This window comes from Myxocyprinus asiaticus, chromosome 9 (assembly GCF_019703515.2).
Source record: "Myxocyprinus asiaticus isolate MX2 ecotype Aquarium Trade chromosome 9, UBuf_Myxa_2, whole genome shotgun sequence".
NCBI classification, from domain to species: Eukaryota; Metazoa; Chordata; class Actinopteri; order Cypriniformes; family Catostomidae; genus Myxocyprinus; species Myxocyprinus asiaticus.
The window spans coordinates 8,196,533-8,328,517 of NC_059352.1; the positions used below are offsets into that span (position 1 = coordinate 8,196,533).

The 131,985-nt window shown below is 37.7% G+C and overlaps 7 protein-coding genes across 10 annotated transcripts in view; 4 read left to right on the forward strand and 3 right to left on the reverse strand.

Moving 5' to 3' along the window:
• Nucleotides 1–5,813, forward strand: part of apcdd1l (adenomatosis polyposis coli down-regulated 1-like) — a 23,596-nt gene extending 17,783 nt beyond the window's left edge. Inside the window, exons 2-4 of the mRNA XM_051706470.1 lie at nt 1,409–1,592; nt 1,918–2,446; nt 4,004–5,813. Of these exons, the coding sequence (XP_051562430.1) occupies nt 1,409–1,592; nt 1,918–2,446; nt 4,004–4,777 (1,487 nt within the window). The 3' untranslated portion in view covers nt 4,778–5,813. The remainder of the gene's footprint in view (nt 1–1,408; nt 1,593–1,917; nt 2,447–4,003) is intronic.
• A 6,993-nt stretch (nt 5,814–12,806) lies between these two features.
• vapb (VAMP (vesicle-associated membrane protein)-associated protein B and C) lies at nt 12,807–42,828 on the reverse strand. 3 transcript variants are annotated; one of them, XR_007898076.1, is made up of 7 exons: nt 42,538–42,825; nt 29,754–29,906; nt 24,707–24,810; nt 19,037–19,117; nt 18,490–18,666; nt 14,450–16,347; nt 12,807–14,277 (listed from the first exon to the last, which is right to left on the reverse strand). XR_007898076.1 is itself a non-coding variant. In XM_051706507.1 (6 exons), exons 1-6 carry the CDS (start codon nt 42,593–42,595, stop codon nt 16,186–16,188), a joined length of 732 nt encoding a protein of 243 aa, XP_051562467.1. In that variant the 5' UTR covers nt 42,596–42,828; the 3' UTR covers nt 12,807–16,185. The 3 variants fall into 3 exon arrangements, 2 of the variants coding, with proteins under 2 accessions (XP_051562467.1, XP_051562466.1); XM_051706507.1 differs by having other exon boundaries at nt 12,807–16,344; nt 42,538–42,828; XM_051706506.1 differs by having other exon boundaries at nt 12,807–16,347.
• Nucleotides 42,829–54,880: 12,052 nt separating this feature from the next.
• Nucleotides 54,881–73,519, reverse strand: LOC127445969 (ras-related protein Rab-22A). The gene is made up of 7 exons (XM_051706512.1): nt 73,186–73,519; nt 72,264–72,343; nt 69,512–69,593; nt 62,889–62,960; nt 61,772–61,878; nt 60,073–60,182; nt 54,881–58,650 (listed from the first exon to the last, which is right to left on the reverse strand). Exons 1-7 carry the CDS (start codon nt 73,219–73,221, stop codon nt 58,547–58,549), a joined length of 591 nt encoding a protein of 196 aa, XP_051562472.1. The 5' UTR covers nt 73,222–73,519; the 3' UTR covers nt 54,881–58,546.
• An 80-nt stretch (nt 73,520–73,599) lies between these two features.
• On the forward strand, nt 73,600–97,886 carry LOC127445936 (serine/threonine-protein phosphatase 4 regulatory subunit 1-like). The gene is made up of 20 exons (XM_051706456.1): nt 73,600–73,741; nt 75,478–75,522; nt 76,967–77,096; nt 77,741–77,847; nt 77,935–78,077; nt 78,738–78,884; nt 80,793–80,900; nt 81,656–81,721; nt 82,562–82,720; nt 83,139–83,263; nt 83,409–83,890; nt 84,846–85,060; nt 88,441–88,524; nt 89,029–89,214; nt 90,361–90,522; nt 91,007–91,107; nt 91,207–91,327; nt 91,836–91,970; nt 92,291–92,432; nt 92,814–97,886. Exons 1-20 carry the CDS (start codon nt 73,735–73,737, stop codon nt 92,957–92,959), a joined length of 2,811 nt encoding a protein of 936 aa, XP_051562416.1. The 5' UTR covers nt 73,600–73,734; the 3' UTR covers nt 92,960–97,886.
• A 1,567-nt stretch (nt 97,887–99,453) lies between these two features.
• LOC127445972 (40S ribosomal protein S26) lies at nt 99,454–102,156 on the forward strand. 2 transcript variants are annotated; one of them, XM_051706519.1, is made up of 4 exons: nt 99,454–99,494; nt 101,336–101,513; nt 101,687–101,817; nt 102,059–102,156. In XM_051706519.1, the coding sequence occupies exons 1-4, from the start codon at nt 99,492–99,494 to the stop codon at nt 102,092–102,094; spliced, it is 348 nt and encodes a 115-aa protein (XP_051562479.1). In that variant the 5' UTR covers nt 99,454–99,491; the 3' UTR covers nt 102,095–102,156. The 2 variants fall into 2 exon arrangements, with proteins under 2 accessions (XP_051562479.1, XP_051562478.1); XM_051706518.1 differs by lacking the exon at nt 99,454–99,494 and adding an exon at nt 100,210–100,233.
• A 6,570-nt stretch (nt 102,157–108,726) lies between these two features.
• Nucleotides 108,727–113,127, forward strand: rplp2 (ribosomal protein, large P2). Its single transcript, XM_051706520.1, has 5 exons — nt 108,727–108,844; nt 109,652–109,775; nt 110,352–110,400; nt 110,534–110,635; nt 112,949–113,127. The coding sequence occupies exons 2-5, from the start codon at nt 109,653–109,655 to the stop codon at nt 113,023–113,025; spliced, it is 351 nt and encodes a 116-aa protein (XP_051562480.1). The 5' UTR covers nt 108,727–108,844; nt 109,652; the 3' UTR covers nt 113,026–113,127.
• Nucleotides 113,128–113,270: 143 nt separating this feature from the next.
• LOC127445950 (uncharacterized) lies at nt 113,271–121,306 on the reverse strand. Its single transcript, XM_051706482.1, has 5 exons — nt 121,167–121,306; nt 119,527–120,373; nt 119,280–119,417; nt 118,717–118,784; nt 113,271–118,083 (listed from the first exon to the last, which is right to left on the reverse strand). Exons 2-5 carry the CDS (start codon nt 120,362–120,364, stop codon nt 117,748–117,750), a joined length of 1,380 nt encoding a protein of 459 aa, XP_051562442.1. The 5' UTR covers nt 120,365–120,373; nt 121,167–121,306; the 3' UTR covers nt 113,271–117,747.
• Between the last annotated feature and the right edge of the window lie 10,679 nt (nt 121,307–131,985).

Here is a 131,985-nt window from a genome sequence, read left to right on the forward strand (position 1 = left end):
AACGATTTTCTGTAATGCTGCTTTGAAATGATGTGTGTTGTGAAAAGCGCTATACAAATAAAAATGACTTGACTTGATATGTGGTTGCTAGGGTGTTCTTAAGGGTTACAAGGACAAGAACACCCTAGCAACCACATGGCGATGCCCTTGTAACCACCCAGAACACCGTAGCAACCACATAGCAATGAACTTAAAACCACTCACCTTGACAACCACATAGAAATGCCCTTGTAACCACTCGGAACACCCAAGCAACCACATAGCAATGAATTAACAACCACTCACCTTGGCAACCACATAGCAATGCCCTTGTAACCCCTAAGAACACACTAGCAACCACATAGTGATGCCCTTGTAACCACCCAGAACATCGTAGCAACCACATAGCAATGCACTAACAACCACTTACCTTGGCAACCATTTACATTTATGCATTTGGCAGACGCTTTTATCCAAAGTGACTTACAGTGCCCTTATTACAGGGACAATCCCCCTGGAGCAACCTGGAGTTATGTGCCTTGCTCAAGGACACAAGGGTGGTGGCTGTGGGGATCGAACCAACATCCTTCTGCTTACCAGTTCAGTGCTTTATTCCACTACGCCACCACCACTCCTGCCACATAGCAATGCCCTTGTAACCACCCTGAAACCCTAGCAACCACATAGCAATGCACTTACAACTATTCTGAACACCCTTGTAACCACATAGCAATGCCATTGCAACCATTCTGAACACACTAGCAACCACATAGCAATGCTCTTACAACCACTCACCTTGGCAATCACATAGTAATGCCCTTGTAACCCCTAAGAACACCCTAGCAACCACATAGTGATACCCTTGTACCCACCCAGAACACCATAGTAACAACATAGCAATGCACTAACAACCACTCCATAACACCTTGGCAACCTCATGGCAATATCTTTGTAATCACTAAGAACACCATAGAAACCACATAGCAATGCCCTTGTAACCACCCAGAACACCCTAGCAGCCACACAGCAATGCACGTACAACCACACACCGAGGCAACTTCATGGCAATGACACTGTTATCACTAAGAACACCCTAGCAACCACATATTAACACCCTGGGAGCACCCAGAACACTATATCATTGTGGCAGCAAGTTTTGGATGGGCAAGCACATTACCATGTTCACAACAATGGAAAGAAAACAAACAATTAAGCCCCTTAGGAAGATGGGGTCCTTGTCAGAGCCCAAACCACTCAGTGTCTGATATCAAATAATTTCCATATGTTTTAGGACAACCTGATGTAATACTAGTAAAGGAGGACACCAACAACCTCAACCTTGTGTCAAGCAGATATAAATCAAACCTTCCCACCCAGTGTAATGTCTGCATTAATATCCATTTGATTATTTCTCTCTGCCTCTCCTCAGTGTTGTGTGTGAGGGGTAGTAAGCTGTGGGAGGTGCCTACCGCCCCCCTCACACCCCACACCAACCTCAGTATGAGGCTGCTTTGGAAGCCACATTGCCAGGCTCAGCTATGCCATCTACAGAATGAAGAAAGAATCACAGTCACAATACCACCCAAGCTGGAGGGCCACTGGGTGTCAAGCAGGTAAGAGATTTATAATTAAACAGGTTTGTAATACGGAAACGATTCCCTGCTGAATAAACCAGTTTAATCCTTGGTCCTTTTTGATGGTTTTAGAGAGGTTTTGGGCATTTGTCAGCTGGTCAAGCTTCGAGACCAGCTAGACAAGCTTAACCAAGCAATAATCATATCTTACGTAGGCTGGTTCAAGCTGTTTTTTCTGGCAGGAATGATGCCTCAAATCCTGTGCCTTGTATCTAAGAGATAAGAATACTGATTTCCACCTGGCGGATGATAAAACAGGCACAAAAATCTAGTTTTCTACATGGATTCTTTTTTTTTATTTCAGGTGTGAGGTACGACCCGGTCCAGAATTCCTCACTCGATCCTACACGTTTTACCAAAGCCCCACCCATCTCTTCAGAGCTCTCCAACACTACTATTCTGACAGTAAGTGCCACATCCCTGCCTACTCCCTGGTGATCAGGGGTAAATTGCGGCTACGCCAGGCCTCGTGGATTACCCGTGGGGCAACAGAAGCAGAGCACCACCTCCATAAAGTAGGGATGGTTATTCACAGTCAGAAGGCCATCCATAACCTTGCTACCAGCCTGCCCTCCTACTGTCTGGGGCTTAAGACTGGTGGACACCTTGTGCTTCATCGCTTTTATGAACTCTTCAATGCCAAAGCAGAGAAAGACTGTCTGGGTGCTCTTGGGTTCTCCATGATGGAACTGGAGTTGCTGAGGGTGGAGACCCACCACCATCCTCATAGCAGGCCAGCACAGGAGCTCTTCTTAGGGGATGTGCACACAGACTGGAATGAAAGGTTGCATCATAGACCGACAGGCTACCAGGAGCCCCTGCAGAATGCATTGGTGAGGAATGTCCAATCTAGAGTATTCCTTGCTTTAAAAAACTTCCTAAATGGGGGCCTGGGTAGCTCAGCAAGCAAAGATGCTGAATACCACCCCTGGAATCCAGGATGTGCTGAGTGACTTCAGCCAGGCTTCTAAAGCAACCAATTGGCCCGGTTGCTAGGGTGGGTAGTGTCACGTGTGTAACTTTACTCGTGGTCGCTATAAGGTGGTTTTTGCTCCCGGTGGGGCATGTGGTGAGTTGTGCGTGGATGCCGCGGTGAATAGCATGAGCCTCCACATGTGTTAGGTCACCGCGGTAACGTGCTCTGCAAGTCACATGATAAGATGCACGGGCTGACTGCCTCAGAAGCAGAGGCAACTGATATTTGTCCTCTGCCACTCGGATCGAGGCGAGTCACTGTGCCACCATGAGGAATTAGAGCGCATTGGGAATTGGGCATGCCAAATTTGGGAGAAAAGGGGATAAAAAAGTAAGGTAAAGTCAATATATTTATAGCAACTTACCAGTATAATAATAACATTCAGTTTAAGAATTTAACTATATCACCCCCTTGAGTTACCACCTTGTAACAAATCCATTTTGTTCTCGGAATGAGGAAGTGGGAGATGAATTGTCTCGTTCCAAATACAGTCTTAATTTTGATACTTTTCAGTTTTTCTACACACTCAATGTTTGCTTTTCAGCAGAATACTCTTTGGTTCACACACATGCTGGAAGCTCAGCTCTCTCTCCCTCTGCCTCTCCTCCCTTTTTATCTCCATGTCACAGCTCACTGGGAATACAAACAGGTGTTAGCACAGGTGTAAATCCTTAACCACTCAGCCTTCCCGGACTTCACTCTCCACAGATCGGCACTCGATCACACCCCCGCCTGCACACGCCTTGAGTTATGTATGTTCAACCAGGACGTGCGTTGACAATGTGTTGGCCAATTGCTCGGGTTTGCGTTTGCGTACTAGCGTAAAGTTTGAAGAGCGCAGAGAGTGGGGCAAAGTGCTTGTGTGTGTGTGTGTGTGTGTGTGGGGGGGGGGGGGGGGGTTAATATTGCAAGCTTTTTCACTGTCTTCCCTGAGCATTTTAGCCGTCTGTACATCGCAAGGCCCCCACCCTAATACGAAGGCCCTAGGTAATTTCCCGCTAGCGCTGGCCCTGGGTTAAAAAAAATAAATAAAAAATGGCAAGAAACAAAATGTTAAAAAAAGACACTAATGCTCACTATAGCACCCTTTGTGGCAGCATTTTGTTATGAATTTCCGTTCTGGCAAGTTTCGGAAATTCCTAAGCATTTGCATTCTCGTATTTGTGTAGAATATGTTTCCGGCCTCACCGGCTTTACTATCTTGTGCCAGGAACAGAATATCTATTATCATTAGGTCCAAACTGATCTAAGCTCTGTTTAAACATTAATTACAAAAATGCATATTTTATATTTTCAAAGTATGGGCAGATTTCAATATTCTTAGTATGCTATATTTAAATATTATCACATGATTTTATATTAACATATTATTACCAAAATTATTATAAAACTAATAAAATCTTTCCTTTCTCAGCACCACATCCACCCATGCCCAGTATGCGCCCTGGTATATCGCGCCTCTGAACAGCATCCACCCATTCTCCCTTCATCCCGGTCCATTCCTCTAGACCTCAAAGGCCGATGGTTGAGTCAACGCTGCGAGACCCGTCCGGCTATTCTCTTCCTTACGCGCCTTTTTGTCTTCAATGAGGACCAACACACTTGGGAGGGCACTTACCAGCATTACTCTGACCCAATGTGCCGTCAGCCCAGTTTTACAGTGTTGGCATCAGGGCATTATGCCAAAGCAGGACAGTCCGTTAAAGTGCATGGCGCCACTGAGCTAGTCTTCAAGGTGACGCAGGCAAAGGTGGTAGTATTTGATCGAGCATTGTTAGGGGAATTGAATTTGTTGCAAAATGGAAGTTGTGGGCAGGTTGGCGGGTGGAAAGTGGGTGCTGAGCAAGACATAACCTGGACGGACGGTTGTGATGGGCTTGGGATTCGACTTCCGCACAAAGAGTACGAGTTGTTTAAGATGGAGACAGATCACAGGGGGCGCCCCCTGTTGTTCATCGGGGAAAGGCCAACGGATGGATCCAGCCCAGATCGACCTGCAAAAAGGCCTACATCTTTTCAGACACCAATGGTGCAATGCAACAAAGGGAATAGGGTGGCACCACGCTACAGTTCCTACAGTGATCACTCAACAGGACCAAAGGCAAGCTCGGCCAATACACTGTATTCTTCATTGATTCTGCTGTTCATTGCACACATATGGTGCTGGAATATGTTCGTCCAAATCTGATAAATTCATTTTTGGCAAATTATGTTGTGCTAAAGTGCGACTCACATACTCTGTTTGAATGCTGGCCCATTTATGATGGGCATCTGGTGCATTGGAACAAGATCGTTCAATTTGGTGCTTTAACAAAGTGCTTGCTCAAATTGCTCTGACATATGTCACTTTTTTATCGATAATGTTTTTCATAAAGCAAATTGTACATAGAATCCTCTTTCTAATCATTAAGTATATCCAAATAAAATGTTATTGTTTGGAGTATTGTTTGGTATTTTGAATAACACAGGAATGCTACATAGATACCTTTCAGAGACATTATGAGGAGGAGGACACGGACCACTAGTAGAAAAATGGATGAGAGAAATCGTAATTCTCAATATGAAGAATGGAATGGAAGTCCGGCCAATCAGTTAAATGAGCAAATCGCCTTTTTGATAGAGTGCTTATTCTCAAACAAGCATATGCATTAACTGGACAGCCTGAAATATACAGTTTTTTTAGCATGATTTGAGTTAAAGATGTATGATACCATTGTTGTCAGATTTTATTGATGATTTTAAATATGCTATTGAACGCAATCTTGGTTTGGAAATGTTGGTCTTTCCACATTCAAGTAGAATGGAGCTGTACTTGTATGCCAATAACCTACATAGAAAATAGCTGCTCTGATGCCTAACCAAGACGGCCCTGAGTGGACTGACTTGCTTAAAGACACTGTATCGATTCACAGCCAATTCAAGCCCTTACCTTTCTGTCGAAAAACCTTCACCAACATTCCAGAAGTTAACAAAACATTTTTGAGGAAACAATTTGAGAAAAGCCCAAATGCTTATGGTTGTTTGAATGGAAGTTCATATATGGACTACATTCATGTTGATGCAGCTCTCAAGAATTACGACATATTCAAGGTTGTTGTCTTCAAGGCAAGGCAACATTGCTCATGTTTGCAATCTAATCAATCTTATGTAGATGTTATTTTCTAATAATGGTGAGGGTGCCTTGAACATATTTATTGCTACCATTAAAGTAATTTTGATATGAAACTCCATTGATGTTTTCTTATTGAGCAATTTTCAAAAAATATCATATACTGTATATTGTTTGAATGGTTCTCTATTCAGCCGAGCGCTTGCACAATGGTTCAATTCACATACAATGTTGAATACATGTGCAAAACATTTGAAAGGACCTGTCATATGGTTTCCACATTTGTCAATATCTGAAGCGTAAGTTCTCAGAACTCTGCATAAAATTCTATGTGTTTATTTGGAAGATCAGGAAGTGTTTAGCTTATTCAGTTTTAGCTCAGCCAGACCGTGTGATTTTCTGTTTGTACAGAGAGGAGTGATTCCTTGGAAAAGTATTTAGCTTCCAGAGGTTGCTTCCAGATCTTCACAAGAAGTTCAACTGAATGTGTCAAAAAAAAAAAAAAAAAAAGAAAGAACAAGACAACCCTTGCAAATATGTACCATGGTGACCATCGTGTAACAGGGTAACAGGGAATGGAGGAGGCTTGACAACATAAATAATAATTTAATAATTAACTTAAAGCAAAAGACATACAACCCAAATGCATACAGGGCAGCTGCCTGTAGCTCTCTCTCTGCCGAACTGTCGCCTTTATCCCTCTTTATCCCCCCGCCTTTTTTTTTTTAGGTTAAAACACTTCCCTCTATTACTATGGAACCCCTTAGAGGACAGGGCTGGAATTTTTAAGTTTTGCATTCCCTCACAATTAATTTACCATGGCTTTATTACAGTAACCATATTTTAACCATGATATTCTTAATGAAACCATAGTGATAATACAGGGAAACTATGGTAATAAAAAAACAGTAGTAAAATAATTTTGTGTTTATTATGGTTTTACTATACAAAAGTTTAACTATGGTTTTACTACAGTAATACTGTAGACTGTAGCAGCCATAGTTTTTGGTGTAAATAATTTTTCTATAATAATATTGTAGTAACCATGGCTGTTAAAGGTTTTTTTTTGTTTTTTTGTTTTGTAGGAAACCATGGTTTTACTATAGTAATATTGTAGTAATGAAAATTAAGTAAAATATAGTAACCATGTAAAGAAAAAAAGTAAATAGAAGTTATATAGTAAAAAAAGAAAATATAGTAACCATGGTTTTACTATAGATTAACCATGTCAATTCTTGTGGTTACTATGGTTTTACTACAAATACCATGGTATTTGTAGTAAAACCACAATAACCACAAAATTGTGATTTTTATTTCCATACTTTTTATTTTCTTGTATTATTACTATGGTTGTACTATGAATATTAAGGTTACTATAGTAAAACCATGGTAAATGTATTGCAAGGGAACAAACTATTGGCGAGGGCACGCAAAACTTGAGAGGGAATGCAAAACTATTGCGAGGGCACACAAAACTATTTCAGAAAAAAGATTTGCCGCCCTGTCCTCTAAGGGGCTCCGTACCATACCATACTATCCCAGCTTAAAAGTAAGAGAAAACATTTTTGTAATGCATGCAAAAGATTAATCTAATAAAATAAGCAGATTTAAACAGAATTGGAATGTTGATTGCAAAAGTACTACACATCTTCGCCCCTTATATGTTTATTTATTGAATATTTTGCCTAATTAATTTGATAATGCCTTTAGCTAATAACAGTATAGTGCTGTCAGCTCAATTTTTTTTACATGTTTAAAGGGATAGCTCACCCAAAAATGAATTCAGAGCCATAGTCAACATTCATTATGATTGCATATTTTTTTTCTATACAATGAAAGTAGATGGTGACTGAGGCTGTCAGTCCCTATCATTCTGCCTAACATCTTCTGTTGTGTACCATGGATTTTATACAATATGAGCATGAGTAAATGATGACAGAGTTTCTATTTTTGGGTGAAATATCCCTTTAAATGTGTGAATTTAGCGGATTTCCACCATAATCAGCGCAGAAAATGCAATTCCTCAAAATTCGTTCCTCAAAATCTAAAAAGATTTGCTACTCTGTTTTTTTTGGTAAATTATCATAGCACAGATTACAACTGTGTCATTAGAACCATGTGTACGCTAATATCTGTAAAACAGTTCTGTTGAAATAATGAAATGATAGAGTTTGTGGTTTTTCTGTTAAAAGTAATGAAATGATTTTTGCTGGCCGAGGGAAGAACGGAAGTGACTATGGAGGGGGAAAAAGATTGTGAGTCACATCCAAAAGGCAGCATATTGTTCATATTAAATTTAGTTTGTGACGGTGGCTTGGAGTTCCATGAGGTAATGTTTTGTGGTGGTAACAAGAGTTCCAAAGGTTGGGAATTTGGAAATAATATATAGAAAGTGATGGACAAGTCACATTTCCCTACTGACACTCAAAGGCAGTCATGTCAGAATAGCATACTACCATATCACTCTTACTTTTACTATACAGTATATTGTATGTAGGCTATAATGCGCACAGTATGCACATTTTCTGTATGCATATGAAAATGGGAAGACATACCATATGCATGGAAAACTATATTGCATAATGCAATGTGCTTGACTTGACATTTAATTTTGGTCCCACTTTATATTAGGCGTCTTTAAATAATATGTACTAGCATTCAAATACTTAAAATACAATGTATTTATTGTGTAAATACATGTTGTTCTGCAAAATTCTCACAAGATTCACATTTGCTGCTACTGAGGTTGAGTTACAGGTAGGTTAAGGAGTAAGGTTAGGGGTTAAGGTTAGGATTGGGTTAGGTTTAGGGGATAAAGTTAACAGTGTAACAGATGTAATTAAATGCAGGTATTTTTAATGTAAGTACAATGCAACAACACATTGGTACATAATAAGTACATTGTATCTAATGCTTAAGTACAAAGTTGTTAAAGACCTAATATAAAGTGGGTCCTCATTTCCAATGTGACGAATGAACCAGAAGTAATATTAGCTAAAACAAAATGTACCAGCCTTCTCTCTCTCCCTCTCTCTTTTGTGACTATTTTTTATTAATTGATTGAACTGCCAAAAGTTATGAAGTTATCTTTACACAATATTGAATGAAAAATGACAACTAGACACCACACACATGTAACATGAGGTCATGTGGCAACAATGTAATATACTACAGTTTAAATCATTTATCGTAGACTAATGCCTACTGTCTCATTTACAGTTTCTTTACAAATATAAGGCAGTATACTGCACAACATTTAGTAAGTAATAAGCCAGTGTTACATTCCGAACATAGCCATAGTTGGAGTCTGTAACAGTCTTGCCAATAACAACATATGAATCCATTCTGACTAAAGAAGTCCATTGCAAAGCTGATTAAAATTAAATGACAATTTTGTGGAGGTCTTTTTGTGGTTGCAGAACTAATAAAAGCCAACTGTCATGAGATCTAATTGCAAAAAAGCCTTTGGCTTGTAATAATGCTTCTTGCTTGTCAAAAGAATCTATAAAAAGATTTAACACAAGACCTGTTTTACACTGTTCAATAAAAAGTTATGAAGCACAACAGTGTGACTGTGTCCTAGTTACAATGTCTTTAACACCATGCTCCACTGCTCTAATTTTGTGTGTGTGTGTGTGTGTGTTAATGGGTAGGACACTTTTGATCATTGGTTCTTGTGATCGAGAACAAAAACAACCCACTCGACTGCTGGTTCTGCTGTTCTGATAGGTTCGCAGAAGCAGGTAAAACAACAATAGTAAATGCTAATAATAAAATGCAACTAACCATATAATTGTGTACAGTTACAGTAACAAAATTAATAGGCTTGTCAGCATTTACAAGGGAGAAGAAAGCACCTCAAACTCTATGGTATTTTGGTGCGATAATTCATCTGTAGAAGCTAGACTAATTACGCATATCCAGGTTGCGTGACATCCTCATAAAACATGAACAAAACTACACAAGGTGAAAGCAAATTAACTTGCAACTAGGATAAACATGGATTGTGCCAATCACAATGTGTTTAAGCTGTCATGTTAATAATTTTGCATATTTTTTGGGCCTATGCAGTATTATTAACATTTGATTTTAAAGCTGAAGTGTGAATTTCTGTGCCACTAGCATCACCAAACAAAACTGGAAAAATAATCACATTTTTCAACAGATTTCAGAAAAAATCCCCATCTTCTATTGGTTGTACAAATGGCTAGTCCCACCCCAAACTCTTTTTGCTTGTCTTTTTACAGCTATAGTACAACAATGCACACCTTATTTGTGCAACAGTAGTGTTTTTCCAATATTCCAATATAAGTTCAAAATGTTTTTATCACTGTGATGGTTAGAGCTATATTAAAGGAATATTCTGGATTTAATACATGTTAAGCTCAATCGACAGCATTTGTGGCATAATATTGATTACCACAAAAATTCATTCTGACTTGTCCCTCCTTTAAAAAGAAAAGTAAAATCCGGGTTCCAGTGAGACATTTACAATGGAAGTGAATGAGGCCAATTCGTAAATGTTAAAATACTCACTGTTTCAAAAGTATAGCAACAAGACGTAAACAATATGCATGTTCACATGATTTTAGTGTGATAAAATCGCTTACCTTTTCTGTGTAAAGTTATATCCAATTTTACAACTTTGTTGGCATGATGATGTAATGTTAACAAACCCAAAAACTCTAAACAACTGTAAAAACTACCATTTTAAACAACTTTACAGCTCAAATACTACATGAGTTTTAATAGGAAAATGTATGGAAGTGCTTTTATAAAATTATAAGCTTCACATTTCTGCCTTTAAACCTCCAAAAATCGACCCCATTCACTTCTATTGTCAGTGACTCACTCTAACCTCGATTTATGTTTTTTTTTTAAATATTTTTTTTTGTGGTAATCAACATTATGCAACAAATACTGTCGACTGAGCTTACCTTGTATTGAACCCGGAATATTCCTTTAAGGTTTGGGCTAAGGACTGGCATCAGCCATGAATCGTAGGAAATGGCGCAAACATATTGCTCAGTTTCTGTCTTTGAAACCAAACAAAACATGGACTGAGATGCCAACGGATCAAATCAACTAACATTGACATCCACAGTCCACTAAAGTGCAGCGGTCTATATGTGGCAGTAAGGTAAGAAGACAATTCTGTGAAAATCAAAAAAACAAACTGACAAAGTAAAATGTTTTCCTTCATCAAATCAAAGTGTCCAAACCTCAGATTTTTTTGTGGGTAGGTCAATTTCCAAACACTTTGAGACTGATGAAATCCAGCCCCTCTAAAATTATAAAAGCACAAAGATAAAATTTCATAGTCAATTATGCCAAAAACCCTGTCAGTTGGCATTACCGCTTTAGGTACCCTAGCAGAGATACCTAACAAATGTTACTTTCTTATAAGGTTTAACACATGGTAAACATTAGCACTATTACAGTATTTATAAGCATCATTATTAGTGGTGCTTGCTAAAGCAATCATCTCTATTACTTTAACTCATATAAACAAACCTCTGACCTCAAGTATTAAACTTGTGCTACAGACATTAAAGATACCTTAAATCATGCAGCTTGTTGTGAAGCCAGTAAGCAACCACCTAACAAGCCAGACCACCTTAGTAATTGCATAGCAATGAAAAAACCCCACTGAGAACACCTTTGCAATCTAGTAACATCCTAACATTGTGTTGGTGAGTTTTGCACAGGCAGCACCCTTTACATTTTCTGCAGTGAGTGTAAAAGTCTCTAGTTTGTTTTCCAAAAGTTTTGACTGCACTACAAAATGATACTACCTCTTGAGACCAACAGTTCAAGCAGGTTGCTTAATCAAAGCCCTGTTTCCAGTGTCCTCACTTGAGTACAGTAACAGCCTCAATATGCACAGTTCATTAATGCTCTATCTTCTGGCACAGGAAAGTCACATTGTTAAAAAAAATGATGTCATTTCAATATTCTCTCTCTTCCTCTTCCATTAGAAACATCCATTACACAACTGTACAGTTCAGTATATGGGTTGCAGCTGTCTAATAAAAATTCAACATCGGCTATACATTACAGTCTTTGGCTTAACCACTAAACATGAGAAATATTAAAAAAATTATATCTTGTCTGTAGATTCTCTTCTACAGTATCTGTTTTCAAACAGCGAGGTCCTAAACTAGGTCTTAAACCAGTCTATATATAGACGGGGGTTTAGACACTTTCATTGCTGGCCAGTCTTGGGTTGATTAACACAAAAATTTATTTCTATTTGTCCCTCCAATACTTCAATATTCACAGCAGAACTTGAACCAAACACAAAAGTGTTTATGGTTCTGTTTTGTGAGAAGTAAATACCATCTACCTTCAGGGAAATGGTGTTGGACAGATTTGAAAAGAGCAAACTAATTAAAAACTATTATGATTTTAACATTCCTCTACATTTTTTGCCAAACATCTGGATTTGTGTTTGGTTATAAACATCCATTATAAAGGTAGATTTGTTCTTAAACTTACAAAACATGCATTATAAAAGTAGATCTGTTCTTAAACTGACAAATATATATATATATATATATATATATATATATATATATATATATATATATATATATATATATATATGTATATAGAAGAGAGAGAGAGTTTAATTTAAATAAATATGTTGTAATGAATGTAATATTAAATTGTGTACTTTAAGATGTACTTAATAAAAATAAAATGTTTCAGTATAACTGCTTCAACATACTTCTGGTCTGAATTTTTCCTAAATAAAAAAGCAAAAAACCTAAATGAGGTCCACAAACCTGCAATTAGAAATATGTCTAAACAGCAAGTTTATCCATTTCTAGTTGGAATATAATTTTTAATAATAAAAAATTTAAAACTAAATTGATTTACAAAATATGTATAATGTAAAGATCATATTGTATAATCACTTTCTAGTTTACAAAAAAATACACCCTCAAAATAGATATTAAATTAGGTAGTTAAGATGAAGTGTTAACTGCGCTTGTCATTGGCAAAAAAATTACAACATTAGATATCAGATATACAACCCAAAAATGTTCACAATACACTGTATATCAAAGACATTGAAACCGGATAGAAGAGACAGCACAAAATGTTTGGTCTGGGGCTTTATTGATTTCATTTATTAAGATGCTACATAGTCCAACAAAGTTGGGGTTTCTTTAAATACCATTATAGACTACTTGACTAGGAATATCAACATTTTCATCTTAGACTTTTATTTATTTATATACATACAAAATGGTCACCTTCATGTTTACATCATATGTGAAGGTTTGGGGCATTATAATAATTGTAAGTATAATTATAAGCCAGCTGACTGGCTGATAGGTCCCCAAAGCCCTCCCTTTTCCATGGCAATCATACTCCTTGGTGAACTATACATAAACTGCAGTCCAAAAATCACTATACCCTGAACATCTCCTAAATTTACTTACAAAGCAAAGTTTTGCCATTTGACAATATTTACATTAGGGATAGTTCACCCAAAAATGTAAATTCTGTCATCACTGGTTTTGTCCCAAACCAGTATGACAAACTTTCTTCTGTAGAACAGAAATGGAAATGTTATGCACAATGTTAAGTCCGAGTCACCATTATTTTTTTTGCATCTTTTTTTCATACAATAAAAGTGAATGGCGACTGACGCTGTCATTCTACCTAACGTCTACTTTTGTGTTCCATGGAAGAAAGTCATACATGTTTGGAAAATCATGAGGGTGAGTAAATGATGACAATTTAAATTTTTGGGTGAACCATCTCTATAAGCTCCTCTGTTCTTAGAAATTCAATGTCGGCAATAAGATGATTAACTGAAACCAAAGCTTTTCAAAAGGGGAAAAATAGTAACATTAAAGTAAAAGACACCCCACAACACCAAACTATGACACGAATAGACATCAGGTCACAAAATGGTCCCCTGTAGGAAGAGTCTCCTCACTGATGTAATTTCTGCTATTTCACATACTGCGAAAAAATTGATCAGACCATTGCATGGGAAGATGACATTCTTTATAATGTAGTGCATTTCTTAATATAAACAGTTTTGTGCAATAAAAGCTTTATTCATACCTTAAATAAAATGAAACATTTCAACACTTTACAGGACAAGAAAGACACAGAGGGCTCAGGAAAACAGTGGAGAAAAGTCAGGAGTGTTTTTAAAGCCTTATGCGGCGAGATAAACCAGTGTGTTCACACTTTCAGACCACTGACAAGGCATATTGAAGCCATGCATTTATAGGAAAATGAGGTGTAGTTTGGCATGGCTACAATCCAAGAGATGCAATACTCACAACAGACCTCTAGGGCATGAGTGTTTCAGTTTTTAAAGAAACAGTTTACCCAAAATGAACTTGTCATAATTTCTTCAAAAACGTATGTTGATCAAACTCTGTAAAATTTTATTTTTCCCATGAAACACAAAAGGAGATGTAAGGCGGAAAGTACGAGCAGCTCTTTTTATTCAAGCATAATAGACAAAAAGCAGCAAAAAAGTTTCATAAAAGTAGTCCGAACGACTTCTATATTATGCCATATTCGTTATTCACTGATAATCTTCCCCTCTGCCATAGCTTACAAATCTCACTCACGCTTATGAATTTTAAAATGGCGCCATCAGACAGCAGGTTTGACACCATTCTCATGTAACATGACCGATTGCAACAATAAGTTTTAACAGTTGTGACCGAAAATGAGATCTGAGAGCAAGGGCAGAGAGGAAGATTATCAGTGAACTTTTCTTGACAAAAAGCTATTGTATGGGTTCAGAAGACTTGGCACAAGTCATATGAATTACTTTTATGGCGTGTGTTTTTACTTTTAGGAGCTTGACAGTTTAAACCACCACATACTTTCACAGCATGGCAAAGAGCAGCTCAGACATTCTGGCTAACATCTTTTGTTACATAGAAGAATGGAAAAATACAGGGTAAGAATAACATACGGGTGAGTACATGTTGCTTTGCTTATTTTCAGGAGGATAGAATGACAAGGGGTTAGTGTTTATGGGCCAGGTGGTAAACTTAACTCTCCTCGTGATATCTTCAACTAAAAAGTTCATAGGGAAAGAGACCTTCAACAAGTTGTTATGTACAAGAACGTCTGAACTTGGCGCATCAGAAATTACACTTAGCAGCTGCACTATTACATAAGATCTTGATCAATAAATTAATTCAGATTTATAGGAAGCAAGATGGAAATTCAGGTGTGCTAAAGGGACTGAAAAGGAGATTTCACCTATGGAGCAGCTTCAGGTTTATTTTATTTTTTTTGCTCTCAACAGAGCCATGCATTCAAGCATATATCCCTTAGCAAAAGAAAAAGAGAATAAGTGTGAATCTATCTGATCCTGATGACAGGGAACTCTGTCTGTGCTAACCTTCATTGGAAGCAATGGTTTCAGAAACATTACTAACTTAACACAGCAGTTACGAGATCAGTTCACAGAGAAATTGCATCAAATTACATTTGAAGATGGTAATCGGCTCAATGGTTAAATGGTTTCACCAACACTTCCCCAATAACAGCAGTTTGAAATATCAGTCACTAACAGTCCATTTCCTCATTGTCAAATCAGGATGTTAAACTGTTAAAAACAACCTAAAAAGTCAACACGTATCTCAAAAAAGTCAGTTGGAAAACCCAAATTCGCTGACTCTGTTGTAGTTGGGTCTAATACGTATCCTGAACGTGGTGCGTTCAATTCTCAGTGTCTAGTGCAAGTGAACACAATAAATTGCCTGAAACAGTGAGATCGTGAGAAATAAGTGAAATCCTATGCTTGCAAAATTCTAGCACATCTAATTTGCAGAGGAAATATATTTTAAATCATAGTACCTTTTGGTACTCATTCATATCTGTTGGACTGAATGGAAGTGAATAAACAAACTGCATGTTATTTTAGCAACAGGGAAGATACTAGAAGGCCTGTTCTATTGATAGTACACTTCCCTGAACTGCCGTTTTAATGCAGGAGGTATGGGTATGATTAAATTAAATGCACATGTGACACTTTGAAGATTTAAAAGCATTTGTATACAGATTAAATTTGCAGCTTTTCGCCTCCATAGAAAACAAAAAAACGTGATAAAACAACATTCACTCTAGCACAACTCAAATGCACTGTCTGGTGTTAGAAAATCCCTACGAGACTTTGAGTGGTTAAAATCGATGACATTTGTGATCCATTTGAAATTGCATCAGAAATTGTTAAGGAAGAGGACCAGAATGATTGCACAATTTTGAGGCAAAAACTGTGTCAGATTTTTTTTTTTTTTTTTTTTTAAAGATTTTTTACCTTTTCACAACATTGATGAAATTCCTTGATCTCTTTATTAATTTTCCACACCTCGCTAATCCAAAACTACCCAAATGATATGGCATTCGGATTAAACGAATTCTGCATTGGTTACTTGTCTGTTTTGTATTTGTTTCTTCCCCAACGCATGCTTGTAGCACTCGCCTGTTGGATTTTACAAGGCCAACTTGCCTACGATGACACCCACAACAAAAAACAGCACGATGAGCGCTATCACCCGGCTGCTCAGCCCCTCGTCCTTCACTCTCACCGCTTGGGATGAGTGCGGAGCGGACATTACTGTGCTCTTCCTCATCCGCAGACCATCATCTTCCTGCTGAGGGGTGGGACAGAGGGGGGAAGTGGAGAGAGATAGATCAAGAGAAAATAAGATCACAGACATGATCTGGAGAGTTATGAAAGGCTGTCCTCATGGCCCTGTGCTCTTTTCATTAAACATACTTCCATCTATGGCAATAAACACAGTCTGATTTTCTACTCCAGCAGTAATGGTCCCCAGCTGTAGTTTTACATGCTCTGCCATACAGCACTGATGAGTAAGAGCAGGCTGTCTTTAATTCTGTCTGTCAACACAGTCACCATCCTGTGGCTATTACAAATTTAAAAAATATGGTGAAGAGAGCAAATGTAACGTGTAGCGGTCAACCGATATGGGTTGTTCAATGGTAGATGCAGATATCTATATATAATTTAAAGGAATCGTTAACTCAAAAATAAAAATTCTCTTATCATTTCCTCAGCCTCATGCCATCCCAGATTTCTTCTGCAGAACACAGATTTTTAGAAGAATATCTCAGCCCTGTAGGTCCATACAATGCAAGTGAATGGGATCCAACACTTTCAAGCTCCAAAAAGCATTTAAAGGCAGCATTAAAGTAATTCATAAGACTCCAGTGGTTTAATCCAAGTCTACTGAAGTGATCTAATGGATTTTGGGTGAGAACAGACCAAATGTAAACTTTTTCACTGTACATGTTGCCATTGCAGTCTCTAAGAACAATCATGATTTCAAGCTCGATTACACTTCCTAGTGCTTGATGCATGCACAGAGCACAAGATTGTGCTAGGTGTTTTGAGCTTGAAATTATGGTTGCCAAGGAGACTGCTGATGCCTAGATTTATAGTGAAAATGTTGTTACATTTTAGTCTTTTCTCACCCAAAACCGATTCGATCGCTTCTGAAGACTTGGATTAAAACACTGGAGTCTTATGAATTACTTTTATGCTGCTTTTCGGAGCTTCAAGGTTTGGGACCCCATTCACTTGCATTGTATGGACCGACAGAGCGGATATATTCTTCTAAAAATCTTTGTGTTCTACAGAAGAAAGACAGTCATACACATCTGGCTTGGTATGGTGGTGAGTAAATGATGAGAGAATTTTCCTTTTTGGGTGAACTATCCCTTTAAAGAGAGCAAATGAGAAAATATCACTAAAATTATTAGTAAACATTTATTGTGGACAATTTTAAAATGTTTATCTAACCCTAACAGTCAATTTTTGTTAATTTGTTAATTTAAAAAAAATCTACATTGTGGTTACAGTAAGGCACTTACAATGGAAGGGCCCAGTCCACAAATATTAAAATACACACCGTTCCAAAAGTATAGCCACAAGACATAACCATTACATGTTAACATTGTTTTAGTGTGATAAAATCACGTACTTACCTGTGTAAAGTTATATCCAATTACAACTTTGTTGCCATTACAAAACAACGCAGCTAAACCCTGTAAGCAATTTTATTACACTAAAATAATGTTAACATGTGTAATGGTTATGTCTTGTGGCTATACTTGAAACAGTGTCTTCATTGTGCTTTATAGTAACTATTATTATTTTTTATTTTTTGGTAAATAAACGAGGGAAGAGTTGAAAATATTTTCTGTGTTAAAATATTTTCTGTGCGGAATATTCCCATAATTTTAAACCAATCCGATCACACGAAAATTTAGTTAGGACCAATACTGAGCAAGCACTAAATAGTGACCACACACAAAGTTACCGAACAAATGCTTTTAAAAGACCTTCAAAAGAAGATATATTTTATCTTCCCCCCAGTGATTTACTTAAGTATACATTCATGAGATTAATGTGAAGATCTATGCATATAATGTAATATTAGTATAGACTCCATAATGTGATATAAAATATCAAGCTTTTAAGCACGAATTTGACAATTTTCTTGTTGCATTTCATGGCTCATCAATAAACCATACATTATATCATATAGTATATTTTAGGTAGGCTGAAATGGTAAAGTAGCACAAAAACCAGGCATAATACTTTTAAAAGATAAATGATTTTGTCGTACATAGGCCAATACTCAGTATCTGTTCTCTGAAGTATTTAGAAATATTGTTAACAATAATAAGTATTAGAATTAAATAAATAAGAAGACCACATAATCACTAGTAAACTCCATATGACTGGTTTAAAAACACACACACAAACTCACCCTGATCTGTTTGTTCTCCTCTCGTAGTCGCTGCACCTCCATCTGCAGCCGTTTACACTCCTCCATGATTTTCTTTACCTCTCCATCATCCAGACTGGAGGCCATAGACTTCATAGACAATGTGGACGATTCTGACTTTGAAAGACTGGAGGGGATCTTATTGCTGTCCATTTCAAGCTGTGGCCGCAATCAGGTTCACACATACAAACACAAATTGTAAACATGAAAACATGTATGAAAATGAGTCCTCAAACTCATAAAATCCTTGAAGAGACCAAAAGATACAAACTGTTCCCAAAAAACAGCATTTTTACATTTGTTTTAAAAACAAACTATTTTTTTTTTATCAGTTTGTATCCATTTATGTGCAGTGGCACTCCCATTAAGATTTTCAAGTACTTTAAAATGTCATTGTATCTATGTTTTAGTTGTGCGTGTGGATTTGGACAGGGCATCAGGAATGTTATCATGGCTGCTGTCATTATCATTTCACACAATGACCGCTACAAAATGCCTGCTCAAAGATAACCAGAGAAAAACCACTCACTGTTTTCTCATTTTCAGTGGGCATCTCAAAGACACATCTCAGCTTGGAGTCCATCAGATCCTCAGGCTTGGCGTCCTTCCACTGCATGAGAGGAGAAAAAAATCAATTCCACGCACTTGCATATGTTCACAATCCCAACAAACACAACGTATGACCTCGGTTCCAAAACCTAGTGAGCTGCCTACGTAGGCAACAATGTTAGGCATCATAGTTGGCTGTTCTGTACCTTTAAGGCAAAAATCCTAGGCAGCAATACATGTATCCTTTGCAGACAAGACAATCCCTTAAGGTACTGTGACAAGCTCAGTTGAAAGATTTTCATCTAAGTTGATGGACATTATTGATGCAGATGTATATGTATTTATACAGTAAAATGCTTATTTTATTCAGTACTGAAAAGTATCATTAGAAAACAGTTGTAATTAAAATCCCCTTACAGCATTCAGCCACTACAATATATGACAATAGGCATTTTGTAAGGGACGTCTTCATTTTGGCCCAAAATATGGGACGTCAAGTCATTTTTATTTGTATAGCACTTTTCACAACACACATTGTTTAAAGCAGCTTTACAGAAAATCATGCATTAACAAAAAATGAAACTGTAATATCTATAAAGTCTTAGTCGTCATTGTGTAGTTTGATTAAATATGATTGTAAATTGTGTATACAAATTAAATAATTAAATAATATTTGTATTTAGAACCCCTGTGAGCAAGCTGTAGGCGACTATGGCAAGGAACACAAAACTCCATAAGATGTTGGTTAATGGAGAAAAATAACCTTGGGAGAAACCAGGCTCACTGTGGGGGCCAGTTCCCCTCTGGCTAACAGCATGAATATAATGCCAATATTAGTTATTTGTTTGCAGTGCAAGTCATGGTTTCATATTAGTAAACAAAGTAAGTTTTAAGGTCCAGTGTTTATAAAAATAAATAATAAAAAAAATAAAATAAAAAGTTTTTATGAACTGTAAGATTAATGACTAATGTCTTTGAAGTCCATCCTGGATTAACTGCAGAAGATCACATAGATGAACCTTGTTAGTTCGCTGATGAAGGCTTTTGTTGGCAATTAATTGATAGTCTATGTATTCCATTTCAAGAGTGTAGTCCATCAATAGACAAAGGTGATGCAGTCAGAGATCAATGAGGTGCATCGCAGTTCAAGCGGCAGCTCATTTCGGTGAGGTTTGTTGGGGTCCATCCTAGGTCCAAGGTTCAGGCAGTGGCATATGAAGTATCTGATGTCTTACAGTTGGAGTTGGCATCAGTTCATCCTCTGAAGTCCATCGTAAAAGACTGAGGTGATGTCTGGCTAGCACCAGCTGCATTTAGTCGTCATCACTCAGAGCCACATAGCAGTGGAGTCCGGCACCAAGCAGGAATGTCATTCAAAGATGTCATTCAATTTTATGCAGAGTTATAGATCATGATAGATGTTTCTGGTTCCGGCAGACCTAACTAAAGCAGCCTAATTGTGAGTTGATGGATAAATTAGGTGTATGCCTGGCTAAATAGATGAGTCTTTAGTCTAGACTTAAACTGAGTGAGTGTGTCTGTGTCCCAAACAGTGTTAGGGAGAGTATTCCATAGTTTAGGAGCCAAATAGGAAAAGGATCTACCTCCTTTTGTGGATTTTGATATTCTAGGAACTATTAATAAGCCAGAATTTTGTGATCGTAATGAACGTGATGGAATATAGCGTGTCAGGAGGGTAGAGTCACATGGGGTAACCTCCTCGTGGTCGCTATAATGTGTGGTTCTCGCTCTCGGTGGGGCACGTGGTGAGTTGTGTGTGGATGCCGCGGAGAATAGCGTGGGCCTCCACATGCGCTACGTCTCCGCGGTAACACGCTCAACAAGCCACGTGATAAGATGCATGGATTGACAGTCTCAGACGTGGAGGCAACTGAGATTCGTCCTCCGCCACCCGGATTGAGGCAAGTCACTACACCACCACGAGGACTTAAAGAGCACTGGGAATTGGGCATCCCAAATTGGGGAGAAAAAAAATTAAATAAAAAATAAAAAAATAAGTGGACCTCAGGGAATATTATACAATTTTATATATATATATATATATATATATATATATATATATATATATATATATATCAGTTGTGCTCAAAAGTTTGCATACCCTGGCAGAAATTGTGAAATTTTGGCATTGATTTTGAAAATATGACTGATCATGCAAAAAAAAAAAATATTTGATTTAAGGATAGTGATCATATGAAGCCATTTATTATCATATAGTTGTTTGGCTCCTTTTTAAATCATAATAACAGAAATCACCCAAATGGCCCTGATCAAAAGTTTACATACCCTTAAATGTTTGGCCTTGTTACAGACACACAAGGTGACATACACAGGTTTAAATGGCAATTAAAGGTTAATTTCCCACACCTGTGGCTTTTTAAATTGCAATTAGTGTCTGTGTATAAATAGTCAATAAGTTTGTTAGCTCTCACGTGGATGCACCGAGCAGGCTAGATACTGAGCCATGGGGAGCAGAAAAGAACTGTCAAAAGACCTGCGTAACAAGGTAATGGAACTTTATAAAGATGGAAAAGGATATAAAAAGATATCCAAAGCCTTGAAAAAGCCAGTCAGTACTGTTCAATCACTTATTAAGAAGTGGAAAATTCGGGGATCTCTTGATACCAAGCCAAGGTCAGGTAGACCAAGAAAGATTTCAGCCACAACTGCCAGAATTATTATTCGGGATACAAAGAAAAACCCACAGGTAACCTCAGGAGAAATACAGGCTGCCCTGGAAAAAGATGGTGTGGTTGTTTCAACGAGCACAATACGACGATACTTGAACAAAAATAAGCTGCATGGTCGAGTTGCCAATGCCACAAAAAAGCCCGGTTGCAATATGCCCGACAACACCTTGACACACCTCACAGCTTCTGGCACACTGTAATTTGGAGTGACGAGACCAAAATAGAACTTTATGGTCACAACCATAAGCGCTATGTTTGGAGAGGGGTCAACAAGGCCTATAGTGAAAAGAATACCATCCCCACTGTGAAGCACGTTGGTGGCTCACTGATGTTTTGGGGGTGTGTGAGCTCTAAAGGCACGGGAAATCTTGTGAAAATTTATGGCAAGATGAATGCAGCATTTTATCAGAAAATACAGGCAGACAATTTGCATTCTTCTGCACGAAAGCTGCGCATGGGACGCTCTTGGACTTTCCAGCATGACAATGACCCTAAGCACAAGGCCAAGTTGACCCTCCAGTGATTAAAGCAGAAAAAGGTGAAGGTTCTGGAGTGGCCATCACAGTCTCCTGAACTTAATATCATCGAGCCACTCTGGGGAGATATCAAACGTGCGGTTCATGCAAGACGACCAAAGACTTTGCATGACCTGGAGGCATTTTGCCAAGACGAATGGGCAGTAGGGCTGCAACTAACGATTATTTTGATAATCGACTAATCTAACGATTATTAGAACGATTATTCGACTATTCGGGCAATTATTGCAACAATTAATCATTAGCTCTAAACTGACTATTCAGCCTGTGCCTCGACTTAAAAGGTTGTATTAAACGTGCTGCTAACAATAAAGAGTTCAAAATCATCTTTTAAAAATACCTCTAAATGACATTCACTGAATTAAAGGGAAAAAATAATTTTTATTATGTTTAATTCAGTAAAAATTTCACTACAAAATAATCCTACTGTTATCAAGTGTATTTGTCTTTTTTTCCATTTAAAATTGTCTAAAAATCCTTAAAACAAGATGCATTTACTTGAGAAGTAACATATAAGATATTTAGACTTGCTTTAAGAGAATGTATCTTAAATATAAGTGTATTTTGTATATAATAGTATATAATTTTTTCACTTGGTTATACTTCTGCGAGCGCAGTAAAGACAAAATACACTTATATTCAAGATCTATTCTCTAAAAGCAAGTCTAAACATCTTATATTTAGATATTTTAAAATATTTGTATTTTTAATATTATATTCAACATTCTCAGATAAAAAAAAATAAAAAAAATATTCTGCAGTATAGCTGCTAAAGTAAATGTACGTTGTTTTAAAGGAGTTTTACATATTTATATTGGAAAACAAGCCAAAACAAAAACAAATAAAAAATGTATTTTTTTTTTGCAGTGTATAATGGGGCGAAGACTACCCTCTCTCACCTTTTTGTTCACTTCAATCCATCTTTAACTCACAAAAAAACTCTCTTATTAATAAAGCTGCGTTTTGCCAATTTTCTTCACGATAAGAAATGCACAGTGACACATATTATGATTCAATAAGTTGCCATCGCGTTATAATCTAGCTGCATTAAACGCGCGCACTCGAGGGATGTGTGTCCCTGCAACAGTGTACCTCAGCCGGGTGCAGTTTCAATCTCTCCCCCTTAGATCGGGACACTTTGCGCAACTCATAGAAAAGGCGCTGACCGCACAGAGAAATGCCAGTTTCCTTATTATTTTAACTTTAATAAAGCTATAACGCATTAAATAGAACTGCATTAAAGATGTAACGCTGGGGTGTTTCCTTTAAAGACGCTCGACACGCAAGTTTTGCTTAAGCTGTGCGTCAGCTCCGGCTCTGCTTACTCCACAACAAGAGTGCTTCTGTATTTACTTATTTTGTATTTTTGCATTATAATTCCCTCATACTTTGCGATCTACATCACCTGAAGCTGTTTGGAAAGTTTAGAGTGCGTCTGGACTGTGAGATGTGTTTTCTTCCTCTCCTCAGTCAGGTGTGAGCTGCAGTGCTGCTCTTGTGTGCAATCATTGGAGTTTCATATGATCTTACGTTACGTTAAAATCAAACGATTATTCGACAATGAACATTTTTGTTGACAATTTTTTTATTGTCGACGTTGTCGATAACGTCGACTAATCGTTTCAGCCCTAATGGGCAGCTATACCACCTGCAAGAATTTGGGGCCTCATGACAACTATTACAAAAGACTGCACACTGTCGTTGATGCTAAAGGGGGCAATACACAGTATTAAGAACTAAGGGTATGCAGACTTTATTATCCAATAAAGGGGTCATTTCATTTTTTGCTTTGTTGCCATGTTTTGTTTTATGATTGTGCCATTCTGTTACAACCTACAGTTGAATATGAATCCCATAAGAAATAAAAGAAATGTGTTTTGCCTGCTCTCTCATGTTTTCTTTAAAAATGGTACATATATTACAATTACTCCAAGGGTATGCAAACTTATATATATATATATATATATATATGTCATGACCCCTTTAAGATTATTTTATCAAGCAAATTCATTACATGCCATCCTTTTGCTAGAAGATACAGTCCCTGACATATAAACAGAACACGTTCACTACGGGTGCTGCACAATGTTATATGCTAGCTGGGTGAAACGATGGTCTGCATCATAGTTGTTGTTACTATGTGTATTTTAGCATGGTGGAACGCTGTATTGACCAATCAGCATCCATGTGTATTCTATTACATGATTACTCATGAAATCAAGCATTTTAATGCATTTTTACTCTTTTTAAAGGCATAATCATGGTTAATTAAATTAACAGGTTAATATTATAATGTATTATAATGTATAACTGTGTTTACAATAATATATAACTAATAAAAAGTTCAGTATTACAAAAGGCATTAAGTAAAGAATGACAATAATAAACTGGATCAGTACTCACCACTCCCTCGGTGTCGGTCATATCAGGCGGAGCCAGAAGTGACTGTACCATGAACTTGTGTTTGCTTTTCTCATTTGGATCATAGTCGAATGGCTGTAGCATCACTGAAAACACAATAACAAATGCATTTTTTATTTTTTTGGCCTTTTCCCCATTATTATAGTCAGGATAGTGCATAGAGGGCAATAAATTATGGGGGAGACAGACAAGGAAGGAACAGGATTGGGTAATGTTGCAAGCCAGATTCAAACTTGCACTGCCTGCAAGTTTCATGATAATAACACATTCAGCCTTTAATTTAAACCAGGTGTGAAGTCTGAGAAAGTTCAAGTCTACAGCGCCATCATCACTATCAAAAGACCGCCATGTTATTTGATGTAATTCCAATGAGCAAAACCTAATTTAGAGCAGTTACCATGAGTTACAGTGATCACTTTCTTACGTCTGGCGCGTGAGGGCTCTGGCACTGTGCAAATCAGCATTGATGTGCGATTTCACCCCCCATGGCCCTTTTTAAAGATGCAAAATACGGATTCAAAGGGTCTTATTTACATTGGAGGCCAAACATGTGCATGATTACAGAAAACTACTTGCTAAGTTTCATTAAAAACAAATGATCTCTTAATTTCAAAGGCTCTCTCAGATGTGGCTACTACATCCAAGCTTATAGGAGGTGCAAGCCAACTCCCCCTTTAGTTAAAACCTCACTCTGGTTTTGTGTGCCATTTGCGGCAATCAAGGGCCTACAATATTGCAAACTAAAAACAGATGGTTGAGACAGATAGGGAATGTCCTGTTTTGTCAGTCCCAATTTTTCCAAGTACATTTCTCTGGATGATCTGAAGGAATGGCATTTCGCTATCAGCACCAACATAATTTTTTTTTTGTGTGTATCTATAGAGGTTTAAACAGATTTATTTGTGCAGTTCTTATTCATTTCAGTAATATTCTTAACAAACACTGTGCAAATATTCTGATTTCTCTAGTCTCAGGGCTGGTTATCGATACAGATTTCCCAGTTTGATTCGATTCCAATTTCGAAACGGTTTGATTAGATTCTGATTCTTTTGGGTACATTTCAGTTAGAATGTCAACTTTGCTTAAATAAATTCTCTCTCAGCTAATGCTGTAAATTATACAGGGAACCTTCTAACTTGGTACATTATGAAACTATAAATTGAAAAAATTAACAACAGGGCTAAAACAATGAACTCCATTAACACATCTTCCCTCCTATTGGTAGTTGTCGCCACCGAAAGTCGCTCCTCATCTGCGCAAGTTCAACTTTTCTCAACTTTCTGAAGTTGCCTGACACACCCACATCTAATTGCCAATGGTTGTTGTCACCCATGTCGCCAACTCTCATTAAAAATGAATGAGATCATGCCGCTTTGTCACTGGAAGTCGCTGCATGTGTGGATGGGGCTTAAAACTGAGGGAAGTCCATATACAGAATCCTTCAGGGCTTGCTTGACCTCCCTGAAAGGAGATTGCTTTGCAACAACATTTGGCACAACCTTTCTTTTGCACACATTTTACGTGCTGTCTGCGCTTACTGTTCTTTGTCTGTTGTTGCGGTCTTAATACAGTATACTACATATAGTAACAGAACACTGTTTCAATCAGAGTAAACTTCTGTGGTCACAGCTTGAGCAGTCATCTCCAGGGCCATCGTCTGGGGAGGACAACTAGGAATGATGTTGTCCCATCCCAGGCCCAGTGAATTTAAGTGACGGCCATGGTCATCTCAAATAAAAACCACAATGAAACTCCTGACTGCAGACAGTAAGTCCACTGCATAATTAACTAGATTCCTGGGTATAAACATCATTAATTACGAAAAGTGACCTCAGAATTCCCACAGAGTTAACTGTAAAGTATAAATGGAGAGAGAAAAAGTGAGAAAATCCAGACACCACTAGTGGTTTAGAAGTTCCAAAGCAAATGTTCTGAGTCAGGGGTGGATATCAACAAGTGTAATCAATATAATTGATATCATAACATAACATGATATTATCATGTCAGGAGGGAACAGAGGAACAATAAACCATAACTGCACAACCATAATGAACCAAATCTGGCTTGAAGTTCAGTGATTCAAGGATTCAATACATCTTAAACCAGTTACTATTACTGAAGAAAATTATTTTGACTTGCTTACAGTAATGCGTATACACGAAAATTTTAGGGGGACAAGGAAAATGCCTACTGGCCAATTGTACAGTACTAAAGTAGATGAACAATTACCAAAATCTTTTGAAAGTATTGCTTAAGGATTGCGTAGTAACTCCCTTGTGCAATATCCAATCTTTCAACTCATGTCATAACCATGTAAACCCAGTAAACCCGGTAATCTTTGAATTATATCCACAGAAGATCTTTGAATTATATCCACAGAAGTGTACCAGGATGGGACAAGACATAACTATTCCTATAGAGGTGGGAATATTTAGGCAGCTCACGATTTGATCTGATTACTGGCAGTCAAATAACTTAATATAAGCATTACATAATGTGAATAATTTTAGAACTTATTTAAAACTGCAATATAATACAAAAGGCGAGTTAGCAGTCCTCTTACACAGTGGACATAAAGGCTGTACACGACAGAGTCAAGTCCCATTTACAAGTAGTGGATTTTGAACCATCAACCGGCCTAACTTCACAACCCAGATTCACAATGATGTCAGACAATGGGTGGATGCCATAGGCTTGTCTCATAGGTTTGGATAAATGTCAAAATCCATGATGTATTCACGACGATAAATGCCAAAAAGAGACAGGGATCCTAATAACTAGTGTACCTTCCATCTTTCATTTCAAATATTGCTCAAACAAGAAAAAGTGAGCAAGTGAGAACTATTGTACATATTGACGGAGACCAGACTTTTTACCATGGAGAGAAATCCCAAAACACTGTAAACAACATGGAATAATTAGCGCAATTAAACATCAGTGGGATTCTAAGAGGTTTAGAGATTTCAAAATAGCTGAGTTATTAGGACAACTCTCAAAGGTCCCAGAGACCAACAACTGTTGTTGCAAAAATATCTCTAGTTATGTAAAGGGTTCCATCCTACACAAAGAGCACTTGGGTAATGCATTTAAAGGTGCTGTGTGTAATTTTTTCATTATTAAAACTGTTTCTCCAATCCCAGTTAAATGTAGAGACAACTTTAAGCAATTTGTATTTGCAACAAAAAATTAGGTGTGTTTCTAATTATGACTAATTATAATCAATATTATAATATTATTACTATTAATTATTTAAATGTATAATAATAATTATTTAATTACTTAATATTACTAAAGTATTATTTAATAGTAATAATAATAATAATAATAATTATTATTATTATTAGCCAAATACCTGCAGCCTCACACATATAGATACACAAACTTGTTACTGAAAAGTGTGCGTGTTTAAAAAAATGTGTCTACGGAAAGTAGAAACACTTAAGTCCAAAGTATACTTTGGTCAGGATGCATTACTCAAATCTCGTCATCAGCAGAGTGTCTGAGCACTGAATGCGTGCAGCCCGATTTTTCCAACCGCGGTTTGAAGGCGCAGAATGCGCATGGAGTTATTTGCACTTATTAATGGATCCACAAGGTGGCAACACTTACATTTTGAGCCATTGCTGTCACGAAGAAGTACTAGATGATGTTATCACCGCTAAACATCAGATGACGACAGTAAAAACAACAACAGTGGCTGTGCAAGTCAAGAGCGTATGTGTGAGGAGGTGTGGATACCTGCATTTATATAACTTAAGTCTGAAGGAATATAAAGACATCTTTATGGGTCTAAACTCCTGAAGAGAAAGTCCAGTGTCTCATAGCAGTCGTAGCGTGCATGCGCCACCCGCCTGTGTATGCGTGGCAGTTATATGGAGTATACTTTCACAGGCTTGCGTTCGACTGTATGCAGACGCCGAGCATTCGCGTCAAAATGGAAGTATAGCCAGGGCTTTAGCAGAGATGGCAAACTGAGCCACACAGTCAGAACTGTCTATAGAATAAAGTCAAGATCAACAAATGAACTTCCTGGGACAGAAAAAAATCAGATATGATTCAATATTAAATCAAGTAAATTAACATGTTTTCAAAATCCACCAAATAATCCAATTATCCAACAGACCTAAGAAGCATTAGATAGCTAAGGCATCCAATTGAACATTTGTTATTAGAGTTGAGACTGATTGCATTTGAATACCACTACTGTGCGAAACGTGGTTCAAACACTGACATCATCATCAACGTCAGAGAGGTTCCATCTTGTTATATGGACTTGGAGCAGATGAGTCATATTATTTAAAGGAAAGCAGATCTGTTTTATCTGACTCTGTGTATTTGCGGCATCGCAAATGAAAAATATCAAACACTATTTGAAAATAGTTCTAGTCTTCGGCAAGGATGGACACCAATGTCACTAGAAGGAAATTTCTTGGGATGAACCGTATAAAAACTTTTGCTGACTAGGAGAATTACTTTTAAGTTATGGCTGATAACAGACATGACGGTTAATATAATAAAACTACACTGTATTTTCTGTTTTATTTTTACACTAAAGCTTTGATCTAGAATGTAAAACTGAAATCAGGCATCAACACATTGTTATGCACACACACAAAATATATTGATAACCTTTTACTATTTTGTGCATTCCTAGAAATGTAATACTGTATGAGATAAATCTATTCAATCAATGTGATAAAGAGAATATGCACTTAGGTAGACACTGATACATTTTTAACCCACATTTTGACAGTTTGAAAACAGAAGAACTTATTAAATCTGCAAAGCTTTCATTTTTAAGCTTTGACTGTTCTTTACAAATCATTGGATAGCAAAGTGCTAATTTGGCACAAATTGTTAAAAGCTACTCAACAGTTTTCTTTTAACTACTGCAGTGAACCCTTTGTTACATGGAGTTTTTTTTTTTTCATAAGTATTTGTATCTATAAAGCTTGTATTTATAAAACAGCTTTAAAAGCTTCTTTATTGTGAAGAACATCAAGAAGACAGGCAAATTAGGTGTGTTTACCCGAGACGTTGATCGAGGTTCCAGCATCAATCACTCCGCTGTTTGGCCGCACACAGTATCGGCGCGGTGCAGTTGTCTTTACTTTAAAGCACACATTTCTGTCTGTAGGATTAGCAAGCTTTAGGGTGGTGGTGACCACATCTGTAAATGGACCTGAAACACAGAGAGAGAGAGAGAGAGAGAGAGAGAGAGAGAGAGAGAGAGAGAGAAAATGTTATTGGTGCTTGCCTGTGCAAAATTGTCCACCTGGTGAAAATCGCTTGGGAAATGTAATAGCACATCTCTCCTTAATAAATCTCACGAATTGAAGTATTATTCATGAAATGCATTTATTCTGCAACATGGCATTCAGGCAAATGCCAATTGGTCCATGTCACAACATTAAACAATTAAAACATTTGTGGTGATGAACGAAGTGTGCGGATCTGAAGACAATTTCTGTTGTCAGAAAGAACCCATCAGGAAGACCGTAGCTCTGTTGAGTCCTAGATAGGCAGCTCACCAGTGTTTGAAAGAGAGTTCATGACTACTTGGCTAAACTGGAATATTGACGATGGAGAGGTTTTCAAACCATGGGAGGACATAAAACGGAAGTTATACATGTCCAAGATGTCATACATGGATAAAATAAGTGGGTCGTCTATAATTAAGTGTTTATATAGTTAATCAAACAGTGTTTTACAAACAGAAATTTCAAACATTTCTAATCAGAACGAACTGAAGAACATAAAAGCTGATATGGCATGACAGTCCTGGACAAAAAAAATTCAATGATATTCTAAAAACGTTTTTAGAAACACAATAATTCCTGAAGCCCAAGCATAATACCAGAGTTTGCTGTGGGTAAAGAGATTTTATCTGAGAAGTGGGTAACATATGGTGCGACACTATATTGAAAGTTTTGAATGGTGAATTATATGGACTCCTCTTTGTGGTGAAGCAGTCTCTGTTCAAACAGGAAAAACAGATACATATCTAAAAGGTTATGAGAAGGTCAAAGGTGAATTTTTCCTTACATATGTTCGGTACGATTTGGTCTACATAATTTTCATGTCTTGTTCTCAAAACTGTCTTTATTCTGAATTTGTATGCTTAAAGTCAACATGAAACAGCATTTGCAACCCATTTTACATCTGCAAAGTGAAAAGTGGGCATTCCATACCAGCAAGGAGGCAAACCTGAACGTTACGTCCAAGAACATTTAGAAAGTAAATAGGGTCAATTTTGATTTCATGTTGGCTTTAAACGTGAAACATAAATGCTTGTTCGGTCTCTCAAACATCCATCACCCTTTGTGATAAGGCAGCTCCAAACATCAAGTATGCAACACCTCATCAATTAAATTATCGAGAGGGTGTGACACTTGAAACCCATAGTGAGCCTTATATCGTTTGAGCCTTTACATTGTTTAAGTTGTGGAGACGAAGACAAACTAAGCATCTTGCCCCATAAAACCTTAAAAGCGAGATAAAAGATAGCACCAGACCCAACAATGGACTATCCTGATCAAAAGCACTTCATTTATACAGGCCTTTATAGAGCAACTGATACAATTAGGGAATAAGTAATTGCAAAGCATGTGTCATGCAAAGGGGTATCACTCTTTTCTCGGTATGACTTTCGTTAGGTATATATGACACCGCCGATCAATACAAAGTGCCTAACAGCAACAAGACGAACTCAGTCAATTAAAAAACTTGGGACTTGGGAAAAGAAAAAGGATTTTCCATGGGGCATTGGGGGTGTTTGCACATATTTGAATATTTTGCGCTAAAATTTAAATATATTGTTTCTATACTTATAATCAACTTTATAATCAATAGTTTTTAGGGCTGTGAATCCATTCGAAATTTTTAACGAATTAATCGGACAGTTTTCTGTGATAAAATCGTGATTAATCATGGTACATTAAAACAAACATTCAAATATAATCATAAATATATTTACTTTATATTTTGTCTCAAAGAATTTTCAAGAAATTGGTTAGTCATTATTTATTTTAATTATTCAGAATATTTAAAACATTATTGGATTTGCAGATAGAGTTAATCAGACTCATTTTTAAAGGTATAAATCTTTGATAAATGTATATGTATAAATGCTATAAAATCAATAGACATGCTGTATTGATTTTTTTAATTACAGGATCAAATTGCCAGATTAAATTCATATCAAGCTTTATTGGCAAGATAAACTCAGGTGTACATTGCCAATGCATTACACTATACAAACAGACAAACTGAATGCTGAAGTTTAATTTGCTGAAGTTTAAAATCTCAATTATTTTCTCTGGCTGCCGTTTAGTCCCTACCAGGCACACGCTGGGTCTTTCTCACGCGGTTTTGACTCTGACAGTTTCAGATGACAGTAAATGAGAGTTTTCTTGTGATGTAAAGAGATCCGTCAGCATGCTCGTATCTCTCCCACACCTGGCTCACCACTTGCGAGTGAAGTCTCCATTCTAAGTACAGTAAATCTGCTTCCGTGTTTATGCCCGGGAAATGCGTTGCGCGTAATGAATAAGCGTGCACTGCTCCACACAATTAATTTCTGTGCTAGGATGAGCAGTCAAGCTGAGTGTGGACTTCCTGGAAATTTATTTATGGCAATTTTATCCACAGGAAGAGGGGAAAAACATTGATGTTTTAGAAAGGGAAAAAAATAAAGATACTTCATTAACTGTGTTAATTTCAGTCAACTATTGATCGCAGAAATAGTTTTGTATTTTGCTATTGCTTTTAATTATGTCATTTGCAATGCTTTATGGGATTGTAGTTCATTCTCTTGTCAGCCTTGTACCCTTGTCTTTTTGTCTGATTTTCAAAACTTTTTTTTTTTTTTACTTCAAATCAAAGGTTAGATTATTGTGATTCACCTCGGAGCTGGTTGGTTTGGTTCATGTCTTAGATCTCTTTTATTAAGGATTTTATGAAATCCCTATGGAAAAAATGAATGAGGAAAATACTTTCGGAAACAAGGCAGCTAAAAAAAAAGAGAAGAAGGCCATTGTTGCACTCGACCAAAATTCACTTGACTGCAAATCACATCGTAATTATGATTTCCAAACTCAAAAGTAGGATTTTCTCAGAAGGACTTGAAGGCAGCATTAATGCATACAGATTTACAATATATATATATATTATAAAAGTAAAAACCTTTAAGATATTAAAGGGATAGTTCACCCAAATATTTATGTGATCATTTACTCACCCTCATGTTGTTCCGAACCAGTTTGACGGCCTTTCTTCCTTGGAACACAAAAGGAGATGTAAGGCAAAATGCTTACCTTAGTCATCATTCATTTTCAATGTATGGAAAAAAGATGCAATGAATATGAATGGTGACTAAGCCCAACATACTTTCTAACATCTTATACTAATATTTTGTTCCATGTAAAATAGAAAGTTATGAATTTGAAACAACAAGAGGTGAGTAAATGACAGAATTTTCAGTTTTGGATTTTAAACTTGACCTTCAAAGTCAGCTTGAGCTTGTGTACAACATTTGGCATTGAATAGGTTTTCCTGCCAAACAAGATACAAAGGAGGGAAAGTGCCGAGTGATTCTGCGTGACTTTTGTACAGCTCGGAAATACCTGACACATCTGTCTGCAGTGATACAGCGCTCATCTCTATGGAGAGATACTTGGCATCCGTACGTGTGCAGATGTGGCTTCTCTTTCCAACTCTGCATTTTAACATCTGTCTTTCATTTACACCCGGCTTTATAGCCCTTCAACATATTTATTACAGGCCTGTTTCATGATCATTATAATAATTCAGTTATCCAAGGTTTGAACCAATGAGCACTTATGTAATTTTGCCGCGCAGATCAAGGTAGTGGTTATTCTAAATGGATGGAACGGGCCAAAAAGGTACAGCCCTGATAAATCAAAGAGACGTCACAATATTTTAACAGCTTTACCTCATTAGTACAACTGTTCAGATTGCCTTGGAATCACAGAGGGATCAAACCACCTTTTATACTTCCCAAAATCACACTTAATTGTTGTAAAATGTGTACCTATTATTGGCTGGGCCTACTTCCTGCACTCCACTGACTAGTCTCAGATTCAGACGTTTTAAATATAAAGTGGCATGTCTAGGCAGTTGGGTTAATGCTGCTTGAGGTTAACTGTTACTTGAGAGCATCACTGAGTTTCAATGCATTGTTTTATAGGGGGCGGAGCCCTGAACAAAAACAACCAGCTCCGAGGTCAATCACACATTGTAAACTTTGATTTTAAGCAAAAAAACTATTGAAAATCAGACAAAAAGACAAAAGTACAAGATTGTGTACTTAACATCTTCAATGAGGGAATGAACTACAAACCTATGAAGCATTGCGAATTACGTAATCAAATAAAAAATTATGGACAAGTATAAAACTATTGATTAAAGTTGTTGATTCAGATATATACAAATATATATGTAGCTTGAAAGTCTAGGTTTTTCCTGCATTGAAAATTCTGTGAAGGGCAGCAGCTCCAAGTCGCCTGACAAAGCAAATTTAAATGTATTCATCTCTCGTTTAGCGCTTTAAGCACTAAATATGCCTCTCATAATGTACACGGCCATCTGTGCACCAGCTACTCAAGTATTAAAAACACAATTATCGCAAATTAATTTTCCTTTACGTATTTGCCTGCCATTAGAAGCCCTGAATTACACTGTTTTCCCTACGAATCCCTCACCAAATCTTGCAGTTACAATTGAGTTCACTGGGGTGCTGTGGATGTGTGTGGATTCTACTCTATTTGTATTCGGTTCTTGTTGGGAGTCATGCAAACCAACAGGCGAGGATCAGCTTTTATTGGTGGAAAGAAAATGATATGCGAACTCAGAAGCTGATCAGACCAGAATGGGTCTATGTGTGTTAAATCTCTGAACTCCGGCAGAGTGCTTTTCATAAAAAGCCAACTTTCACCACTTGTTTTTCTGAATAATAACGTGAAATTATGAAAAATGTGATGGCCTTTAAATAGACTTAGATTTTATATAATTAAAAAATTTTCCCAAAAGAAAAGCATAGTTTGTTGAAGAAAAAACTTTCTTGGTAACGTTTGTGAATAAAACAATAAGATTCACGGACATGTCATACATGTTATTTTTAAAGTGCATTTTAACTTACGAGTAATCGAGTACTTGTTTTTTGTGGGTTACAGTTTCTCAACTACAAAATTACTCAAAAATGCCCATCCCTATCATAAAGCACTATATGGTGGAAGTCAAACCTCTCAAACTGCTAGACAGCCCATACATTATAAACAGCACTGACGAGATAAAGAGGAGACAAATATCATCAGTTTTTAAAATACACATTCATCCTTAATAATATATTTTTCTTTTTACTGCAGTAACACTAACTGGTTACTTGAACAGAATCATATTAAATCTATAAGGGCGAATCTATTAGACTATTTTTATTACAACCGTGAAAGTTAAAGTTTTCTAAATGTGTTGCGGCTAATCGTTTTTTTCCTAAGAAATACTATAGACTATTCTTTAGAAAAGTCTATCAACAGTAATGTGGAGCCATCCCTGGTCTTACATGTGGTAATGGCCTTTGTATTACAAATGCCACTGTTAAACAATGGTAGAACAATTTTAAACTTTCATGGCAAGTACCATTTAGAATGAAGGGGTTAAAAATTCCATGAATTATGGACAAAATATTGACAAATGTTCCTCCTGTTCTATCTGGTCATATTTGCCTTAAGATATTCTAAAGGTGACTTAAATCAGTAGTTCTCAACCCTGTTCCTGGAGGCCCCCCAACACTGCACATTTTGTATATCTCCCTTTTCTGACATAGTAGTACGTACTGTTCCAGCGAGTGGCTACATCTTGCTGCAGTCGTTTGGATGGCATTCCAAACTGTATTTGCAAAGCTTGTAATCGGGAATAAGCAAGCGGAGAATGCTTAAAGTGACCCACGATTTTTCTCACCGATGCTGTTATTTCTAATATGCTGCGCTGACTCAGCACTCCCTCATTCTCAGCCAACTGCAGCGTATGTGCCATGCACGGTATGCTATTGAGTCCACTGTCCTCCATAGCCTTTGCCATGTTCCATGCATTATCCCTGACAATCAGATGCACTTTAGATTTGTCGATGTACCAAGTGTCAAGCATGGTAGCTAAAGCATCAGATATCGCGGCTGCAGCGTGTGACCCCACAAACTCGTGTGCGTTAAGCAAAATGTTTTGCAATTTAGAATGAGCATCTATCTACTGCGCTGTTAAGCTAAGCATGCTGGTTGGACTTACGTCTGAGCTCCAAACATCTGGGGTAAAACTTAGAGCTGGGATGTCTGTGGTCATGAGCTCATGAAAGTGTTTTGCAACATGGTCAAACATTTCAGGTAGATAGGTTTCTGCAAAATAGCGTCTGCTTGGCAGCGTGTAACGCGGCTCAATATGTTGTATGAGCCTACGAAATCCAATGTCCTCCACATCAGAGAATGGCTGGTCATCTAAGGCAATGAATTCCATTATTTTCTCTGTAATGCCACGTGCTTTGGCACGATCATTTGCAAATTTCTTAGCCTTTTCAAAGACTGTGGCAACCGATGGTGTTGGTGTGCTAATTGGGGTACTTTTAAGCGTTGTTGTTGTTGTTATGCTGTACTCAGCATTTTGAATTCGATGTCGTGTTTTCAGGTGGTGTATCAAACCTGTCGTGGAAAAGTGCTTCGGCACCAGATCGCAAATTTGATATCCTTATCAGAAACTTTTAAGTATTTCCACACCGCTGACAAGATCGGCCTTTGCTGGGTAGCGCCGTGATAATGGCTAGATCGATCGAGAGTGAAATCTGAGCACTGAGGGGCAGGGTGGCATATATTTTCGGCTTTTTCTCTCTTTTGGACGAAAACCGAAAATGCAATTTTTGGCAGCCGAAATTTCGGTGCATCCCTATGACCAATTCAGGTCTTGGAGTCTCCACTAACGAGCTGATGAGTTGAATCAGGTGTGTTTTAATTTGGGAGATATCCAAAATGTGTAGTGTTGGGGGGCCTCCAGGTTTGAGAACCACAGATTTAAATTAGTTACCTTTATTACTTTTTGTGTGGTGGGGTTTTTGGCTAGTGAAAATGGTGAGAGGCTAGTGACCTTCAAGAAACAAAAAGTTAATTTCAAACCCTGATTATATGGCTTCAAGAGATCTTGAATATAAGGAACTAGTCACAAGGACTACAGGTGCTTCTATGTTTCTTTATTGTCACATTGGAGCATGACAGTAAATACCATGACACACAATAACACAAAATACCAAAGCACTGGAAAATGCTTTTTATTAATGCACTAATGACCAAGAGAGCGATTACTTCACTTCTGGGGATGTGGACTTTAATGTGTAACATAAACAATGCTTTTTCTCCAGAGTTTTTATGTTTCTGTTCGAATATTTGGCCAAGTTTGTCTGCCTTTTTTTATCTCTTCTGGCTGAAAATCGAAAACAGCATTTGATGCCATTTTCAGCTGAACATTTTGATGCATCCCTACTAGTGCTTACTCATGAAAAGCCCCCCAAAATTTTGTCCTCCTTTACTCACCCTCATGATGTTCCAAACCTGTATGACGTTCTTCCATGAAACACAAAAGGAGACAATAGACAGAACGAAAGAACAACATAAGGGTGAGTCAATTTTTGGTGAACTATCCCTTTAAGCCAATTTTAAATAAGTATTGTAAAGCTAGAGATGCTCCACAGTTAAACAGCTTATCTTCCTCAATTTTTTAATTGTTAATTTTTTTTTAAAGTTACAGTATATCACAGTATTGCTCAACAGGCAGGATTACCAGACAAGGAAAATAAGCTATTAAAAAAAAAAAGCACAATGGATCCTTGCATGATGCACACTAATTAGCTTGGAAAATCAATGCTTATGAAAAGTTTGGCTATTGATAAGCCAAGATCAAGCAAGGCATGTAAAAATAGGTGCCAGACACTTTTGTCTGACTGTGTTCCAAAAAGTTGAGGGGTTTTGAGCTGTTCCTTTCAATTTAGGATTCCTAGAGAGAATATAAACCACAAAACAGCAGTTTGGCTTAGGTGACTTATCTCTAACATAAGACAGGTTTTAGACAGGAACCACTTGCTTAAACAGTTAGACAGATGAGTATTTTGACCATAATATAAATACATCAGGGAGACCAAAAGACATGCAGTGTTATTTGGCAACAGAATATATTTCCCAGAGCCAAGAGTCTAATGTTCCCTCACAGGCTGCTGGTGTGAACAAGACTTTAGTAGTTGAACCACCCTCTATTTTAAAACACCTACTGGTCTGCTAAACAGTGAGCCAGAGACTATGTCACAATCAACAATACAATAATAATAATGACGACGACAACAACAACAACTGAAAGCTCTAGTTCTCACAGTCACAGAGGATGTCAAAATGGCCACATAATAATTATCCGTCAGCTACTTTTAAACATTAGTTTGCTTCTCAACATGAAAAAAAGCTTGTTTTCCTACAGGGCTTATTTATGATTTTACAATACAGGTGCCATTTGAGTTTCTCATATACAGTGTGCACTGAGTGTGAGAATGACTTATAATAATGATAATAAGCTAATGCAAGCTTCTGCTGTTGTAGCCCATCCGCCTCAAGGTTCAACGTTTTGTGCATTCTGAGGTGCTATTCTGCTCACAACAATTGTAGAGTGGTTATCTGAGTTACCGTTGCCTTTCTGTCAGATCGAACCAGTCTGGCCATTCTCTGCTGACCTCTCATCAACAAGGCATTTTAGGGCCGAAACGTGTAAAAACTACGATTTGCTGTTTATGTTCATCCCAATGATGGCAGCTCCGGCTTCCGGGCATGCTGAAAATGAGACTTTATCCCAAAAAGCTTGAACCCGATCATCAAAAGTGTGGGAATTCTTTAAACAGAGACCTAATAAAATGGTGCTCTGCATGCTTTGTAAAAGTGAAATGGCCTACCACAGTAGCACAAATGCTATGCACGAGCATCTCAAAAGAAAACATCCTGGGGCTCTCCGACCTCAAAACGAAGAGAAAGCAGCGCAAGTATATTTGGACAATTACAGTGAGATCTGTCGGATTGTTGGTTGGTAGCCAATGCCTGGGAGTCGTCGTTGCCTCCTTATCTGTCATGTTTCACACAAAAACACAACGAAGACTCCCTAGAGCAGTTGCTAATGGCTAGTATGGCAACGTTGCTTTCCAGTGCATTTGCAAGTTGTAAGCTGTTTGTTTATGCGCATATAGACCTATGACACTAAACTATGTAGATTTACTTTAAGGTTATGCTCTAAGTCGGTGTAAGCAACATTTTGCAAATAAATAATACTAGTGCATTTCTGATTACAACTGGCACTAGCCATTGTGTGTCTTTCTGTGTCTCAGGAAGAGGCAAAGCTGTGTGCAAGATTCTTTCCATATTTTTACTGATACATGCCTTTTAATTCTTGGCACTTTACATATAATAAATTCCCAACATAAAAAAATACATAATTTATTTGAGAACATTTTTGGATAAAACGTTGAAAGATTAATGGCAGAAGTTACGGTTATTTATTGGCAAGTTAACCAAAGGATTAATCGACTAATCAGGAAAAAATAATCAATAAATTAATCAATTGAAAAAATTTTGTTTGTTGCAGCCTTAAAGCACTTCCATCTGCAGAACTGCTGCTCACTGGATGTTTTTTGTTTTTGGCACCATTCTGAGTAAACTCTAGAGACTGTTGTGTGTGAAAATCCCAGGAGATCAACAGTTACAGAAATACTCAAACCAGCCCGTCTGGCACCAACAATCATCCATGCGATTATCTAATCAGCCAATCATGTGGCAGCAGGCAGTGCATAAAATCATGCAGATATGGGTCAAGAGCTTCAGTTAATATTCACATCAACCATCAGAATGGGGGAAAAATGTGATCTCAATGATTTGGGGCATGGCATGATTGTTGGTGGCAGATGTGATGGTTTGAGTATTTCTGTAACTGCTGATCTCCTGGGATTTTCACACACAACAGTCTCTAGAATTTACTCTGAATGGTGCCAAAAACAAAAAACATCCAGTGAGCGGTAGTTCTGTGGATGGCAACGCCTTGTTGATGAGAGAAGTCAAAAGAGAATGGCCAGACTGGTTCAAACTGACAAAGTCTATGGTAACTCAGATAACCGCTCTGTACAATTGTGGTGAGAAGACTATAATCTCAGAATGCTATTCTGAGATGCGGGTTGGTGCTGTTTTGGTGGCATGAGGGGGACCTACACAATATTAGGCAGGTGGTTTTAATGTTGTGGCTGATCAGTGTATTTATATACAGCGTGGACATTGTATTTTGGTTTCGCTATATACAACGCATAATTTAAAAATTAATTTAAACTGACTGATCTCAGTTCAGGAGACTCTGTGTTCTCAGTAAAGGGTTAAACTGACGCACAGAGACATGTGACAAAACAACATGGCACCAATCGCAGCGGAGATTGTCTTTGGGAGAAACGCCAACAAAACTACATTTGGTAAGAAACCTAATTAAGTTTTTACATTGAAACCTGTTTAAATCTAAAGAGTCTCTAGTTTCATCCGATAAGCCATTTTTAAAATTTGAACGATTTATCAAAAAACACCACTCTGCTAAACACGGTGTACACTAATGTGTACTTAAGGTGCATTTTTTTTCCTTAGAAATCCTATAGTTACTGTGCATTATCACATTGAGAATCAATGGGTTCACCCAAAAGCTGAAAAATGTCACTTTCAGAGGCTTTATATGAGCTAGTCATTCACTAAATAGGGAGCAAGGAGCATCCTATAGCTCTCTGTGCAGCTAAGTGCATTCAATGCAAACTTTCTATCAAAAGTTCAGTTTCAGGCTGCAGATGATGTTTGAACCACTCAATGTGTTTGGCAGACATGGGATAATGGTAGTCAGTACATAGATTCAGAATTTATAATGTGTAATTTTAACACATTTGGCAGTGATTGGATGATGCTGGCCAATACTGTGAATCAGAATTAATTATGCTAAGTTCTGAAGTAATGTCTGTAACATCTCAAAAGCATGAATGATCAACACTCCTGGAAATATCATAAATCATTTCATTAAAAAAAAAAAAAAAAAAATCTGACTTTCTATAGCTTGGTATTATTTAAAATGTCACGAGTTAGTCCAGCTGTCCACATATGTTGCCAACAATTTTTAGAAAAACTTTTTCTCTAGATTATTATTATTATTCATGTTTATAAGGTGCTACTAGTTTCAAATCAAAAAGGGAAATGGAAAAGGCACATGTCATTTATGCTCGTGTCTCAGGAGGATATATTTACAGTATGATCATGTTTTGAAGAAAAAGGAAACATTAAGATTTTATTTCCCTTATTAATCACTCATGCAGAGGAAAGGGTTAAGATTAAGACATTTATGGAGGAGGGAGTGTGGGCTAGGATTCTAAAAAACATCAAGTCTACATCTAGAGATGCAAGGGTGCATCTGATGCAATTTAAGATTTTACATCGAGTCTGTTGGACACCCTATAGATTGTATAGGCTTGGTCTTAAAGACACACCCACCTGCTGGTGATGCCAATCAGAAGACAGGGACATAACTCATGTTTTTTGGGGATGTGTTAAGATCCAAGAATTTTGGTTGAGGGTTCAGAGCTTTATGTGCGACGTATTGGACACTCAATTTTCATTTTGCCCCAGACTCTGTATCTTAGGTGATGGGGCGGTCATTAATATTGGGGATAGTCATTTAAAAGGTTGGGTCCTAGCCGGATTTATGATCGGCAGACAAATTATCCTCAGTGGATGGAAGTCAGATGGGGCACCCTCATTTCGGGAGTGGTGCGGGGAGATGGGCGGGTGGCAGCATTTGAGGAGGTGATTTTTAGAAGGCTGGGGAAATGGGATTTGTTTGATAGGAAGTGGGGTGAATATTTGGCTTTTTTGGAGGGTTCTCGGGGAGGGGCAGTGGAGAGGGATTTCTAGTTTAGATGTGTAGGTGCATTCTTGTTTTTTGAAAGTATACTTTTTTTAAAAATATTTTTTAAACGTTATGTTCTAATTGTAGTGCGTGTTTGTGTCGGGTGGGGGGAATGTTCGGGGGAGGAGTTTAATGTATATAATTGATCCCGTATTTTTTGTCTTATAAATGGAATCAATAAAAATTGTTAATAACAAAAGATTGAGACATTTATCTTGATAGCACACTGCAATTTAATGCCCCTGTCTTTTTTCATTTACTTTAAAAATCACAATCTATGGCACTAAAAGGCAACTGTTTCATATAATGTCCCATAGAATTGTTATAAATAGCAAATCAATGTCTATTTAGTTCGTCACTACTGCCTTTAAAGTGTCAAGGTCCATGGTAAAGGAATAGTGTTACAAGAACTAAACAAACCTTTATTCTTAGTGTCCAGGACTTCCTGGTCACTATCAAGGTACGCTGACAAGCTTCATACTAACCGAATTAGCACAGGTGACCAGCCCACCAATGTCAAGGCCTAAACCGGACTAACTCGAGCTAACGTGCTAATCAGTCTCGGGCTCTCTGTGGTAACCAGCAGCTATTTTACCCGCCATTCTCTGACGTGAAGGGCATTTGATGTCATTCTAATGAGTCTGCAAGGAGGCTAACGCGCCCCCTCCCATACTGTACTTATTATAAGGACTGAGGCCTAGCGTAAACCCCGATCTTACCACCTCCTTCCCCACCAAAACACACACCCCACGTCCGTCCTCCACTCGTGTCAGTGTTATAGCTGTACGTGGCGGTGTCAGTCTGTCACTCACCTCGGAACCTCAGTTCGAACTGAGGTTCTAGCAGCAGGACCTGCTCTGGCCTAGCCATCTCTCCTCCGGTGTGCTGCTTCAAACGCTAAATGCCGTTTATTCTGACGTCCGCTGTGACTGACGGTGACGGAGTTCACTCTGGACGTTGTCAAAGAGAAATTCTATTTCATTTGTTAGCAGAAAAACTCCACACAGCCGTGGAAGTAGCTTACAGTGTCACACGATCCACTCGCGACTGTTGTGATGCAGCAGGAAGGGACGAGAGAGAGAGAGACAGAGAGGCTATCTGTGACGTCACTGCCCCTGCAGTAAGTACTCAGTAGAGGCGACTGATGTGAGAAGTTGTATGAGGGTGGGTGGGGTGGTATTAAAGACATTTGATTTTTATAGGTCATCTGTCTTGTAGCAGGTTATGAAACGGTTATGATGGTAACTCTGCAGGGCTACATGCCATATTAACATATGTGAAGGCAACCTTTGCGTGTGCCTTAACAGGTCCTTATACTGCACGTGGTACATTATTGATAAGAAATATTATCATATGCGTTTTTTTAAAAAAAAAAATGCTAATTATGAATGTGCTAATCGTCTAGGACATGTCCAGGTTTTAGGGTCCAAATTCCACCCTAAAATCTAAATATATCAATAAAAAATATAGATAGTTTGCTTGAAGAATATTAAGCCAATTTCAGGACCATTAAAATTTTCGAGACATTCTGTTTATGACTATTAAAGGTGCAATATGTAATATATTTACTGTACTAAAGCATACAATTATCATAATATGTTATCAGAGATTTAGCAAACATGCTAAGTTGAAATACTGGCTTCTCCGAAAACAATGCTACAGCCAGTATATTCTACTTTGAAATATCAGTTCAGGGCCGGAATTTCAAAACATCATGATGGCGCCACTGATGGCCGCCTCGATGTGGAGCGCTCCTATTGTTTTGTTGTTTTTGTTTGTTTGTCCTGTGTTTAGTAATCTTTTTCCAGTCAGTTTTACCAGAGACGAACTGCTGAACATTCGACAGCTTATACCAGACAGTCTTTTCCCGGTTTTTGAATATTCAGACGTTTTGCAGGACATTTTAGTTGGAGGCGCGACTGTGTTGTTTAAACGCACTATGAGACGCAGGTGAGGGAGACGAGCAGGCACGCTGGTCAAGCTCCGTCGGCGTGGCTTTCGAACAGCACTGCCAAGCATTCATCTTGTGAATCTCCGCTCTCTTCCTAACAAAACGAGTGTGTATATCGCGCCAAAAGTGTTTGAATGCGGCGCTGCAACAGCTGGCTGATCAAATCACAGACATAGAACAACAATACTCGGACTTAGTTATTATTATTCTTGGGGATTTTAACAAAGCAAATCTCACACGTAAACTGCCCAAATACCAACAGCACATTACATGCCCCACCAGAGACAGGAACATACTGGATCACTGCTACACAACAATAAAGGATGCATATCGCTCTGTCCCTAGAGCAGCTTTGGGACTCTCTGATCACTGTCTGGTTCATCTTCTTCCAACCTACAGGCAGAAATTAAAATCAACAAAGCCAGTAGTAAGGACTGTAAAGAAATGGACCAATGAAGCAGAGCGGGAACTACAAGCCTGCTTCGATTGCACGGATTGGAGTGTTTTTGAGGCTGCAGCCACAGACCTGGACGAGCTCACAGATACTGTTACATCATATATCAGTTTCTGTGAGGATATGTGCATTCCTACTAGGACTTATTTAAAGTTCAACAACGACAAACCGTGGTTTACAGCAGAACTCAGGCAGCTTCGTCAGGCCAAAGAGGATGCTTACAGGGGTGGGGATAAAGTCTTGTACAATCAGGCCAGGAACACACTGAACAAGGAAATCAGAGTGACTAAATAAGATAATCTGAGAAGCTGAAAAACAAGTTTTTAGCTAACGACCCTGCATCAGTGTGGAGTGGCATGAAACAACTCACAAATTACAGGACTCCTTCCCCCAACCCTGTGGTGGACCAACAACTGGCTGACAACCTGAATGTGTTCTACTGCAGATTTGAAAGGCCCAATCTCACACCCCACACCCACTCTAACCTTCACTTCACACAAACACCAACACCTCCTGCAACCCCCCTCCTCCCCCCTCCTGCTACTCAACCTGCACTTAAGATCTGTGAAGATGATGTGAGCTGCGTTTTTTGGAAACAAAAGATGAGGAAAGCTTCAGGCCCAGATGGCGTCTCACCAGCGCGTCTTCGATCCTGTGCTAACCAGCTGGCCCCCATCTTCACACAGATCTTCAATAGATCACTGGAGCAGTGTAAGTACTCATGCTGCTTCAAACGCTCAATCATTATTCCTGTCCCAAAGAAACCAAAAATCACAGGACTTAATGATTACAGACCTGTTGCCCTGACGTCTGTGGTCATGAAATAATTTGAGAGACTGGTGTTGGCCCTCCTGAAGAACATCACTGGACCCTTTCTAGATCCCCTTCAATTTTCTTATTGAGCAAACAGGTCTGTGAATGATGCAGTCAACATAGGATTGCATCATATCCTGCAACATCTGGACAGATCAGGGACATATGCAAGGGTCCTTTTTGTGGACTTCAGTTTGGCTTTCAACACCATCATCCCAGCTATACTCCAGAATAAATTACACCAACTCTCTGTTCCCATGTCTATCTGTCAGTGGATTACCAGCTTTTTGACAGACAGGCAGCAGCTTGTGAGACAGGGGAAACTCACTTCCAGCACCTGTACAATCAGCACTGGTGCCCCCCAGGGATGTGTGCTCTCCCCACTACTCTTCTCCTTCTACACCAATGACTGCATCGCCAAGGACCCCTCTGTCAAGTTCCTGAAGATTGCAGATGACACCACTGTCATCGGCCTCATCCGAGATGATGATGAGTCTGCATACAGAAGGGAGGTTGAACAGCTGGCTGTCTGGTGCAGTCAAAACAACCTTGAGCTGAACACGCTCAAAATGGTGGAGATGATTGTGGACTTTAGGAGGAACACCCCAACACTGACCCCCCCTCACCATTCTAAACAGCACTGTGGCAGCAGTGGAGTCATTCAGGTTCCTGGGCACTACCATCTCACAGGACCTGAAGTGGGAGACACACATTGACTCAATTGTGAAAAAGGCCCAGCAGAGGCCCATACTTCCTTCGCCAGTTGAGGAAGTTCAACCTGCCACAGGTGCTGCTGATACAGTTCTACTCAGCAGTCATTGAGTCTGTCCTCTGCACTTCAATAACTGTCTGGTTTGGTTCAGCTACGAAATCAGACATCAGAAGACTACAAAGGACAGTTCGGACTGCTGAGAGGATTATTGGTTGCCTCCTGCTCCCTCTTCAAGAACTATACACTTCCAGAGTGAGGAAAAAGGCTGGAAAAATCACTCTGGACCCCACTCACCCTGCCCATTACCTTTTTGAACTGTTGCCTTCTGGCCGACGCTTCAGAGCTCTTAACACCAGAACCCTCAGGCACAGGAACAGTTTTTCCCTCAGGCTATCCATCTCATGAACAGTTAAATTGCCCCATTGAGCAATAACTATGTGCAATACACAGTTTAGTCTTTTTTATATTTATCCAACACATCCAACCTCTTCTGCCATTTCATTCCTCTGGGAAAAAAAACAAAAACGTTTGTACTGTACATAACTGATTTGTATTTGCACTGTACATAACAGATAACTGATCTGTATTAGATTGCACTACGTATGTGTATGTGTGTATGTATGTATGTGTGTGTCTGTGTGTATGTAAGTATGTGTATAACTATTTTTTATTTTTTATTATTATCTGTGTCTTGCTGCTGTTCTTATATTGTTTTTGTATTGTTGTACACTGGAAGCTCCTGTCACCAAGACAAATTCCTTGTATGTGTAAGCATACTTGGCAATAAAGCTCATTCTGATTCTGATTCTGAATTTCTGTTTGTGTTTTGGCCTGTGTGATCCCACCCACTGCCCATTTCCCAATAGTATTTCGACACCCTGGGTTGCCAGATTTGTAACAAGTTAGCGGGCAAACACAGCACGCTGCAGACTTGGAAGCCAGCAGTACATCTAGCTAACATAGACAGAGTTATAAAAAAATCCACATGAGCTGGTTTATAATTTGCAAAAAATAAAAACATTGCAAACGTATACATTAGCTGATCAACTTACAGTGTAAGGCTCATCGCTTGCTATTGTCAGTTTTCTCGTTCCTGTTGCATGTCCTCAACCTGGCAACCCGTGTGAGCTTTGGGTCTGGGGAGGAGGGGGTGGGGGAGACAACTTGCTCCAATATTTTGAAATTGGACTGCAGTACCCATTTTAAACGTTTGATGTCAACGTTACATATTGCTCCTTTAAACATATTTATCCCCATTTCTCTTTAATGAAATGCGGGTGGAAAAATCAGTGATATATTATTTAAACTGTTAAGTGTTTACACTTAATGTAAGCAGGCTATTTGTTGTCCTTCTTTTAATTTTAGCTGATTAAATAAAAATTCTATTAAAAGTATTTTTACTGTAATACAGTACAGTAGAAATTACTGCAGTACATTTAGTGTTGGGTAAATTACTCAAATATAGTAATCCACTTCAAGTTCCTAATTACTTCTATAAAATAGTAATCAAATTACTTTACTGATTAATTCAATGAAAAGTAATCACATTACTAATTACTTTACTTTTAAGTTACTTTCTGAAACAATTTTCAGAGAAAAGTTTTTGTTTTTCTGCTCAACAAATTCAAAGTAATGGATGTTCCCTCCTTGTTCATTGTCACACACTCGTTAGGGGACTCTTTATATTTCTATTAATTTAGAAATAAATGTAATCCAAGTAATGTACTTAAAAGTAATGAACCTAACAAAAAGTCAGTAAATGTATCTGATTACTAGAATGAAAAATGCAATGTATTACACTACTTTTGACTAAAATGTAATTAGATTACTGTAACGGAATAATTTTTTTTTATCACTGATAACAGTAATGAGAATCTACTGTAATAAGAATCACTATTGAGAATTAAGGAGTAAAAAGTCAAACATTTGGATGCATTGTGGGGGGAAATTTGCTTAATTGTCATGAAATTTTTTTACAATGCATATATGATGAATGGTCCTAAAAACAGGCTTTTTTTTCTTTATGCATTTTTTTTCATTCTTTTCTTATTATTTGGGATAAAATGTGGCCTGGATATGTTTTAATGAGATTTACCATTTAAAAGACTCTTGCGCACTCTACAGTATATTCAGGTTTATAAGATGAGACTATATCAAATAAGCGTCCCTCTCCTGAGCTAATGCTTAGAAATGGGCCTTTTACACAGATTAAGAATTGTTAATAATCATAAAGCCCCTCTGAATGTCCTGCAAGAGAAATAAAACACAAATAATTAACAGAAATGTAAGGTCTGTGCCTCAAAAGCAGTCAGGAAATGATTAAGTATCTACAATTCCAAGAATTAACACGAATGACTTTATCTTCCTCCAAGCTTTTAGATCACACTGTACTAGCATCTAAGACAGTTAATTTATGATCAGTTTGGCAGTTGAACACAAGTTCTTGGGAGACAGTTTTACTTTCCTCAGCACAATTAAAAGAGCAACAGGAACGCCCTGCCAAAGAGAGACACATTCCACAAGTGTCATATTTATATATTTAGCCCACTGGCCAGTGCAGGAAAAATGATCGCTGCAGCTAACATATTCTCTGTCCGTCTTAAATCTAGGGAGAAAAGATTGGGACATCAAACCTTTTCCCATCATTCCCATGCAAATGAATGTAATGTGCAATATTTAAATGTTGCAAATTTCTATTTATTTTACATTATCCAAAAAAATTTTTACATTTTTTTTTATCCCCTTTTCTCCCCAATTTGTAATGCCCAATTCCCACTACTTACTAGGTCCTCGTGGTGGCGTGGTTACTCACCTAAATCCAGGTGGTGGAGGACAAGTCTCAGTTGCCTCTGTTTCTGAGACATGACTCGCTGTGCATAACACCGCAGAGACTCACAGCATGTGGAAGCTCATGCTACTCTCCGCGATCAATGCACAACTTACCACACGCCACACTGAGAGCGAGAACCACTAATCGCGACCACGAGGAGGTTACCCCATGTAACTCTACCCTCCCTAGCAACCGGGCCAATTTGGTTGCTTAGGAGACCTGGCTGGTGTCACTCATCACACCCTGGATTCGAACTCGTGACTCCAGGGGTGGTAGTCAGCATCAATACTTTCTGAGCTACCCAGGCCCTTTATCCAAACATTCTTAAACCTTCTTGCACATGCTATGCATAGTAAATCACTATACACTTACTAAGCACTTTATTAGGAACACTATGGTCCTACTAAAGTGCCCGATGTGGTCTTCTGCTGTTGTAGCCCATCCGCTTCAATGTTTGATGTGTTGTGTATTTTGATATACTATTCTGCTCACTAAAATCTGAGTTACTGTAGCCTTTCTGTCAGCTCGAACCAGTCTGTCCATTCTTCGTTGAACTCTCTCATCAACAAGGCATTTCCTTCCGCAGAACTGCCGCTCACTGTATGTTTTTGGCACCATTCTGAGCCAAACTCTAGAGTCTGTTGTGCATGAAAAGTTACAGAAATTTTCATACCAGCCCATCTGGCACCAACAATCTTGCCATGGTAAAAATCACTAAGATCACATTTTTTCCCCATTCTGATGGTTGATGTGAACATTAACTGAAACTCTTGACCCGTATCTGAATAATTCTATGCACTGCTGCCACACGATTGGCTGATTAGATAATCACATGAATAAGTAGGTGTACAGGTGTTCCTATTAAAGGGATCAGTGAGTGTATGCATTATTCTGTGACTGTGTCTGCACTTTTCTGTAATTGTGATATTGTTATAATGTGTCTGGTTGCTTCTTGAAACAGTGACAAATTCTCTTGGCTAATAAAGTGATTCTGATTCTTTTTATATTTATAATAGTTACTAAAACTAGAATAATCAGCAACGACTTCTCTCTGATCAGAGCATATCTGACCATAAACATAAATTAAGTAAAAATAATAAAATTGTGGAGTGGCATGGCACCATGAGACCTCTGCACACTTTGCTAGTTTTTCATCCTTTTGGTATCATAAACCGGTGAGATTCGATACACCCTGATACATAACTGTTCTAAGAATCCAACATCTCAAAGAATTCAAAATCCTCGGGCTCTGGAGATATTAAAAGACACTTACATGCTCAAGCTGATACCCCAGACAGGGCTGCAGACCAGGGACTCAGTTTGGACGGTGTGGCAGGAGAAATTCAGCGGCAACTGTCCAAAATGTCAGTGATGCAGACGAAAGTCGTAGCGGAGGATCTTGCTGTAATATGGCGATCGATTACGGCGATGGTGGCAAAATTCTCTGAGTTGGTTACAGGAATTGGGGACGTCGAGAAACGGATCGATTATCTGGAGTCATCGGAGAGGGAGTTGGCTGCTAATCCACTAGCGACCAAGACAGACTTGGAACGCATTTGGGAAAAGCTTGAAGACCTTGAGAATCATAATCGGCGAAACAACGTCCGAATTGTTGGAATTTCTGAACACGAGGAAGGCTGAGATATGGTAAAATTCCTAGATGATCTCTTTCCAAGTCTGCTCGACATAACAGGCCATAAGCTGGAAATCGAGTGAGCTCACAGGGTCCTGGCTCGGAGATCCGATGAGGGAGACAGGCCCCGATCAATTCTGGCCAAATTTCTGAGATCATCTGATAAAGATCTTGTGTTATGTGGGGAAAGGAGTAAAGGAAGGCTTTCTTGGAAAAATCACAGCATTTTCTTTATTCCCAGATTTTTGTGAATTTGACAAGAGAGAAACATAATCGATTCAAGGAATGCAAGAAACTCTTACATCAATGGAAGATCGCTTTTGCACTGATGTTTCTGGCCAAACTGAGAATAGATACTAAGGATGACCGCAAAATATTTACATGCCCACAACAAGTGATGTCTTTCATAAAATCAATGGACTGAGGAAGTCATGGTGTGTTTCTTATGTTGCCTCCAAGTGAGCTTGTCTCGCTGAACATACACTTGACTGTCTGAGGAAGCTGGGCACCTTACATGTTTCTTTTTGTGCTGGTTCCACCTAGCGTCTGGAGTTTGTTTTGTGGAATAACACTCCTTCGGGACAGTTGTGTATGAATCTGCTCGTTCTTCGTGCTTATGCCTCCTATTGGCTGGAGTTTGTTTTGTGGAGTATTTTTTGCAGGACTTTGGAAGGATTAGATCATCTGCTTCACTCAGCCGGCTCACTGAACATTCGTTTGTCTGTCTGAGGAAACTGAACTGGGTTTTTTTGTTGTTGTTGTGCTGGTTCCGCTAGCGGCTGGAGTTTGTTTTGTGGAGGAACACACCTTTGATACAGTTTTGTGAATGAATCTACACATTCTTTGTGTTTATTCTGCCTATTGGCTGGAGTTTGTTTTATAGATTATTTTCTGTTATGTAATTCTGTCTCACAAAATTTTTATTGAAGCACCGGACTTGAGCAAAGTTGTCGTGGGGACTCTCGTAGGCGTACATGGACTGTTTGAGTTTAGAGGGATGGACGCCAGTTGCCGTTTTTCTTTTTCTGTTTGTTTGGTTCGGGGTTTGATTGTTGCACTAATGGGGAATGTGGTCTTTATAATTTTATATTTGACACACAATCTATTTTTTCTAACATGTCAAAATGTCAAATGTTAATATGGGTGGATTATCTCTCTCCACGTGGAATGTGAATGGGTTGGGGCACCCCATAAAAAGAAGAAAGGATATTTCTTTTCTTAAATGTAAGAAATATGATTTAGTGTTTCTTCAAGAAATGCACCTTTCTCCACAGGAAGCTGAAAAATTTGGGAACATATGGGGTGGACATGTTTCTTTAGTGTTGGCTCAAGTAAGAGCAGGGGAGTCATTACATTGATAAGTAAACACCTACAATTCAAATGTCTCAAACAGAGTAAAGATTAATTAGGAAGAGTCATTATTGTTTTAGTAGAAATTCAGGGGCAAAGGTTGATTTTGGCTAATATTTATGCACCTAACGCTGATGATCAGGGCTTTTTTATAGATCTTGAAGGGATGTTGCAAGCCGCTGGCACCCCTCATGATACAATATTGGGAGGAGACTTTAATCTTTTGATGGACTCAGTCCTTGATCATAGTGAAGCAAAAGTGTGTAAGCCCCCTAGAGCAACACTGACATGTCACAGGATGTGTAAAAATCTTGGCCTTACGGATATTTGGAGACTTCTGAACCCATCTGGTAGGGACTATACATTTTTTCATCAGTCCATAAGATTTATTCTAGAATAGATTTTTTTTTTTTTTTTTTAAATATCCCACATTTCTGCAGTTGTTGATTGCTCAGTTGGAAACATCTTAGTCTCAGATCACGCTCTAATGAGTTTAGAGGTGTTGCCACATATGGAGAAAAATAAATCATATAGTTGGCGCTTTAATGTATCCTGAATTCCAACAAATGTTAAAGGCTGAAATCAGTGTTTATATGGAGACCAACTGGTCCTCAGTATCCTCTGTGGGCGTGGCTTGGGAGGCACTTAAGGTGGTACTTAGGTGGCACGAGAACTCGTAGAGTTGGAAGGGAATATTAAAAAGGTGGTGTTTTGGCTATTCAGGGCAAGACAGTCATATTTTGAGTTGGGGGACAAAGCAGGGAAGCTTTTGGCTAGATACATAAAGCAGAGAGAGTCTTTTTCTACCATTCTCTGAGTGGTGAAATATTTACCTCGGCCATTGATATTAATAATGCTTTTAAAGAATTCTATCTTGATCTCTATAGCTCTACGTCTTCGTCTACTGATGAAGATATTAGAAACTTTGTGGAACCATTAGAACTCCCTAAACTGATGACTGAGCAAAAAAATTCTCTTGATTCTGAGATAACCTTGGAGGAGCTTGAAGAGGTAATTAAGGCAAGTAGGGAAGGCTCTGGGGCCAGATGGCTTTGCCACTGAGTTTTTTAGATCTTATGCTACAGAACTAGCTCCACTGTTGTTAGAAGTTTATACGGAATCATTAAAGAATGGAAAGCTTCCGCCAACCATGACACAAGCCCGGATCAGTCTGATTCTTAAAACGGACAAAGATCCAAGCGAGAGTAAGAGTTACCATCCAATTTCCCTGATCCAGTTAAATGTAAAAATATTGTCAAAAATTTTAGCTAACTGATTTACTGATGAAGTTATGACATCTCTTATACATATAGATCAGGTGGGGTTTATTCAGGGCCGCAGCTCTTCTGATAACATTAGGCGTTTCATCAATATCATGTGGTCAGTGGCGAATGATCAGACTCCGGTCGCTGCCATCTCACTTGACGCCAAAAAGGTGTTTGATATGGTAGAATGGGATTATCTTTTTAAGGTTTTGGAAATATACGGGTTCGGGTATACTTTTATTGGATGGATTAAATTACTTTATAGACACTCGGTAGCGGCGGTACAAACAAATTGATTAATTCCAGAATATTTTACTCTGAATAGGGGCACCTGGCAGGGCTGCCCTCTTTCCCCGTGATTGTTCTATCTTGCCCTGTAACCATTAGCAGCCGTGATAAGAAAGGAAGATGATTTTCCAGGGGTGGCGGGAGGTATGGCGCATTAACTTTTGCTTTACGCAGATTATATTTTATTATTCGTCTCCGACCCCACTAGATTTATGCCTTGCCTTCACAAAATTATTAATTCCTTTTCCAGGTTCTCAGAATACAGAGTCAGTTGGTCTAAATCCAAAGCTTTGGCTCAGACAACGTACTGCCCTGTAACGGCTTTTCAGCCAGGCGGCTTCCAGTGGCCTAAACAGGGTATTAAATATTTGGCCATTTTATTCCCAGAAAAATTGTGTGATTTAGTTAGTTAATTTTGACACCTTAATAAAAATGTTTTCGAGCGATGTGGACAGGTGGGCTTCATTGCATTTATCTATTATTGGGAAGGTTAATGTTATTAAAATGAATTGTATTCCAAAATTCAACTACTAGCTACAATCTCTCCCTGTAGGTATCCCCCTCTCTTATTTCAAGCAGTTTGATAGCAGAGCGAAGTACTTCATTTGGAATGGTAAGCGTCCCAGATTACATTTCAATAAGTTACACAGGCTGATTGACAAAGGTGGGCTAGGCCTACCCAAGATTTTGTTTTATAATTATGCTCATTGGTCGCTTCCACCTGAGAGAGCCCCTCCCTGGTTTTGTTTTGAACAGGAAGTTCTTGCCCCTATTTTGCCATTGCAAAGCCTTTCTATCAACCTAATCGGAGAAGATAAGTTACACTGTTATATTGCTTTTGCACTCGGTATGGACAAAAGTGTCCAGAGTTTTAATTTGGACATTTATTTAAATGTTGCCTCGAGCATATGGCAGAATCCAAAATTATGAATTAATAAGTCCCCATTCTGCTGGTCAGAGTGAATTGTGAGGGGGGTTACTACACTATTTTTGGAGGTAGTATACACCCCCCTAAAGGCCATGAGGCATCAGTGTATTACTCCCTGCTAATTCAGAGTCTGGGGGAAAGAGCTTCAACTTTGCTCCGGAGATTATGAGAGAAATATCTAAACTTGGTATTGGAGGAGGGAGTGTGGGCTAGGATTCTAAAAAAACATCAGGTCTAAATCTAGAGATGCAAGGGTGCACCTTAAGATTTTACATAGATTCTATTGGACCCCCTCTAGATTCTTTAGGCTGGGTCTTAAAGACACACCCACCTGCTGGTGTTGCCAATCAGAAGATGGGGACACAGCTCATGTTTTTTGGTGGTGTGTTAAGATACAAGAATTCTGGTTGAGGGTTCAGAGTTTTATGGGTGATGTATTAGGTACTCCAATCTAATTTTGCTGGTGTTATGATAGGCAGACAGGTTATCCTTAGAGGATGGAAGTCGGCTGGCACATCCTCGTTTCGTGAGTGGTACGAGGAGATGGGCAGGGTAGCAGCATTGGAAGAGTTGTCACATAGAAGGCTAGGCAACATGGATTTGTTCATCAGGAGGTGGGGCTACTATTTGGCCTTTATAGAGGGCTCTCGGGGAGGGGCAGTGGAGGGAGACGTGTTGTTTTAAATGTGTGTGTTGTAGCCTTTTTGTCTTTGAACATATATATTTCTAAATATTTTCTACTCTTTTATTGTCTGTTTGTGTGTGGTTGTCAATTGGCATTTCACCATTGGGGTATCTGTTTGTGTTGGATGGGGGGGGGGGGGGGGGGTTAATATTCAGGAGGAAGGGTTGTAAATAATATTCTGTTATTTTTTGTTAATTTTTTATATGTTATTTGGAATCAATAAAATTTTTCATAATAATAATAAAATTGGATTTTGTATCATTTTATTACTAATAAAGAGCACAACATTTCCCTTTGCACATTCACAAATGAACAAATAAAAGGTTATTTTCAAGCCTTTTTGCATGACAAAAAAATACAAGAGTTAAGCTCAATAACAAAAAAACAAACACTTATTTGATTAGGTTAAATTACTGTTTTGTATATACTGAAATACAATGGTAAGCGGTTAAATATAATAATGCCTGAAAGACAACATATAATTTAACTTACACATTCTATTATGTGGTATCTACAAGGAAAAGTGCATAGTGAGAATTTCACAACTTTCTTAGGGCCAGCCCAAGACTGTTGACATTGTTCTCTGACCTAAACACCATTCCAAACCAGACTACTAGTGACCAGACACACTGAAAAAAATATTTCAGCCCATTTTTAAAATTTACACATTTCAAGTTCATAACAAAATTTCATTGCATTGAATTGTATAATGATTAACAAAATAGAATTAATAAAACTTCATGACATTTTTGTTTTGTTTTATTTTATTTTATTGATGGAATTTTGTTATGAAATTGAAATTCGTAAATCTTAAAATTATTCCTTTGAGTGCAGCGTATTAAACTGTCTTACACAAGTGTAGCATGTAGTTCCATTCAAAGGTATTAAAGCAAAGCCTGTGTCCCAAGCAATACCTTTAATTGGACTAAATGACACATTTAGAGTTACTGTGTATCACAGGTTTTATACATGTAAAGGGCCTTCAATAAGTATAATCAAAAATGAAATTAAGTTTACTTTTCCAAAAGGTTTTACATGACACAGAAAATAAAAAAGGTGAAGTTTAGGTTCTGGTTTGATTGAAAGCATTTACTTAACAGGTGATATATTCCAGTAAGTGAACAAAAATCAATCTGCATGGTAATTCAATTTGTTTTCTGTATAAACATCAACAGAGACTGCTTAAGACTATACTTTTGTGATACATTTCAAGTTATGTCGACTGGAACATGCAAACTGACACGCAATCTTCAAAAGTGCAATTGTTTTTTACCACCAGTTCCCTTCTTTCATTCAACAAGTCTTCTAAAGGAAAATATGAAATTCATGAAATAACTACTGCAGTAAACCTTTACATTTTTCTTGAGCAAGTAAACTCATGCTATGATTACTGATGGCACACAATTTTGGAAAAAAAACTATTATTATTGCACTTCTGAATTCCTGAACAACATCATGGTGCATTGGCAGGACTGCATATAGTGTCTTAACATAGTTTAAAGGACAGAAAACGAAAAACAAGGTGAAGCGTGTCATTTCTGCACCACTAAAGGTCACCTATATGACAAGTTGTAACAATTATTAATTTTGGCTGAACAAACCTTCAGTAAATGTTTTCTATATTGTATGTAGAAAAAAGTTCTTTTATAACTATTATATGGTAACTAACATTATATGCTTTGTAGACTCTTAAATTAATGTTTGAGACTGTCAATTAGAAATTGTTTGACATTGCATGGGCATATCTTTTAGAAGTTCTGCCTTTTATGACCTTTTTCCATTTAAATTAAAGTCTATTATTAAAATGTCCTGGTTCTTAAAGGGATAATTCACCCAAAGTGAAAATACTCACCCTTGTGTTGTTGCAAACCCGTCTGACTTCTGACTAACATTTTATGGAACATCTCTTTTGATGTTCCACAGAAGAAATTCATACGGGTTTGGAATGACATCAGGGTAAGCAAATGAAGACAGAATTTTCATTTTTAGGTGAACTATCCCTTTAAGGAAACATTTAGGTTAAAAAACTATAAAGCTTCGGGGTCAGTAGAAAGCCAAATTGTTTTTAAAGGCAGGATTTAGGGTTAAGAAGTCTTGTTTCTAGTTTCCAGATACACTCCTTTTTTATCCCTGTCCAGATAGTAAAAGCATGTTGGATGTGCAGGCCAAAATGTATTCTGCAAAAGAATAAGAAAGATGAAAAATGTTTATGAGACAATTACAGCATTTGGCAAGACCTCACAGAATAAGTTGAGCCAGTAAAAAAGTAATATAAAAACAGCAAGGGATCTGACTAGACCTACTGCCAACTAACACAAATGGTTAAAATGCAATCTCAGAAACATTTAGATATAATACAACATTGTAGAAAGTCTTGGACAAACCCCTAAAACATGCTAGTCTGGCAGAATTTGTTTACAGAATTTTGGAATCTGGCTCCTTCCCACTACCATAAAAGATCTGATATCTGAGATCTGGAAAACATTTAAATGGTTGGAAATTTATCATATCTAACACTTAAAAACTGCTATTCTTATCAGGATTTTAGAAGGCTGGCCAACTTTATCAAAAGCAGATCAATATTTAAGTGCTTTTTTACTACAAGGTCTCCTCCCTGCCCAGTAGGTGGCGATATGCACAAAGAATGTGAATCACCAAAGACAAAAGAAGAATGTGAAAGTGAAAGTAGAGATAAATAGTAAAAAGGACTAAAATATTGATCTGTTTCTCACCCACACCTATCATATCACTTCTGAAGATATGGATTTAACCTCTGGAGTTAAATGGATTACTTCTATTCTACTTTTATGTGATTTTTGGAACTTCAAAGTTCTGGCCAACATTCACTTGCATTGTATGGACCTACAGAGCGGAGATGTTTTCCTAAAAATCTTTGTTTGTGTTCTGCAGAAGAAAGAAAGTCATACACATCTGGGATGGCATGAGGGTGAGTAAATGATGAGAGAATTTTAATTTTTGGGTGAACTATCCCTTTAAGAATTTTTTAATTGTGATATTATTCAAAAAAATCTTAATGGTACAAATATCTCATAACTGTAATGCATCCAGTCATTTTACGTTTGAGTTTTATTAAATTCCATTTATTCTTAGTGGTGACACTTATTAGATTAGGTTCTTATTACTGTAATACATTATTTTTTATAGCATATTTCAGTACAAATCTGTACTACATTAAAAAATACTATCATAATGTATAAAAACTTTATACGTTTTTGCAGTAAAGCAATGGAAATTAGAATTAGAGAATTAAAATAAGATTTCTTTGCATTGCAGTAAAGAGAACGCTTAATGTCACAATGCAAAATTTTAATGTTTCTAAAAATAGGCTTTATTTTCTTTAAGCAAAATATTATATTATTTATCTTACTTTTGATTTTGGGGTGAATTATGACCCAAACATTTTCTAGGTGTTTTTATTTTTTATATTATACATACCAAAAATTTGCAAAAATAAGAGAGACAAGAAAGCTATGTTGCTTACATTTGGACAGACTGCTGGAACTGTTAATATGCACAAGCTGACAGACAGTGGCTTTGAAGGAAACCTTTTATAGAGTTTTGCAGAGGAATGAGAGAAAGAGAGAGAGAGAGAGAGAGAGAGAGAGAGAGAAAGCACATCACAGTATCTGATCTGTTAAGCAGGTGTTTTTGTTGCTGTCTGATTCTGGGTAGTGATCTAGACCCTAGAAATTGATTTCTAAGGATGACTGTGTAGTGCCAAAGAGCAGGCAAGTTGAGGTACAACATTAACTGAATTTCTTTTTTGGCTCCATAGGGAAGTTACGTAGCTTCCTCTATGACATCACATTCTTCATTTGCTATTCTCCTTGGTTACTAATGGAAAGAGAGTGAGAGGTCAACGAGGGTTTGGCCGGATTGTTTACAACTGCGTCAGCAGCAAGTACGTTCTCGGGTCGACTCTGATGGTTGGCGACGTATTTTGAAGCCCTTGACCGCAGACCCGCCATCTGTGTGTAAAACTGGGATCCTTTGACCTGGAAAAAAAAAGAAAAAAAGAAAAGAAAAACATAAAATTAAGATAAGAAATTAAGATGTGGCATTTTTTTTAATGTAAAAATACTTGATCCTATCCCTGCGTAATAATAATTTGCATATAAGTAAGCCATTCGTAGGCTGATTTCACCAAAAGAGTAAACACTGTAGTTCTGTGTCCTTATCAAAACATTGCTCTGTTTGTTTGAGGATCCTGACTAGCCCAGTACAAAGAAACAATGACTTAACCAATGGCATGTTTTTAGGGCGGGGCTATCCGTTTTTCCAACAAATGGAAGACGGGGCATGTTCGGGAAACCTTTTGAAAGGTTTGATCATCATTTCTGCAGTTCCATTTGGTACCACTAGAGGCATAGAAATGACACACTTTAAAGGCATTGTTCCCCCAAAAATTAAAATTCTCTTATCATTTACTCACCCTCATGCCATCCCAGATGTGTATGACTTTCTTTTTTCTGCTCAACACTAACGAAGAGTTTTAGAAAAATATCTCAACACTGTAGGTCCATACAATGCAAGTGAATGGTGACCAAAATTTTGTAGCTCCAAAAAGCACATAAAGGCAGCAACAAAAGTAATCCATAAGACTCCAGTGGTTTAATCGTTGTCTACTGAAGCAATCTATTTGATTTTGGGTGAGAACAGACAAAAGTGTAACTCCATTTTCACTGTACATCTTGCCATTGCAGTCTCTAGGCGTGATCATGATTTCAAGCTCGATTACACTTCCTAGCGCTTGACGCATGCACAGAGCACTAGATAGTACTAGAAAGTGTAATCGAGCTTGAAATCCTGATCGCCAAAGAGACTGCAGATGTCAAGATTTATAGTGAAAAAGGAGTTAAATTTTGGTCTGTTCTCACCCCCAAAAAATATTCGATCTCTTCAGAAGACATGGATTCAAACACTGGAGTCTTGTGGGTTACTTTTATGCTGCCTTTAAGTGCTTTTTTGAGCTTCAAAGTTTTGGACCCCATTGACTTGTTTTTTATGGGCATACGGAGCGGAGACAGTACACATCTGGGATGGCATGAGGGTGAGTAAATCATGAGAGAATTTTCATTTTTGTGTGAACTGTTCCTTTAAACTACTGGTACAAAAGTGGCTAGCTGTATGGCTGTTTCTTGATGGGGCAAGTGCCAAACTCTGTGGTAAAATATCCACATCCTGTAACTCATCCACTGCCCTGGGTCCAAGTGCTGAGAACAAGTATCCACCTGAGCGCTATTCTCACCACCATCAAAATTAATTATACATCATGCAATCCATTATAAATGAAATAATAGATCTGTGTTGCAATAAACAGCATTTATTAAAACTTGACTCTAGTTGATTCAAAAGCTCAGTCAAGAGGATCTTGATATGGACATAAAACAATGACGACAAGTTAGGGATTAACTCACTGATCTGAATGAAGACCTCATTGATGTTAATGGCATTTTTGGCACTGGTTTCAACAAATATGGCGTGAATGGAATCAGCATAGTCCTTGGCATCCTTCTCTGACACCTCCCTGGAAAACAAAAAGACAGGAACAAAACAGCAGAAAAGGAAAGGTGTTAAAAAAAGAATGAGTAAAAGAGTAGTAGTAGTAGCTCACAATACTACAGAAACAATTTTGAGACACTCTCAAAACCTCAAAGAGTAACTATAGTTATAAAAATTAAAAGAAAACTTTGGCATGTTTGCATTATTCTGAATATTTTATCACTAGAATTTTTATTATTGATACCATGGGAGTGTGGGAGAATATATGAGTGGGTTGAAACATATTTAAACATGTATTTTTCTGTGGTGGCGGTGGATAGTTAGCATATGGCAGGATGTTCAAGTACAGCTATCGTGTGCAGGCTGCTCTCCGTGCACCTGTCACCTGATCACAGGTGCTGATCAGATTGCACCTTTGCTACATGTATCAGGTCGGACACACACACAACAGATAACATTTCCATTGATGCTTTACTATCTTAGATTATCCGCCCATGCACTAAAACTAGATCTTCTGAGGAAATTATTATTGGTGCTTTCCTGTTCAAAGATTGCCGCCACAATGCTAGGGTAGTTGCTAGGACATTGCTAGGTTGTTGTTTGCACTTCGCAGGCAAAACTCAAGAGCCCACACCAAAAGTCTAATCTGATTTCATGACTGCAACAACATTTTTGCAAAATGATATTACATGGTTTATTACACATATCGCAGCAGTTCTGAGGTAAAATGTCCACTGTGTGGCACTAAAAGCCATTTAAATGTTCTCCCAAACAGATGAGGTTTTTTAGGTTAATGCTCCATTGAGTTTTAAATCCACAAATCCAAACGTCCTACCCTATACCTTAAACCTAAACCTGATAGTGTCATAAACGCAAATGTGAGAAGAAAAACACAGTTGCTGAAGCAACCACATCATTGCTTCTATGACACTTTCAGCTCACATGTCGCCTCGTGCTCTTCCGGGCTTGTACTGCGGCGCTTTGCATTGCAAATGCAATGCTTTATCAGTTAAGCTACCATGCAATTTGATCATGTTCAAACAAGCTTGTAAATGTAGTTGGTTGTAAAACCCTTATTATGCTTTGGGGAAAAAACAACATCTAAAACATCTAAAAAAAAAAAGTGTAATAAACTGTGGCTGTGGATCACTGAAAACAGCACTGGATCTGCCAGAAAATGCAGCATCTAAGTTTAATGTGCCAGACTGAACAATCGCAAGAATTTTCCCTGACATTTATTGCCCGAATGCTTGCGGTGCAATCGCTACTCCTCAGCTATGACGTCTTGGTCTTTATGGTTTTGAGAAGTAAAATGCAACCGCACTGACAGCTGACCTGCACTGCCAAAGAAAGCAATGGTGAACCAAGACATATCATTGGACCTGTGGGATGAGTGAAGCAATTTAAACTGGAAAGATAAATTACAGTGTGTTGCGCGTATGGTAACTGCACGTGTGCGACCTTGTTTTCAATGAGTCAAGACAAGCTGACAGCAAATATGCAGGTCTTTTCCCAATGTCAAATTGAGTTGATGGCCACTGCGGGTGCATCCCTTCAAGTTGAATAGAGATGATAGGATGTGGAGTCTTTTGTGGCAAGGATGGTGGAATTCACCTGGCATCCAAGAGATCGCATTTGTTGCCAGCGATAGCCACCACTATATTGGGTGGCCCGTGCTGGCGAAGTTCTTTCACCCAGTTCTTCAAAGTTTGGAATGATTCCTGAGTGAGAAAGAAGAGGAGTTTTTCAAGACTGCATCCTGCTGCTGAAAGGTCAAAGGTTTTAAACATTGACATACACAGCAATGCTCATACATCACCTGCTATAAAATACGATAGATCTTAGAAGGCCTAAAATACAATGATTATTTTTTTTGTTTTGTTCTACTGATCACAAAATAAGATTTTTAGCAGAATGTCAAGGCTACTTTTTTCATACAACTACTCATTGTGTTTGGAAATGCCAATGTTCTAAAAAGGATCAAAAAAGTACAAAAGCGGGGGCCTGGGTAGCTCAGTGAGTAAAGACGCTGACTACCTCCCCTGGAGTTTGCGAGTTCGAATCCCAGGGCATGCTGAGTGACTCCAGCCAGGTCTCCTAAGCAACCAAATTGGCCTGGTTGCTAGGGAGGGTAGAGTCACATGGGGTAACCTCCTCGTGGTCGCTATAAAGTGGTTCGCTCTTGGTGGGGCGCGTGGGGAGTTGTGCGTGGATGCCGTGGTGGATGGCGTGAAGCCTCCACACGCACTGTGTCTCCGCGGTAACGCGCTCAACAAGCCACGTGATAAGATGCGTGGGTTGGCGGTCTCAGACACGTAGACAACTGAGATTCGTCCTCCGCCACTCGGATTGAGGCGAGTCACTATGCCACCACGAGGACTTAGAGTGCATTGGGAATTGGGCATTCCAAATAGGGGAGAAGATAAAAAAACTTTTTTTTTTTTTTTTTAAAGCACAAAAGTAATCTATATGACTTGTGGGCTATATTCCAAGTCTTTTGAAGCCATACTTTGTGTAAAACTGAAATGTAAGTCATTATTAACTGAACATCTTGCCTTCAGCCCATAACTCCTTTTGTGTTCCATGGAAATCAGAGAGATATACATGTTTCAAATGGCATGAGGGTAAGTAGATGATGACAGATTTTGTATTATTTTGGGGTGAACTATCCCTTTAATAGCTTTACCAGCAGCAAGATTTGTGAGGTAAAAATGAATAAATGTTTCAGTACCTCTTTAGTGATGTCATACACGATGATGGCTGCAGCAGAGCCCCTGTAGTACATGGGAGCCAGGGCACGAAACTAAGGGCAAAACACAGAGTGAGAGAAGAACAGTCTGTGTTTTCAAGACTTTATTATGGAGTGTGTTTATATCTACAACAATATACAAGGCACCACTTTACAATAAGGTTCCATTTGTTAACATTAGTTAACAACATTAGTTAACATGAACTATCAATGAACAATACTTTTACAGCATTTATTAATCTTGGTTAATGTTAATTTCAACATAGTAATACATTTTTTAAATCAAAAGTTGTATATGTTAACATAAGTTAATGCACTATGAACTAACATGAACTAACAATGAACAATTGTGTTTTTATTAACTAACATTAAAAAAGATTAATAAATGCTGTAAAAAATATATCGTTCATTGTTAGTTCAAATTCATAATATCTAATGCATTAACTAATGTTAACGAATGAAACCTTATTTTAAAGTTTTACCCATGGGACTTTAAATAATAAAAAATTCTCAGGTTTCTTTTATTTTTTTTATGTCAAAGTGTAAACAGACATGCACACAATACATAAACTCATTGGATAAGCCGCCAGAATGGATAAAGGTGTACATGCTAAGCAAAATCTATGAGTGCCAGATTTATTTAAATTTGCTTAAACAGTTTTCCATTCATTGATAAAATAACAGTTTACACTAACATAAACAGAATATCACCAAATTCTGATTTATATTAGAATATTCTTGTGCATGTACACACAGTCCACATCCACACAATCCGTTGTTTGAAAACTTCGTTTTCAGTTTCGTAACATTATCGTTTTCAAAAGTATGCAGTAATGTAGAACATTTTAGAAACATTCCATTTTCGGTGGAGGAAAATGCTGTTCAAGTGTGAATGAGAGGCATAGCGAAATCAATGTGTTTTCAAATGAAAATGTATTAGTATGGACCTGGCCACAGTCTGTAACTGTGTTTACATGCACAAGAATATTCTGACATTAATGAGAATGTATTAAATTTACATTTTTGATCATGTAAACACCTTTATCAGAATACCAATCATAGCTAAAAATGTATTTATATCATCAGGTTATTATCTGCTTTTGACGTCAAAATGTAACCAGGCATGCACACAACACTTTGAATAAGAACGCCGGTAAAGGTGTTTACACGCAATACAACATTTGGGGAAATGGGCAAAAATCTAGGCAAGCTGATCGGTTTATGCTTAAACAGTTTACGACATTACCATGATAAAGGAAAACCGTTTAAGCCGTTTGCATGACCACATGTCGTCGTCTATTAAGAAAGTGCATATAAAAGCGCTCACTGATAACATCCCAACATCCCTTCTTATCCCAACCTGCACATGCTTATTATCAGAACTTTGAGAGAATTTGTACATTTTGGCTGAGATCTCCTTGGATTTTCACTCCAAATTACACGGACAACTCAAACACAAATAAACGCATGTTATTTCAACACGTTCCTTTTTAAATTTCAAACAGAACTCCATGCAGCCGATCAGGAAAAGAACGTTGAAAAACCCCTAGATGTGGGCCACCGTTAAACCCTGAAGGAGATTTTAGTTTCAAGCGGTCATGCCAAGAGGGCTTGAGTCAGGAACTGGGGGGGAAAGCATATCAACACATGTGGGAGCCATTCGGGGAAAGATGAGCGCGATGTGTCAGACGCAGTTAGTGTTTTAATCATTATGAAACAGCATATTTGGGTTGAACGACCCCAGTCATCAAAAATAGAAAAAAAAAGAGATTAATAAAAACAAGCTGGATCTAGTATGCCATTCCACTGAAAATAGACCAAAAAGAGAGGAAAATTGCAGTAAAGAGTGATAGAGAGAGAGAGAGAGAGAGGAAAAGAGAACAAGAAAGAAGTCACTAGAGTAGAAACCCTGGCAGATCCTTTCTTAACTACAAGCGTGTGCTGGCCTGAGAAATAATGTAATAATAAGAAATAATAAGTGCAGTTAGCTAATGTGTGTTATTTTGAATCTTAAAATATAATGCACATTGTTTGAAAAAAAGTTTTTTTTTTTTTTTTTTGCCAAATTTACGGTTCTGGCAAATTATTGGGACCTTAAAGTGCCTTAAAGGTTAACAGCTGCACACTACAAATTTGTGCACACTTCAGACTACTGTTTAAAAGTTTTCTGTAGTTTTAAAAAAAAATTTCGTGACTATTTTTATCAATAAAAGTGAGCCAAGTGAGAAAACCCATGCATCTTTCGCATGCATGCAAATTCACTAAAATTCACCTTGACATCAGTTGGTTAAATTTATTCACAGAAAGTGGCTCATAAAAGTGAAGTTAGTTTTGAGAAAAGGTCTAGTATCATTTGTTTGCAGATGCAACTTGGTTTGATATTTTGTTATCTAATGCATAAATAAATAAATAAATCCATGAATTTTTAAGTATCCAAATAAATTGTGGACTATTTGGATTTTGTGACAATGATGTAAACTCATTTGAAATGAAATAAGAAGAAACAATGCACTAATTAATGCACCAGTTATAAGAGGAATGCTTAGAACAGCATCTAGAAATAACAGTTAATCTCTACCAATTCATTCGACAACCATACAAGTGTATTAGACAAATTATATCCGTAGCTTGACGGACAAAGTCTCTGACATTTATAGCTGTTTTTGGCCCAAAAGCTTCCTGCATAAGCAAGAGGAAATGTTTCAGTTTAGCTGTCTTTTGACTAAAGTTGCAAGATGTCTTCACACACACACGTCCCAGCATTCCAAACAGTGTGGTCTCTCTTTCTCTCTCCAATTCTCATTGGAGATATTTTCTCACCGCTTCTTTCAGTCCTTCACTACCTCTTCAAATTTCTTTTGCTGTCTCCGGAGCTCTCTCCTCCACCTTTTTCTCTCTTATTCTTACAGTAGAATTTTAAATTGAAAGAGAGTTCTAGTGAAAATGCTTTTTTTGTTTTGTTTTAGCATTTTTTCTGATTTCATACTTTTTTTTTATTACAAATTGTATTATTTAAAACAATTGTTGTGCTAACATGGGAGTTAACATGGTACATTTCACAAATTTGCTTACATATGATCGATGAGCAACATATAGTAAATAATCTCAAGATTTCTTTTTCATTCTGCGACATAACATCACATCTCAAACTTTTTGGACCTCACTGTAAATTTTAGCTTTTTCTATAGCAAGAAAAATATCAATAAGATTGAAAGATAGACAGACAGACAGATAAATTAGAACGACAGATAGACAGATAGTCATATAGATACAGACAGACAAATACACAGACAGATTAGTTTAGACAGAATGAAAGAAACACAGACAGATTAATTTGATAGAACGACCGACAGACACACAGACAGACAGACAAACAGACAGATAGACAGACACAGACAGACAGACAAATAAACAAACAGTCACACAGACAGACAGATACATTAGATAGAATGACAGACAGACAGACCAAACAACAGACAGACAGAAAAATTAGATAGATGGACAGACACACAGACATAAGATATAATGACAGACAGACAAACAGACAGATAGATAGTCATAGACAGACAGACAAATAGACAGAAATCACACAGACAGACAGATACATTAGATGGAATGACAGACAGACAGACACACAGACAGATAGACAGACATAGACAGAAAGACAAATAAACAGACAGATAGTTTAGGTAGAATGACAGATAGACACAAAGACAGATAAGACAGACACACATACAGATAAGAGAACGACAGACAGACAGATAGATAGACATAGGCAGACAGACAAATAGACAGAAAGTCACACAGACAGATAGATACATTAGATGGAATGACAGGCAGACAGATAGACAGACAAATAGACAGACTGAACAACAGACAGACAGAAAAATCTGATAGATCAACAGACAGACACACAGACAGATAAGATATAATGACAAACAGACAGATAGACAGACATAAACAGACAGACAAATAAACAGACAGATAGTTTAGGTACAATGACAGACATAGACAGACAGATAAATTAGATAGAACGACAGATAGACACACAGACAGATAAGACAGACACACAGACATATAAGATATAACGACAGACAGACAAACAGACAGATAGACAAACAGACAGACAGACAGACAAATAAACAGACAGATAGTTTAGGTAGAATGACAGACACACAGACAGACAGATAAATTAAATAGAATGACAGATAGACACACAGACAGATAAGACAGACACACATACAGATAAGATAGAACAACAGACAGATAAATTAGATAGAACGACAGATAGACACACAGACAGATAAGATATAACGACAGACAGACAAACAGACAGATAGGCAAACAGACAGACAGACAGACAAATAAACAGACAGATAGTTTAGGTAGAATGACAGACACACAGACAGACAGATAAATTAAATAGAATGACAGATAGACACACAGACAGATAAGACAGACACACATACAGATAAGATAGAACAACAGACAGATTCATTAGATAGAACGACAGACAGACAAACAGACAGATAGACAGACAGTCACACAGACAGTTAGATACATTAGATGGAATGACAGGCAGACAGACAGACAGACAAATAGACAGACTGAACAACAGACAGACAGAAAAATTTGATAGATCGACAGACAGACACACAGACAGATAAGACAGACACACATACAGATAAGATAGAACAACAGACAGATTAATTAGATAGAATGACAGACAGATAGACAGACAGACACACAGACAGATAAGACAGACACACAGACAAGATATAACGACAGACAGACAAACAGACAGACAAACAGACAGATAGACAGACAAATAAACAGACAGATAGTTTAGGTAGAATGACAGACACACAGACAGACAAATAAATTAGATAGAATGACAGACAGACAGACAGACAGAAAAATTTGATAGATCGACAGACAGACACACAGACAGATAAGATATAACGACAGACAGACGAACAGACAGATAGACAAATAAACAGACAGATAGTTTAGGTAGAATGACAGACACACACACAGACAGACAGATAAATTAGATAGAATGACAGACAGACACACAGACAGATAAGACAGATAAGATAGAACAGACAGATTAATTAGATAGAACGACAGACAGACACAGACAGATAAGACAGAACGACAGACAGATAGATAGATAGACATAGGCAGACAGACAAATAGACAGACAGTCACACAGACAGATAGATACATTAGATGGAATGACAGGCAGACAGATAGACAGACAAATAGACAGACTGAACAACAGACAGACAGAAAAATCTGATAGATCGACAGACAGACACACAGACAGATAAGATATAACGACAGACAGGCAAACAGACAGATAGATAAATTAGACTGACTGAAAGACAGACAGACAGTCAGACAGGCAATTTAGGTAGAACGACAGACAGACAGATAGAAGAAAACCACTAAAAAATGACATGGCACACAGTCGTACAGTGCTGTTGTAAAAAACAATGTGTTGGACAATTATTCAATCAGGAGCCTGACAGCCACTGAAAAGCCAGCTCACAGCTTTTGGCCAGGTATAAGAATCTGTGGACAGAACTGTTTCTCTTCACAAGAGAACTTAAGAGTTAAAGAGAAAGACACTGAGAGGGAGGGAGAAAGACATTCTGGCTTGAACTGCTCTTCTCAAATCTTATCTCTGACAAAGCCTAACTTCTCATCCCATCGAGCTCTGGGGCATACACAAAGCAAAGCAAAGCAAAGAAGACGAGACCTCTTTTTTTTCTTCCTATTTTCCACCTTTTAGAACAAAGTAAATTCATAAAAACCATTAAATAACGCAAATTGCAGTATGAGAATTGTACAGAGACAAAAAATATCTTATATTAAGCTTTTTTAAAGTAGCCACTCTTTGTCTGGATTCCAGCTCTGCACACTCTGGGTATTCTCTCAACCAACTCCTATTCCCATGTATAGTATCCTGGACACTTGTTCGCTGATTTTCCTACACTATCATGAGAAACATAAATTCAGTCTAGTGTGTCCAAACTATTGACTGGTATTGTCTATAAATACAAATAAGCGAGAAGAAATTCCGTAACACTTGGTATGATACTATTTTTTCTAGCGGCCTGTGTGGGCTGCTTGGCATTCTACAAATAGCATCACAGATAAACATGAGTGGAGATCATATTCCAAACAGCCCCAAGACTGCTGTCAAATTCTAACCGGCAATAATCATCTCGCACGGACATACCTCAGACACGTCAGCCACCTCTCCTACATACGATCATATAAGGGGAAAAAAGTGACTACCAGTCAAAAATGAATGAGTGTGTCCAAACTTTTGAGTCTTTTTTTTAACAAAATGTCAGTATGGCCACAACTAAAACGGACCAATCACCTTTTAACAACACGTACTAAATTTGTTCATCTAAATACACATACTGCACATTCACTCACAAGTGAGAAAAGAGCAAGCGATACTGCCCTCTGTCGGACTAAAAAGGCATTGCAAAAATACACAGTGAAACAGAGTAAACATAGTATTTAATGAATGCCAGCTTGTGCATGTGTCAACTCTGTGTTTGTGCAGTGATTGTTACGGTGTTTACCCTTTCTTGTCCTGCTGTGTCCCAGATGAGAAATTTGTGAAGCTCATTTTGGTACTGCACTGTCTTTGTCATAAATGATGCTCTGAAAATAAAATCAACATGAGAGATCAATATAATTAACACAAACATTACTAATAGGTAGACCTGAATGGAATAAAAAAAATTCTCAGAAAGCTGAATTTTTTAATATTTAAATCCATTCCACACATTTTCCCCCATTATTCGTTCAACAACAAAAAAAATAAAATAAGTGCAAATTCCTTGCGGGCCTACTTATAGATCATTTTAAAAAGTTTAAAAGTGTCTTGCACGGTACAAGTATACATGAAACAAACATAAAAGAATATGTGTTCTGTTGGTTCAACCAAGAATATCTGTTAGTTGAATTTAAAATTTGTGACACACTAAAGTGGAACACGTATTATACACTGTATATTAAATTACTTAAAAGCTTAACTGGTTCTCTCTCAGTTATCTAATACAAACTAATCAGCACAAACAGAACAGCTCCTAAAATAACCTGAAATGGAGTTAGATAATCTGCAAAGGTTAAATATTGCTGTCAAAAAGCAGACTATTTCCATAGAGACATGATGCACAGATCTCATCAGTGTTTTGTATAGTGTTGAGGTCCAATGACAGCTCTCAAAAGGATGGCTGGGAACTTTTATTAAGAACATGTATTAAATAATACGATTAATACTTAATTTATTCAAGGAAAAGTTCACCCAAAAATGTACATTCTCTCATCATTTAATCACCCTCATGCCATCCCTAATGTGTATGACTTTCTTTCTTCGGCAGAACACAAACAAAGATTTTCAGAAGAATATCTACATACAATGCAAGTGAATGGTGACCACAGCTTTGAAACTCTAAAAAGGACATAAATGCAGCATAAAGGTAATCTATACAACTCCCGTGGTTAAATCCATACACCGATCAGCCACAAAATTAAAACCACCTGCCTAATAATGTGTAGGTCCCCCTTGTGCCGCCAAAACAGCGCCAACCCGCATCTCAGTATAGCATTCTGAGATGCTATTCTTCTCACCACAATTGTACAGAGGGGTTATCTGAGTTACCGTAGACTTTGTCAGTTCGAACCAGTCTGGCCATTCTCTGTAGACCTCTCTCATCAACAAGGTATTTCCAGCCACAGAACTGATGCTCACTGGATGTTTTGTTTTTGTTTTTGGCACCATTCGGAGTAAATTCTAGAGTTCTAGAGTTGTGTGTAAAAATCCCAGGAGATCAGCAGTTACAGAAATACTCAAACCAGCCCGTCTGGTACCAACAATCATCCATGCGATTATCTAATCAGCCAGTCATGTGGCACCAGTGCAGTGCATCAAATCTTGCAGATATGGTTCAGGAGCTTCAGTTAATGTTCACATCAACCATCAGAATGGGGAAAAAGTTTGGACCGTGGCATGATTGTTGGTGCCACATAGCATTCGGAGATGCGAGTTGGCACTGTTTTGGCGGCACAAGGGGCACCTACACAATATTAGGTGGGTGGTGTGACTGATCGGTGTATATTCAGAAGCAATATGATAGGTATGGGTGAGAAACAGGTCAATTTTGAAGACCTTTTTTTTACTATAAATTCTACTCCCTTCCCAGCAGGTGGCAATATGCACAAAGAATTTGAATCACCAAAAACAAAAGAAGAATGTGAAAGTGAAAGTGGAGATTTACATTAAAAATAGGACTTAAATATTGAACTTTTTCTCACCCACACCTATCATATCACTTCTGAAGATATGGATTTAACCTCTGGGGTTAAATGGATTACTTCTATGCTACTTTTATGTGATTTTTGGAACTTCAAAGTTCTGGCCAACATTCACTTGCATTGTATGGACCTACAGAGCTGAGATATTCTTCCAAAAATCTTCTTTTGTGTTAAGCAGAAGAAAGTCATACACATATGGAATGGCATGAGGGTGAGTAAATGGTTATTTGGGTGAACTATCCCTTTAAGAACATGAATTAAGTAATATGCTTAATAAATAATTTATTAAGTAGTTAATATAGGAACATTTATTAAGTACTAAAAGAAATAAGAAAACACAACTTTAAAGTTGAAGACATATATATGACACCAGCCATTTTGTAAAAATACATAATGAAATTAGTATTACATTATTAAAACAAATAATCCATCAGGTTGTTTTGTTTTTTCCAACAAAACCTTCAGATACAAACTCCTTTAACACAAAGAGGAAATTCAATTTCGAGTGTATCAGTTTTATTTGCTGGAAACAGCTTCCATTTCAGTACATGCCAAGGCTTATGTGTGCCAATCCTCCAAACTTACACCTTCAAAATATGAAAGGGTGAATCTCATGAAAGCATGCCTGCGTCATATTTCACCCCAAATAAAAAATAAAAATAATAATAAGACCTGAAGAATGCATGAAGAAATTAAACCTATTTTTGTACCATTTAGATTGTTGGCATTTAGACATTACATTCAAAACAATTGAGCATTTTTAATTTATGAGAGTACAACATATACACACATGATGTTTAAATACATCACCATTTAATGTCACAATGCAAAAATTGAATAAAATGGTACAAATAAATTACATATTTTAATGGTATAAAAAGTCTTTGTTTTCTTGATGCAAAATATGCTTTTTTGTGTGTGTGAAAAATGACAACCATAATTTACCCAAAAACCTGCTTGTAACTGCATCACAGTCAGCCTGACCTCACTGTGAGCGTTTTGCGATGGACTTACCCAATTGTGGGATTAATATTGGGATCAAAACTGTCCTCCACAAACCTCCACACGATACTTGACTTTCCAACTCCTGTATCCTAGAAGACAAGATGAAAATCAATAGGCAACACTCACAGACATCTTAAATCAAATCAATGAATATTGACAGACTGCAAAGGCAAAAGTACATATTTGAACTCAATATATGGGTAAACACAGGCAATATAAGAAAATTGTGCCAACATGCAAGGTAATTTAATTAGACACCCCTTAAAATGGCCATTACAGTAAATCAATGGGTTTTTGTAAATGGGTAGCTGACAACATGAACATGAACTGTTAACTGTTTAAGGTGGAACTTTAAATCTATCACGAATATGTATACATTTTTCACAATTACTTATCAGAATTTTTTGCAGTTCACTTAAATGGTCCTGCGATGTGATAAATCAGATAATAACCTCATTTGAGGTTACAAAACTGAATGCATAATAATTATACAAGAAAAATGTTGTTTAAAATAGGTTTAGATGTCACTATTGCTTGAAATGCCTTGTCAACTAACCATTTACAGATTGCACAGACAAAAACACACAATTATCACCAATTTTGTGTAAACATAGGTATTAGTAGACAAATTGTGTCACGTGAAATCTTTATACTAGATTTGTCCTGTACAGTCAAACCCAATGTATTCCCGAAATCTATTAATAAAGGTTTCTTGATGGCAACATCTCTAGATATTTTACATCCACTTCTGAATGTGGCATAAATACGTCAGCAAATATTGCTGTCATGATTCAGAGATTATCACAGCTTGCACAACAGGTAAAACCACGGAGTCCAAACTGACATCAACACTGAGTGATCCTAAAATATGCAGTAAAAATCCAAGCCACCATGGAAACTTCAAGTCATAAAAAGTGAATAGTAATCTTACCCCAAGAAGGCACACTTTCAACTCTCTTAGAGACATGTTGACCTCCAAGCTATTAAAAACTCCCCGAACATCCCAGACAGTTCATAAAGCAGATCAGCAACTATTTCTATTTGACGTAAGCAGAAAATAACAACACCACAAAAATGAGATAGATATTCACAAACTAATGTCGGATATTTACTGTCTTAACATGGAACACAGGATCAGATGCTGGTAATAAATGGCGACATAACGCGTAGAGCGTTTTCTTTTATTATAATAATGGGATTTCGCAAAATTAGCGATCGATTAGTTTTGTTATGAGCTGCTCGCTGATCGCCATCTTGAACTCCGGCTGACGCGTCACGTGACCGACATTGTCTTATTTCTTTCCTCGCTGATCGTTCAATTCGGCGATACGATTTACCCGATTGATTTCGGGGTAACGTGCTTCGTTTTGGCGAGTTTATACGTTGTTTTAAGTATTTAGTCCTTCTATAAATGCAGGGAGTTAAATAAAAGCAGGAAATCTTTTGAGGAAGTGGAGTGACAGCCCCGCTGTAAATCAAGATGGCAGGTAACGTGCTTTTAGTACATTTATTTAAAGCTTTACAGTCAGTTCCGTTATCGCTGTAGACTTTAATGACGAGTGATTCTTTTTCAACGTTTCTGGTGTATTTTTGGAACGAAGGTCACGGGGCTGGTGAAATTTGGAGGGGATTAACACTAGTTGCGAGTTGTTGAGCTAGCAGGATAGAGTGGGTAGATGATAGAAGTGTTTAAATAGACTACTAGTGTGGGCCAGCGAGACTACATATGTTGGAATAAATGCTCTATAATGGGATTTATATTCTTTGTCCAACCAAATGTGTGAAAATAACGTGGTTAAGTTGACAGGAGCTTGACTGTCAGTTTGTTAGCCAGCCTGACCCAGATAACACGTTTGGTTGACTGGTTGACTGTTCAAAAAAACACTATAAATGTGCCAAAACATTACAATTGTTTGACACTACAAGGGTTTAGTGTGTTTCACAGGTATGTCTTTGCTTAGTAGGCTGCTTATTTGACGTAGTCATCTGAGTTGACAGCATTTTAGTGAGATACATTGCAAACACTACAACACACACAGTGGCCCTGTCAAAATCTACTAAGTTGCCAACCTAGACAGCATTTTTGGGCATCTTTTGAAACATTGATAATGTCCAGTGTTGTGGAAGTTTAAAAAAAACCCCAAAAAACTAATAATTACATCTTCAACAGTGTAATTAGATTACTAATTACTCTGTCTGAAAAGTAATTGCATTACTTATTACAAATTACTTTCTAAAACCCGGATCAACCTCGACCAGATGAAAAATATAATATGAATATGAAACTGTTCTTTTAATTATTTCAAATAAATCATATAAAATCAAATTATTCATGAACTGGCCAAATAATTTAAGGGGGCGGTGTTAAATTAGAACACATACAGTACTGTGCAAAAGTTTTAGACACTTGTGAAAAATGTTGCGTAGTGAGGATGTCTTTTAAAAATAATGACATAAATAGTTTTCATTTATCACTTAATGTCATACAAAGGCCAGTAAACCTAAAAAAGCTAAATCAATATTTGGTGTGACCACCTTAGCCTTTAAAACAGTCCCAATTCTCCTAGGTACACCTGGACACAGTTTTTCTTGGTTGTTGGCAGATAGGATGTTCCAAGCTTCTTGGAGAATTCGCCACAGTTCTTCTATATATTTAAGCAGTCTCAATTGCTTTTGTCTCTTCATGTAATCTCAGACTGACACAATGTTCAGTGGGGGGCTCTGTGGGGGCCATGACATCTGTTGCAGGGCTCCCTGTTCTTCTAATCTTTACTATTTGCAAAAGTAATGTTTGGGGGTCTAACATTTATATTTCCTATTGACACACTAAAGCTGAAGATATAAATAACCATCTTAAGACAAATGCTTTTGTGAAACATCATATGTGCTTAAGAATTTGCACAGTACTGTATATTTTAATATTAGACGTTAAATTTCGGTTTTAAATTCACTATTGTTTTATATAGAATTGTTCTAGAGTCTATACAGTATTTATTGCAATTACATCAGAAGTAACTAATAAAATTACTGAAAAATTAAGAGAAATCTCTTTACTTTTTTCAGTGAAAAAAGTAATTTAATTACAGTAATTAATTAATTAGTAATACATTACACCCAACACTGATAATGCCCAAAAATGCTGCCCAAGTTGGCAGCTTAGTGTATTTCTGAGACAAACCAACTGTCAGTCTTAAATAGTAACATTTTGTTCATGTTTTTCCAGGTCTGTCTTTATATTTTGAAGATGGCCACGATGATTTGGATGACTGTGAGTATCCAGAACAGAACACATCTGAAACTTTATATAACTTAAAGGAAATAGCCTATACTATGTGTCTGTTCCATCAGGCTTGCTGCTGTACACTATATAGTTGAAGTACGATCAGTGTGGACTTTGCTGACAGAAACAGAACACATGGAAATGGAAATGGGAACCCTTTAAAAGTTCATTTATTATCATAGAGCCAATGCCAGAACATTTCACCTGGATCTATACTCTATTAGGTTGAATCTCATGACAACATGTCCAGGTCACTTTACACCCCAAAATCAAGAGGAAAAAGTAGAAATTTTGCCAATAAAGCCTATTATAAGGACCATTAAGAATTTTTTGTAACATTATTTTCATGATAATTAAGTGCATTCTTCACACAAGTTCCCTTTTTTATTATTATTATTATTGTTATTTAAATCTGCATAAAGGCAGTACATCAAATACTGCAATGCATTTCTAATACTACCATACTTTACAGATTAAATTATTTATAATTACATTTTCCCATTACAGTTTTGAGAGAGAGAGTTTTCACATTACAATAGTAAGAATTTTGGCGGGAAATGAGCTTCATTGTCATAAAAATAATGTTGCGACGCAAGAAATCTTAATAGTCCTAAAAATAGGCTTATATATTGTTTCCAATTTCTTCTTAGTATCTGAATTGCTCTGATTTTTTTCTCCATCTTTAAAGGAATAGTTCACCCAAAAATGAAATTCTCTCATGATTTACTCACCCTCATCCCATCTCAGATGTGTATGACTTTCTTTAATCTGCTGAACACAAACAAAGATTTTTTGAAGAATATCTCTGGTCTGTTGGTCCATAAAATGCAAGTGAATGGTGGCTAGAACTTTGAAGTTCCAAAAATCACACAAAGGCTGCATAAAAGTAATCCATAAGACTTCAGTGGTTTAATATATGTCTTCTGAAGCAATGCAATCACTTTGGATGAGAAATGAATCAGTATTTCAACCCTTTTATACTAAAAATCTTCACTTTCAGAATCTGAAAGAATGTGAAAGTAAAGATTTAGAGAAAAAAAGGACTTAAATATTGATCTTTTTCTCACCCACACCTATCATATACCTTCTGAAGACATGGATTTAACCTCTGGAGTTAAATGGATTATTTTTTCACTGCCTTCATGTGATTTTTGGAGCTTGAAAGGTCTGGTCACCATTCACTTGCATTGTATGGACCTGTAGAGAGTTGAGATATTCTTCTAAAAATCTTTGTTTGTGTTCAGCAGAAAAAAATGAGGGTGAGTAAATGATGAAAGAATTTTCATTTTTGGGTGAACTTTCCTTTCAAGGGGATTCCTGATTTTAATTTGAAAGAACTCTCTTTTAAAACCACCATGAGTTTGTACTGTTACTCTTACTGGAGATTTAATCATAGATTGTCATTAACTCTTTGTATTAATTATTTTTGCAGTTGGATTCGATGACTATGGTTCAGAGTGTGAAGGGATTCGGATAACAGCGTTCCTGGATGCAGGCCAGGATAACCTAACGCCTCTGGGACGGCTGGAGAAATATGCTTTCAGTGAAAATGTCTTCAACAGGTGAGACATGAAGCGTGTCAAGTAACTGATATGTAAGACAATTCATAAGCTGTTTTCCACTCTGTCATGCAATACACAATGTTTTCTTAGGAGTAGTAAGATTGTATATGTCCATCTTGCACATATCTCTCAAATATACAGTGATATTTAATAGAGAATGTAAGAAGATAACTTTTTATGGCACAGTCGTGGAACATAATTTAGAAATGTAAGGGCTTAAAGCGAACTTGATATGACTCTGTTTTTTTATTTTGTACCAGAGAGACTTATAAGGAGCTAAACTTGGTTTTGGGTGGTTTCTCATCTGTGTATTTCTAAATAAAGGTGTTTTTGTTTTTTTTGTTTTCTGGAAAACTGCAGCGGATTAAAATATTAAGCAGTAATTTTTAAAACCGTTTGTGCTTGTAAACGAGCGTTTTAAGGTGCCTCTGGGCCCATGGGCTCACTGGTCCGCTGATGCCCCCTTCAAGTTGTTGAGCATGTTTAAACGTGCTCCTGCCGCTGGGCCCCATGGGAGTTGTAGACCCCTGGGCTTCAGCCCATATACGCCAGTGCGTTAATGCACCCCTGCTTATATATATTAATTATGGGGTTAGTCATATGATCTTATATGGTGTGCTTGATATTTTTTTTTATTTTTCCAGGCAAATTGTGGCACGTGGATTGCCAGATGTGCTTCGGGAATTCAGTGAAAATGAAAATGACTTCATCAGCGTCATGGAGACAGTTGCCAGGATGTCTGAGGATGGAGGTGTGTATGGCTTTCTGTACTGTACTGTATTTGACGTGTCTGACATGCTGGTGCTGTGCGTAATATCATTTGTGTGTGATATTACAGAACCAACAGTGCGAGCAGAGCTGATGGAACAGGTACCAAATATTGCCATGTTCCTCCATGAAAATCGACCCAATTACCCAGAAGCCTTCTCTAGGTACCTGGTACCCATTGTGGTCCGATATCTCACAGATCCTAATAACCAGGTAAATTTCACTTTAAACAGATGGAACTGATGATTTGAATTTTTCCGTGGAACGTAAAAGAAGTCCAGAGATGGTGGTTCTTTAGCCATTCATTAAAACTGAATGGTAACTGATGCTGTCAAGGTCCTAAACTGATAAAAAGCAGTCCCTTTAAAAGTAAAATGTAGTACAATAAAAGTAGACTATATGACCTGCGCACCATATTTAAAGTCTTCTTAAGCCATACTATAGCTTTGTGTGAGAAACAGACCTAAATTTATGTTGCTCACTAAACATTTTGCGTGAATGCGTCAGGTTTGAACATACGCAAGTATGAATGAGATTTAAGGTAGGCAAGCTTTTCTGGGACTTAAATTTTGAAGCGACTTCCTCACACAAAGCTATCATATGTCTTTAGGAGGCATGGAATTCACATTCACTTCCATTGTAAGAAAAGGACAGTCGAGTCGAAATAGATTTTTGTGGTAATTAACATTATGCCACAAAAGCTGTTTCAAACTCCTTTGAGTTCCACGGGTAAAATAAATCTTGCAACATGAAGTACATAGTGTAGATGTCTGAATTTTCTGTTTTCGAAATGTGCAACCATACCACAAGATGTGATCATGAAAAGGATTGTCTCTTGACATGGTAAACCACCAATCTATGTTGTCCCTCTAGGTGCGAAAGACGAGCCAGGCTGCTCTGCTTGTGCTGCTTGAACAGGGTCTGATGAGTAAGGCAGATATGGAAGGGAAGGTCTGCCCTGTGCTTCTGGACCTCACAGAACCCAGCAGTGATGACGACTACAAGATCGAAGCTGTTGCGGTGAGAGAGTTGTCTTTGTATGACAGAGAATGTACTTCTGATCAGGATTATTAAAGTTTTATTTAGCTTTTATTTCCATTTTATTTTACATTTTACATTCTAATTTAGTAACGCAGATTGTCAGATATACTTAATCATGTTATTTGTGATCTACACAACAGAATTGTGTTTCTCTTCTAAACTTATCTTTGCTTTCGATTAATGTAATTCTCTAAAATGTGCACCCTACTAGATTACATTATGTAAGGTGAATGTGAACCAATAAAATATGTTCAATAACATGGGTAATGGGGCATTTGGGCAGCGCATTTGTAGTTCCCAGCATGTTTTGCATAGGACTTGATGAGGAGAGTACAAATCAATGAGTTATTTTTATTTTTTATCCCCATCTCTCCCAATTTGGAATGCCAAATTCCCACTACTTACTAGGTCCTTGTGGTGGCGTGGTTACTCGCCTCAATCCAGGTGGCGAAGGACAAGTCTCAGTTGCCTCTGCTTCTGAGACCATCAGTCCGTGCATCTTATCATGTGGCTTGCTGTGCATGACACCGCGGAGACTCGCAGCATGTGGAGGCTTATGCTACCCTCCGCGATCCACGCACAACTTACCACGCGCCCCATTGAGAGCGAGAACCACTTAATCGCGACCACGAGGAGGTTACCCCATGTAACTATGCCCTCCCTAGCAACCGGGCCAATTTGGTTGCTTAGGAGACCTGGCTGGAATCACTCAGCACACCCTGGATTCGAACTCATGACTCCAGGGGTGGTAGTCAGCGTCAATAATCGCTGAGCTACCCAGGCCCCTATTTGATGTGTTTTTGAGCAAGATAAGAAAAGGGGGAGACTTAATAGTGTTTAATGTTGTTATTTTGGGATTTAGAACCGATCCTGTTATGCTGGGTTACCATTGTGGTGAAGAGCGGAGCTTTTGCTTAGGTTGAGGACGGGTACACAAGTTAGCATTTAGCTTTACTCTGATTTTGCTCAAAGTTGCTAAATGCTAACTTGATTTTACTCAAGTTAGCATTTCGCATGCTAATGTACATAAATCAGCAATGAGAGACAAAAATATTATGTAAAACTGAAGAAATTAATCATGTTAAGGACACATAAAATCACTTTGAGACTACTTAATTAGGTCATTTAAAAATACCTTGATAACATTATGTTGAAATTACATCAACAAATGATGTTTTCTGACAAACAGTTAATGAGCTAAACCAAGAGTAAAAAATATGCTGATATAACTTAATTGATTCATGTGGAACCGATGTACATGATTAAATCATGTAAATTCAAATAATTTTTAAGTGTAGTGCTGCCAAAGCCAATGCGTTAACCGATATAATGTAAATGTTTAACCTCAATAAATTTTTTCAGGGCAATATTGCGTTGTCACTATCTAGTGGTATTTTTCTATGTTAATGAAGGCAGATTGTAAAAGTTTCACTTTTTTATAATATACAGTGTATCTAAAACTAAAATTAACTTAAGGTAATTTTTATTTGATTTTAGTTAGTTTGGAAGTTATGAAAATATTTTTTAGTTGTAGTTTTTTTTTTTTATGATGTTAGTTTTTATTATTTCAGTTTTTTACTTTTAGTTTTTATTTCATTACATGAAAAATGTTTCATTTCGTTTTGGTTTTCATTAACCACTTCTGATTACCTGACATGTGAAAACAACCTTACTCATCATGAAAATTTAAGACTCTTTCCCATAAAGGCCTTGGCTGAAAAGATGGCATCTAAGATGCATGTTTTATTTCCTGTTGCAACTTTATTCTATCTATGCTAGACTTTTTACTGCCAGTATGATTGAGTCATTGTGCTCATTGTTTTCCAGGGTGGGGTGGAACTCTCATGTTTTGGTCTGTATTGTTGATAGTTGAATGTTTTGTTGCAGATCATGTGCAAGTTGGTGACAATGTTGACTAAAGACACAGTGGAGCACCTTCTTTTGTTGCGATTCTGTGAACTCTGCAGTGACGTCAGACTATTCCAAGTCCGCAAGGTAATGATTCGCTCAATTTTCAATGATGCCTGTATGTTGAACATACTCTATGAATGTCATTGCATTAGATGACAAAATATCAAACCAAGTGGCATTAGATAGTACAAGCTCACTTTTTGAGCAAGTTCTTTTTTTAATTATAAAACAAGAGATAAACAGGTCTAAATGAAGTCATGTATGTTAGTGGAACATGTCACATTGACACCAGTTGTTTATAAGTAATTATAAAAATGGTGCTGAGAAAAGGTATATAATGTCTTTTTATTTGAAGATGCCACTTTGTTTGATATATTGTTTCTTAATGCAATGACATTCAGACATTTGTAAGTGTACCCAAGTGTCCAACAAATAAGTATGGAATCCCCCTGAGACCGTTTATCATTATTATGCCAAGATAACAAGTAAAATAAGTCAGGATCTCGAAAATGACAGAAAACAATACGTGGCTTCCATAAACAAGGAGGGTTGACATAATAAATGTGAACTCTGGTGAAAATAAGCCTGCTGATTCTGTGGTATGTGTGTCACTGTTTTGTCAGTAAAATAACTGCAGTAGAGAAAAGCTTAGGCCTACACTTCGTAGAAAAAAAATTAAAAAAATGTTTTTAAGAATGTTAATCTATTTCTGCAGCTCGTACAGGGTTGGCATGAAGCAGTCCTACTCAAGCTGCAACAGACCATTGTTTACAACATAACCAAAGACTGAATTTCACCTTGTAAAATGTCTAAACCCTCGTTTGTTTCTTCTCCACCAGGTCTGTGCAGCAAATTTTGGTGAGTTCAGTTCTATTGTTGGCCAGGAAGCCACAGAGAAACTACTGGTGAGGACCACTGCACTGCTACTGCGTTTGAATTCAAGAGCCTGTATTTATGATAGTTTCACACAAAGGGTTCAATACAAGTTAACCTCGAGCAACAGCATTTGTGGCATAATATTGATAACAACTAAAATTAATTTTGACCTGCCCCTCTTCTTCTTTTAAAAAAAAAAGCAAAAATCTGGGTTACAGTGATTCACTTACAATAGAAGTGAATGGGGCCAAGCAGGGAGTCGATTGAGCTTAACTTATATTGAACCTGGAATATTCCTTTAACACTTATAAAGCTTAAGAATCATTTCCAATGGGGGCCTGGGTAGCTCAGTGGTAAAAGACGCTGGCTACCACCCCTGGAGTTCGCTAGTTCGAATCCCAGGGCGTGCTGAGTGACTCCAGCCAGGTCTCCTAAGCAACCAAATTGGCCCGGTTGCTAGGGAGGGGTAGAGTCACATGGGGTAAACTCCTCATGGTCGCTATAATGTGGTTCGTTCTCGGTGGGGCGCGTGGTGAGTTGAGCGTGGTTGCCGCGGTGGATGGCGTGAAGCCTCCACATGCGCTATGTCTCCATGGCAACGTGCTCAACAAGCCACGTGATAAGATGCGCAGGTTGATGGTCTCAGACGTGGAGGCAACTGGGACTGAGGCAAATCACTACGTGACCACGAGGACTTAAAAGCACATTGGGAATTGGGCATTCCAAATTGGGAGAAAAAGGGGAAAAAATCCCCCCCCCCCCAAAAAAGAATAATTTCCAATTTGGTCAACACTTCCTTTTGTGTTGTAGTCTTTTTTTTTTTTTTTTTTTTTTGTGAACCACCTCTCATTTTATTTTTTTCAATTCAGATGGCTAAATTTTTCGACCTGTGCTCGGACAGTCTGTGGGGTATTCGGAAAGCCTGTGCAGAGTGCTTCATGGTTGTTTCAAATTGCACTTCTGCGGAGGTGCGACGCACTAAACTGTCCCCCTTGTTCATCAACCTTATTAGTGATCAGTCACGCTGGGTAAGAGCAAAGCAATATACACTAACACAGTATTCTAATCAGGCTTTTTTTTTTTTTTTTTTTTAAACTCACTGAGAGTGAAAATGCAGAAAACAACAAAGTAAAAGCCAGTTAGACCATATCAGATGTTTAATACAGCTATGTGGAGTGGGATGTTTGGACCAATTAGTTTTTACTGTGGGCTGGGCTACCCAGCACAATGCAACAGAAATTGAAACCAAGTGGCTGACAAAATGTTTTGTTGTACGTCGCAGCTAGTTTGGACAAAAATGTGCAAGGTTTTCACTTTTATTAAAATTAAATGGGGGGGTGGGACCTGATTGTGCATACTTTCTTTTACTTTTCCACCTTGAAAATTGAGAATTTTCGAAAGGAGAGGGTACACCTGCTTGTAATCTTCTCTGTTTTTCCTGTTCAGGTACGCCAGGCTGCGTTCCAGTCTCTAGGCCGTTTCATCTCCACATTCGCCAACCCTTCGCTCACAGGACTGCACTTCTGTGAGGATGGAACCCTTTGCGAGATACCCAAGATCTCCTCTGTGAGGTAAATGCACAAGGATGCTCACTCTACCATCAGTAAACTATATCCGACCCAGTTCTTTATATTGAAGATGATTCAAATCTCCTCCCCTTTATTACAAAGCAGAATAATTATCTGAACTAGGCCTTTCTTATATTCTTATATTTAGCCATGGGCAGGAAGTGATCACCAGATTCTCAAGTAACTCCTGCAATGCCTCAAGATATAGTTTCCCAAACAGTCTCACTCAGCCAACCTCAGACCAGCTACAAACCACCTCAGACACAGCAGTTCCACCATCACAACCTCATGAGAGCCACCAGCATCCCACACAACCACAGGAAGAGAGGACTACCCACGGCCAATCTGATTGCTCATCTTCTTCCTCCAAGCAGCAGACGGATGACTGCACAATGTACAACTCCTTCAGCTACTGGAGATCCCCACTGCCTGACATCACCCAGGACCTCCAAGTACTGCAAGGAGGAGAAAGAAACGAAGAGGAAAGAGACCAAAAAGAGACAAGGGAGGGAGAAGATAGGGAGAAAGAAAAAGTGCCATGTTTAGATTCGCAAGGTCCAGCCACTAGCTCCCAGATCCAGAAAGTTTTGGACTGTCTTCAGCCCCACCTAGATGATCCTGATGTACAAGGTGAGTGGTTTTATTTATATATATCTCTGTATAGGGCCTTATGGTTTCAGTGACGTGGAAAAAACAGAATCTCGGAATCCAGTCATAAAAACTTAGTTAACTATTAACTGCGGTGTCACGGAATTTGACATATTTGAGATTAATATATTAATGCTTAAAGGAATTCTCACCAAAAATGAGGATTCTCTCATCATTTACTCTCCCTCATGCGATCCCAGATGTGTATGACTTTCTTTCTTCTGCTGAACACAAAGATTTTTAGAAGAATATCTCAGCTGTGCAGGTCCATATAATGCAAATGAATGGTGGCCAGAACTTTGAAGCTCCAAAAAGGAGATGAAGTCAGCATAAAGTAATCCATGTTCTGAAGCAGTCCAGTTGGTTTTTAGTGAGAACAGATCTAAATATAACTACTTTTTCACTGTACATCTTTTCATTGCCATCAGTAGGCACAATCGTAATTTCAAACTCGAAGTGTAATCGAGCTTGAAATCATGATCGCTAAGGAGACTGCTGTCAAGATGTACAGTGAAAAAGTAGTTATATTTTGGTCTGTTCTCACCCAAAACCAACTGGATCACTTCAGAACACATCGATTAAACCACTGGAGTCTGATGGATTATGTTTATGATGACTTGATCTGCTTTTTGGAGCTTTAAAGGCCTAATCACCATTCACTTGCATTGAATGGACCTACAGAGTTGATATATTCTTCTAAAAAATTTTGTGTTCAGCAGAAGAAAGTTAAAACATCTGTGATTCATGAGGGTGAGTAAATTATGAAAGAATTTTCATTTTTGAGTGAACCAACTCTTTATTTAATCAGTTAATTAATTCTAGTGTGATGATTAAACCACAAAAGGCTGAAATTTGTTTTAAATAAATATACAGTCTGAATATGCTATACAAAGTTTTCATCAATGCAACTTTTGATCTCTGTGTTTTCCACTCACAGCTCAAGTGAAGGTGTTGTCTGCTGCCCTGAAAGCTGCCCAGTTAGAGAGTCAGACAGATGATGCTGATGAATCTGTTTCGGAAAGCGACAGTTCTGCAGGCTCCCCAATGTCTGAGCTCAGTGCCATGAGTGAACTCTCACTGACAGATGCACAGATCTCAGACTCACCCTCTACATCACCTGTGCTGGTGGATGACTCTGAACCCAGCAGTGAGGTAAACTGACTTCTAAATTTTAATTAAAGAATAAATGTCAAAGAGGTTTATTTTTTTTATCATATATATATATATATACACACACACACCGATCAGCCACAACATTAAAACCACCTGCCTAATATTGTGTAGGTCCCCCTCGTGCCGCCAAAACAGCGCCAACCCTCATCTCAGTATAGCACTCTGAGATGATATTCTTCTCACCACAATTGTACAGAGCAGTTATCTGAGTTACTGTAGACTTTGTCAGTTCGAACCAGTCTGGCCACTCTCTGTTGACCTCTCTTATCAACAAGGCATTTCTGTTCACAGAACTGCCACTCACTGGATTTTTTTTGTTTTTGGCACCATTCTGAGTAAATTCTAGAGAATGTTGTGCGTGAAAATCCAAGGAGATCAGCAGTTACAGAAATACTCAAACCAGCCCATCTGGCACCAACAATCATCCATGAGACTATCTAATCAGCCAATCATGTGGCAGCAGTGCAGTGCATAAAATCATGCAGATATGGTTCAGGAGCTTCAGTTAATGTTCACATCAACCATCAGAATGGTGAAAAAATGTGATCAGTGATTTAGACTGTGGCATGATTGTTGGTGCCAGACGGGCTGGTTTGAGTATTTCTGTAACTGCTGATCTCCTGGGATTTTCACACACAACAGTCTTTTTTCAGAATGGTGCCAGAAACAAAAAACATCCAGTGAGCGGCAGTTCTGTGGACAGAAATGCCTTGATGAGAGAGGTCAACAGAGAATGGCCAGACTGGTTCGAACTGACAAAGTCTACAGTAACTCAGATAACTGCTCTGTACAATTGTGGTGAGAAGAATATCATCTCGGAATGCTATACTGAGATGAGGGTTGGCGCTGTTTTGGCGGCACGAGGGGGACCTACACAATATTAGGCAGGTGGTTTTAATGTTGTAGCTGATCAGTGTATAAAGTCTGCATGTGTGTATACAGTATATGTGTGTGTGTGTGTGTGTGTGTGTGTGTGTGTGTGATATATATATATATATATATATATATATATATATATATATATATATATATATATATATATATATTAGTACTTCAGATTAATCGTGTACTCGTACAGCTTTAAATATTCGACTGTAAAAATACTACTCGAATATCACATATTTACTTTCCTTTGTGCGATTGCCTGCCGTGGGCAATAATGAAACTGCTTATGTTTGTTGTTAAAGAAATAGGTCACCCAAAAATGAAAATTCTGTTATTGTATCACTTCTGAAGACTTGGAATGTATGTTTCTCTTCTATGTTTGAGTGCAAATGGTTTTTTTGTGTGTCTTTTTTAATCTAGATGTTGTTTATGCATAATGCAAATTTTTCATAAGAAAACAGGTTCAAAGGTTTTAGGTTGAACTTAAATTCTAAATTTCAAGTAAGCAGTTATTCTGTTTTTTTAAGTGTTAGATTACTCTACTACAAAATTACTCAATGCCCACCCTTAGAAAAATCTAATGTGCCTAAGACTTTTGCTTAGTGCTGTATATCAACAATTACTTTTATTATTACAACCCCAATTCTGAAAAAGTTGGGACAGTATGAAAAATGCTAATAAAAAAAAGAGTGATTTGTAAATTATATTCACCCTTTGCTATATTGAAAGTACACTACAACTACACATTATATGATGATTTTTCCTTATGAATTTCATAGTTTTTTGAAAATGTACAGTAATTTCAAATCAGATGATTGCAACATACTCCAAAAAAGTTGGGACAGTTGAGTGTTTACCCCTGTGAAACAGCACCATTTCTTCTAATAACACTTAAAAAGTGGAATTTTCCCCCATTCATCCATTTATGCAGGTCTTCAGCTGCAAAATTATACGGGGTCTTCATTGCCATATGCGCCACATTCTCAATTCGAGAGAGGTCAGGACTGCAGGCAGGTCATTCTAGCACCCATACTCTCTGCTTACACAGCCATGCACTTGAAATCCGGGCAGTGTGTGGTTTGAAGTTGTCCTGCTGGAAAATGCCGGGACGTCCCTGGAAAAGGCGGTGCTGGATTGCAGTATATGTTGCTCCAAAATTTTTGCATATCTGTCTGCATACATGGTGTTCTCACAGATGTCTGAGTTACCCATGCCATGGGCACTGACACACCCCTGGCCCATACAGACACTGACTTTTGGACCTGATGCTAATAACAGCTTGGATGGCCCTTTTCCTCTTTGGCCCGGATAACGTGACGGCTTTATTTTTCAAAAACTTTTTGAAATGTGGACTCTTTGGACCAAAAAACACAGTTCCACTGTTCTGTTTTCCATCCAAGATGAGACCAAGCCCAGCGAAGTCGGCAGCGCTTCTGGACAGTGTTGATGTAGGGCTTCTGCTTTGCATAGTAAAGTCTTAACTTGCATCTGTGGATGCAGCGGCGAGTGGTGTTGACTAACAAAGGTTTACTTAAGTCATCCCAAGCCCATGTTCATGACATCCATTACAGATGAATGCTGTTTTTTAAGACAGTGACGTCTGAGGGATCAGAGATCACGCGCATTCAGAAATGGTTTTCATCTTACCCTTAACGCACCGAGATTTGACCAGATTCCTTGACTCTTTTAACTATATTGTGCACTGTTGAGGGTGAAATGTCCAAAATCCTTCCAATTTGTCTGTGGGGATCATTGTTCTCAAAGTGCTGGATTATTTGCTGAAGCATCTCTTGGCAAATTGACAAGTCTTGAACAATCCTTGCTCTTGAAGGACTAGGATGTTTTTGGAGGCTCCTTATACAGTATTATGACACAATTGCCTCACCTGTTTCACATCGCCTTGTTATTTCAACTCGTCAAATTGTTATTAGTCTTAAATTGCCCGTCTCAACATTTTTGGAGTGTGTTGCAATCATCTGATTTGAAATTACTATACATGGAAAAACATAATATAATGTGCAGTTGTAGTGCTTTCAATATAGCAAAGGGTGAATATAATTTACAAATCACTCCTTTGTTTTTATTAGTATTTTTCATACTGTCCCAACTTTTTCGGAATTGGGGTTGTATTATAAAATATGATTATCTTAAAAATATAAATTTCAATTTGACAAATTAAACAAATAATTTTAAATGATTTTTAAATATCTTAAAATGATCTCATTATACAAAATTTTTAAATGGCAAATTCTACTAAATGTGAAATTATATATTTTTTCTGTTAATGGCCACTGTTTCACTTTAATTACTGTTAAGCACTGATAGTTATTTATTAGTACTGAATTGTACAGGATATGTATTTTATGTAAATCAGTTGGAGAGAGATTTTTAGCCATATGTAATTTAAAGAAAGTGTTTGTGCAGTAACTATACAGTGCCCTTCATTATACATATATTTGTGTGTTTCCATATAGGAGTCAGAACTCATAGAAAATGTGAAGGAAGACAGAGACTCTGACACAACCAAAACTTCTGAAGAGGAAAAGTCTAAAGTTCAGGTAATAAATTCTCTCTCGCTCTCTCTCTTGGAACTTAGTAAACTGATACAGTAACAATAAGAAATATTGAGCAAAGTTAGATTTAATATACAAAGCAGATGGTGGACAATAGTGCTTTTTTTTTTTTTTTTTTCATATAATAAAGCTTTTTACTAGCCTTGTTTTTCATGCAGTTGTACAAACCTCAAACTGTAGATGTTGTTTTACCAAGTTTTAAAATCATTCATGAAAATGAATAGCAAAAAACACAAAAGACTTACAAATACAAAGAAAGTCCATTTATAAATAGGCTGAAGTAAACAAGTTACAAAGTAACCTATCACCTATAGTTAGTTTATAGATTAAGTGCTTATAGATTTATAGTGTTTATGGATTATATTTTATAGAGGTAGTGCTTTTCTGCAGGTAGAGCTCTAGTTAGGCAGCAGCCAGTTTGATACAACTATAAAACATGACATCATGATGTCTTTCAACATTCTTTAATTCTCTCTCTTTCCATCTCAGAATGTGATTCCCCAGCAGTTGTTGGATCAGTATTTGTCTATGACAGACCCTGCTCAAGCTCAGACTGTAGACACTGAGATCGCCAAGCACTGTGCTTTTAGTTTGCCGGGAGTTGCCCTAACGCTGGGTAGGCAAAACTGGCACTGCCTCAAAGACACGTACGAGACCCTCGCTACAGACGTACAGGTAAAACTTCCTCTAGATGACAATAACAAAGAAGTTTAGACTGTGACCTGAATTTGGTTTAAACTAGTGGTCAGCGAATATGGGTTTTTCAGTGGCAGACACAATACAATGCAATTCATATTTGCAATATATACTCAGTTAACTAAAACCTATAAAAATATACATCACATTTTAAAACTGTTACACAGACAAAATACTGACGCCTTTAATTGCAAAATGGCCAAATATAGTCCGATTAATCGGCCTGGCACACTTTTTTTATTTTATTTACAGTTAAGGTATAGTTCACCCAAAAATGAAAATTCTCTCAACATTTACTCACCCTCATGCCATCCCAGTGACCTTTTGTCACAAAGCAGGATTAAGCAGCTAGCTAAATTAGTTGAAACTTGGTTTAAGCAAACGCTGAATTCGCAGTACCAGTAAAGTTGATTGGCTTTCATTGGTGTTCCTTGCCATAGTAACATGCACTAAATGGCTAACCTGCTCTGGGGCAGGTTATGTTCCTGATCAGAGATCTCATCCAGATTCTAGACCATCCAAGTCCATACAATGCAAGTGAATGGTAGCCAGAACTTTGAAGCTCCAAAAAGCATATGAAGGCAGCATAAAATTAATCAGTATGACTCCAGTTGTTAAATCCATATCCTCAAAAGCGATATTATAAGTGGGTGAAAAACAGATAAATATTTAAGTCCTTTTTTTACTATAAATCTCCACTTTCACTTCCACATTTTTCTTTTGTTTTTGGTGATTCACTTTCTTCATGCATATCACCACCTACTGGGCAAGGAGAATAATTTTTAGTAAAAAAAAGGACTAAGGATATTGAAAAAAAGATATTGATCTGCTTCTCACCCACACCTATCATATCGCTTCTGAAGATATAGATTTCACCACTGGAGTCATATGGATTACTTTTATGCTGGTTTTATATACTTTCTGGACCTTCAAATATCTGTTCACCATTCACTTGCATTGTATGGACCTACAGAGCGGAGATATTTTTCTAAAAATCTTTGTGTTCTGCAGAAGAAAGAAAGTCATACACATCTGGGATGGCATAAATGATGAGACAATTTTCAATTTTGGCTGAACTATGCCTTTAAAATTTGTCAAATGGAGTAACACTAAATGTATTGACAGTGGAAGGTGCGTCGGACATTGGCGTTCTCTATCCATGAGTTGGCAGTGATTCTGGGGGATCAGCTAACAGCAGCTGATCTGGTGCCCATATTTAACGGCTTCCTCAAAGATCTAGATGAGGTGCGGATAGGAGTTCTCAAACACCTGTATGACTTCTTGAAGGTGAGAATGATGTGGAATTTCCTTCCAGAAAACTGAGTATATGTGGGTCTTCAGTATTTTAAACACAAATTTTATTGGTCATTTCTTCCAGTTTCTCCAGCCATATAAATCCTTTTTGAATGTCTCATCTACAATGACAAGTCCCATCTATGACGGAATTGAGAAATGACCGAGTCATATTTCACCCCAAAATCCAAAGAAGAAAAAAAACTTCACAATGCGAAAAATCATAATGGTCCTAAACTAGGCCTCATTTTCTTTAATGCAATATATAATTTCTTTTTCTCTCTCTCTCTCTCTCTCTCTCTCTCTCTCTCTCTCTCTCTCTCTCTCTCTCTTCATTATGGGGTGAAAAATGACCCGAACATTTTTCATGAGATTCAACTAATTACAAATTTGTTATGCCATGGTAATTAGGTTTAATAAGTTTCAAACATTTCTGAGCTTTTTCCTTATTACTATATTTCTGTGTCCTCTTTCATAGCTTCTTCATGCTGAGAAGCGTCGGGAGTATCTGTACCAGCTACAGGAGTTCATGGTGACCGACAACAGCCGAAACTGGAGATTCCGATATGAGCTTGCTGAGTATGTACTAAACATTCCTCTTCTTTCATTCACAAAGTGGCTCTTGAAACTCGCATGTGATCTCACTCTTATTGTATGTTTATGTGTCTGTGCATGTAGACAGCTCATCATGATCATCGAGTTATACAGCCATAACGACATCTATGACTACCTCAGACAGATAGCACTTAACCTCTGCTCTGACAAAGTGTCTGAAGTCCGGTGGATCTCCTATAAATTGGTGAGTCATTTCTCCATGAGCCTATTTTAGTAGCAGCAACATTATTGTGCCTTTCACTAGCTGTATTGTTTAAGCTTGTCTTCTGTTTTTTGCAGCACTATTTAGGCTGTTTACACCTGGCATTAACATCCATCTTGGCTGATTCAATCAAAAGTGGTCAGCCGAGACAGGTTGTGTGGTATTAATGTCTCTCATGTGTCTCCAGTAACCACAAAGATTTCGATTAGATTTTCTAGAGGAAGGTCTCTGGTTGCTGATGGTCTAGCCATAGGCATCCCTTCCCACCCACAATCGCTCAATGTAGTTGTAGCATTTGGATCGCAATGCATGTCCAACTTGCATTGATCCCCTTTTACACCAGTATTTAGCTCAGTTCACTTGTGATCGGATCACCCAGGATGGATGTTATTACCACGTATACACAACATCAGAATGTTTCAGAATCGGCAGGATCAACATTTGTGTTAAGTGTTGTCTTGTGTTTGTGTGTGTGTGTGTGTGTGTGTAGGTGGTGGAGATTTTGCAGAAGCTGTATTCCTGTAAAGCTCATGACCTAGGACTCAATTTCATTAATGAGCTCATTATGAGATTCTGCCACTGTCCCAAATGGGTTGGACGGCAGGCATTTGCCTTCATTTGCCAGGTAATTTTTTTAAATCAAGTCATTGTCTTGCTTTTTTTTTGTTTTTTTTTTTTTTTTTTAAATCACAACATCTGTAAATTCTTTAATAAAAAAAAAAAAAAGTTCTAGCATTGTTTACATTTGTTTCCCCCACATCTGACATTCTCTGCTTTTTTTCATAATTTACGTTGTAAATTAGGTGCATACTTGGAAAAGTATGTTTATCACATGTAAACGTATAGCAAGTGAAATTTGACAGAAGAACTTGATAAAGAAATCTTGGAATAGTTGTTAAATCAAAAGTATGTGACTGATTAAGCATTTCCTGTGTTTTTGTTCAGGCGGTATTGGAGGAGGACTGTATGCCCATGGAACAGTTTGCACAGCATCTTCTGCCAAGTCTGCTCAGCCTCTCATCTGACCCTGTGCCCAACGTACGTGTGCTTGTGGCAAAGGCGTTACGGCAGAGCGTGTTGGAAAAACGTAAGAGAGACACACTACTGATGCATTTATACTTTAAAAGGAGATTTCACCCAAAAATAATGTCATTTGGGGGAAGTAAAAAAGTAAATGAGACAATTTTCATTTTTGGGTGAACTATCCCTCATATTTATTTTTCTCATGATTTAAAGAGAACCTTTTGTTCTAAAGGCTTATGTAAATGTTCTGTAGACAAATATATAAATTGTACCTACATGTTCATTTCTTTACAAAACAACTACTATGTTATTTCATAGGTTTGATGACTGCAACATTCTGTCACTATTAATTGCACAAATAGATCAAGTGCTTACATAGTGCAAGTGTCACTGATTTGACATTACTGAGATCTGATTACTGTCTGTGTGTATGGTCTGTTCTCAGCATACTTTAAGGACCCAGGCAGCGCATACTCTGATGAAATCGAAGAGGCTCTGTCTGAACTGAGGATGGACAAAGACAGGGACGTGCGGTTCTTCGCTATGCTGGATCCCAACAGGAACGTCATGGACACGGCAGCGCTCATTTAGCACCTTGTACTGTCTGCACAAAACAACAAGCATCAGCAGGAACTACACTACACCACTTCACACAGACACACACATTAACACATAGGAACAACTGACCTACACACACATTTATCCTAAATACTCTGCCCATACTTTAGTGTATGCATATAATGTATTTTCTCATTTAGACACCCAGTGGGCCTCATTTATGAAACTTTGTACCTATATAGAACTTTGTGCAGTTGAAGTCAGAAGTTTACATACACCTTAGCCAAATACATTTAAACTCAGTTTTTCACAATTCCTGATATTTAATTGTAGAAAACATTCCCTGTCTTAGGTCAGTTAGGATCAATACTTTATTTTAAGAATGAGAAATGTCATAATAATAGTAGAGATTATTATTTATTTCAGCTTTTATTCCTTTCATCACATTCCCAGTGGGTCAGAAGTTTACATACTATTTGGTAGCATTGACTTTAAATTGTTTAACTTGGGTCAAATGTTTTGGATAGCCTTCCACAAGCTTCTCACAATAAGTTGCTGGAATTTTGGCCCATTCCTCCAGACAGAACTGGTGTAACTGAGTCAGGTTTGTAGGCCTCCTTGCTCGCACACGCTTTTTCAGATTTGCCCACACATTTTCAATCAGATTGAGGTCAGGGCTTTGTGATGGCCACTCCAATACCTTGACTTTGTTGTCCTTAAGGTATTTTGCCACAACTTTGGAGGTATGCTCGGGGTCATTGTCCATTTGGAAAACCCATTTGCGACCGAGCTTTAACTTCATGGCTGATGTCTTGAAATGTTGCTTCAATATATCCACATAATTTTCCTTCCTCATGATGCCATCTATTTTGTGAAGTGCACCAGTCCCTCCTGCAGCAGAGCACCCCCAAAATATGATGCAGCCACCCCCATGCTTCACGGTTGGGATGGTGACCTTCAGCTTGCAAGCCTCACCCTTTTTCCTCCAAACATAACAATGGTCATTATGGACAAAAAGTAAGATCTTTGTCCCCATGTGCACTTGCAAACTGTAGTCTGGATTTTTTATGGCAGTTTTGGAGCAGTGGCTTCTTCCTTGCTGAGCAGCCTTACAGGTTATATCGATATAGGACTCGTTTTACTGTGGATATAGATACTTGTCTACCTGTTTGCTCCAGCATCTTCACAAGGTCCTTTGCTGTTGTTCTGGGATTGATTTGCACTTTTTGCACCAAACTATTTTCATCTCTTGGAGACAGAATGCGTCTCCTTGCTGAGTGGTATGCTGGCTGCGTGGTCCCATGGTGTTTATACTTGCATACTGTTGTTTGCACAGATGAGCGTGGTACCTTCAGGTGTTTGGAAATTACTCCCAAGGATAAAGCAGACTTTTTTCTTTTTTTTTTTTTTTTTTTTTTTGTGGTGATTTCTTTTGATTTTCCCATGATGTCAAGCAAAGAGGCACGGAGTTTGAAGGTAGGCCATAAAATACATCCACAGGTACACCTCCAATTCAGTACACCTCCTATCAGAAGCTAACTGTCTAAAGGCTTGACATAATTTTCTGGAATTTTCCAAGCTGCTTAAAGGCACAGTTAACTTAGTGTATCTAAACTTCTGACCCACTGGAATTGTGATATAGTCAATTAAAATTGAAACAATCTGTCTGTAAACAATTGTTGGAAAAATTACGTGTCATGCACAAAGTAGATGTCCTAAACGACTTTCCGAAACTATAGCTTGCTAATATTAAATCTGTGGGGTGGTTAAAAATGAGTTTTAATGACTTAAACCAAAGTGTATGTAAACTTCTGACTTCAACTGTATGTATACATTTACACAAATAGGGTCCTTAAAAATTTTCAGTGTATATGCAAATGCAAGATGTGCCCCAATCCATTGGTTAATACTAATAAGATTGCACTAATAAGGTTACACACTGGTCTTCATTAGAACCTCATAGCCTTGCAAAATAATTCTCCAACTGAAAACTGCATACATGAAGTATGGAGCAATACTTGCCATACTTAGTAAATATAATTCACATGCTCTTCACTGCTCTATATATTGTCAGATTGACATCATTGACTTTGTCAACATAATGCTGCCAATCAGATAAAACTGAATGTAAAACTTTAGCACATATTTGTTCATGTTTCATAAATCAGGCCCATCCGATTTCATTTAGCCCCTTTTACACACATACATACATACACATGCCTGCAAACCCAGAAAAACCATCTCACCTCTCTGAACTGTGCAAGATCTCATTTGGACCTTTTGAGGCAACAAAAAGTATTTGGAGATGCCAGACACGCACCAAGAAGCATCTTAACTGTGGATCACATCACTTCTTGTCAAACATTTTGGATGCTACAAGCTGCCTCTCCAAAGCTAACTGTACATTTGTGAGACTTTTTTATTTTTACTTCCTTGTGGATTTCTTACAAAAAAAAAAAAAAAAGTGTAAGATGACATGAGCAGACTTACGGTGAAGTGCTACTAACTCAGGAAGACCTGATATTCTGACTTATTTTAAGCTGCAAATACCGCAAAATGTGAGCCCAAGTGATGCTGCAGAAACATTTGCAGCATTTTCAAACGGACCCTCAGGATTCACGCAAATCGCTGCGGGAAACAGAGTTTTCAACAGCAAACAAATGTCTTCTCGAAATACTGCAGCTCAGAAGCTGAAAACCTCCTGTTTTTGCTCAATCCTTTTGTAGCTCTCATGTTGGATGGCAGAAGAATTTGCTATTGTCTTTCAGTACTGACATTTTAAATGTTATTTCTGCGTGTCTCTAGTATGAATCAGTCTTATGTCACCTCCTCAACTTCCCTGATTGGTGGAGAGTTGTTTTATACCTTGCCGTTTTATATACAGTATATAAAAGTGGCCAGTGTTTTAGAGGGGTATCGAGGGTAAACCCATGCTTTCCAAGCAACCTTTACTGTCACTAGACAAAATTTAGATACTGGACAAGCAAAATTGTCAAACTCGTCCAGTTCCAGGTTAGAAACCATAGATAAGGCATTAATGGTGGTTATAAATATTTTGGGAGGGATGCATTAAAGGGATAGTTCACCCAAAAATTGTATGAAATATCCCTTTAATTGTGAGCTAAGAGGGCTTGACCTGCAGAGGGCGCTACCTTGTTGTCTGTGGAAAACACTGACGCAAGCACACTGTTTAGTCTGATTTGCACTAGTTAAAGAATAGTTCACCCAAAAATGTTAATTCTCATTTACTCACCCTCATGCCATCCCATATGTGTAACACTTCCTTTCTTCTGCTGAACACAAATTAAGATTTTTAGAAAAATCTCTCTCTCTGTAGGTCCATACAATGCAAGTGAACGGTAGCAAGAACTTTGAAGCTCCAAAAAGCACATAAAAACAGCATAAAAGTAATGCATAAGACTCCAGTGTTTAAATCCATATCTTCAGAAGCGATATGATAGGTATTGGTTAGAAACAGTTTAATATTTTAGTCCTTTTGTACTATAAATCTCCACTTTCACATTCTTCTTTTGTTTTTGGAGATTCACATTCCACCTACTGGGCAGGGAGGAGAATTTATAGTAAAATTCGACTTTAGCATTGATCTGTTTCTTACCCACACCTATCATATCGCTTTTGAAAATATGGATTTAAACACTGGAGTCTTATGCATTACGCTTATGCTGTTTTTTAGTTCTGGCCATCAAACCAACTTCAAGTGTGTGAATTCACTTGCATTGTTTGGACCTACAGAGGTGAGATATTCTTCTAAAAATGATTGTTTGTGTTCATCAGATGAAAGAAAGATACACATCTGGGATGACATGAGGGTGAGTAAATGATGAGAGAATTTTTTCATTTTTTATTTATTTTTTTCATTTCAACTATCCCTTTAATCAAAGCACACAATGAATCCTCTCTCTCTCTCTCTCTCTCTCTGATTCCCATAGATTTTTACTCAATATCAAATTTGTTAACTGAAGCTATTTCACACACTTGAAGTCGGTTTGATGGATCATCCATTTTTATAAAGCATGGTTGTGCTGCCCTTGGCATTGGTAAACTTGCCTCTAGCTGCTGGTTGGTAATCAGTATGCCTGTTTTTATGAATTAGATTTGAGTGGTGGGGACTAGTCCCACATAAGGGCAAACTTAATGCCAAGAGCACTTTACTGTTCAATTGAGAGAATACTGGAAACTCTCACGATTTTTTTATAAATCGGTCGGAGTGAATAAATCATGGCAAATTTGCAGTTGAGATTTGATTAGGCAACTATCTTGACCAAACTCGAGTGTTGCTCTCATCCAGCACATTTATTCGCACAGATATGTTTATGAATTCTGTACATGGAATTGTTTAAAAAGATGTTTAGGGTGGTTCTGGATGACTGCCTATGATCAAAGCTTGTGGGTGCTGGCGCTAATTTGATGTTGACTTTATCTACAGGATTCAAGGCCAGTCTTTTTCTTTACTGTGGCGATAACTGGTTTGGAAATGTATTATGGGGAAAGTCACTTTCCTATTGTTTTCCTTGTGTTCCCATGTTTGTGTTTGTCTGCGTGTCTGCATGCATCTGTGTGCTTTTTTTTTTATTATGGACCATGTTTATAGTAGGTTATATTTTGTTAGTTTGAGTTGTAAGCAAATATATTTTCCCCAATAAATTGTCCTTTGTGATTTACTGAGGCAGTGACATCACAGATACGTCAACAAAACCACTTCATCTGTCTGCATATGTACTGATCCACTAGTTTTCTTGTTACAATACTAAGACTAATACGAAGATGTTACAATATTACGATACTTTTTTTTTTTTTTCTCAATGTATAATGTTCAAAGATTTTATATCCCAACCTTTCAGGCTACATACAACCTTTGTAATGTTCTGTGTATCTCTTTTAAATACATTTTATGTATTGTTATTTTTAGTGTCAGTTGATTAAAATAATATATATTGAAGGTCATTTGTTAATTGTGACTTTAGGTTGAAGACATTTCTGTTGGCCTTACAAAACTAAGTGAGAATTGGAAGCACATTTAAAAATTAGTAGGTAAAATGTGGGTAAGGACCATTTCATAGCAGCAGAAGTATTTTTTTAGCATATAAAATCAGCAAATTAACAATATACTAATTTTGTAAGTTTGTTTTGAGTGTTAAGTTTATTATGATTATGGAAAAGCGAAGTAAACAACCTAAACCTGTTTTTGCGAATCTATTAGTAATATTATGTAAAGATTGTATCAATTGAAAAAATAGTTGTCATAGCTCATGACTTGTTCATGATAATTATTTCATTACTTTTATGCTGTCTTTGCCATTTTAGACACCGTAGATCTACGTTTTCTACTAATACATATCCTTGCGCGATAAACAAAATCCATATTAGGGATTTATTGCCCACTGTATTATATTATGTATTTAAATAACGTCAATAAACATTTATATACACTGTCAGCCAAAAGTTTGGAATAATGTAAAGATTTTGCTCTTATGCAAAGAAATTGGTACTTTTATTGAACAAAGTGGCATTCAGCTGATCACAATGTATAGTCAGGACATTAATACTGTGAAAAATTACTATTACAAATAAAAAAAAAATAAACTACGCCAAAGAGTTCTCATCAGAAAAATCCTCCATGTGCAGCAGTGACAGCTTTGCAGATCCTTGGCATTCTAGGTGTCAGTTTGTCCAGATATTCAGGTGACATTTCACCCCACACTTCCTGTAGCACTTGCCATAGATGTGGCTGTCTTGTCGAGCACTTCTCACGCACCTTACAGTCTAGCTGATCCCACAAAAGCACAATGGGGTTAAGATCCATAACACTCTTTTCCAATTATCTGTTGTCCAATGTCTGTTTCTTTGCCCACTCTAACCTTTTCATTTTGTTTTTCTGTTTCAAAAGTGGCTTTTTCTTTGCAATTCTTCCCATAAGGCCTGTACCCGAGTCTTCTCTTTACTTTTGTAAATGAAACTGGTGTTGAGCGGGTAGAATTCAATGAAGCTGTCAGCTGAGGACATGTGAGGTGTCTATTTCTCAAACTAGAGACGCTGATGTACTTATCATCATGTTTAGTTGTACATCTGGCCTTCCACATCTCTTTCTGTCCTTGTTAGAGCCAGCTGTCCTTTGTCTTTGAAGACTGTAGTTTACACCTTTGTATGATATCTTTAGGTTTTTATTTTTTTATTTTTTTTTTTGTCAATTTCAAGCATTGTATAGCCTTCATTCCTCAAAACAATGATTGACTGACGAGTTTCTAGAGAAAGCTGTTTCTGTTTTTGCCATTTTTGACCTAATATTGATCTTAAGATATGCCAGTCTATTGCATACTGTGGCAACTCATAAACTGACACAAACACAATGTTAAGCTTCATTTAAGGAACCAAATAGCTTTCAGCAGTGTTTGATATAATGGCAAGTAATTTTCCAAACTTTTGGTCGCCAATGTATATCTGCAACAAATAAAACCAATATTTACATCAACAGTACACAAGATGAAGGTTTTTTTATTCCTTCCGGTTCGCCCTTTCCGGTCCTCTTTTCTGCCTCCTGTTCAAGATGGTGAGACACGGGCCGTTGCGATTGAGTTCCTAACTGCGTTTTAAATCGTTAAATGTCCTTTTATATTTTCAAGTAAAATGCGCGACGAGTAGGTATAGTTAGTAAAGTATCAGAGTTCGTTAAATATGGGCAACCATCTCGAGCCGTGAAACATTTTTAGTTAGAAGTGTTTGCACGCGACTAAGAAGCGAAGCATGTGGCTGCTACTTAAGTAGCACACGGCATGGACAAGCTATGCTTTGGTCATATGAAGCAACATTGTGGCATTTAATGTTGTCTTTTGTCTGGCATTACCATTTAGTGTTTGATGCACCGATGATGGTTATAGCCAATAAGTTCCAACCGATCACGATAATATCTTGTTTTAGTGCTTGAGTATAAGTTGAGTTGACATGCTTATGAATACTGCATCTGACAACTGATGCATAGAGCACAAGATTTCTGGATGCCAACGTCTAATTTTTTTTTTGTAATTATTATTATTTTAATACATATTTGTTCCAAAGCACATTAACAGAGTAGTTTTTTAGTGCGCCATCTGAGCAAGCGAATACATATTACTGTAAAGAAAAATAATCCTGCCATATAGAATTTATTAATATTAACTAATAAGTTGGTTGTTATTTTAAATATAAATGTGTTATTGTAAGAAGTAACTTCGTGCAAAAGGAGTAATGGGGGCGTTGTGTATAAAACATTGATTATGGCAGAGGATGAATGCGTTTCCGTAATGGGGCAAGTAGGTTGCTTGCTAATTTTGGTACATTTATTACTTTTATGTTGGTGCTGAAACTGCTTTCTTAAAGGAATCGTTCACTCAAAAAGAAAATTCTCTCATTTACTCACCCTCTTACTGTCCAAGATGTGTATGACTCATTGTTCTGCAGAACACAAAGATTTTTAGAAGAATATCTCTGCTCTGTAGGTCATTTCAATGCAAGAGAATTGTGACCAAAACTTTGAAGCTCCAAAAAGCACATAAAGGCAGCATACAAATAATTCATAAATCTCCAGTGGTTTAATCCATGTCTTCTGAAGTGATTCAACCAATTAGGTTGCTTCAGAAGACATGGATTAAACAACAGGAGTCTTTTTTTTTTTTTTTTTTTCAATTTGGAATGCCCAATTCCCAATGCGCTCTAAGCCCTCGTGGTGGCGTAGTGACTCGCCGCAATCCGGGTGGTGGAGGATGAATCTCAGTTGCCTCCGCGTCTGAGGCCATCAATCCGCGCATCTTATCATGTGGCTTGTTGAGCGCATTTCAACGGAGATGTAGCGCATGTGGAGGCTTCACGCTATTCTCCACGGCATCCACGCACAACTCGCCACGTGCCCCACCGAGAGTGAGAACCACATTATGGCGACGATGAGGAGGTTTACCCAACGTGACTCTACCCACCCTAGCAACCGGGCCAATTGTTTGCTTAGGAAGACTGACTGGAGTCACTCAGCACGCCCTGATTCAAACTTGCGAATCCAGGTGTGGTAGTCAGCGTCTTTACTTGCTGAGCTACCCAAGCCCCCAAACCACAGGAGTCATATGTATTACTTTTATGCTGCCTTTATGTGCTTTTAGGGGCTTAAAAGTTTTGGCCACCGTTCATTTGCGTTGTATGGACCTACAGAGCTGAGATATTCTTCTAAAAATCTTCGTTTGTGTTTGTAGAAGAAAGCTATACACATTTGGGATAGCATGAGGGTGAGTAAATGATGAGAGAATTTTCATTTTTGGGTGAACAATCCCTTTAAAGAATCACCGCTTTTTAATGTAATAAAGACCTGTGTCAGAAACATTCTTTCAGATTTCTTATGTCCACCTTCATCTACATTTTCAATGACAGACTAAGAAGAGAAGGAACAATGGACGTGCGAAGAAGGGTCGTGGACATGTCCAGCCCATCCGTTGCACCAACTGTGCCCGTTGTGTTCCCAAGGACAAGGCCATCAAGAAGTTTGTCATCAGGAATATTGTGGAGGCTGCTGCTGTGAGGGACATCTCTGAAGCTAGTGTGTTTGACTGTAAGGGACTGCTGTGATGACAATTTTTTTTTTTTTTAAATGCTCAATATGTTAGACAAAATTTTTAAATATGATATTCAGGTTAAAATAGTTTATCAGTGCTGCAGAAATAATTCTGCCTATGTTGTTGTTCCTTGATGCTCAAACTGTTATTTTCTCCTCTCCACATCTAGCATACGTATTGCCTAAGCTCTACGTGAAGCTACATTACTGTGTCAGCTGTGCCATCCACAGTAAGGTGGTGAGAAACAGATCCCGGGAGGCCCGCAAGGACCGCACACCACCTCCCCGCTTCAGGCCCACTGTATGTAGACAGGATTGCTTCTCTCATGCCTAAATAGAATGTTGCAGTGCAGTTTTAAAATATTTTAACTGATTTGTGAACCTCAAACCCTGGTAGTCTCCAGCCATTGATAAATAATTGTAACATTAGGAACAGCTGGAATATTCTTAGTAGGGCTACTATGTGCTGCTTGTATTATTTAGTTGTTTATTTTAGTTCACATGGATCTCAGCATTTCTCTGTTACCTTTTTTCCTGTGCAGGGTGCTGCCCCCAGAGCTCCTCCAAAGCCCATGTGAAGCAAATCGCACATCACATCCTGTGCATTTTTATGCAGAAAAATAAAAATGTCTGAAACGGATCACTGTTTTTTCTTCTTATTGATTGGTATCGATTTTGTATTGTTGATGCATTGAGTAAAAAAATCGAATTATGGTACATGTTATAATAAGACTGTATAGACTGTTCCATTAATTAGAGTTAATGGACAAAAAAAGCAAGTGAGAGCAGAGGCTTTGATTCTTGCACAACTTAATGTAACATGACTTAACAACAGGATACAATATATTGATCCATTATCTGTGAAGTGTTTGCCAAAATAGGATTGTGCAGAAGCGGTTTACATTAGAAAAGAGACAGAAGGTGCTGTTAAATGTCCGAAAGTCTGTACTGGTAATGTGATTTCTGTAAAGTAGCTCCTAAGTCTTAAGTGTCATGCATGCATGGGGGAGGTCAAGACCTATTTTAACATTTTAATTTTTTTCCAAAATCACAGTCTACAAATCTACCTGCCATCTTTCGGTATAGAATAAACATTTGTATGGGCTAAAAGAAACCGTTCTATTTATAAACTTATGTTGAGAAGATGTAATACATAATAGCATTCAGTGTTTCAACCACCCCCCATTACGGGGTCAATTGTTATACTAACAATTAAAAAAACAATGGTTTCTCAAATAAGAGTGCAACTCAAAGGAATAACAATACTTATTAACATTAATATAGTTTTAGCCTTTATATTACTAATTCTCTAACACTTTACAATAAGGTTCCATTTGTTAACAGTTAATACATTAGGTATCATGAACAAACAATTAACAATATATATTTTACAAGATGTATTCATCTTTAATGTTAATTAATAAAAATACTATTGTTCATTATTAGTTCGTAGTGCATTAATGTTTACAAATACAACTTTTGATTTTAAAAATGTATTACTATATGTTGAAATGAACATTAAGATTAATAAATGCTTAAGTAAACTCAGCAAAAAAAGAAACATCCCTTTTTCAGGACATTGTATTTTAAAGATAATTTTGTAAAAATCCAAATAACTTTACAGATCTTTATTGTAAAGGGTTTAAACAATGTTTTCCATGCTTGTTCAGTGAACCATAAACAATTAATGAATATGCACCTGTGGAACAGCTTACAGACAGTAGGCAATTAAGGTCACCGTTATAAAAACTTAGGACACTAAAGAGACCTTTCTACTGACTCTGAAAAACACCAAAAGAAAGATGCCCAGGGTCTCTGCTCATCTGCGTGAACGTGCCTTAGGCATGCTGCATGGAGGCATGAGGACTGCAGATGTGGCCAGGGCAATAAATTGCAATGTCCGTACTGTGAGACGCCTAAGACAGCGCTACAGGGAGACAGAAAGGACAACTGATCACGTGTAAAAACACCTGCACAGGATCGGTACATCTGAATATCACACCTGCGGGACAGGTACAGGATGGCAACAACAACTGCCCGAGTTACACCAGGAACGCCTAATCCCTCCATCAGTGCTCAGACTGTCTGCAATAGTCTGAGAGAGGCTGGACTGAGGGCTTGTAGGCCTGTTGTAAGGCAGGTCCTTACCAGACATCACCGGCAATAACGTCGCCATGGGCACAAACCCACCTTTGCTGGACCAGACAGGACTGACAAAAAGTGCTCTTCACTGACGAGTCGCGGTTTTGTCTCACCAGGGGTGATGATCGGACTCGCGTTTATCGTCGAAGGAATGAGCATTACACCGAGGCCTGTACTCTGGAGCGGGATCGATTCGGAGGTGGAGGGTCTGCCATGGTCTGGGGCGGTGTGTCACAGCATCATCGGACTGAGCTTGTTGTCATTGCAGGCAATCTAAATGCTGTGTGTTACAGGGAAGACATCCTCCTCCCTCATGTGGTACCCTTCCTGCAGGCTCATCCTGACATGACCCTCCAGCATGACAATGCCACCAGCCATACTGCTCGTTCTGTGCATGATTTCCTGCAAGACAGGAATGTCAGTGTTCTGCCATGGCCAGCGAAGAGCCCGGATCTCAATGCCATTGAGCACGTCTGGGACCTGTTGTATCGGAGGGTGAGGGCTAGGGCCATTCCCCCCAGAAATGTCCAGGAACTTGCAAGTGCCTTGGTGGAAGAGTGGGCTAACATCTCACAGCAAGAACTGGCAAATCTGGTGCAGTCCATGAGGAGGAGATGCACTGCAGTACTTAAACCAGATACTGACTTATTTTTGAGTCACATGTCTGTGAAACTTGTTCAGTTTATGTCTTAGTTGTTGAATCTTTGTTCATACAAATATTTACACCTGATAAGTTTGCTGATAATAAAAGCAGTTGAAAGTGAGAGGACGTTTCTTTTTTTTTTTTTTTTGAGTTTATTATTCTTTGATGGTTCATGTTATCAAATGAAACCTTATTGTAAAGTGTTTCCACTAATTCTTTTAGCTGGCAGGGATAATGTGCTTAGAGCGAAAGTCTTTGGTACCTACATAATTATTTGAAATAAGCTAAATTAATCTGAAATATATTGGTTAGATGATGATTTAACAAAAGTATTCAACCTAATACTTTAAAGTAATATTCATTACTTATTAAATTTGTATAAAAAAAACTAGTGTTACAATTAAAGTTGCCAACTTTTTACCACATGAATACGGGACACTTGCGTATTTTGAGCACTTCAAAATGGGAAATTTTTGGGGGCTCAAGTGTTTCGGCACTTAAAAATGGCATAATAGGTGTCCCATACGCAGTATTGTGTGTATCCGATTACAAAGTAATTTTTTACTGTAATTGAGTTACTTTTTAGTCAAAGTAGTGTAATACATTACATTTTAAATTCTTGTAATCAGATTACAGTAACTGGCTTTCATTTAAAGTAATTTTAATTAATATAGATATAGTCTATTATAATACATTTAAGATATGAATTAATATGTACGTCTGTTACCATTTCTGTAACAGCTGAAGGGTGTTCGACAATGAATGAGGAAGATGTTTTGAATTTGAGCGGAAAACCAAAAACTTTTCTAGGAAAAGTAATTTGTAAAGTAACATTACAAAAGTAATAAGTAATGTGATTACTTTTTAGATGATGTAATCATTAAAGTAAACTGATTACATTTTATAGAAGTAGTAATTTGTAGTGGATTACTTGTTTTCAGTAACTTACCCAACACTGCCCATATGGGACGTTTCGGCTATTACAGGACATTTGGCAACCCTAATTGCCCCAACCTAAAAGATAAGATATTCTTGTACAGTCACTTGACTCACCTAACAACTTAAAGCTGGAGCCGAGCCTGTTATTGTATGGTTGTTACTAGCTACAGTGTTAGCATCTGTCATTCATATTAACTTTGACCAACAACCAAGAAAATAACTAGATATTTTCAAAGTCAAAGGCGTCAAAACTTTGAACACCAGGGAAAATATTGGACATCCAAAAATCACTGTCATTCCTCAAATAAAAGCAAGTTTCCAGTGTAACAGATTTGACTGGCTGATATTCAGGTTTAGACTTACACCAAATCTACCAAAACTTTTATAGGCTATTTAAAAAATAAAGCACTATTCATTGTCTGATAACCTTTTTGCCTTTTCCCGTCTTGTTCTACTATTCCATGTACTTGCCATCTGTTACTGTAGGATTTTAAAAACTGCTGAGTGTCACTAAGTCGAAGTGATCTACTTAGTGAGGTGTGAGTTCATAATCAGCCTGGCGTATTCTCTTCCCTTTAGTCAGACACCAGCCTTGATGAGTACAGTGAAAAACTATCAACTGGTTGGAATGGCAACAGCTATTTAATTTGATTCCATTTACTCAAATGAGGTATGCTTTGTATTTTCTTTTATACTTCAGTTATCAAGAGAGGAAGCATGCATAAGAAACAGACTGAAACCTAATTAAGCTACTGCCAATTCAATTACTTCAGGCTTTATGCTTGGGACATGCCCAGGAAAAACCAACAAAAGACCACATATTAAGAAGAGGATCCACACGTTGATATTTTCCATTTCAACAGCCATTTTCAAGTGAGAGAGCTTTAGGAGAACAGTAACAGAAGATGGGAGAAGATGACAGACCTGTGGAAGACAGGGAGATGGAGGATCTGGAGATAAACAGTGAAGAGGAAGCCCTCCTTCATTTTGGTCATTACAGCGAGGCTCGGGCCGCAGTTCCATGGGAACAACGCACATTAAAAGAGAAGGTGCTCTACCATATGGATCGGATCTTCCTATGTTTGCTTGCACTCTTCCTACTGGTAATATTTGGAGAGATCTTGTATAAGATTTGGTATGTGACCTGCTGGAGGAAAGTTTTGGAGTTTATTCTGGAATCTGTGTCATTCCTCTTTACACAAGAGAAGGATGAAGAGCTAATTGAACTGTGAGATTTTTCTGAAAGCTAGATCTCATATGTCCATCGCATGTTTTCCCTTAGCAGAATTCCATTGCTTTCTACATGAGGATTACTTGGACTGAATCCAATTCCAGGACATCCAAGCTGAAACTCAATAGTTTTATTTTTACAATTGTAAAACCTGTTTAATCTGAGTCATTTTGTGTGTGTGTGTGTGTGTGTGTGTGTGTGATTAATATGTTTTCCACTGTGAGCTTTTGTTCCTGTCAATAAAGGGCTTCTATGTCTATTCACTTGTGTTGGCTTTTTATGTCTACGGCTGTGTTTGATACTTTTCAATGGATGTTCCTTGTGGACAGATATTCATTCTTGTGATGAATAGAATTTTATAACAAAAGCAACAAAAACATGCACACCAATTCCATATATTAGCAATGAATGATGTAAATTCAAGTATAATTTAAGAAGATTGTTGCTTTTGCCTTGCATACAGTGTTCTCTCAGCATGTCTGGTGCCTAGTGTATTTGTAATTGATGCATTGAATTAACCCTTAAATGCATGGGAATTTCACCAAACACTCTTAAATAATCAGGTCTTAAGAGACCCGGCATGTATATCTATCACAAATGGATCTACAAACTGCCCAGATAGTGTAAAATTGTCTCTGTCTCTTTTTCTTTTTTCTTTTTTTTTTCAAGACAATTAGAAAATAATAGAATAATATATATTTTGATGTTTTATTTTTTCATATATCAAAGAGATGCAACAAATCAGGACAAATCTAGAACAGGATTCGTTGAAATTTGAAATTTCATGAGACGCAACTGGCTGTCAAACACATATTGAACTACACATAACAATTAAGATAAACACAAGCTAAACATAAGATACACATAATTATTTTCTTAGGCATTTTTTGTGTCTAAATAAATCCACAACTTACATAATTTCAGTAATACACCGAAATGTCAATAGTCATATCATACTTTTCATGTGTTAAACTTGCTATAGTTTACTTCCATGTTGTTTCTTCATCAAATAGCAATGTCAAATGTAAATCAAGTCAATCACTGAAACAACAGCACCACCTTGAGTAAGAAATAGCATGTTTAATATGTATGAACAGGGGCCTAGGTAGCTCAGCAAGTACTGATGCTGACTACCACCCCTGGAGTTGCAAGTTCGAATCCAAGGTGTGTGACTCCAGCCAGGTCTCCTAAGCAACCAAATTGGCCCGGTTGCTAGGAAGGGTAGAGTCACATGGGGTAATCTCCTCGTGGTCGCAATGATTGGTTCTCGATCTCAGTGGGGCACGTGGTAAGTTGCATGTGGATCGCGGAGAGTAGCATGAGCCCCCACATGCTGGGAGTCTCTGCGTTGCACAACGAGCCACGTGATAAGATGTGTGGATTGACAGTCTCAGAAGCGGAGGCAACTGAGACCTGTCCTCTGCCACCCGGATTGAGGCGAGTAACCGTGCCACCATGAGAACCTACTAAGTAGTGGGAATTGGGCATTCCAAATCAGGAGAGAAGGGGATAAAATAATAATAATAATAAATAAAAAAAAATTTATGAACACACATATGGAATACTGATAATTGCCCCTGATTTTCACACAGAATTTATTTGTATTAATAGAGTGCTCATTTCTCTTGTAGTAAACAAGAGAAATAGATATCCTGTGATAGTAAATTTATATAGATATGAAATAATCATAAAATAAATAAATAAAAAACTGCACTATTACATCCCTAGAGGCTCAAATGACCTGTCTCTATTACATTCTGTTTTAGGCCCGTCTAGACCATGGTAATAATAAGGATAGCACATAAAAATCTGAGATACCATAGTGACCTGTAGCTTCACACAATATTTTCTGTATTCATTATATATGTGGCGGGTGTTGTGGAATATGTAGTTAACATGGAAATTACAAACACTACAACTGGAATTGTGGTTGACAGTTACAATTGTTTAGTTTTAGAATTTACGCGATATAAAATGTAACAAATTGAAGTCGCACAATTACATGCTGTTACAATCTGTTTGTGTTTATATTTATACGTTTACAAAAAAAAAAAAAGATTTGCCCACATAAAGGTAAAAATGCTTCTGAAACCACAGGGCGCTAATACGTTGTAATTTAAAAGTTAAAAGTTTCTGAGACTGGCTGGCATCATTTAACCTAAAGTGCTCAAACACACTAGTGATTGACAACTCAGCTGCGCAATGAAAGAAAATAATTGCATCCAATCATCGCCTGTTATTTTGAAACGGCGCACCGTTCAGCCAATCAGATCATCGCATACTGCGACAGACCTCAAGTATTTTCCTCCGCCTGTTCTTTCTTTTCCAGAAACTGCAGCGTGACCGACGTTTCGTGTCTTTCACAGACTTAAAGTATGTTGTTTTATTGAAAACGTACCCGTAATCTTATTTTCACCTCTCATTTATTTACTGTAACTATTACAGTGCTGCTATGCAGCAGTTGTTGTGAAATTCAACAGCATTTTCACCTTTTATTAGCACGTGTTTATGAATCTGTAGCAAGCTAGCTAATATAGCCACGCTCCATTTTGTATCATTGCGCTTCTGAAAAACTGAAACATTTGAAAGAGTATAAAAATAGATAGTCACAGCGAATTTAATTAGGCTACTAACATAGCGAATAATCGAAATATGTTGAGATTATTTTAAATCTGTTATGAAACAGATTTCCTTACAAATCATGGTAAACAGGTTTGACAGATTTTGAGCTCTTTGCCAGCTTCGGTTTAGTTTCAGCTAGGCTAACTTCTGATTTGTTGAAGGGTTGCTTTCAGTCATTGCAGTATTTTAATTGCAATCATTATTTAGTTTTAAACGATTCAGTTTCCTTAAGCCCCTAAGCAAATGTTTTCAGTTTAATGGAAAAGTGGAATTTAATAATTCCAAGTTCCAAAAATACATGCACATATGTCATTGTCACATTAGCACTGTTCTCTTTACTCAGTATTCTCTAATATTGTATATGTTTGAACTTGAGTGGTTGTAGGGAAAGATTGAAATCACATTTTAGGTCATTTTAGTTTTCACTCGACCCATTTGGAACCACGCTATTTGATATGAATTTCATTTTCTCTCTCTCTCTCTCATTAGAATCAGTGGAAAATATAAAAGCCATTTAACAAAGTGTTACGAGTGTAATCTGTTTTTTTTTTTTTTTAGAATGCGTTACGTGGCCGCTTACCTGTTGGCTGTGCTGGGTGGCAACAACAACCCATCTGCCAAAGATATCAAGAACATCCTTGGGAGTGTCGGAATCGAGGCCGATGATGAGCGTCTTAACAAGGTGTGCAATTTGTCTCAAACCTACTGAACAATGAAAATTCGTTAATCTTGTATTCACCCTCACATTCTTCCAAGCCCTTATCACTTGCTTTCTTGGAACACAAAATCTGATGTTAGGTAGAATGTTAGGGACAGACAGCCAATATTCACCATTCACTTTCATCGTGTGTATAAAAGATGCGGTGAAAGTTAATGGTGACTGAGTCTGTCAGTCCCTAACATTCTGCCTCACATTTCCTTTTGTGTTTCATAGAAGAAAGCCATTCTGGTGTGGAACAACACAAGTAAATCATGACGGAATCTTCATTTTTATCCAACACCAGTTTTCAATATAGTATAATTCTTTCAGAACTGTTTTAAAACAAATCAACTAACTTAATGTAACAGATTAATTTTAGCAGGATTCTCAATTCTTTTGCAGTCTCTGGGATGTGTACTTTGTGTAGCACTGGTATTACACATAAGCAGTTCTCTGGTGCCTTGTTTTAAGTCAGTTACATGGAAGCTCATGTGAAGCACTAAATCTCCCAAATGAGTCAATACTCTCAACCTTATTTTGATATTACTCACTCAACAGGTCATCAGTGAACTGAATGGCAAGGACATCAATGAAGTCATGAATGCCGGTAAGATTGCATTGCTTTTACTGTAAAGCTTTGACCTACATAATGCTTAAATCATGTAAGCTATGACTTTAACTATTTATTTTATATATATATATTATTTTTTATTTATTTATTTATTTATTTTTTTCCACAGGCCTCTCTAAGTTAGCCTCCGTACCAGCGGGTGGTGCAGTGGCAGTCTCTGCTGCTGCGGCTGGCGGTGGTGTGGCTGCTTCTGCTGGAGAAGCACCTGCAGGTGGGTAGTTGAACAAACCTGGTGCACAGAATGCACAAAGATTTAAAGGAGTAGTTTACCCAGAAAAGATGTTACTCACCCTTGTGTTGTTCCAAACCCATATGACTTTATTCCATGGAACATAAAGGAAAATATTCTCAATGTCTAGAGTGCTTTTTTTCCATACAACAACACATAAAAGTGGTGGTTTTGACTTAGAATTGTTTGCTGTATTGTTGTAAAACTGCAAAAGCTTTGTGTGAGGAACAGGCCAAAATTTAAGTCAGTTATTTTTAAACAAAATTAAAAATATTAAATCTTCCACTCTGTAGTAGTTCTTAAATCTTTGCGCTGCCATTTGGGGCTGGGCGATATGTACAAATTATTTGATCGATAATCGCCTTAAAAAATATCGTGATGTACGATTACATCGTCAACCCCCCTGCCGAGGGTCATGTGTTTTTTTGCTTTATTGATTTTGCTTTAAAAATGTAATTTATTGAAACACGAAAAACAAACAAGACATTTCTAAATTCTAATTGCATTATAATCTAAATGAAAAAAGCAATAAATTAATGAAGTGATCAATCTTATTTACCAACTTATTTAAACATTTACCATCTCCAACGGCTCCATTTGCCATTTCGCAAGTATCCGTCAACGACACCAGGTGGAAAGTTATTAATAGCCTATAGATTAAGAGCTAAAGACAATTATAAATGTAAAGACATTAATTATTATTAATAATCATATTCCCTTGTGTTCCCAAAGTGATGCTGCCAAATGTGTGTTCTTATTGAATTGGTGTTTGTATTGCATTTTGGTAATACAGTTAATGCTGCCTAAAGAATATAAAATAGAACAAAATTTTAGGTTCAAGGTGAATGTGTCTTGAATTAATTTGATTTAATCACTTTCGTCTTTGTTTCTTTAATACAAATAAATATATTACTGAACTTGCAGAGCTGCGTTCACAATGCATGTTAACCGCGTGAAAATAAAGTGAACTAAACTCACAGCACCTCCGGAGATGATCTGAGATAATTTGCAGCATTCTCATAGACAACATTATGCTTTCAAATAGTTTTCAGACAAATGAAACAAAGAAAAAAAGAGTGAAAACTCTTTACATGCGCTTGTTCCATGAGACAGGCTTGCGCTGCATGCCACTGATCAATCAGCGAATCAGACATCAGCATTGATGGCTTATCTCTCTAATATGGAATGCCCAGTTCCCAATGCGCTCTAAGTCCTTGTGGTGGTGTAGTGACTCGCCTCAATCCGGGTGGTGGAGGACGAATCTCAGTTTCCTCCGTGTCTGAGACAGTCAATCTGCGCATCTTATCACGTGGCTTGTTGAGTGCATTACTGCGGAGACATAGCAAGTGGGGTGGCTTCACGCAATTCTCTGCGGCATCCACGCACATCTCACCACGCGCCCCACCGAGAGCAAAAACCACATTATGGCGACCACGAAGTGTTAACCTAATGTGACTCAACCGGGCCAATTGGTTGCTTAGGAAGCCTGGCTTCGAACTTGGGACTCCAGGTGTGGTAGTCAGTGGCTTTACTCGCTGAGCTACCCAGGCCCCCTTTTTTTGTCTGTTCTTAAAAATATAATTAAGTTTGTTTCTTCAAGCGAGAGTCTTTGTGACTAACAGCATTTTCTTGTCATGTGTCACTCCGAGATGTCTTACAAGTTACCCGTCTGTTGCGGGTAGAAATTACTGGCGCAAGAAATACATTTGAACGAGGAGCTTGCGGACTGGATTCAGCCTCGTCTCATTTTGCGGGTTACGGGTGGTAGTTTCACACTCTGGGCTACCGTTTAATATGTTTGCCGAATTCCCAGATCCGTGGTTTTGCCATTTCCTGATATTGTTGATCATCGTCTGTCAATGAGTGTCGCAATCGGCATTGAGATCTTTGTAAGACATTGTCGATATCCGATAACATCGTCCTATTTCCCAGACCTACTGCCAATTAAATCAGAATATGGTGCGTCAAAACAGGTTGTGCCAGGTTTTAACTTATGTAGATTTGAAACAACATGAGGAATGGATGACTTTTGGGCGAGCCATTCCTTAATGGTTTAAGGTAGAATTGTCATTTAAATTTTTATTTGAATTGTGCAATGTGTATGTGATGGGTCTCATCAGAGATTAGCATTCCTGCCTCCTTCCATATGTAACTGTAGCAGGTGTTTTTGAAGTGCAGATCAGCTACACTGATATAAGTTCTTTGAAACGTTGTTTGAAGTGTTCATGCAGTATGTGGGGAAGTAAAAAATAAGCATTGTGATTTTAACATTTGCACGTTTGCTTTATCTTTCAGCGGAAGAGAAAAAGGAAGAGAAGAAAGAGGAATCGGAAGAGTCTGATGAAGACATGGGCTTTGGCCTCTTTGATTAATCTTTCTTTACCTGTTAAAAGACAATAAAAAAGGAAAACCTTTGTGTTTGAAAGTTTGTGCTGCCTTAAGATTATTTGCAAATAAATTGTAAGTATACAATGGTCCGTGTAATGCTTTACAATTAATTTTTCAGACCATACCAATACAAATGCAAAAGTAAAAAAAAATGGTTTGAAACTTATTTTTTCCAGTTTCTTCAAGAATATAGAATTGTCCTTTTCTCTCCTTTTCTTAAATTTTACTTTTCCTAAATTGTGACTAGAAATATATTTTTTTAAATAATTGACTTGTCAGTTTTCAATTTTTGTCTTGCAATTTGTGCTTTGGGCTGTACCGTTAGCACGGGGGTGTGGGTTAGGGAACGGACTGCATGTACGTTGAGGAGTAGTTTAAAAGGCTTGCCCAGAAGTCAACAACCAAAGGCATACGGAGGGGTTGGCACGCGGGCAATAGCAAGAGAGTGGACAAACCATTCGCGTGACCCACTGAGCGTCAACATGGGTCGCTCGAGCATAAAGGGTTCGGCATTGAATTGTTCGCTCCACGTGGTGGATGAAAGGGGTTTGCCCTTTTCCTGGCTGTCAGAAGCAGGCATTGACGGAGCACATGTGTCAGTCCTCCTGCCACTTGTATCACTTTTTTCCTCTTAAGTTTATTTACAAAGCATAGGATAGCAAAAAACAATGATGACCTTCTGAATTGCTTTTCCTTTTAAATTTAGCGTTATTAATCTTTTATGCATTAAGGCCTTTATACAGAGTTTTACCATGTCCATTTATCCTTTTATGATACTCATTTCTAACTGGAAGGAAACTTATGCTCATGGTGGCTGGCTGAGTGCCAGGTGTTATTGCATTGAACAGCTCAGAATGTTGCCCTCGTTCACTCTCCAAGGAATTACATTATTCTTAGATCTATATACATTAATGCCTTTTTACGGAATTTACTTGCCATTAGAGCGGTCGAACTGGCAGAAAACTGCCATGTAAAGTCCAGCCTCTGCTATTGTGTTAAAGAGCCCCATCATTCCAAAAAATTAAGCTACATAAATTATAGGTATGGATCTATTCTCATGTATTAACGCCTCTTATAAAGAACTTTCTTGCGAATAATTTTCGGAATTTGGAGTTCTTCACTTAGCCAACCACCATGCGGCAGTTTTCTTCAAGTGAATATAATACAAGCAAAAACGGACCTGGAAATTTGCAAGTATATGCTCCGTATAAAGGCCTTAATATATTAAAAATATTATTTTTATTAATATTAATAATAAAGTTAATTAGGTTGTGACCCCTGCTAGCCTTTTAAACACGTGGCCATGCAATAAGCAGTGCGTTCCCTAACCCACATCCCTGTGCTAATGGTACAGTGCAAATTGCAAGACACAAGAACTGGAAAAATAGAAAATTGGTGATGAGTCAATTATTCCAAAAATCATCTCTAAAGTCATAATTTAGAAAAAGTACAATTGAAGAAAAAGAAAAATCAAGTATCCATTCTTTAAGTAACTAGAAAAAATGAAAACATTTCAAACTGTTTTTCTATTTTTGCATTTGGATTGGTATGGTATGAAAAATTAAGTGTTACACGGACCATACAATAAGTCTACAAATTGTTTACAAATTAGCACCCAAGGCTTTGTTCAGACAGGCTGCTAATAGTGGTGGCTAGTGACTTGCCTCAGTCCTGGTGGCGGAGGACGAATCTCATTTGCCTCTTGTTCTGAGACCATCAATCCGCGCATCTTATCATGTGGCTTGTTGAGCGCGGTACCGCGGAGACGTATCGCGTGTGGAGGCTTCAGGCTATTCTCCATGGTATCCACTCACAACTCACCTCATGCCCCACCCAGAGGGAGAACAACACATTATAGCGACCACGAAGAGGTTACCCCATGTGACTCTACCCTACCTAGCAACCAGGCTTAGGAGACCTGGCTGTAGTCACTCAGCACACCATGGATTTGAACTTGAGACTCAGGGGTGGTAGTCAGCAAATTTACTTTTTGCTGACTACCACCTTTACTTTTTCACTTTTTGAAACCCATTTAAATTGCATTGGAATTGCATTTCGGTCTGAACAGTCAGATTGGATTTTAATTTCAGCGCTTGGAACACATAGTGACTGTAAAGCCATAGAGCCAGTAGTGTTTCTGACTTACATTTACATTTTACATTTACTCGTTTGGCAGATGCTTTTATCTAAAGCAACTTATAAAAGAGGAATACATTACAAGCGAATCATCTTAAGGAGACAGTGGTACGAAAAGTGCTGTATTACAAAGTTTCACTAGCATCAGAATAGTAGTATTCAAGTATTAAAGTGCAACAATAATAATTATTTTTTTAGTGACTGGTTAAGTGCTCATGGAAAAGGTGTGTTTTTAGCCATTTTTTTGAAAGTGAGGCAGCTTCACGGATGGAGTTGGGAAGATCATTCCACCAACATAGTATGATGAAGCCGAAAGTCCGAAAAGAGTTTTGGTGCCTCTTTTTGTTGGTACAACAAGGCGACGTCCCTTAGCTGACCGCAGGCTTCTGGTGGGAATGTAGCTCTGTAGAAATGATTTTAGGTATGCTGGAGCAGACCCAATGATTGTTCTGTATGCCAAGTAGCTTCTGCAGTCCATTCCTCTCTCCTAGGAAAGAATGACATTTTCAAACTCGCCAGTAAGTTAAAAATTCTACACAACATACATTTCAACAAATAAAAATGTCAACAAAACACTTGAAGCAAAGTGAGATTAGCTGGAAATGTTATTTTGGAAACATGAGAAGGGTGCCTAGTTTTGGAGGACTCTAAATATGTTAAATCAGAAATTCTTATTTATTATGTTGTAGTAAATGAATGAAAAATAGGATGGGGTTATTAATCAAGAAAATTAACCTAATGAAGGTATGGCACCAGGTTTTAAATATAGAAACTTGGTGATTTTGTTTCACACAAAGGGAAATGCAAAACTATCACCTTCTTGGATCTTCTACATGGATGTGCAAGAGGAAGAATAGATTGAAGAATAGATTGTGTTGTTGCTGCTGATGTTTTAGACAAAGTGATAAAACAGTGTTTGAAAAAAAAAATATGATCTAATGTGAACTTTCTTGATGAAAAATATGATGTGCCTGGTTACATGTGCATGTAAAATGGCTAGAAATAGCATTTTATCTTAGCATAAAGCTAAATGTTTACGCAACAATTTACACAAGGTTTATTTCTATTTCTGCTGCTCCAAATTTACTTCAAACTTACTTCTCTGTCTGCTCGTATGAATATTACACATCTTAAGAATGTATTTCTCTTTGGATCGGATCATTTATATGGATACATGTTTTCCCATCTGAATAGACTAAATATTAAATGGAACAAATGACGATTTTTTTAAAAAGTAATCTCTTCTGTAATCAAAATACTTTTCCAATGTAACTAATCCGATAACCAACGATTTAAATTGGAAATGTATTGGAATACAGTTACTAATATTTTGTATTTACATGTATTCCGTTACACCCCAAACCTGATTCTGAATATGGCAATACAACAAGTCTACATATGCATGTGTAAACACATTTAAATAATATAACATTTCAGTTTTGCTAGTCCATCTTGGATCATTGGCGTATTTAGATGACATATATAACTCTCCTGTCTGAAAAATGAAAAAAGAATCTGTTATAAAAACATTCTTCACAATTTAATAGTTCATATAAACACACTGATTGGAAAATCAGAATATTTACAGCAAGTGCTGATTGTCAGATTACTGCTGGATTACAACAGGCATGTCTCCTGTGTTTTCATTTAAACATGAATGTAAATGTGCCACAAGGGAATATTCTTTTTCATTTAAATAAAAATAAAACGGAGTTAAGTCCTAATACTTGCTTTATTAAGTTGGATTTGGAGAGCCTTTAATTACCCAATGTGCATACTTATTTTTTTTTCCCTAAATACTAAAAATATTAAGAATTATTTAAGTATGGGATCATAAGATTGTGAATGAACAGTCCATAGTAATAGTCTCTTATATGATTTTTTGTTGTTGTTTTGCTTATGAATAAATGAACTTTTTTATTATAAATAAATTATAAATAAACTTTTTATAAAATAAATACATTATAAATGAACTTTAATGATCTATAACTTCCTGTTCCATATTATAAGATTTTAGGTCAAAATAAATTGAACAGTAAACAGCATTTTATAAAAATATTTATTCATAATCTTTATGCTGTAAATATATTCTGCATATGCCCGCATGCAGTTATAACATATCTAATATATATATATATATATATATATACAATCTTATTAAGCTTACAATATTGTGGTGCAATATAGGTGTAATAAATTAAAACAAAATATAAACAGCAAATTATATTGCATATTCTATGAACATTCACATTTATAGATTTTTCTAGTTTAATCATGTTTTATAATGTAAAAATGACATTAATATACAATATTAAATTACACATTATGGTTTAGTGTATTCTTTGTTTCATGAGCAAACCTTACTTATTGCTAAGATTTGTTCACAAAACATCAGAATGCCGATGTTGCTGGTGGCTTCTATTTGTTGAGAAATATTCTCTATTTCCTGGATGAGGTACTATTTTAAAATCCTTAATTATGGCTTTAACTTTGTGGCATTAGGTTTAAAAGTGTACATCATTCAGTGTTGATACGTAGGTGTACCGAGCAGTACCTAGAAGCATAAACTTCTATAAGCTTAAGTCTTGGTCAAAGTTCACTGTTTTCTGGTCCTCTGCTTTAATGTCAGTAAGATGTGGATGGCTCTCACTCATATGAGTGAAGCGATCTTGGAGATACTGGTTCCCTAAGCCCATGATGTGGCCTGTAGCTTGTCGATGTAGATTAGCCACTCTGGCTGTGAAGTCCAACGTGAAGGCAAATTTCACTAGTTCTGGTGCAACGACGGTCGGGTGGGTTTTCTTATTTGGAACTTCTGACTGGACATACTGGTCAGCCATCTGCTGGAAGGATCTATAGGAAAATGAACTTTCCAGAAAAGAGCTCACAAAGCTATTTTCCTTCAGCTGGGGGAGAAACAAAAATGGGGTTATTCCTGAGTGACTGCTTTGCTTATGTCCGAATCTAAATTATAAAATAAGACAGTTCCAGTTCGGGATGATGATTGGTCAATGCAATGTTGCAGTCATGCTAAAGCACACAATATATGTGTACAAATATATTTCAAAGCAGCATTTTTCAGCTTTGGGTTAAAGGAATATTCCGGGTTCAATACAACTCAAGCTCAGTCGACAGCATGTGTGGCATAATGTTGATTACCACAAAAAATGAATCGACTCATCTCTCCTTTTCTTTAAAAAAAGCAAACATCGAGGTTACAGTGATGCACTTACAATGGAAGTGCATGGGGCAAATTTTTTTATTGAACCCGGAATATTCCTTTGAGACCAAGTTTAAAAGGAATGGGGAAAGCGTCTTTGGAATCTGAATAAAGAACCTAATCAGAAGTGTCTGGTTAAATAAAAGGACTAAGTGAAAGTAAAAAGTGTGGATCATTAAATAGAAAAGAAAATGTGTTACACATGCATGTTTTCAACTAACTTGCACTGAACTTCAGTGTTTGGTGGTTTTTAACATTTCATATTTTCATAAGTGTATTTCTGACATTTAGCTGTTTGAGAGGAAATTAAAGCTCTTACCTTATCGTCTATAAGGTCTCCTTCCTGTTTTATCAGTTCAGTGATCCTCTTGATTGCTTCTTGTGAAACTATAGTTTGCATAAATACAGTATGACATCATTTGTTGTGCTCTTTGTAATGCAATAGCAATAGATGCAACAGATTTTTTTGACCAATGCATGACTACTACCTGAGACTAATCGCTTTAATTAATCTCTTAAATTATTATTAAAACATGTTAAATTTGCAGTCTTGTTGCTTAAAGGGATAGTTCACCAAAAATGAAACATCTGTCATCATTTACTCCCTCTCATGTTGTTCCAAGCCAGTATGACTTTGTTTCTTCCATGAAAACTCAAAAGAAGGCAGAATGACAGCCTTAGTCACTAATCACTTTCATTGATTGGAAAAAGTGCAATGAATGTGAATCAAATTTGGGACAACATGAGGTTGAGTAAATTATCTTAACACTGTACTGGTATTTAGCATTCCAGGTCTACCTAATGTTTTTTTTTTAACCCATGGACTACTTTTTTTTTTTTTTTTGCATTATTCAAATTGGAGTATTTTATAAGTGCCCTCACTTTTTCCACCATTCTGGACAGTTGGTTGAAAACTGGTATAGCCATCGCCTGGACTGTCTTTCACTTCATGCACAATCTTCTCCAGTTCCTCTGACACTTTCTCATAGTAACAGCTATTTTGTTCCACCATCTCAACAGCTGTGAACATTCAAAATTCGTTAGACCTTGTTTTCAAGATGTGAAAACATCAAACTAACACAAATAAACAATATTGTTGTGCATCATGTAGAACATCTGAGATACATACATTTTCCCTTGGACATATCTCCACTTCGCCTCCATTTTAACGATCTCTCGAGGGACTGTTTCTTCTTCGAAGATTTGGTACGGCGCATGCCATCTTCGCCTTTTGATAGGACTTCATGTATTGGTAAACAAGACATTTCGAGTGTTGAGGGTTTTAAAGGAGGGAGAGGTTCTTTAACTCTGGGATGATCCAGTCCTCTGGTGAATAAACTCAAGAAGCTCTTCCATACTGTGGGTTTCTTTGTCCTCTTGCTTTCTTTATCCTTCTTCTCCTCTTTAGAAGACTCTAGTTTGTCTGACATCTTTGTATGAACATCAACACTATTTGTATTTGCTTTGGGGGGTAAAACATCACTGGTTTTCTCACCCTCCTCCTTGTCCTTATCCAAACGTTGAAACAACTTCTTGGATTTGCCGTTGGACTTTTGGGATGCATTGGAGCCAACATTGCGACGCACACTGCCTTTAATTTTCCACTTTTTGGGTTTCTTCTCAGACAACGTCTCAGAATGTTTGTCTACTTCTGGTTCAGGGAAGGGCTTGTACATCCTAACGTTTTCCTCTGTGATGGAGGCCTGTGAACTCAAGTTAATGGATGCATCACTGGAATATATGCGGCCCCTATTGTTCCGCTCTGCTATGGAGATACATTTGCGTGATTTCTGCCCCTTTATTAGATGCCCTTGTGTTCTATCGTTGAGGCTTAAACTGCGCTTGACATACACTTCTAGAAGTTGCTTCCTATCCTTTTCTCCCACCAATAGCAACTGGGGGCTGTGCTGTGTACACTCTTCAGGTGAAATGGATGCCATACTGTCTTCAGGTGAAATGGATGCCATACTGTCTTTCTGTAAATAAGAAAAATACATCAATATTTGTATTAGTGGCTGACCAATATATTTTCAATGGCCAGTGCTGATAACAATATATAGAGAGCAGGGCAGCAGACAGTTACCGTCAATGTGGATAATCTCAAATTGACCACTAATATATTGGATGTATCCCGAACTTGTAAAATGAATAGCATATTACTATACCATTACTGGTTTGTAAAGATTTTTTAACAAGACTGAGGTGCTAGACTTAAGACTACTACTCTTTGCTTACTAGTTTAACACTTTGCTGATGTTCATTTTAAATGAGAAACTAATAATCTCAGAAGGAAGCATCTTTTTGCAGTTTTATAGACTTCGTAGCGTCTTTACCGTTCATATTTACCAAAAAGTATGCTACCACAATTAACGCTTTAAAAGGACTTACGGGCCGCTCAGACCGAACACGTTCTTGCGCAGAAGCTAAACGCAGCGCAAACGAATAGAACAGAACGCAAGTGTCTCGAGGCGCGTTTTTAGTTTTCGAACGCGCTACTTGTGCGCGAGACGCTAGAGCGTTTACATAAAAAACAAATGAAAAACAGCACAGACGAATGGAAAAACACGTTCGCTGTGAAGGTATCGATACTAAAACGCCTTTAAATGTCTTGGCAACCATACGCGTATATGCAGTGAGCGGCGTAATATGCTACACACAAAGTTACGATAAACGTAAAGTCTATATAAATTACTAGAATACAATGACATTGTCGATATAAATTACTAGAAGACAAATTTTCTTTAGAATAAACCATGGATTTGTTCTTACTATTTCTCGCACTCCTTGATGTTCGTCCCGTCTCCAGTGGTGAACGACAGTATGTTTGTGTATATTGTTTTCGGAAGAAACTTGGATATGAAGGCGACGTTTAAAGACGCCCCGTCGCGGAAACCACCTATCACCAAAGATTTGACGTCATTCAGGTAGACTGGGAAACGTCAGGTGTTGTTTACAGTTTCGACATATTGCTGTAAAGAGCATAAGGAAATAAGAATATTAAAATGATTGCAAATGAAACCCATCCTATTTCTAATTCTACAGGACCATTTGAACCTCAGTCATTTTTACAGTTTGCTCATTAATATTTCTTAAAAATAATTCTTGTATTGACAACAGTACAATTCAAATTTTACATTTTACATTTTATGTTCATGCCTTCACTTCTTTGAACTTCTGACTATTAGCTAATTCATTTATTTGTTTATAACCCCCCCAATATTTAAGCCAAATCTACGCCCTTAAGTTGACTGAAATGCACTTGGCATTAAGAATTGACAAAGAGAAGTGATTGCATCATACACTGGCCAATAACAACAATAATTTACTGTAGGCTTGGTTCTATTTGACAACCAGGGGTTCATTTTTACAAGCGAATATCTTTGTTACAACATTTTCCAAAGAGAAATTCACATATGGCTATATATGTAAAACACAATATGCATGTTAATGGTTTTCACTGATATAAAAACGTATCTGTACTGTACATACAGTATATGCAACATATCTGCAGTACTTTGAGTATAGTGTCAGAAAAGTGCTAAGTGTAAAATTCATTCATTTACATATTTCAAAATATTACAATTTCACAGAGGCGGTAGAGTAGCCAAAAACTTTTCCTTGAAAAAAAAAAACCAATTACTCAAGTAGAAGTAATAATGTTACAAATTACTTGACTCAGAATAAGAAAGTATCCAATAAAAAGAATCCTCAAGTAGTGAGTAACTAGTTACTTTCACATATAATGGATGTTTACTTTCCTATATTCCAGTACATGATACACATTTAACATATATTACAGAAGGATTAGTAATAATACAATTAATATTATTGTAAATAATGGAAATTGTCATCATTCACCACCATGTTGTTCCAAACCCATATGACTTTTCTTCCATACATCAAATTAAAGGGATAGTTCACCAAAAATTTAAAGATGCTCTTATTTTCTCACCCTCATGCCTTCCCAGATGTGTATGACTTTCTTCTGTATAACACAAATGAAGATTTTTAGAAGAATATCTCAGCTCTGTTGGTCCATACAATGCAAGTGAATGGTGACCAGGACTTTGAAGCTCCAAAAAGCACATAGAGGCAGCATAAAATAATTCATATTGTTTCTGAAAATCACTTGAGTCATAAGATAGGTGTGGGTGAGAAACAGATACATATCTATAACTTTATAATATATAAAGTCCTTTTATTTACTATTAATTCTCCTCCCTGCCCAGTAGGTGGCGATATGCACAAATAATTGAATCACCAAAAACACAAGAATGTGAAAGTGGAGATTTATTAGTAAAAAAGGATTTAAATTTTGATCTTTTTCTCACCCACACTTATCATAACCCTTCTGAAGACAGATTTAACCAGTTTCATTTGAATTTCTTTAATGCTGCCTTTGTGCTTTCTGAGCTTCAAAGTTCCACAGGCGCGAGGCGGGCTCTGATACGGATGCTTCTGCACTGGTGGTTCGGTGGTGGCAGGTGCCGGCACTGAGGCAGCAGGTATGGGGCTTTTAGTCGGGCGTTGGCTCGAAACAGAGTGAGAGTGGACCGGCTGTGATGTACACAAAACGTTTCATAGCCTGTGATTGCTGCCGAGTCATGACGTAATGCTCAGCAAACGTATTTCACAGAGCCGCCAAAGAGGCCGGCTGGAGACATTGGAGCATCCAACAGAGTGGCTTTTTCCTTATCACTCATTTCTGTGAGGGTCAGCCTTACATATCAATCCAGAACTACCAGGTTGCCCATGGACTTGCCGATGGCCTGCACCATGACTTTCGTGGCACGCAGTTCTAAGTCTGTAGCGGTGCAGAGCTCTTTGAATGTCTCTGGATCGAAGCCTTGCTCGTCCATTTGCTTGAGGAGCTTGGCTTAAAATACCTGGAGCACTATCATCACGTGGAGGGCTGAACCAGCTTGGCCCTCTGCTGTAAGCTTCTCCAGCTAGTGCGGACGTTTGTCGACATAGCTTGGAAGGATGTATGGAGCGTGATTTCCACGTCCTGTTACTCGTTGGGCAGAGGTGTGCCTCTACTGCCTTCTCCACAGGGGGTAATTGGACATAACCATCCTCTTCCCTGTGATCCACATTAGAGAGGATGGTGTCACTGAGTGAGCGCGCCGAGAAGGGTGTGTGACAGGACTTAGACAGTTCGTTATGAACTTAAGGGAAGAATGGGGCAGATTTGCAGAACACGGCCGCTTGACGTCGTCTGGACTGCAGGAACCATTAATCGAGGCGAGACTGTTCAGGCTCCTCTGGGGGAGACCACTCGAGGTTAAGCTCTTCCACTGCCCTTGTAAGGACGCGGAGCATCTCTCTGTCAGTGGCGCATGCACACTCCTCGCCCTCGCTGGGGGGAGGGGCGGCATCATCATCCACTGACCACTCGCCTGATGCAGCAAGAGACATGACATCGTCATTATCATCCCTAGCGTCAGAACCACTGAACAAGACGAGGCCGCGCGCTCTTTCAGAGGGCCGGTGCTAGTCTCGCACATAGCAAAGATGCGCCTTGTGGAGATTGAAGGGCTCGTGTGACGTATGCCGGCACAAGGACCGCCTCAAATTCATCCTGCTCGACCTCGCGGCTCCACCGTGCCTCCTCGTGTGAATCCTTGGGCATCACAGAAAAGGCTGGTAGGAGGGCGCGTGAGGCTGAATCGGCCCTCAGAACGAGGGCAATTCGTGAGCGAAACGTCTTCAGAAACGTCAGCTCTCATGCTGATCTGAGGGCGGGATGTGCCTCTCGCACAAGGAACACTTACAGAACGACATCTTTAAAAACACACGAACATGCAAGCGACTCTTTTAGATATATAAATAAATATACATTTATATTTCACACAGTGAACAATACACAATATGCAACTGCTTTGTAAGGATACACAACAACTGCTGAAGCGCTGCGGGGAATCAGGATACTGAGGCCTGTTCACCAGCGAAGTGTCAAGCGGTGAGGCGGAGTGATGTTGGCCGGAGCGCTGTAGGGGAACGAAGAGTCTTCTCATTGCCATGAAGATTCCGCCCGCTGACTCGTGTATATCGATGGCGAAGGGTAGAGGGCTTCTAGACAAGAGATGATCGCTGACTTGAAGGAAGAAATTCTGAGGAAATGGTGTTTGTGCACCTGCTTTTATAGCGGACAGCTTCGCGCCAAAACAGGCGGGCTCAAACACCATAACCGATATTAGAATATTGGCGTTATTGAGATGTTTCAACTAGGTTGTGTAAGAAGGCACTCCCCCATATGCATTAATAAATGTAATGTCAAGTGCAGTGGCGAATTCTCAGGGCCAGCAAAGCTTTCTCTGCTGGCCTAACATGCCAAATAAATAAATATTTTTCATCCTTTCATTCTCAATCACCTTTTTGCCTATGTATTTTTAATTGCTTTCCACTCTTAATCTACAAACAAATAGAGAAAAGCGTTTATCCAGTCAGAATTTATTCCTTGATGCTTACAAGCAAAGTGTGACAACTGTTTCACAAATCGCATGCCCGAAGCAGCACGTGAGTTTGAGCTCCACCCCCTCAGGCCTTCAGAATTTCTACAGAATCCCTCAACAGTGCAAATGAATGAGCAACTAAAGACAGATTGTCAGATTCATCAGCCAATCAAATGTATTTATTTGTTCTTGGTGGGTGTGATCTTTAGGATATGTCCCGGTCGAGGCCTTCTAGCTGGCCTTGAGTGACGCAATCACGCTTTAAGTAATGTACGTAATTTGAAAGCGAAGACCTCGAGATCTTGCTGACCAGTCAGTCGGCTGTCACTGCCACATCACCACTGAGAAAGAGATCCTTATGGATTTAAAAACAGGAGATGTTCTGCATGACCGTGTGATTGCTTAATTTATTAAACAGAAAAGGAGGACTGATTTTCACTTCAAGTAAATTGGTAAGTGCTTTTTGCATTGTTATAGTGACATCAGGCTAAGTGTAAATTAGGCTGCTGGAGCATTCAGTGTCAGATCAAGTTTTGAAAAGTAGTGCTGCGTTCCATTCAACTCGTAAAGTCGGATTTTACAACTTACTAGGAAGAGTGCAATGGAATGCATCTTTAAGTCAGAATAACTTGTAAGCTCCCGTAGAAATTCTCAACTCCGATTTCACTGAGATACAGGGGCATGATGTCACACAAGCATGTGGACACTCAGGGAGATATACAAAGTAGTAAACATTCACTTTATTAAGTAATATTGATAAATGAGTTCGTTTCCACATTACATGATATTAAAGCTTGTTTAACAAACGCCTGCAGAAATGTGTATAAAACATGGTAAATTATAATCTCTTTTGATAATCGTACACCTGAAGCACAAATGCTAGCGCTGCAGCATTGTTTATCAGTTGGGTTGCTAGGAGACATCTCTAATGAGAGTCAAACCCCTGCTGAGCTAAAGGGAGCACTGGAGTTCTGAATATCGTGGAATGGAATGCATTTATGGTCGGAGATATCAAGTAGGAATATCCCACATCCAACTTGAATGGGACGCAGCATAACCGTGTACCCTGACAAAATGAAATTTATTGCAAGCAACATTTAAATCACAAATATTATTAGATAGATTTTTCCAGGTATTATAGACCTCCTTGGTAGATTCATATGAAAAATTATGATTTTTGAATGTCTGTTCAGGAGACGTTCATCTCACAAAACAGTCATGCTGCAGTTAAAATTAGGCTTGCTTGAGTGTTGTGTCATTTCAAATTCTGGCTTTCGTGTGTGGACGTGTTTTTAAAATGTCAACTGGTATTACTAGTTAGCTGCTACATAATGTATGATGTCCAAAGGTACAGGGTGTCTTATTCATTGTGAAACTGTGTTTTCTTAATGGCATGAATCACACTGAAGGCCTAGACTTTAAATGCACCGCCAGCCACTGGTCAAGTGTACTGAGTCATAAGGGAACCTCACTATTGTAGCTCAATGCTGCGAGAGGTCGCGATGAAAACAAACACACCAGCAACAGAGGGGCATGTGAAAATAAAGTGAAACAACGGAGAACAGAAAATAACAGAAGTAGTCCTCAGATGCCATGTTCGTTATTTACAGCAGCGTCGCGGGGAAATAACATTGCTGTGGAGCTGCTTACTGACCAAACTGCTTGTATACTGAAGTAAAAAGTACGCCACTTACAGAGTGCATGTAAATGTAAATGTCTGTTTCGTGTCTTAAGCATTTTTTTTTTTTTTTTTTTACAATAAACAGCTTTCTGTCCATGTAAATGCACTGTTATAATTTGATATCCATTTGATCTCTGCAGAAGTTATTACTCCACCCCCTGAATAACGGCATTAACGACAGCTCTAAGTTGAACCAACGTGGTTCGAACGATGGACGTGCGACTTAGATACTAGGGAAACACTCGTGACTAGCTAGTTAGTTTCTCTAATGATGCATCGTACAACGTCGTTGCGTCGTTGTTCGGGAAAAGCACCACAGCTTAGCAGATAGTAGAAACCATGTTTATTAGGGTAAAAATGCCTGAACATTAGGTGTAGTGCTGCAGCTATGAGGTTTAAGATAAGGTATCTTATGTCTGGCAATACTGAAAATGAAATCAAAAAAAGACTGACGAATTGAATTATTTGAGTTTTGGAAAATATCAGGTGATGTAATAAGTCATAAAGTCACAAGAAGGTACTGACAGTTATATAAGCAGCAGTTATATAAGCAGGGGAAAAACAGGAAAAAGTATAATGCTGTTTATTAAGCATTAATTTTTCTTAAAATATTTAAAAGCTGCCTGTCAATAGCAAACATCACTCAATTGGTGCTCACTTGCACAAGATTACCTTACTCATTAATTTGTGGGTTTACCTTTAATGCATTACAGCGCATGTTATTGTATTAAAATGAGCTGCGAAACCAGTCTGTCTGCTTTGCCTTCACCTTGACGTGCTAGCAAACATCCTCCTTTTCTCCAAAAAAGGATGTTAGATGTGGATGTCTTTCATCTTTTCACTTCAATAGACTCATGTCAGGGAGTAACATTTGAAGAGTCGGTAGGCTACTAATGACTCAACATAAACATTTTACATTAAAATGTATATGTAAGTGTACACTGATGAGTCAAAACATTATGACCACTCACAGGTGAAGCGAATAACGTTGATCGTCTTTTAACAAGGCCACATGTCAAGGTCTGGGTAGATTAGATGGTAAGTGAACAATCAGTTCTCGTAGTCAACGTGTTGAATGCAGGAGAAATGGGCAGGAGTAAAGACCTGATCGAAATTGTTATGGCCAGATGACTGGGTCAGAGCCTCTCTGAAATGGCAAGGCTTGTGGGGTGCTCCTGGTCAGCAGTTGTGAGTACATAACGAAAGTGGTCCTAGGAGGGACAAACCACAAACTGGTGAAAGGGTGTTAGGCGCCCAAGGCTCATCGATGCGTGAGGGCAACGAAAGCTATCCTGTCTGGTCCGAACCGACAGAAGGTCTACTGTGGCACAAGTCACAGAAAATTTTAATGATGGTTACGGGAGGAATGTGTCACAACACACAGTGCGCCGCAGACTGGTCAGAGTGCCCATGATGACTCCTGTCCACCGTTGAAAGCGCCAACAATGGGCACGTGAGTGTCGGAACTGGACCTTGGAGCAGTGGAAGATGGTCGCCTGGTCCGATGAGTCACGTTTTCTTTTACATCACTTGGACGGCCGTGTACGCCATTTACCTGGGGAAGTGATGGCACCAGGATGCACTGTGGGAAGACGACAAGCCGGTGGAGGGAGTGTGTTGTTCTGGGCAATGTTCTGCTAGGAAACCCTGGGTCTGGCCATTCATGTGGATATCAAATTGACATGCGCCACCTTCCTAAACATCATTGCAGACCAGGGACACCCCTTCATGGTAATGTTATTTCCTGATGGCAGTGGCCTCTTTCAGCAGGAGAATGCGCCCTGCCACACTGCACACATTGTTCGGGAATGGTTTGAGGAACATGATGAAGAGTTCAAGATGTTATATAAAAGTGTAAAAATAACTATTAATGTAGATGTTACCTTTTACTGAAAGGTTAATCGTGGTTAATGTACTAGGATTATTCACTTGAAGGCTTCACTTGTGCATTTTCTTTGTGGTCTATCTACATTAAACAATACCAGATTATGGCCACTAGAGGTCATTAAAAGGATGCTTGGGGCAGATCTTGACTGCAGTCTTGAAGACACTTTCCTGGAAGTCAGGTGTCTGAACTTGATTTAACTGCATGTCTTCTAGTTACAACATGTGTATAATGCAATCCTGTGGAAGAATTCCTCACAGACATATTCCATGACATTTAGTACTGAGAGGCACAATAATTATAACTTGTCATAACTGTGTTATAGGTTGTGTGGTTTATGGGAAACACACCTTGCTTAACATGGAACTCCATATATGGAAGTTGATTGACACAACACGTTTCACAACTGCAGTAGGTTTTTAAGCAACATTTCCACTTTGAATTTAATAAAAGTGAGATGATCATTGGAAAGTAAAAATATGTTGGAAACAATTTCATTTCATTTTCTCCCTTTTTAAAAAAATCTAAATTCTGTCCTCAGACCATAACTCAATACTTCATATAGATTAGAACATGGTCAGAAATGAAGGGGGGCTCAGCGCAAAAATGTAAAATGAATTATCATTGTAATGTTGTTTTTTATTTGTTATATCTGATGTAGATCTTAGTATTCTATTATATTCCTAGTTATACATATTAGGGTATAAATGGGTAGAATTTAATTATCAATCTTGAGAGTTTGTATTAAAGAATTGATTAAGTTGAAATCACAGTTTGTTTTAAATGGTTTGAATAAAATATGCCCCCATAAAAAAATGTCTCTAAAAATTCAAATCCAGGGGCATATATTGCTCCTTTATAAAAAAGTTAATTTCTGACACTGAATTAAAAACATTTAAAACATCATCCTGAAAGTTATTTTTCTATATTTAATTTGCTATTCAGCAATCTCTCTGGTGAATTTTTAAATGGTTTTATTTTATATATAATTTAAAATAACTGTGCTTATATTTTGTCAACAGAATTTTTTTTTATAGAATGCTAGATTTATAATAAATATTTTACAATACAGATTTTTGTATCTGATGGTGTTGACACATTAAGTGTAAAATAGTCATTTTATGAGAAAATTGTATTAGCAGGAGGATGTTGCACCCAGATTAATCCTAAATATAAATACATTTGTAGTTTATTTTCCCCCACTCAAGAATTAGTGTCCTGTTTTTATAATTAGAGACAAGCTTAATATTTTAATAAAAGGATGTGATTTTTATTAATAAATAATGCATAAATATATGCTTTCACTTTTTGTACAGACTAGCAAATGCAAAAAACATGCAAATATACTTAACTGCATATTTCACACAAGTTTTATTGCGAGTTGTTGCCTTGTGCTATTGACAAACAGATATGTATCTGATAATGCATAGATTAGTGTCAGTGTGATGTACAGAATATTGCCTTTAGGGACATATTTATAAAAAATAACTTTGAAGGCAGAGTGCGAGACTGCTACGCTGTTGTCAGTCTGGCCTTCAGGTGAGGAATAGTAGCCTCAAACCAAATGGAGTGTGAGAGTGTAGAGAGAAGCCCATCTATTCTCATTTGCTCAAAGCAGAGTAAATGTATGATTTGGAGGTATCAGTGTCCAGGACATGTAGGGACAAAGGACAAAGATACAAAAGGGAGTCAATAACAACAACAACAACAACAACCTATTTTTCAGGCAGATGATTAATGTTTTTTATGTTCTTCTAAGATTACGAATAAGCTTACTACTAAGGTTGTTTTTTCCCTTAAACTCCTTTATGTAACAAAAAGGTTTTTATAACTGCATGTTCTACAGTACACAGTTGAGTGTGTTTTATGACTTGAATGGCAATGTGCTGAATCCCTGCAACAATCAAATCAAAGTTTTTCCAAGTGCAGCTAAGCAGACTTTCAAGAGGAATCCTGTTTAAATGCTTAATATATATGAAACATAAACATGTAGGAACTTTATTGCATTAGATAGCTCCTTTATAATGGCATCATACCCCCAAAAGTGTTGAGTGAGACCAACTAGATCAACTAAATAATGAATAAACTGGGCATAACAAAGCTGAGTTATGGAGAATTAGAGGGAAAGATGTGAAATCCCTCTTGGGATAAGGAAACATTAATTTGTTGATTTTACAGCTTAACTGAGGTTAGAGCGATTGAGAATCGATTTCAGCACGTGAACACAGTTCAGGTGTATGGTTTCGTGTTACATAATTTTCAGATACAATTTATGATTTGGAGAATATGGATAATATATAAAAATGGATAATAAAAATTATAACAGGTTTTATAAAAAAACTGACCTACCACTAACCTAGTTAAAGGGATAGTTCACCCAAAAATGAAAATTCTCTCATCATTTACTCACCATCATGCCATGCCAGATGTGTACGACTTCCTTTCTTCTGCAAAACACAATACAATATTTTTAGGAGAATATCTCAGCTCTGTAGGTCTTTACAATGCAAGTTAATGGTGACCAGACCTTTGAATATCCAAAAAGCATTTTAAAGTGAGCATAAAAGTAATCTATTTGACACCAATGGTTAAATCTATGTCTTAAAAAGTGATATAGCAGGGGTGAGAAACAGATCAATATTTAAGTCCTTTTTTTTACTATACATCTCCACTTTCACATTCTGAAAGTGAAAGCAAAACATACATTATGGGTGGTAACGCCCCCAATAATCAAAACAAGCAAGTACAACCCCCCTATTATTTATACCATGATCAATGGAAACATGAGTTAATGCTTCACACTGCAACCCCCTCAAAAATCTATGCCCTTGATTATGGTATTTACCTGTTTCATGTGACCGTGCCGCCATGTTTGTGGCCAAAATTCCATATACCTTCAATGTGCTGTGCTGTGGGATGCGGCAAAAGTCAGCAAAATTTTTGTTTCTATTTATAAATCTTGAAAAGGTGATATTTGCTGTTTAATTACCAGAGCCAAAATGTAATTTTTATCTTTTAAGAGACACGGCTTCATTTCGCCAAAGACAAGTAGCAATGAAGGGGGAGAGCAGGGATACAAACACTTGTGTGTCTTTGCTCATTTATTCAGACATGTCAGTTATCTTTACATGTGTCAATTATTTTTTATAATATCATCGATTCGGATACAGTTAAACTGGAAATGCATATAGGATGTTATGTTGTTCATGATTTAAAAGCAGCTTTTACATTCATACAGACGGGATAATCACAGACGTTTTGTAATATTTTGACATAACAGAGCAGAAAACACAAACATTTGTAACTTCTGAATTATAGATGTTTACAGTGATGTACTGGTATGCATGTGTACTTGCCGGTCACACATCAGACTCGCCACCATACAGAGATAAATAGTGGATCAAATATATTTAAATGTCCGTGAAAGTCAAATTTGGCAATATTTGTGCTGACGTCAGACATGTATACACCTTTCCTGGGACTTGGCATGGATCAAAAGCATTTAAAAAAAGATATTTATATATATATAAAATATCATTTTATGGGTGTTTTTCCATTCACCGCCAT

Coding starts and splice junctions, on each gene's coding strand:
- LOC127445950 (XM_051706482.1), bottom strand. CDS start 120,364: ATGGCATCCATTTCACCTGAAGACAGTATGGCATCCATTTCACCTGAA. Junction 119,418..119,526: donor AGATATGTCCAAGGGAAAAT/GTATGTATCTCA, acceptor GAATGTTCACAG/CTGTTGAGATGGTGGAACAA. Junction 118,084..118,716: donor GAGACCTTATAGACGATAAG/GTAAGAGCTTTA, acceptor TTTCTCCCCCAG/CTGAAGGAAAATAGCTTTGT.
- LOC127445969 (XM_051706512.1), bottom strand. CDS start 73,221: ATGTCTCTAAGAGAGTTGAAAGTGTGCCTTCTTGGG. Junction 62,961..69,511: donor ACACAGCAGGACAAGAAAGG/GTAAACACCGTA, acceptor TTTTGCCCTTAG/TTTCGTGCCCTGGCTCCCAT. Junction 61,879..62,888: donor TGTATGACATCACTAAAGAG/GTACTGAAACAT, acceptor TTTCTCACTCAG/GAATCATTCCAAACTTTGAA.
- vapb (XM_051706506.1), bottom strand. CDS start 42,595: ATGGCTAGGCCAGAGCAGGTCCTGCTGCTAGAACCTCAGTTCGAACTG. Junction 24,811..29,753: donor AACCTCGATCAACGTCTCGG/GTAAACACACCT, acceptor TTGTGTTTTCAG/TGATGCTACAGCCATTCGAC. Junction 18,667..19,036: donor CCACTGAAAATGAGAAAACA/GTGAGTGGTTTT, acceptor TTGCGGCCACAG/CTTGAAATGGACAGCAATAA.
- LOC127445936 (XM_051706456.1), top strand. Junction 85,061..88,440: donor ACTCTGAACCCAGCAGTGAG/GTAAACTGACTT, acceptor GTTTCCATATAG/GAGTCAGAACTCATAGAAAA. Junction 91,328..91,835: donor GGTGGATCTCCTATAAATTG/GTGAGTCATTTC, acceptor GTGTGTGTGTAG/GTGGTGGAGATTTTGCAGAA.
- LOC127445972 (XM_051706518.1), top strand. Junction 101,514..101,686: donor TGAAGCTAGTGTGTTTGACT/GTAAGGGACTGC, acceptor CTCCACATCTAG/CATACGTATTGCCTAAGCTC. Junction 101,818..102,058: donor CTCCCCGCTTCAGGCCCACT/GTATGTAGACAG, acceptor TTTCCTGTGCAG/GGTGCTGCCCCCAGAGCTCC.
- rplp2 (XM_051706520.1), top strand. CDS start 109,653: ATGCGTTACGTGGCCGCTTACCTGTTGGCTGTGCTGGGTGGCAACAAC. Junction 109,776..110,351: donor ATGATGAGCGTCTTAACAAG/GTGTGCAATTTG, acceptor CTCACTCAACAG/GTCATCAGTGAACTGAATGG. Junction 110,636..112,948: donor TGCTGGAGAAGCACCTGCAG/GTGGGTAGTTGA, acceptor TTTATCTTTCAG/CGGAAGAGAAAAAGGAAGAG.